Here is a 144,179-nt window from a genome sequence, read left to right on the forward strand (position 1 = left end):
AGAAGGGGAGTAGGGAACACCCGAAGATGAGTTCTGTCCCAGAAGGAAAACTCTCACAGCATGTACTATCATTTTTAACCCCAGTGGCTTTGGATGTCATTACGTAAACTCTTAAATCTTGATAGCACCTTTTTATGTTGTGCTTTTGTTGCTTGTAAATAAGACAGACACACAAAGGCTCATATTTTTGGGAACAACAAGGGCAAAATAACTGGAAAACTAAGAAAAATAAACCTTCGGAGTATACAGCCATGAAAAATACACTTGAAGATAGAATTCCAACCTTTTCTTTTCAGAATACTGAGAGAGAAATTTAAAATTCAGATTTTAATCTCCCTTTCATAGATCAGGACGTACATTTGAAGACTAAAAAATGAGTTTCATGAAAGCCCATTGTTGTTGGAGGATATTTAAAAGATGACACTGATTTTGCTTTACAGAAGCACAAACATCAGCCTACAGCAGTCATCTGATATTTTTTTAAAAAGAGAGAGAAGTGTAAGGCACTAAAGGATTATTATTAGAATTATTATTTTCTTAATGTTTTTTTCTGTCAGTTGTTCATCTGTTTCAAAACTAGCTGTGGATTAACTAACGACAAAGTTGAGGAGAAAATCTCATAATTAACCTGATGAAGATGATATATCCTGGTTTCAGGCTGTGGCCCTTTCTTATCTATTAGGAGCAGAAGGCAGCCACAGTTTATTATGTTGGCCAGGAAAAGTAAAAGGAGTATAGATATTCAAATTGAAGATCTCTTCAGTCAGAAACCTAGAGAAAAAACACACAACCGGGGAGAGGGTTCACACTGAAAAATGTGTAGTTCTTACTACAGGGATAGATACTTTTAATGATTTGAACAGGCTATATGTCCAATTTAGAGCCTTATTAGACCCTTTGTGTTACTTCTGATCCAATCTTGAACCCATCGGTCATCATCTGACCATGATATCTTCTCTCTGTGAACCATGTCCAACTTCTCTGTAATTGGGGTAGCAGCACAAACTTCCTGCAAAGACATCCTTTGCTTTAAATTTAATTCACAACTAAGATAAGATAAGATACTCCTTTATTCGTCCCACAATGGGGAAATTCATGGAGTTACAGCAGCAAACAAGAAGGTGTACAATACAAGAATATATATAGGAAAAAAATGTCCATCAGAGACGACAGCTTGGCCATAATTCTCCTGTCAGCCACCTCCTCCACAGGGTCCAGGACTGAGCTGAGCTGGCCTTCTTCACAGTTAGTTCAGTCTTGCTCTCCTGTATCCTGTCCGCCCTCAGCAGCTGAAATCTCAAGAGATGACTGTGAGATAAAGATGGGAAACAAAATTGGTCCCTCTGTATATGTCTGTAAAATAAACAGCTCTATATGTAATGCTTTTTTATCCCTTTCTGGTAAGTCTAAGTTTCACTGTGAATAGAGTTACATAGAGGCTTCTCTCTGGCTTACTTTAGCAATACGAACCTGAAAAATAAAGTGATTTTCTTGTCATTTAGTTCCATTTAATGAGTCTCAAATTTGATGAAATTACATCATATTGCAGATTAGCTAAAAGTCAAGCGCTTTCAGGTCTGTCCTCAAGAGGAGAAGAAAACAACTTTTGACATGTTTGCTTGTTGAGTGGAGGTCTGGTCCAACATCTGATTCATTGAAGGAAGTCAGAAAACATCAATGCTGATTGGCTAACTGGGGGCTGTTAACACCTGTGTTAGTGAATTAGGTGTTATTTGCGATGAAGTTCATTTGCATACAAAAGGGACTGTTTGCTCTAAACGAATGCATAATGGATCATTTAGCTGCATGCAAACAACACTGACACACTGAGATGCTATATCTGCAGAGCAGTTTTGTGGAGACATTTCCTTTTTTGTGATGAATCTATGATGCTTTCATGGATAGGAGTGCAGTGCCATCAACTCCTCCGATTCCCCACTCCGCTGAGCTCTGTGTGAAAACAAGGGCTTATACTGCAAGTTGAATTTCATTTGTTTAAATTTAGATCAGTGTTAGAATCTCTTTCATTTTACCCAACGGCAAACCAATGTTAACCACGCAGACCACATATGCTAAAGATGTACAGACAAACATCAGTCAAAGATATTTCTTAAAGAGAAAGTAGTTCTTTTGAGACTGCTGTGAAAGGCACAGAAGAGTCAACAGTGTTTTTGATTTAATGCCATGACGTTGTTTTTCACCTGTTGAGGAGTTGTTAAATTGTCAAGTCAATACACTGGACTTGGTTTAGTACATTAAGAAGCTGAAGTATTCACTGCAGCTGTTATATAGGAAAACACAAGGTCTGAACTCTACTGGCAGATATATTTAAGTTTAACAACTTGATGGGACCCCATGCCAAAGACGCAATTAGTAAGTTCCCACCTCATAACCACAGTGAACTAAGGAGCCGTCACACACCACAACCTGGTTTTACCTCTCAAGAAACTTTGAAATATTTATTTATAGATGTGTGTTTGTTTGTGCATAAAAATAAAATGATATTTTTAACAAAACTTCAGACGGTGAAAGCTTTGACACTCGTGGTGATTGAGCTGTGAGAATAGAGTTGTGTCAAAAAAGAAATCCTGCTGTTGTGAGTGTATGGTATGTAAATGAGTGATCTGGCCGTGTGCCTGCAGGCCGGCCTGTGTATGTCCTAAGTAAACCGCTGAGTGACAGGTGTTGATTCACATGAGTGATGATGCTTCCATTTCTGCTGCCCAGAAAAATGCAAAACCCTGAGCAGCATGAAATTCCATCTGTGTCCAAGGGTGTGTGTCTACATATCTATCTATCTATCTATCTATCTATCTATCTATCTATCTATCTATCTATCTATCTATCTATCTATCTATCTATCTATCTATCTATCTATCTATCTATCTATCAATCTGTCTAGTGATTATCGGTATCGTCAGGAGAAATTGTTAGAAAAGACAGTTGAGAAATTGAGTTAGTATCTTCTTTTAAATATTCCGGGTTTTGAATTGATGAGACAAAGTCTTCACAGCCTAGACAGTGTTTATCATGGTTCACTGAGATTTATCACAAACTGTGGTTTTCTTACTCACTTTTGTACTTAGTTTTTATCAGTCGCTTTGGTGCATTTCTCGAATCATCCTTGACATTTGCAAAACAGTAAGTGCATTTCTCAAAACAATTCATAAAAATAGCAAAACATGGATTACCTGCAAAAGCCAGTATCTTGCTCAAAATCCTTAGTTCATCTCTCAAAAGTAAATATCTGTGTCAGTGAACATGTCAGTGCCATCAGAGTGACAAGTCCTTGTGTCATTGTGTACGGATGAGACAGTCAAATTGCTTAGTCATGTTGTCAATATAACAGTGTACTCTTGAGGGACGTTCTGATGTAAACTATGACTAAAGGTTTGATAACAGTTATTGTAAATTGTAAGTTACACCTTAGTGTATTAAGGCTCTTATCTCATCAGGAACATGCATATGTCCTCTGCCTCTTCCTCTGTTTTGCCTCCCAACTCCTCCACCACGCAGCCTCACTCCTCTTCCTCTTCTTAAAAGCAGCACTGGCACACAAAGAAGCTCGGAAGAGCATTTTGTGGAGCATTCAACCCTTTGTGCATGCTTAGTTAAGAAAATGATGTATTTTTGGCTCTTTTGCACAGGTTTACACTGCAAATGCTCAAAACTGAGCAAGTGTTTTTGTCTTATTAGACTTGTAGGCAGCAGTCACCTGACAAGCACCAAAAAATGTCTTATTTCAAGATATTACAAGCCACAAATAAAGCTTGAATTGCTTTAATGATTAATAAAATGACAAGTAAGTTTGTACAGTTGTAAGAGCTTGGTAGTTGATGCTGTTAAGAGGTGGTCTTTTGTGAATGTAGTTTTAAGTTCACATTTAGGCCTGCTCATTTCATATTTGTCATGGGAAACTTTAATGCACTATGTCAGAGTACCTTTAGCAGCAATATGAGATCCAACTTGAGAAATCACTGATAATGTGTGTGTGAATGTGTGGTGAGTCTTGGGACAGCAGCAGATCTCCAGGTGAATGGTGTAAACATCAACATTTTTATCATAATTTCAACAATGGCCATAAATGTCTTTTTAAGACTTTATAAGTTTATCTGTGGCATGGTGGTGCAGTGGTACTGTGGTGGAGTTTGCATGATCTCCCTTTGCCTGCCGGAGTTTCCTTCAGGTGCACAGTCTATAGACTTGCACTATTTTGTGAGTCTAAAAACCAAAGATGAAAACATGAGTGTGACTAGATGTCTTTTTTTACATGTCAGCTCTGTGATTAACTGCTGACCCTGCCCCTCACCCAACAACAGCTGGGATCGGTTCCAGCCCCCATGACCCTGAAAGCATAACAGGTTTTTAAGTTTGTTTACACAGAGACTCCAGTAGTTAACTTTTTCATCATCTTTAAAACAAAATGTCTTATACTTACTTAGACTTATTATTAGAGTCCAATACATGCATACGTATGTTCAATGTGTCTACAGAGAGACAGTTACAGAACTGTCTAAAATGTGCAGCTGTGGCCCAGTGGTAGAATAATCTCTCAGTTGGAATGTTAGGATCCTAAGTCCTGCTATCCACATGCTGCACTGTCCTTGTGCAAGACACTAATCCCCAAACTGTCTCCCTTGGCTGTGCCAGTGTGTGAGACTGGGATTAGTTAATTCTGATTACATATCAGTCTCTGCCATGAGTGTATGGATGTGGTGTGAATGGGTGTATGCTATACAAACAAAGTGACATTACCATTTAAAATTGACTGGTTCTTTTGTTGTAGGTAGCTCTTTTATTGTTTTCTAATGTTCCTATAAAATATAACAAGTTCAGAATTATCTTTCACTCACTGTGTCCTCAAATGCAAAATTATGTAACTTCTGCTCCACTCAGTATCTAATCTTGAAGGCTCAGTTTGCTTTTGAGATTAGAAGTGTAACTGATATAATTGCGTTTGTTTGTTTTTGTTGCTTTTTTAACATTAAGCAGCACAGTTTTATCGTAGACTGTGCTTTCACATCTAGATAATTTGGAGAAGTTGTTCTGATCAAATCGAGTGATAAATTCAGATTATTTTTAAAGAGCTATGTCCATAGGATGAGCTCTAACTGCTCATATCAGAGGGTTACTTCAAGCTGCTGCAGAACATGGTTTTCTTAAGGAAGCAGCAACAAATATTAATCACATAAAATTGACAAAGACAAGGAAGATTGAGAATCATTTATTTAGAGTAGTCAATCATTAATCCACCACAAGCAAAGACAAAAGTAGAGAAATGGAACCGAGAGGAATAAGGTGTTAAAAGTCTGCAAATATTAACAGAGCCAAACTGCAGAGTGCTTTAAAAATAGCTGAAAGGATCCTCAAGTGAACCTGGGGGGATATCTCTCTCTCTCTTAGTGCAAGTACTAAAATAAGCCAGGAAGGACTGATGTTAGCCTGCATGAATGTATAAAATATTTAAGCATTTCGATTTAATCAGCTTGTTAGAGAAGAATTAAGGATAACAACCTTTGAGAACCATTGTTTTTACGAACCTAATATGGCTTCAGATACAATAAGATTCTATGATACAGTTTTGGTAAATGAAGGTGACTGTGTGTCATACTGAGACAGTCTAAGCTACTGAAACTTTTTCTCACAGATCCACTGGCTTCTGGCGCTACAGTTAAAGTCATTCAAGCCAATAAAATCGATCATTGTGCGAAGATCACCACAATCTTCTCCTCCAAACGCTCCATCAGGTTGTCCCAGAGCCCACTGCAGCCTAAAGAAAAAAAAGAAATCATCACTAAATAACCTTTGATTTGGCTATCCTGTCCAGAGGTGTAGGATGGCGATAACAGATGGTACAAGATAGAGCTAGACGTGCATAAAAGCAACATTCATAAGTATCTTACTTCTTTTTCTGCACTCTTGTTCCATCCACCCAGACCCAAGTTCCCTCCTCCTCTCTATCAGTCATCCCGACCCATGCTGCCATGGTGAAGCCCATGAGGAAGGCCTGTAATAAACAACATTATTCTAAACAACAAAATACTCAAACACACAAGAAGTGACATTCAAAACAGCATAGTGTCCTTGAAATTTTTCAAAATTGTAATGACTCATAAAACAGCTGTGAGCAAATTAGTCCGAACAGCAACCTCCGGAGTTTATATATGAAGCCAACAATATAGTGCCAAAAACTGCAGCTCCTTGAGAGTTCCCTTGAGGCTCGCTCCAAATGTGAACCAATTCCCATATAGCCCCATTTTAAAATGTTCAACTTTACAGCAGGAAAAAAAAAAAGTTTTTTCAGCCTGGTACTGTACATAGAAGAGGTTTTGTTTTCTATGGCTCAAAATCTATGGCGCCAGTTTGAAAATATGAAGCCTAAAAGTGATGCAAAATAAGGGTGTGGCCTCTTTGAGTGAGAGGCGGGTGTATCTGTCACTTTAACTTGCTTTTCAAGAGATTTTTTTTTTAATACAAACATTGACAGAAAATGTCTACTTGAGCTGATTATAATATATATATATTGGTCGAACAATATCAGTTGCAGATGCAGATGCAGATGCAGATGCAGTTGCAGATGCAGATGCAGGTGGCAATAATTATAGAGCAGATTGATTAAAATAAACAACAGTATAGTATAGGTATGTAAAATTACCTGTTCCTGTCTGCTGTTGATGATCACGAGGTCAGCATCTCTCTGCAGACAGTCCTTCCGGCTGTTGTCCCAGTTTCTCTGCTGTGAGGAGATGTAGTAACAGCTGGACGCGAACATTAGCCAGCCCTTAGGACATGTGTGTTCCACTATCTCAACTCAAAACAACATGACAGAAAATGACATGTCACAATACAGAGCAGTGTCATGGTGCAACGGAAGACAGGATGCTGCAAGTGAGCTTTGAGGTACAAAGCTGTTGATGATCAGAGTTTACAGTTTGTTTTCACATACACATATTTTACTTGAAGGGCTGTGGAAAGTAGAAAAGCTCATTGAACATCTAAATCATGAAGGATCAGCAATCCAATTCAGTTCATATATATAACCAGTTTATATGACCTTGTATTCATTTGGAATATGAAATTTCAATTTTGGCAACCTGGCCTTTTAAATTTCACAGTTTTTGTGCTCAAAGTTTACATTGACTGGAAATAAGAAGAGTATCTGCCTCAATCCTGCAGTTTTTGTAATGACTAATAGGTGACAACTTTACTGGGTGAAAATTAGACCAGCTTGAAATAAATCTGTGAAAACAAGACAAATTCAAATGGACTTTTTCACTTGGGAAACGTACGTTTAATATTTGAATGGTAAATGGACTTGTACTTACATAGCACTTTTCTAGTCTTTCTGGCCACTCAAAGCGCTTTTACACTACTCATCACATTCACTGATGGTAGAGGCTGCGGGACCATCAGTGTTAGCTAATCTCATTCGTTCACATTCACACAGCTGTGAACAACAGAGGGAGCAATTCAGGGTTTAGTAGGACACTTCGGCGTGTGATTGCCAGAGCTGGGATCGAACTGCCAACCTCCAGAATGACAGACGACCAACTCTACCCACTGAGACACAGCTGCCCCAATATCTCTTACTACAGCAAATACATACCATAAATTAATAAATATATGTTTGTACATACACTTTAGATCATTGCTAATATGCTGATTTTAATGAAAAATTTAAAGTAGTATTCAAATAATTATTTTGTTTTTGGTCTCTTATTCGTTCACATCTTTAACATATAAAACTATTAACTTAGTGGTTGTTAAATATTACAAATCTGACAGACAATGAGCAACATTTCTCTGCATCCTACTGTCATCCTACTTTTAGCTCTGATTTTGGTCTCCACCACTTCCTGAGAGAAATGTCTAGTGCTTTCATCACTATATGTTCCTCCAGCTTTTCCTGCTAAAGATAATTTTATTTCTCTGTTGCTGAAAGTAGATGGTAAGAGTAAAAGTTAGTTATCTATCTACCTTTCGGACAGGGCTGACTGAGAGCGAGTCTCAGGGAGATGTTGAGGACTCCTTGAAGAACACACAGCAAGCCGAAGCTCAGCAGAACCACACTGAAGTGTCTGAACTCTGTAACACACAAAAAAATAATGTATGCACTGTTCATGAAATTATTAAACTGTTTCTCATCATTAACTGTCTGAAACACATAGAAAAAGTAAAAGTAGTGATAAACTGAGGGTTATTAGGGTAATGTGTTGAGTTTAAATCAGAATTTCGTGCAAAAGAGCAAAAGTTACTCACTGGGTTTTGTGTTCCTCTCTGTAGAACTGACTTCAGGTTCAGGTCTGGAAAACTCCTGATACTCACCAACTTCAACATTAATGTACGACTCACTGGAGTGGAAGAGGACAGCCATTTTGAGCCACAGGTGGGAGAAGTTGTGTTATATGTCTGATGTTGTGCAGTACTTGATCAATGACACCTTTTCCTGTTTGTCACTGCTGCTGCTGTGTAGAAGCAGAAGAGTCCCATCTGATGTTATAACTTCAGGTCTTCTTTTTTCTCTTACATGCCTTTAAAGTTACTTATTTTGATTATTGCCCTTTTCAGAATTTAAAATCAGTGATTAGATTTGAGTTATTTAATTCCCATCAACATAGTTTGATATAACTGAGGGATCTTAAGATGCTTCATACCTGTTTGTTTGCACAAGTTGTTAATTCATTTAATCATCTATGATGTAGGTGATAATTTCATGTTTCATTAATTGCCATCATTTGTCATTTAATGCAAGGGAAAATATATATAAAAATTTGCTGCTTCTTAATCAAAACTCCCTGACATAAGACAATTTTTATTACGTAAAGGACAAAATAATAACACCCCTCTGAAATGAACATTAATCATTTTAACTGTTGTTTTCCATCTGAACAATGTCTTACTGAGCCAGTAACTCAAATATGCAGATAACTTATAGTTCTTCTGACACTCAGGATGTATTCAATCCTCGTGTTGTTGCAAGTCTAGGTCCAATTTGTAGAAATTAATGGATTTAAGTTAGACTAGTATGATAAGTTCAATTTCAACTCAGTTCCCCATGTTTTTGCCTCGTGTAGGTTTCACTCTGAAGAAACATCCTATTGAGAAAAAGTTGAGGAATGTAAACAGCAGCGGTTTACACAACAGTGTGACAGAAACACGTTTCACAAGTGGAAAGAAAAGCTCAAAACATCAATGTATATCTTACACAAAGACTTTTATTGCCCATTTAGGCACAGCATCAAATGAAGAAAACGCTGATATTTACATATAGAGTGGATTACAATATCAGACAATGGGCGAAGTACTGGTTACAGAAGCTCACTCACAACCAGTGAAAAAAAAAAGTTAGTGAGTGTTTGTGAAGCATCGCAAAAGATAACAGGATGAAACTTGCTCATTCGGTTCGACAAAGCACATGAAGTCCCTGAAGTTCTCAGCTGTGGACAACATGATGGACTGAGAACCAAAACAGGACCTCAACACATCCGAATACATTTAAGGAATGGTGTAAAAGTGCAATACACAACAAATGCATGTCCTTACAAAACATTCTACAGCTCAGCTTGTGTAAGAGCAATCTCAGCAAAGTTTGCATGTGCACTGTAATGTGAGACCAAAGTATTTATTTGAAACCCTAAAATGGGAATACAAGAGTAAGATGTGAATATACTGCTAACACATCTCATGTGAACACAAGTGTACAGAACGCCTGTCATTTAGCTCTAAATGCACCATGAGCTGATTGTCTCCACACACTCATTTTGGTGTAAAGGGTGAACATAATCATATTCTTCAGCGTGGTTTTATTGATCAAATACACACATTTAGTGAGGTGTCCTTAAATATGCTGTTACCTCATGTTGTCAAAGGAGGACAGGTGAGAGTGTAATATACAGGTGTATTACTTTTTCCATTAGTTACTTCATCTGTGTTAGTGTGTGTTACAGGAATCCATTACACAGCTGTGTTAAATACTTGACTCTGATTCGTCATTACATAGCAGCAGTCTGTTATTTCTCCATGGCAGACTGTTGCTATAGATGCAGCTCTAATCACAGATGCTAGAGGACTGACTAATATACATATCAATGCTTGGATAGAAGTCTTGTTCATTTTTGGCAATTGTTAGTATGTGGTGGGAAAAATGAAAAAAGGGACAAAAGCAGCAGAGAAAAAAACACAACTGAGAAATCTACAAAAGTGAAGCTGGTGCAAGAAGTAAACTGCTAACAGAACACAGTATAAGACACAGCGGTATTTGAGGGCTGAGGGCGGACACTTTAACAAGCAACTATTTTCTCTGATGAGGGTCTGAAGATGTCAAAAATGTTTTCAGAGGTGTTGAATACAAATCAAATAACTGATATCTTAAAAATTAAAGTTAAAAAATGAAATCACAGTAGTGGCAGGGAGTGAAGTTAGTCCCAGGCGTCAGATTGCCTCGTCTGCTCTTTAAAGAATGTTTTTAAATTTTCACATCACTACATGTTCAGAGGGTGTTTTGGCTGTCACTGAGGAGGGGGAGGTGGGGGAGGAGGAGGGGGGAGGTTAGAGAAGGGGATAGAGTTAGGAGGCCACAGAGGAGATGAGAAGGAAGGGTTGAAGAAAGAGGGAGGAGGAGGAGGGTAGAGAGGGAAGTTGGGTGGGGGAAAGTGGTGAGGAGGTGGAGGGGGGTAAGGGCACGGAGGGGGGAGGTACATGGGAGGGGCGTGTGTGTGTCTAGGTGGCGGGTGCATGTGTCTAGGTGGTGTGTGTGAGTGTTTGAAAGGTGGTTGTTTGTGTCTTGGGTTCTGGTGCCTGAATGGAGCCCCTGCGTGTCTGGGAGGGAAACCCCTTTCGCCATGCTGCTGTTGCAAGGTGTTCTGGGTACTGTGGTCAGAGTTATCTGGAAGTAAAAATCAAACAAAGGAAAGTGAGAGACATAGAGGGTAAGTTTTTCACTGTAACACCTTAAACTCACCAGAGGGGTATACTACGAAGCCGGATTTGCGGTTATCGAGGTAACTTCAGGGTTAACTCTGGATTTCCTGTACTACAAAGGCGGTTCACTTCTTACCAGGGTAGATAACCATGGTTACTCATGCTGAACTCCTAACCTGCTCCGGAGCAGGTTATGCTCAGGATCAGAGATCAGTTTGTAGTAAACTCCACCCACTGACCAATCAGCTCGCTCGATCACGGAGCTCTGTGAGCTGATCGCGAGGGGAGGGGGGAGAACTGCTGTCAAGCCCGCAGTGGAGAAGAGACGAGCAGGACACTTTGTCTACCTGTATGATTTTATATATAAAATACTGATGACAGTTATTGATTATCTTTCCTGACATCATACTTAAACTGAGTCTGACGTCAGATTATTCAGATTAAATCGTTTTAGGCTACTGTTTTAATTGTACAACTGCGCGTATCACTTTGAATCATGTTCTCATTGTTATTAGTCCTTTAACCACAGCGCTCAGTTTGATACCGTCAGGACTGCAGTTGAAATATTAAGTCTAAAACTGTCACACACGAGACAAGATGAAATCAGAGAGAGAGAGATCACTGTCAGGGAACAAACAGAGTTATTATTATTATAGTCAGATATATCTGCACTAATGATGAGAAATAAGACGTCATTTGTGTATTCAAACAGTTTTTGTCTTACCCCTCAGTTCTTCCTTCATGTTTCAAACAGCTGTGTTGAAGTTAATCTGGATTATGTGTTTAACTTCTTCATATTTTTCTAATATCAGTGCAGTGTTTGAAATTCATGTCGATGTGCTGACGGCAGACTGTCTGTGATTGGTCACTTGTTACCTTCTCCGCCCTGTTCATGTGAATGCGCTCAGAGTAAGTCTGGATTGACTCAACATGTTGATAACCAGCTTTGTGTGACAGATTAGCGCGATCTCCTTTGTTAGGTTCAGTGAAGCCGGATCAGGAGAAGATATCTAGGATATGTTGAACTCGCTTCGTAGTATACCCCTCAGATGTGTTACACATTGTCTTATGAAGAACATATCGTGTGTTTATGTGTGTGATTACCTGCAGTGTTGTTGTCCTTCTTCTTCCTGGAGTTTTTTGTTTTCCTTTTCGCTTCATGCTCCTTCTCATCATCACTGTAATCTAAAGCCTGCAGAGGAAAGGAGCAGAGATAGAGTGTGACTGTAATGAAAAAAAAGTGATCTCTCTGATTGTTGTAGAAACATCATGTTTTGTTCACCGACTTAGATTAGGCTCTAATAAAACGTGTTCCTTCATTTCACTTCAGAGTGATGTTTGATCATCCGTCTGTGTGCTTACCTCTTTAGGTGGTTCTTGGTCATTTTTCCACGATGCATCAGATCCCTTCAAACTGGAAGAAGAAACATATTTTAAACTCAGTGTCCGGTTTCCTGTCTACTCGTTCTTATTGAGAAAAATAAGCATATGAACACGGTCAGGTGTCATGTCACCAAATCACCCCGTCCTTGCCTCCTTAAATTGGCTCCCTGATGATTTCAGAACTAATTTCAAAGTTCTTCTGAATTTTTATAAACACCTCCAGTGTTTGTCACAGGGGAATTTTGGTTTCCTTTTTGTTCAAGAGGAGGTGGATTTTGCCCATCTTCCGTGTAACACTCGGCTCAATATGTACCAAATACAGGGGTCCGAGTTTGAGATAATTTTGTACATCAAGTAAAACCAAAATTACACTTTTAAAATTCGTTTTCAATATTAAAAAAATCAACAGTAGGTCACAAGTTCTGTTCCATACTTGCAGGAACTATCTTATCACTCCTCATTAACGAGGCAGAGACAATTCAAGCAATATAGTCTGTACAAAATCTGCAGCAGAGCCTCAACTTCTGAGAACACATTAAGCCTCAGTTCTGAGCCTGCGAGTGGAGACATGAATCCTACATTTTGGTTCACATGACATGATAAACGAGGCAGTCATGTACTGAATGTACTATTTCAGACAGGAATTCATGACTCATATTCATCCCTGGAAAAAGTCCAGCACAATGTGGCCACACCAGCTTCTACGATTTGAAGAATATTACCTCTAAGTTTTGTAGTTCAGTAAATGAAGAAGACAACAATGTGTTAGGATCTCCCTCAGTTGTAGCCCTATAGTTCAAATAAAGAAATGTGAAATGTGTGTACTCACAGTTTGAGCTGCTGGGTGAGGATGTACGCTGTGTATTCTTTCATTCTCGGTGTGTAGTACAGAGTGAGTCCCTCTGTCAGACCTTTAGTGCTGATCTGATCCACAGAGTTAAAGCGCAGAATGTAGAGCGGACTGGACACCGGACCGAACACCTCAAACACCTGAGACACACAAACAACGGGCACAGAAGCACACACGTCAGAGGAGATGGAAAAACACAGCTCATCGTACGCACGGCCTCTGCTGGTCCACTCACCTTACCCACTGCCACCCTATCAGATCTAAAGATGATGCTGTCATCATTCAGAGGGGGCGTGTCCTTCAGAGACTGGACGACAACTGCAGACACAGAGAGAGTGGCTCAGTATGAAATAAATGCACTCACATTTTTTCATGCTTGTAATTAGAACCATTTAATTTGTGTGCTAGCTAGCTTAGCTTCATTGAGATCTAGCTTTGAGATTGCCCTGGTGTGAATATTTACCGAGTTGCTGGATAATGCTGGAGATGGTTCCTACAGGCAGCAGTTCTGCTTCTTCTGGTAATGACACAGACACCTCCTCCACTGCAGGTAGCTCCTGAACACACACAAGGACAGCAGGCTTTTATCTCTTGGTGTAAAGGTTCATGCGGTTTTAGGGTTTAGAACACAGACATAAATATGTGTGATAGATTAGACTGAAGAGTTGTGTGATGGAATTCAGCAACAAACTGGACACTGGACACAGAAGACTCAGGAGACTCAGACGGCTTACGTTGAAATACTTTATGTAGAACTTGATCGAGGAGAAATAACATAAAAGTACACAGGCAGGAGAGTGCAGTGCAATGCCAAGTCAGTTCTGACAGACAAATCCTCAGGCATGGTATTTATTCCCCCCGAAGGCAACATTAAAGTTAGATAACAATAGGAACACAACAGGTGGGAAGAAGACCTGTGCTCTAGTTCTGGAGACAGTAAGTCGGCCACAACACATAGATAAAGACGGGAGCAGGGGGAGAGACCTTGATTACTACCTTGACACTATCTCGCCTGTCACAGATGACATAGGAATCAAGTTACTCTAAACTTGACACTTAGACTGAAAGAATACAATAGTTAAACATACTTACATACACACATATATAAGACTATGAAAATTCCACGACAAGTTGCCCTCCACTCAGTTTTTTCTCGGTGTGTTCATGTCTGCTAAACTGTCTGACCTAACATATTTCAATCGGGTTTAAGACTCCACCACTGGATGTTCTGCACCAGCCATCAGTTAACTGCAGAGAAGATTTAATAGTGGTTTTATCAGTTTGCAAGCCCCTGAACAGTACAGGCCCAGAATACATTTCTGATATGATTCATGTTTCATCCCAACAGGAGCCTTCTCCTGATCTTCTGATGACTCAGCTCAACTAGTCCACCAGCTGGTTGTACGCTTAGGTGTAACCTTCATTTACACAGGATACACAGCGGCGCGATACAGCTGGGCCGCACATGTCGCAGCCAATATGTTCCCATTCTAGTCAATGCTCATGTTCACAAAGGGAGCGCCGCGGTGTGTCTCGGCTCCGTCTCTGGAGCGTGCCCCTGCGCCTCTTCGCCAGAGAAATGCTCCGAGTCTATTTTCGACGGAGCCCGCGCCCAGCACGCATCAATCTGCACAGAAAAGACGCAAGCAACATCCGCCAATTTCAAAATAAGACATCATATATGGACTCCCGACTGTTTATAGTTCATTTAGATCAGAAATACTCATCTATTATGGATGTAAGCTACGACTACAACAGGACTTTAATATGATAACTGTGTCAGAAGATAACAGGACAACAAAATAGAGTAGAATTATTCATATTCAATTCATCTAAACCTGCAAAATCAAAACTTAACAGTTCTGCAGCATACTCAGGGATGATTAAAGCTCAAAAGTAATGGAACACTATCCAAATGAGCAGAAATTAAACCACAGAAAGGCTCTGTAACCTGTTGTTTGTATTTAGTTCTCTCTATGCTGGACCCAGCTGATCCTGCCTTCTATGAGCTGGCGCTATGCTCCCAACACGCGTCCTGTGGAGCAGGGCGCAAGTCGTAGGACGGAGCAAACACGCTGCGCAGATGTAACGCAATGTGGCGCATCCTGTGTAAATTGGGGGTTAGAGCTGAATTTTGCATTCCTGTAACTGGTTGAATGAGGTGAGGGTTGCGGTGTTATTTTGTCACTTCACAACTAATGACCCATGGCTACAAGTTCTCACTGCCTCAGTGTATCTCTCTCATTTTTTATTGAGGATCCCCCCCCGTGTGCATGACAGTGACAAAGCCTCAACCGGCTACCAAAGTGAGTCAGTTTCATATGTGATGTCTGCCATTTTTTGCAGCTGTTAACCTTTACAGCTCAGTGTCCAAACCTTGATTTATCCTGGTCTAAAGAGACTAAATTTAGGTAGACATTTCATAGTTTGGATCAATTTCAGGCTATCAGTATCCAACTCTATTTTGAGACATCCTCCTTTATATGTTAAGCATGTTGTTTTATTTTCCCTTTAAAGTTTCTTTTATCTAAAGCACCTTCTGCTTTAAACTTGCTTTATAAATTCATTAACCCCTTGATGAGACTCATATCATCGTCCTTCTTTCTGACGTCTTCAAACTTTAAACATGCAACCGAAGAATAGACTGACCTCGAGCAAGACTTCATCTCTGGTCTTGACGGGGGCTGGTTGGCTGAAACCTTCATCATCGTCTTCCTCCCCAAACACCCGAGCAAAATTAGATGAGGATGATGATGAAGAAGATGAAGAAGAGGAGGAGGAAGATGACGAGCTGTCACTGAAGAAAGGAGAGGAACGGGTTAGTTATGATTTCCCGCTCTTGCCATGCTTCCTACTCGTTACCCACAAACACAAAATGTTTGTCTTTTGTGTGTACTGACCTGTCCGAGTCATCCGAATCTTCATCATCACAGTCTTCAGACTTAAACTCACTGTCAACAGGAAGCTTAGCTGCTGTTGAGTCCGCATTTACATCTTCTGTCCTCACTGGAACCGTTTGTGTATCTGATGACTTATCGGCATCTTCGGGGTTAACGCTGAGATTTTCCAAAGGTGTTGTCACTGTAACTTCCATCTCCTCTTCATCCTCCTTTTGCACTCCTAATGCCTCTCCATTCTCCTCTGAGAGTTTTTCATCCATCTGAAACACACACACATGAATCTTTGACCCTAATAGCCTTGCTTTCATATTTCATAAAGCATATTTGATAAATTCAGATTATTGAATCTAAGGTGTCACACTTTTTCAAAAGGGTACACATCACACATACACACACTTCTGAACAGTAAGAAAGGCACAACTGGTTTCCAGTGCCAGTGGTGTAAAGGAAGGAAGTTAAAGTACTTTATTTTTTACAACTTTTACTTTGCTACATTAAAAAGAAAAAAATTATACTTTCACTCCGCTACATTTATATCATTACTGTCGTTACACGACAGATGAACCGCAAATTTGAGGACGTTAATTAAGGAAGGGAGGGAGCAAGAGGAGACAAGGAGGGAGCAAGAGGAGAAGGAGGGAGGGAGGGAGGGAGAGAGGGAGCAAGAGGAGAGGGAGGGTGGGAGGGAGCAAGAGGAGAAGGACGGAGGGGGCAAGAGGAGAAGGAGGGATGGACGGAGGGAGCAAGAGCAGAAGGAGGGAGGGGCCAAGAGGAGAGGGGGGGAGGTAGAGAGGGAGCAAGAGGTGAAGGAGGGAGAGAGGGAGCAAGAATGAGGGAGGGAGAGAGGGAGCAAGAGGAGAGAGAGGGAGGGGGCAAGAGGAGAGGGAGAGACAGGGAGAGACAGGGAGCAAGAGGTGAAGGAGGGAGGGGGCAAAAGGAGAGGGAGGGAGCAAGAGGTGAAGGAGGGAGGGGGCCAGAGGAGAGGGAGAGAGGGAGCAAGAGGAGAAGGAGGGAGGGGGCAAGAGGAGAGGGAGGGAAGGGAGGGAGGGAGGGAGGGAAGGGAGGGAGGGAGGGAGGGAGGGAGGGAGGGACAGAGGGAGCAAGAGGAGAGAGAGGGATGAAACAAGAGGTGAAGGAGGGAGAGAGGGAGCAAGAGGTGAAGGGAGTTGATGGAGGTAGAATTAAACTTAAAAATGCTTGTCAGAGAAACAACTATTTCTAGCTGTTTTGTTTCTTTGTATTTTCACTTTTGATACTTAAGTAAGTTTAGTTTGAGCTACTTTAAGACTGTTACTCAAGTGTTTTTTAAATGGGTGACTTTAACTTTTACCTGAGTAGATTTCAAGTAAGATATCTTTACTTTTACTCAAGAATGGCTTTCAAGTACTTTATACACGCCTGCTGGTTTCACAATGCATGATGGAAACTGGAGTAGAGAAATTAGTTTGGCTGCAAGGTTCGACTTTCTGTATTAGGGTAAATCAAAGTTTACCTTCTTTGATATTATTCGATTAAATAATGCAACTAAAATGAATGCAGACTTTCACATGTTGATCGTTCATGCAAAGATGTGATGATGCTTAAAAAGGTGACTCTATGATCCTGCATAGTTTATTAACAGGTGAGTCAAAGTGAAGTTGCGCTTTCACACCATAAAGTTTGAGTACCCACATTAGAGACGAGTAAATATTATTGATTGAAAAGTATTTTTTTTTTTACTTTTCGCAATAAATAAAGTCAACACTAGGAGTTGGTTTCTAGTTAAATCAGTTTTCCTCAAAAAACGAGGAAAACATTCAGTGTACATTTAATGCTAGCACCAGGCATCTACCTAAACAAGCTAACGGGAACTAGCATCGTTACAGTTTAATCTACGTACGGAGCTAAACAGCTGTTAACTATCACGACCAACAACACTTAATTTAAAGAAATAACAGAGACAACATGTCTGTACAGTAATACTTATTAACTTTTAGAGATATTACCTGTTTTCTTCAGCTACACGATCCACGCTGCGAAGAAACTGACCACACTCCGGACTGTTGTAAGCTAACCGAAACAAACGAACTTCCGCTAACACCGTTCAGAAATAAAAGCGAACTCGACATGAAAGGTTTAAAATTCACTTGATACACTCCAAAAAAACACGAATGATACGATGCCAAATTAAAGTTCTGTTAGAATTAACGTGTGTATAGTGTCCGTGGAGCAGTCTTTCATTGCTTCTTGTTATACTTGTTCTGGTAACACTTTATTTTCTGGAAAATGTGTGTGACATAGAGCATATCACAATACTTAGGGTCAAACCCTTACATACGATTGGCAAATATTAATTCATCAATTATGTGTAGCATATTTTAAAAAACTTCTATCATTATTATCATTATTTACACAGTTTTCTTTGCTTAATGACATTATGGCCAGTTATTACATTTTATTCTGAAGGAAAAAATATCTAGTTCCGGTTGTAATCAGTTCCCTTCGCGCCCTTGACGCAACGAGGTCCGCAAGTCCACAACACGTGGGGTTATGTTTTTCCGGATGTGCGCAGTGCTATTGCGCCGTGTTTTTAAGAAGCCTTTATCTTGATATTTTAGTATTAAATCTGTGCAGCACTGCTTCGTCGTCAGAAATAATGAACTCCCCTCCAATCTATGAAGGATATGTTAACATATGGAGCTGCATAATAAAAAACGGACAACAAATCATGACGGTGTCCGGAAAAGTAAGTACACTTTCACTCTCTGTTTGACACATAAAGGAGACATTTGAAGAATTACAGCTCCTGTGAAGAGTTTTTATCTGGCTATGAAATACACTCAAATTTTTATAGATAGTGACATCTTTTTTATAAACTGCAAAGGCAGAAGAGGCAAAAGTGATTAGGCCTACTTTTACACAATTACTTTAAATGCCCGAAACCATGGCCATAGAATCAGTGTCAGACAAAGTGTTGCAAATGTTATTAATACCTTTCACTGTAAAGATAGCAGGAGAGGGTCATCTTGGTTAAAAACAATAATAATTTACAGGACAAAGTCCCAAGTGTTTGCAAATAAATTGGGAATAACTGTAACTAACATAACCTAATAAATATAAAAAATAAAGTATTTGCTCTCACTGTTGTTGAGTTACAAGTGCAGGATGCAGGTAGAATTTAACTAAATCAAACAAGACCAGCAGGTGGCAGCAAAGTCTTGTTTAAACAATTCAGGGCTTAATAAAAAAAGTCAAGGAGAAGTTAAAATGGTCTGAAGAACTGATAAAATATAGCTACTGTGGGAAAATTTGTGTTTTTTTTCCCTGCTGGGTCAAAGAGGGCTGTGTGAAGCTTTTTGCAGTTTTACAACATAATGATTTATCTCTGTCCAGCTGCTAGTTCATTTAGTTTTCCAGCTTTCAAATGTTGATCTAGCTCTGATGGCTACTATGAGGTAAAAGTTGAGTTATTTTGTTGTCTAGCAGTTTATTGTGTGGATTTTATCTGACAGTGGTGTACAATATTTACAGTCAAAGATTTATGTCTGCCTTTGCTCTGAAACTTGACAAAGGTTGACTCAGCAAGTGTTCAAAAATGTGTGTTCTCCAGTTAGCTTGGCAAGTTTTTCTCAGTGAAATTGAATTATCATTACTGGAAAATAGCTTCAGGACAGACTGAATAAATCATAAATGACTTCACAAGAGAGTGGAGAAGATCAACACTGTTCTCTGATATATTTTTGGATGTTGGTGCATCTTTTGTTGTGGTGTTTTGGTGTTTATAAATATACACTTAAGACTTACCTTTTGAATCTAACTTTTAATTTGGATTAATTTATGTTTAGCTCTGGGCTGGATTTTTTTTATAATCATTGCTTTAATATTTATTTATTTATTTATTTATTTATCAATTTATTTCGTGTATTTATCAGATCTTTTTAACTTTTCTTTTTACTCTTATTATTAATTTTACTGTATTGATTTTATTTTATTCTTAAGTATTTTATTTATGATTATGCTTTTTATAATTTTACCATTGCTGTTGTTTTCTGTCTCTCCGTTCTTTTTATAAAGCACTTTCAACTGCATGCTTGTATGAAAGGTGCTATTTAAATAAAGTTGAGTTGAGTTTTGCTGTTGTTGTGCCAGGACCCAAACAATGTGTTACAGCCTTGTTTTCTCTGTTTTGAACTTCAGATCAACCATGCTGCAGCTGACTGCTGTTAAATGTCTCTGTTTGCAGACAAGCGTCCCGTCATGACCTTTCCTTGGCTGAAAGTCGTGCAAGCTTCTGTTGTAACTCGTTCAAAATCCACAAGGACATGACATTTCTAATCATACTCACTTCTCTTGCTTGAAGGGTGATTGTGATATGATTGTAGCCTCGGCTCTGTTTTTTCATATTAAAGTCTAAATGACTTTAATGAAAAGATCTGTCTCTGTAACCAGAAATCAGTGCTACGCTTTAAGGCAACCAGAAAAAAACTGTGCTTTTTCCTTGCAGAGGAATTACAAATCAAATAGGTCTGTGCTGTTGTGTTGTTGTTGAGTGACTTTCTTGTTTCAACTGATTCATTTATTCAGACTCAAACAAACAATAACACAAACTAACTGATCAAGGTATATGTGATGACATCAGTGGTTACCTTATATTCTTACCAGGCAGTCTTAGTGTTATTATTTGACAGCTAAGTTAAGTAACAGCATGTTTGCTGAAACCTTAATGAATCTCTCTTACTTAAAAAAAATAATAATCGCACAGCTATTCATGTCACTCTCTTCACTGACAAAATGGAAAACTTATCTGGAGTTGGTCTGCTGTGTAGTTTTTTCCCTCCTCTTTTTTGACATTAGCTTGGAATCAATTTAGTATTTGAAAAAGGAAAAAAGCATGCAATGAATTGTGAATAGGAACATACATTTGTTGATCCCAGGACCCTTTCATGCTGTCTGTTCTAAAGGTAAGAACTGAGGTGGATAAAAAGGCGTTTAAATCTACTGCTCCTTTTATTTGGAACAAATTACAAAATGAGCGTAGGATAAATGAACTGGTTTCACTGCTTCACAGATATTTATTTTGTAGTATTTTGGGATGTATGCTACTCTGTCAGAAACTTTGTAAACTGTGCTGCTGCCCACCTTGGCCGGGACACTCTTTAAAAAGAGATTATTAATCTCAATTAGTTTTTTCTCCTGGCTCAATAAAGGTTGAATGAAATAAAGTTAAATAAAAAAAAACAGCAGGGGGCATTGTTGTCTCACATTAAAAAAAAAAAAAACAATCTGAGCCTGTCAGTGTCAAAAACAAGAACTTATGTTGGACATACTTTGATCAGATGCATTCACTCCTCAAGATACAGTGCAGCTGTTACAGTGTGTTTCATGCCTGCAATCTGAAGTAACCTGTCCAAAACTTTTGTCATTATTAAGTCTTTTAGATCCCTAGATATGGATTGTACCATATAAGATATGATAACCATACAACCAATATGACATGGGGTGCAACGAAAGTGTACCACAAGTAACAGTAAACAAATCATAACATTATGGTGGTGGCCAACAACCTTTAAAATATGAGAATATTTCGACCTTAGTGCTGCAAGAAAAGTAACAATGTTAAATTGAAACGCTGAAATACGATACGATATATTATGAAATGATACAATGCAATTAGGGGTGACCCCAAAAAGTTGAATGTTCGACGATTCGGTCTGAAGAGCCTTAGTCGACTACCAAACTCATAGTCGAACATCTGCATATAAAACGAAGATCATTCCATTCAAACTATGGGGGCACTCAATGTCTAATTTCATACCATTTCCTGTTTTCAGTATAAACCATGGCTCATATATCCTATTTTGATACAAATATAAACTTATAAATACTTCATGTAATTCTGGAAATAGCTTTTGAAGTGTTAGATCTACTCAAGGTGGTAATTAAATCTCCCCTGGTAATTAAAGGTGGACTCTCCCAGCAGGACCTGTGGAGCAGCGATACCTCAGCTGGTCTTTAAATTTTTTGAGGTTCATAGCAGCTTTAAAATGTCAGACAAAATAAACTTCAGATGATCCTGAAAAAGTGATTAAGATGAGGCGTAGCTTCATGAAGAAGGGCTGTGAGATCAGGGATTACCGGACCACACAAAAACTGTACTGGGCCGCTGGAACGGTGCCAAAAGAACGAGGAGCATACCTCTGCCAGTAAACATTTTGTTTGTTTCTTCTAAAGACTCGAGCGGACAAAGACACAGTGACAGACTCTTTTAAAAGGTACTGTTAAGGGATTTGAAAACCCTTCAGCTGGTTCAGGTTTGATTTTGAACATTATAGAAATGTTTTAGCCTCAAGTTAGACAAACTACCCTCCGCAGTGCTGGTCTCTGCAGAGTGAACAATATTTAAATATCTCCTGATGTCCAACCTTTTTAACGTTTAAACCATGATTAACATATTCAGGACGTTTTTTCCTTTCTAGGTGTTACGAGTGTTGTAATTTCACTCTTTATTAATTTGATTTGCAGACACTGAAACATTGTTCAGATAAATCATGTGCAGTGCTCTGAGCTCATTATGTCTCATTATACATGTTTATTTTATAATGTCACGTTTTTTTATGTTTAACAGACGGTGGCCTCATGAGTTTTTTTTCTCGTTCATCACCTCTTTGTTTTTGCGTACAATAGATTAAAAAATAAAAGATTCATACCTATCTACTCTAGTGTCTCTTTCACTTTAAGCTGAGCCTCTTAATGGTAAATGGTTATGTGTATTATCGTCATACAGTCACCATAATGCAGACTTTGGGTCAGTGAAGAAAAAAAACAAACAAACGATGATTCGTCGACTATGGCAAGAACTGACGAATCAGATTCGACGAAGCAAATCCTTAGTCGGCGTCACCCCTAAATGCAATACATTTCAAACTGATTCAATACAATACAAGGTGATTTGGTGTGATACAAACTGATACAGTGCGATATGTTACGATCAATAGAATATGATATAAGATATTGTGCAATACAGTATGATCAATAGCATACAACATGGTACAATATGATATGATACAATACACTTTATTGTCCCCTGTTGCACATATTCAGTTGCGCCCTGTAAAAGTATTAGGGAATAACAAAAAAACAACAATCCACATATAAACAGAGGCACAACAAACATTTCACATTACCTGTACTTCTTATTCTGCTTAATAACAAACAACACAAATAAGTGAAAAAGATAAGAACACCATGAGGTTGTTGCAAACTCTTTATCTTCAAGGCATATTTTAAAATGAAGCTTTCTAGATTTTAGATGTCTCCTTTGCAAGGTTCCCCTGTTTCTCTTTGGACTAAATTTCTATTTCGCAGTTTTTCCACCTGGCAGCGAGGTCAAATCCATGATTCAGAAAACAGGCTGATGCTGCCTCCTTGAATGCCCATGCTGCTTTAAAACAAGATCAATCAATGCGTTACATGTTAAACAATGCTTCTCAAGCTTCTCAAGAAGGACAACTTTGTGCCTTTGTGTTTCTTTTGACAAACAATATGGTATAATAATAAATGCTGCAGGCGCTTGTTCTTCATAAAAGCTGAGACAAAGAGAAAGTGAGCCCCTGTAGGATTCATATTTTTGTGACCAAAGGAGCCGAGAAATGCGCTGTTGTTGCCACTTGTGTGACAAATAAACCGCAGTTTGCATTGAAGTGAATCGGAGGTGGAGCACTAGTCTGTCTCATTGAGAAACGGCCTCTGTATCCTTTGACATTTCCTTTGATAACATTGTATGAGTCAAGCCTCTCCTACTGATTCCCATTGTTCCTCAGGACCTAATGGAAAACAGACATCGTAGCTGAAAATGTCCTAATGTGCACACTCAGGGAAAACCTTGAAAACCTTGGTTTTGTGGCACAGAAAACAATTTGGCTCCTTCATGGTGGTGACCCATGAGTCAGAGGAACATTTTCTACATATCAACACTACAGAGTCACTTATGGCGCATCAAATGACTGCTGCTCGGTTCATCCCACCTGTTTTCCTCTGGGTTTACAGGCTGAATGTCAAAACAAAAATGTACAAAAATAAATGAATGTGTTTCATCAAGGCCACACTTGTATTGTCTCACAGAATCAGGAATGTAACTGTTGATAGTTTGTAGATGTAACTCTTCCAGCAGTCATAATGTTTTTCCAGGTGTTGGAAGTAAAGCACAAACAAGTCTCTACTGTAGGCTCACTTAAACAGAACTTTTAGGTATCTGCTCTTTATTGGAGTTACAAAAGTATTAAAAGTTAACAGTCAATAGTGACAAGGATTTTCCTTTTTCTTCACTTATAAAAACAAATATTTCTCTGTCTTAAAATGATAGATCAACAAGTTGTGGGTGAGAATGATGCTTAAAAACATTTTGAAATCAGTGCAAGTTGAGTTCCCTACTTGTACCAGCTTGCGGTGTCGTTCTTATTAAGGATAAATGTTAAACATCAAGTGCTGCCTTCCCAACTTCTAAACCTAAACCGCAAACACGAATGCACAGAAAACACATTTCTGTCAGTGCATAACTCACTCAGCAAACACAATCTGTTGAAAATGATGTAAAAAGTAATGTTCATTGGTCAAAATGCTACCTTAATTAAAATTCACCCCCTGTAAAATGTGTGCAAATAGATGAATTAGCTTCCTGCTCAATAATGTTTTGAAGCCAATTGTCGGCGGGAGCCATATTGGAAATGCTGAACTCAACCAAGCTTAGTGTGAGGTAAAGAGGCGGAGTTTGAACCTGCTAGCCAACAGCTGTGTTCCAGCCTGTCAGTCAAGTCAGTCATGTCATATTTGGCCAAAACTCGTAATCTTAATATCTTGTGAACCATTACCTTAGAAAAAAAATTCAAGCCCTGTACAGTGTGTGCCAATAGAAAAATTAGCTACATAGACCCAAGCCATTTTTTTAACCAGGCTGTAAACATGTTTATTTCTGCTGCAAAGATCTGCTTTTTTTGAATTGGTGTATATGTGGTTTCCTGTGTTTCTGCAGCCAGCCTCAAGCGGATGCTCAATGAATTGCAGTTTGTAACACTTCCGCATTGGCTTCATATTTTGAGACCAGAGGTTGCCGCTTGATTTAACATGGGACCTAATGAGGATTCCGTTACCTTCGCAGCCAGCCTCTAGTGGACACTCAAGGCACGGCAGTTTTTACATTTCTACATTAGCTTCATTTCTCAACAACTGAGGTTGTTTCTTGGTTTCAAGATGCTACCAGCAGCTTTCTTTGTATTCCAATGAGTATTTTAAAATGTTGGACTTTAAAACCATAATCCATTATGATACATATTTTTTAATCAATTGACAGCCCTAGTTTTAATTTATCTAATTATATAACGTACATTTGTGACCACTATTTTAACTTAAAAAAACTATTTTAAAGATTGAATGGATGCTGAATTCAAGCAGACATTCTGAAGCTACTGCTCCTTCCCTTTAGCCACTTTAAGTGATGAAGCGTCAGTTTCTGTTTGTTTTAAAGGGTCTTCAACCTGAGAATCTTTGTGTTGTGACAGTAAACAGGGGATTGAACTGACGGCTCTGAGGGGGCCACAGGATGCTGGTCATAAATGCAGCAGGTGTTTTTCTGCCATTGTCACACACACAGACACTCAGAGACACACAATGAGCAGGTGTTGTTTGTCAGAGAGTATTTTTCTTTTTAACGGTCCCAATGTCATTCATTGTGTTGCACACAACAAAACACTGTCAACAGCATTCCATACACTCAAGCACACACACACACTCGCACAAACAGAATAAATATAGTGCTCCTCCACTGTGACACCTCCACATGTCTGAAAACATTCCTTAAATTCTTCTTCCTTTTTTCCTCGTTGTTGTGTCACTTCCTCAAGTTATCCCTTGGGTGACCAGTTCCTCTGTTCACCAGCTTCAAAAGAAAAAACAAGTCCTAACTCCTTAAAAGGAAAAATAAACTTTACTTTGCACTGTAGATTCCAGGGGGTATAAATAGCAGATATTCTCGATAGATACATACACCATCCTTCCTACCATAGCTGATGAAAATTGACAAAATTGACATGCACCTAAATTTCACTTTTTGTCTATCTGCTTCAGGATGCACTATTTGCATTATAAGTCTGCCACTGCCACTCATTTAATCTAAATGTAAATACATTTCATTGTTTATTAGAGCTGCACAAAATGGATATCGATAACTAATAGAGCTTAACTGAACTTTATGTACCAATACAGATAAGATTGCACATTTTTTTGTATCTTAAAAATATGTAGTTTCTGCACACCTAAGGGTAAGAGAAGCTTAGATTTAGGGAGCAAAGATTCATATATATCAATATTCTGTACTAAGTGTAATTGAAATCAGTATTTATTATCACACAAAAAAAATTACAGTTCATACTCTTCAAATGCCATGTATTCTTTTACTATGAACGGGCGCACTCCTGGGCAGGCAACAATCTCTTTTTCATGATGAAGTCTTCATCCAGTCACTGGGCCATCACACTAAGTATACTCAATAAACATAAGTCCATATGTCTGTGGTTAAACTTATGTCACTGATGTTGTTTTGGATCAGACTGTGAATGTGTGCAGAGAGATTATCATACAGGACAGTAGTGACAAAGTAGCGTTGACTCTGGATGGTGTTCCAAACACACAATTGGCAGGTGAAATCCTCCGTCTTTTAACTAAGAAAAAGATGGCTTATTAAGTTTTGAAAGTGTCTTTAGTTGCTTAAACTTTGGTAGTCTCTGCTAAACTTTCTGCAGTTGTTAAAGATGACATATTATGCTCTTTTTTATCAAAATATATTGGTCTAAGAGGTCCCCAAAACATGTCTTTAAAGTTTATTGCTCAAAAAAACACTTTGAAATCAGATTTTGGTATGCCTGTAAACCCCTCTTTTTCAGCCCTGCTCAGAACAGGCTGTTTTTTGTGTCTGTGCCTTTAAATGAGAATGAGCTCTCTGACCACGCCCCCTCAGGAAGTGGATGTGGCCTCGGCTGTCCAGCACGTTGATCTAATGTTTACATGTTGGCTGAATATACACGGCTGCTCACAGACCCGCGTTACTTCAACCCTCTGAATCTGATCCAGAATCTGATCCTGACGGAGAGGCGACTGCAGCAGGACCTTTCTGAACGATTGGTCACAGATTTTGTGTTTCTTGTTGTTTTATTTGTCAGTATGTTGACGTGTGTCTGGGTACACAGCTACGAACATGTAGCTATGTGGCTATGCTAACTAGCGCTAGCACTTTTCCATGAAAAATAAAAATCATCCACTAGAGCTTCAAATCTGCAGACGTGGGGAGTAAAACCGACCTTTGTGTTAAGACAATTAAGACAGCCTACATTAAGACAGCCTACAACTAGCATGTCTCCCTCCTAAGCTCTTTGTTAGCAAACGTGTGCAGGTAATGAAAAACGGAGGAGGGGTTGAGTTGTATTTTATACAGTCTATGGGCTGAACAAGCTCCGAGCTCTGACTTCCGTTACAGACCGGATGGCGTTATGACGTAAGAAAAACACTGAAAACAGAAACGGCTCGTTTCAGCACACATTTACAAAAAGATGGAGAAATCAAAACAGGGGAAGAATGGATTTTTTTCATTCTCATGCCAGGGAAACATATTTCAGGTAGAGAACCATTGAAAAGTTGATTTTGCATGATATGTCACCTTTAAATGCCTGTTGAAACAACACTACCACTCTTGCTGTTTGATTGGTGCTAATGCTAGCTACGGCTAGTGCTGCTTTGTATTTCTCCGATACGTCTTTTTTTGGGACGATGACATATCAGCTTGTTGCAGCTGAACTTGTTCTTCTTCTCTGTATGTTGTAACGTGTCAACGCCACCTTCTTCAAGTAATCATGCTGCAAAACTGGAGGATAACAGCAGGCTTGAGTGGGACTTCTCTGGCTCTGTTTAGAAAACCTTCAGACTTCATGTGAGCACATTCTTGATTATTCCTAATCAATACTTCTACATCTCCAACTGTTGCTGGCCTCCAGTTCTGGAGAGAAATGAAAACAGAAAGAGAACTGATGAGGTTTGACCCATACAGACTAAAGACCTGGGGTTTATCCTTGTTTAAGACACACTGGTGTGTGTGTGTGTGTGTGTGTGTGTGTGTGTGTGTGTGTGTGTGTGTGTGTGTGTGTGTGCCTGGGTGTCCCGTGCTCCTCATTAGACAAATAAGGATAACTATTCGGCTTTGCTTTGTTTTGGTTGGCCTGTCCCTCAGAGGTCAAGGATCAATCCACGGATTGCAGGACAGGCCCAGTGTTTGGAGATCACTTATCACCGTGGCAGCATGCACCAGTGTAGCCTGCAGTATACAGAATCAAAGATACAGACATGTCTACAGAGGATACCATGTCATTTCAAGGGTTTAAACTGAAGCTTTCGGCTCAGAGTGAAAATATACGTCAACTTACCCTCACTGCAAACAAGCTGAACATTTGGAAATGACAAGACTTAACAGATTACATCCTCAAAGAACAATGACTTTATTGTACAATTCATTAACCCATTCCTAGAATAATAGTTTCAATAATCGATAACTAGTGGACTATCAAAACAGTCGTTACTTGCAGCCCTAATTTCATCCAAGGCTCCAATGTTTTACAGTGATGCCGCTTTGCCCGTCATGCCTCTATTATCTCCACTGATGCAGGCACCGTGGCGGGACGACACCGTCCTATCATCGAGCTTCTGTGACATTTCCATGAAGGGCAAGATGCTACAGTGTATAGATATCCTGCTTTGAACTGGCAATATGAATGAGATTCATGGTTTGATTGTGTATTCAACACTGTTTATGCAACAAAATAAAGTCAAACACACAAGAAAGAACATTCGATCATATTAGTAGATTAGTTATTTTGTGTTCTGCATGGTGAAGTTGCTGTTTTTGTCAGTGATGTCTGGTGGTGTTGATAACAGAACTGTGATTGGTTTTCGACGTGGGGTTCTTTCCTGAATGTTGTGAGACACTGAGAAAGACAATCTGGCCCTGGATATTACTGAAGCAGGTCTAATTTGGTCCGGCTCAGTCTTGCTACATTTTCAAACTACATATTTTGATATACGACTATAATCATAATAAAGTAAGACATTATTGTGTCTATTTTTGTACCCCATTTTACCTTGCCCTACTTTACAGCTGTAAGGAAATTGCCTAATATTTGTCATTTTTGTGCCTGTGTGTGAATATGTGTGTGCTAAACCATTCCCACTGTGGGAATTTTATTCCACCGGAACTGGACAACAATGGGCAGGGTGGTAAGTGGTTATTTGTTAGGGTGTGTGTGTATATGTGTGTGTGTGTGTGTGTGTGTGTGTGTGTGTGTGTGTGTGTGTGTGTGTGTGTGTGTGTGTGTGTGTGAAATATGTTGCATTTTGAAGGCTTGAATGAAGACTAAAAAGTTCAAGAGCAGGACATGAAAGAAGTAATTGAAAAACCCATTCATCCATCCATCCATCCATGCATCCATCAGTCCATCAGTCCATCCATCCATCCTCCCATCGATACTTTTCCTGTGCAGGGCTGATCAATGCAGATGATACTGGTAGGGCTGTAACAAATGATGACGTATACTGGAATAAGTTTCACTTTTTTTTATGCCTGAATCTATTTTTATGGTGGCCAACAAGGGCAGACAATCTGCAATGTAGATCAGGTAGGCAGGCCGACCTGACCCTGGATTTGTGGCATAGTTTGGGCGACTGTAGCCAGTAGACTGAAAAATAGACTCTGACACTCTGGTAATGTCATAGACTTGGTGAGGATGGGATAGGAGTAAGAGGGATGTCAGGCATCATTTTAGTCTGTGATGCCTAAATTCCACCAGATCCATGTCCGGTCTGTCTCCACCTCGTCACAGCACTGGAGCTGATAGGGTTCAATTCAATTCTAACGTCCACTCTCTCCATTCTGTTCTGTTGTGGCTGTGTCTCAGATCCGGCAGGCCGGGAAGTATTGGATTCATTTAAGAGGTAGATTATTTATAGGATTATCTTTGGTATTAATAACCAAATTTAGGCAGCTATATTACATTTCATGAAGACAGTTACTCACCAGAAGTAATGTGCCACATCTTGTTCACCTCAATAAAATCTGACAAAAGCTCTGGCATGCTGCTATATCAGTGACTATTTCTGTCTAAGTCATTTCCTGTGTGGAGGATTTTCCCTACCAGTAACCATGCAAAAACAAAAATAAAGGTCTGGTTAGGAGGGCAAATCCATGGTCACTCTCTAAATATTACACAATAGATGCAGGATGTAGATACAGCGGTGATTCCCCTTATATGGGTCCAAAGAGAACAACTAATAGTTTATAAAAAAGCCTGACAAGTATGCAAAGTATTTTCTCATGGTAATCTCAATGTACATATTCTATATTTGTATGCAAAAGGGAAAACACACACACACACACACACACACACACACACACACACACACACACAGTGGCTGGAGGGAAAGCATGTTAGTGGAGAGATAAGCTTCTTTTGTTAGCTGGTTGACATTTAGACACCATTAATTAGACTGGGCTCAAGGAAACAGGTCAGCAACCTAACCAATGCTGTGTGTGTCAGGACCTTGGTATGTGTGTTGGTGTGCTACAATACACCAAAGAGTGTTTCTCAATTTTTTGACGATCTGAATAAGTAACAATATTATCTCATTTCTACTTTCAACCCCAATTCCCAAAAAATAAAATGTTGACACAAGCAGAGTTTGATGATTTGAAAATCATTTAAAGCCTATACATAATTGAAAATTGTGTAATGGCAACATTTCAACATGTGTTGAAAGTGAAAAAAAAATGTTTTTTCTAAAAATATATTTGCTCATTTAAAAATCTCTTTGACTAATGAAGTGAATTTGCAACAGGTTAGTAACATGACTGGATTAGATAAAATGGCAATTCAGACAGGCTGAGTCTCTCAGATGTAAAGACAGTAAGAGTTTCACCACTCTGTGAGAAACCTGGTGAGCAAATAATGACACAATTTCAGAAAAGTGTTAAATGTGTACAATTTTGGGATTTCATCTTCTATAGCACATAGTATCATGAAAGGATTTAGAGAACCTGGAGGACTCTCTGTGCAAAAGGGACAAGGCCAATAACCAATACTGGATGGGTATGATCTCTACGCCCTCAGGTGGCATTAAAACAACTGTATATCACTGAATAGACTCCCTTCCAAAACCATTGTCTGTGATCACAGTTTGTCACTGCATCCACAAATGCAAGTAAAAACTTTAACCATGCAAATAAGTAACCTTGAATAAACATTATCCAGAAACACTGATAACTTCTCTCAGCCCGAGCCCATTTAAGATGGACTTAGGTGAAGTGGAAAATGTGCCACAGTGGAATGAATCAACACTTGATATTGTTTTTTGGAATATCTTGGAATGCTGCGTCCTACACTTGAGAGAGGAGAGGGACAGTCAGTGATGGTAATATGAATGCATAAGTGCCCATGGCATGGGTAGCTTACACATCTGTGAAGGCACCATTAACACTGAACAATATATTAAGGTTTTGATGCATGCTGCCCCTCCAAACAATGCCCTTTTGCATTTTTAAGACAGACAATACCAAACCACATTTTACATGTATAACAACAGTATGTCTCCGTCGTCGAAGAGTACTAAACTGGTCAGCCTGCAGTAGTAACTTGTTACCCATTCATAAGGTGCAAAATACGACAAAAGAGACCCCAAACTGTTGAGCAGCTGAAGTCCTATATCAGGCAAGAATGGACAACAATTCGCTTTACAAACTCCTGAAACTGGTCTCATTGGTAACAAAACATTTACAGTGTTGTGAACAGAAGAGGTGATGCAAAACAATAGTAAACATGCCCCTGTTCCAAATATTTTAAAAAGTGTAACAGACATTAGATTTAATATGAGATATGAGAATAAAACAATCAACATTTTATTTTTAAACATTTGCGACCAAATTTTCGGGACTAGGGGTTATAGATTTTTGAAAGTAGTGCTAAAATAACCACCTATTGGTGTTTTACTCTCCCCTAAAAGTGATGACAAATAGGGGTGACCCCGACTAAGGATTTGCTTTGTCGAATCTGATTCATCAGTTCTTGCCATAGTCGACGAATCATCGAATGTTTGTTTTTTTTCTTCACTGACCCAAAGTCTGCATTATGGTGACTGTATGACGATAATACACATAACCATTTACCATTAAGAGGCTCATAGCTTAAAGTAAAAGAGACACTAGAGTAGATAGGTATGAATCTTTTATTTTTGAATCTATTGTACGCAAAAACAAAGAGGTGATGAACGAGAAAAAAACTCATGAGGCCACCGTCCGTTAAACATAAAAAAACGTGACATTATAAAATAAACATGTATAATGAGACATAATGAGCTCAGAGCACTGCACATGATTTATCTGAACAATGTTTCAGTGTCTGAAAATCAAATTAATAAAGAGTGAAATTACAACACTCGTAACACCTAGAAAGGAAAAAACGTCCTGAATATGTTAATCATGGCTTAAACGTAAAAAAGGTCGGACATCAGGAGATATTTAAATATTGTTCACTCTGCAGAGACCAGCACTGCGGAGGGTAATTTGTCTAACTTGAGGCTAAACATTTCTATAATGTTCAAAATCAAACCTGAACCAGCTGAAGGGTTTTCAAATCCCTTAACAGTACATTTTAAAAGGGTCTGTCACCGTGTCTTTGTCCGCTCGAGTCTTTAGAAGAAACAAACAAAATGTTTACTGGCAGAGGTATGCTCCTCGTTCTTTTGGCACCGTTCCAGCGGCCCAGTACAGTTTTTGTGTGGTCCGGTAATCCCTGATCTCACAGCCCTTCTTCATGAAGCTGCTCCTCATCTTAATCACTTTTTCAGGATCATCTGAAGTTTATTTTGTCTGACATTCTAAAGCTGCTATGAACCTCAAAAAATTTGAAGACCAGCTGAGGTATCGCTGATCCACAGGTCCCGCTAAATGGGAGAGTCCACCTTTAATTACCAGGGGAGATTTAATTACCACCTTAAGGAGATCTAACACTTCAAAAGCTATTTCCAGAATTACATGAAGTATTTATAAGTTTATATTTGTATCAAAATAGGATATATGAGACATGGTTTATACTGAAAACAGGAAATGATATAAAATTAGACATTGAGTGCCCCCATAGTTTGAATGGAATGATCTTCGTTTTATATGCAGATGTTCGACTATGAGTTTGGTAGTCGACTAAGGCTTTTCAGACCGAATCGTCGAATATTCAACTTTTTGGGGTCACCCCTAATGACAAAATAACTCCCAAGGATGGAGAAAAAAAAAGTATATCCAATCAATGGAGGTAAAAAGTCAGGCAAAATTGGCGCTTGCTGCATCCTTTCTAAAATGTATGTAAGAGTAATACCAAACAAAGAGTTTTTTAGATGTTTTTGGATGAATTTAACAAACTTGTTAATTAAAAAAATACTCTGACTCTTTATACAGTTTGACTTTTCAATGACAGTCATTGAGTATAGTTAGTTTCACTCTTGAAATTAACCTTGTGTTTTTTTCTCTCCCCCAATCGCTCCATCTTTCAGTTACATAAACAACAAATTGGTGACTCAACATTGACCTCATAGTTGGAGCAATTCATTCTGGGCACGCACACACACACACACACACACACACACACACACACACACACACACACACTCACACACACACACACACACACACACACACACACACACACACACACACACACACACACACAAACACACGCAAACAGACAGACAAAGTTCATACAAGACTAAAAGCTCAGACCCCCCACACACAGCAGGTCAAGGTTGTGCACTGTGAGAACCACCCTTTCTCTGAGAGAGAGAGGAAGAGAGAGTGTGTGCGTGTATGTATGTGTGTGTGTGTCAGTGTTTGTGTGTGTTCCCTAATTGGAATGCGTTTGGTCGTGCAATCACAGACGTCTGTGGAATTTGAGCTGATATGAAAATAATTGCTGGGGTTTGGCTCGCTCAAATGGTCATAAGGAGCGGTGTGTTCAGAGTCAGAAATAAAGCAGTGTTTTCAGTGTTTGTTATAACCTGTTCACAGGATGTCTTTCACTCTGCCTGCCTGTAACTTACAGCTAAATTTCATATCTTGTGACGGCCAGTGTGTTTGTGATGCCTTACTGACTGTGTGTTGGTGATGGATCTGTGTGTGTGTGTGTGTGTGTGTGTGTGTGTGTGTGTGTGTGTGTGTGTGTGTGTGTGTGTGTGTGTGTGTGTGTGTGTGTGTGTGTGTGTGTGTTTGTATTTGAGTAACATGGAGACATGTAAATCCCTGATTAGCTGTTTAAAGTAAACTTCCTTTGACAGACCGATCAACAGAAAATACCAGGCAGAATACAGGCGGGGATTAGTGTGCGTGTGTTTGTGTGTGTGTGTGTGTGTGTGTGTGAGAGTGTGTGTGTGTGTGTATGTGACCCTGAGTCCTGCTTTGAAACAATTATCACTCAAGATATGTGCCCCAAAGTTTGTTTAAAGTAAATTGAAATACTTCTGTCCTGAGCTCAGTTGAACATGGAAGTGTGACATAGCACGTACAATACATCTGACTCCAAAATGTTTTACATGAAAAAACAAATCTATTTATTCAGACAATTTTTACTCCAATATACAACTTTTTTTTTGAGCATTCATTTTAAATCACTCAAAAAAGGAGCAACTGAAAAAACAAAATTAATTATTTTGCTTCATTTTTGTTATATTTGTGGTTTGAAATGATCAGCATGAACCAGTGTGTTTCCATGCATGCAATGCAAAAGTAAAGTAGTGAAAAATGTCTCATTAGAGTGTACACTTAAACCAAGATGAGTGCTTTGGTCAGACTCTCTCAAAATGAGCTCTGTTATGTGGTAGATATGGCCCCGTCTGCAGTGAAGTGTAGCCCAGTTGGCCTGCTGTTTCTCCTGGCAGCTTCTCATTGAAGGAGTCGAGCTGACCGGCTTCCATTGTGGCTATTACAACTACTAGTGACATGTAAAACATACAATCCCTCTACAAAATGACTGAAATATCACTTTAAGACCACAATAAGCCGAGCTGACCGGCATCCATTGTGGCTATTCCAACTACTAGTAACATCTAGTAGTTGTAATAGTAATTAATCGAACTCTCTAAACTCTCTATAGTAATTAATCGAACTCTCTAAACTCTCTATAGTAATTAATCAAACTCTCTAAAAGTTATGTGAGGTTTTATGGTATCAGGGAGGTTTACTCACCGTGTTGTGAGAACAAAAATAATCTAGGCATGATAATCAACACATTGATTTGGACACTGATGTGCACTTATGCTCTTATAAGGCTTTTCCTTGAATGTTTTAAGACCTGTAAGAATGATTCAGAGAAACACAAATAAACATGACATACAGACGTTTTTTGGATGTTCAGCAGCAATAAGGTAATAAAAATAAAGCTTCAATAGAAACATGCTGGTGTTAAACCACTTCTATATTTATCCTGGTCATAAAATGTCCGAACAGAAACAACAAGTTTCTCTGAATGACCTCAGCTCACTGTTGTTTCTGCTGAACTCCCCCAGTTTAATCCAAACAGAGGAAAACAGTCCATTCAGGTTCTGTGTGTGTGTGTGTGTGTGTGTGTGTGTGTGTGTGTGTGTGTGTGTGTGTGTGTGTGTGTGTGTGTGTGTGTGTGTGTGTGTGTGTGTGTGTGTGTGTGTGTGTGTGTGTGTAAGTAAGGGGCCACTCTGCGATTTCTAAGGGATATGAAATCCTTCAGCGCGGCCAGCATTCCAAAGTATTACAAGACTCACACTCACACGCACATGCACACATGCACACATTCACATAATCATTTTCAGTTTAACAGAGTTTTGGCTACATTTTGAGATTAGGAGAGACCCCTGCATCGAACAATCTTTGTCTTTTTTCCTGGTGCGTGTGTTTTGCTGTGTTTGTGTTCGGCCTGAAGCCTGACGCCTGGTCAATAACTTCTTCGTCAGTTAATTTCAGCTGAACTGGCTCACTCTCTGGACAGGCTTCACCTCAACACATCCACCCACCAGTCACTTGATCACAGCCCTGACTGTCCACGGTCAGGAAATGAAAACTTGAAATATAATTATGGACATTTTCACAAATACAGGTGAGAGATATTTGTGGTTTATCAGCTGTGGCATCTTTGCTCTCTCTCCCTCTGAGTGTAATAATGTAAGACCACAGCAAATAGCAAAAGGACAGTCACATTTCAGTATCATTTTAAAACAGCCTGCTCTGCTCCCTGCTGATTTTTATCACAGAAAAAATGAAAGAACACATTTGGTCAAAAACTGAGGATGAAAACAAAGACTTGCTTTTTGAACTTATATATTGACAGTGAGCCTTCATGCTCCTCCCTTTGTGAGATGCGAAGGCAAACTACGACTTCGACTGGTGCTGACATATTGAGCTGGTGGAGCCAAGGCATATGCAGAAGCAATCTGGCTGATGGAGCAGCAGGACAATCATCACATCCCTTCCACTGACATTAAACTCACTAAAAAAGCATCAAAGCGCCCTCAGGTGGGTACAGTACAAAGCAAAACCACTTATTGAGTGGGTTTGAAGCAGGCACTCACGTTTAGGGAAAGTTCAATGACTCTTGTTTTAGTGTTTGCTCTGTTTTCTTTCATTGTTCCTCCTCTACTCTGATAATCCGGTGCACACAGTGCTGCAAGAGCCTTATTTGTCCACAGAGCTGTCAATCAATCATCTTTTTGACATCCAAAATCTAAATCATACTAAAATTCCCTGAAAAAAGAACACTTGGATATGAATGAGTATTATAAGAACTAACTACTATAATGTTTTTTTAGTTTTTCAAACATGGTTTCTCTGTATTTGGATTTTATAATTGACCCATGATCCATTTGTTATCATGAAGTAGGTGGGGTTTATGACCTATACTGCAGCCAGTCAGTAGGGTGAGCACCAGATATTTTGGCTTCACAGTCAGTGAACACTTGTGGTGTCTATTTTTGATATACAGTCTATAAAACCAGCAGACTCTATGTTTCAAAAAAATGCGGAGTTTCTGATATGAAGGCTGTGAATGCTCTCAAATATAAGCTTCACTCCATTGTTAAAGCTGCAAACATGCAGTTGTACAACTTTCAGACTTCATGCAAAACGTGCAGACCCCTTGATATTAAAAAAACGTATTTTTTGACACAAAAGCTGCAAACTCTGTGATATAGAAGTTGCATATGTGAGTTTATTGAGGGTCCACTTCTTCTTGCCGTAGCAGCACTGAGGTGTTGCCAAACATAACATCTGGCTCAGTCATAATTGCATTTATTCAAGAAGGTTGTGTTTAGCTAATATTTGTGTTTGGTTGAATGAGAACACCTGATGTAAATCAGGCTAATGAAATACTTGAACAACTCCAGGAAATGCCATTGAAAGTCATTAAACAATACGAGAGAGCAGTTCAGAAGTACATTCAGAATCAGCTTTATTGGCCACGTATGTGGAAACTGGGAAACAGGAAACTGACCCCGAACAGAGGCTGCAATCCACATCACCATCTAAATCAACTCAGAGTCATTAATAAAAGTGCTGATGAAAAATGATTAAACAGTGAAACTGTACTTTTGATAGTGTTGTATAAGGTTTGCTTGTTTTTGGCTGGTCAGTGGGAGAGATCAGAGTTTCAATCTTCAGATTTGACAGATCACTGGTATCAATAACTCGGAGAACTCTCCCCGATCTGTGCCGCTAGTGTATTCTGCACCCTTAAGCTCTTGTAATGCACCTTCTGAACTCTTATTTCAGTGTCTGGTGGTTTTGAAAACATTTTTAGATCATTAAGTGATGTCTGGTTTCGTAAAATATCTTCACACATACCTTTCTTTGATTGACATAGAAATTAGAAATATCTCTCCCTGCCTGGCTGTCTTCCCCAAACTAGTGAAAAGAGCTGGCACTGTGATTGGAACCAAGTTGGACTCACGGGGGTCTGTGGTGAAGGGATGCACACAGAAGAAGCTAGAAGCCATTCAAAATTACACAGATCATCCACTTCGCAACTTCTTTGTGGACCAGAGAAACAGCAGCAGTGGACAGCTCATCTCTCTGTGCTGCAGGACTGAGAGATACAGAAAATCATTAATCCCTGCAGCCATTAGGCTTCATAACCAATGGAAGTAGAGCTGACAGACACCTGAGTTACTTGTTTTATGTGATTTTTATAATTTTGCCAGGCACCTGAATTTCCCATCCATCCATCCATTATATCGATTAATAAAGTCCATTCTATTCTATTCTATCATACCCCTGTATTTGTCTATTTTTATGACTTGTTTATAGGGTTTAATTTCTCTTTATGTGAGCTGCTTTATCCATTTTTCAATGGAGCTTGATGTTTCTTGATGAACCTTGATGCACTTTCTATCAATTTTCCATAGAGGGCAGTAGAGAGCACAGAAAAGTTAGTGACACAAGGCGCAAAAAATTTTTGCGCCTTAACGGCCAGACTGACCCCCCAGGTCCGTGTTTCCATGCTGCAGCAGGAGGCTGTCTGTTAGAGAAGTACCGGATCCTGAGAGAGAGAGCAAGTGTGTGTGTGTGTGTGTGTGTGTGTGTGTGTGAGAGTGTGTGAGAGAGAGAGAGAGAGAGAGAGAGAGAGAGAGAGAGAGAGAGAGAGAGAGAGAGAGAGAGAGAGAGAGAGGAGAGAGAGACAGACGGAGAGACAGAAAATCATTCATCCCTGCAGCCATTAGGCGTCATAGCCAATGGGAGTAGAGCTGACAGACACCTGAATTACTTGTTTTATGTGATTTTTATAATTTTGCCAGGCACCTGAATTTCCCTTCGGGAATTAATAAAGTCCATTCTATTCTATTCTATCATACCCCTGTATTTGTCTATTTTTATGACTTGTTTATAGGGTTTAATTTCTCTTTATGTGGGCTGTTTTATCCATTTTTTTCAATGGAGCTTGATGTTTCTTGATGAGTCTTGATGCACTTTCTATCAATTTTCGATAGAGGGCAGTAGAGAGCACAGAAAAGTTTTGCGCCTAGTGCTTTCCTGTAATTTTGCGCTTTCACAGCCAGACTGACCCACCGGATCCGTGTTTCCATATGACCGAGCTTTCATTCACAGCGGGGGTCACACACATGCTGCAGCAGGAGGCTGTCTGTTAGAGAGAGAGAGAGAGAGAGAGAGAGAGAGAGAGAGAGAGAGAGAGAAAGAGAGAGGGGGGGCCCGGATGAAAGAGAGTGAGCAGATGCAGGAGAAGGAGAGGGGAGCGCGCACACCGGGGAGGGTTTTTTGAATTTGGATGCTTCTCGTATCATAAACTCTCACGGACTTTATAAACATGCACCTACTGGGATTATCGCTCCTATTGGCTTATCTCCTGTACTCCAACCTCGCCAGCGACTTCAGCCACAGAGATTATTATGATTACTACGAGCACGAGCAGATGGACGAGCCTGTGAATGTGAGTAAACATGATGAGAAACCTGTCTGAAATGAACCTGTCTTCATAAATGTGCATCAGTGTTTGATGTGATTGTAATTAAATGGGTACAGGTGTTATTTATCTACAAGATGTCAAAAATGAAATGTTTAGACAGATAGAATTCTGATTTCTCTAAGTGGAGTTTATGGTGTTAAATAGAGCTGCTGAAACTTCAAGAGTACATGTTTAATATTGCAGTGTTGCGGTGCGGAGGGAGCAGAGGAAACCTCCATGTGTCACTTGATGGAGATACTTTATGTTTTTTTAACCATGATTTGTTTGAGTGTTGAGTTTGAGATGATAGCAAAAAAGACAAGATGTGAATTAGAGGGGGGTTTCTTTCTTTCTTTCTTTCTTATCTTTCTATTCCCCTGAACAGATATGAGGAATAATTTGATTTCACCTTAATTTCATCTTGTTACTGTCAGGATTGAGTTGCTTGAAATCAGACACAATGAATAATCTGAATATATAGACAGCCAGTTTAAGTGGAGAGTTGACCAAGCGTTTCTCACTCACCCACCTGCTGAGCAACTTGATGAAATATCAATATTTCAAGTTATCATGAAGACTGGTGCCATACAATTACTGAATTCCTGGTGGTCAGTTTAGAAATAAAAGATATCCTCATGCACATGTGAGTTCACCCCTGCTTCTCCCCACAGTCGAGGTGACTTCAAATTGCCCGTTGGTGTGATAGTGTGTGTGATAACCTCTTACACACTGAATTCGGCAACAGCACTTGAATGGAATTCCACCATCACTACATCTTTTTGCTTACATATCACACCCTGAAATGGTGTCATATTGGTATCCCAGTGTGTGACTTCACATTGCATTACAGTGTTGAGGAAGCCAGAGAGGCAAGGCTTGAAAACACAGCAAGTGCACCGTATACAAAAACACACACTGGGATGTTTCACCCTGTCAGTATCCCTCCATTCTCTCTTTGTTATCACACAAGGGAGGATCAGAGGTGGAATGACATTCCCCTACCTTTAAGGCTCCATGCATTGAGTCTGGTACTTCTACGTTGACTCTACGCCATAGCTATGCCGTAGTGGCAGACTTAAACGCTACATGCTGGTGTGTTTGACTGTCCGTATTAGTTTGCACTGCCGTTAATTATATGTACGTATTAAATTTGTCTTGTTTGATATATTTGCTAACAGTGTATTTAGTGCAGAAAACAATGCTTGGGGTTATTCAGAAGTGGTGCCATTACATAGTATGTCCAGCAGAGAGTGCACTGACTCTCCGCACTTTCTGCAGCACATGCAACAGAGCATCACATCTGAACAGACTTGAAGTATTCTTCTATTATACTATTTATTTAAGGAATGAGGCAGTCAGAATTATTGAAGAATCCTCCGAGAAAAGTTTGTTAATATCGCAGCTCAAACACTCAATATTATTTGAGAAATGAGATAGCAGGTAATTTTCGCTCTGAAAATAGATTTGGTATCAGTCTGACAAATCCCCAGCTCTGACTAACTTATATATTTGTCTAAATAGAGAGACAGTAAAGCCCGTCAGATCAAATGTATTTGTATTTGATTTACTGTGAACTAGCGTTATCCCCTGTTTTAACAAACTGCACTGTAGATAATTCTAAAACCAAGAGGCTTGGTATTCTTTCCCTGAGAGACATTGTGAGTGAGTGCACTCTGCACGCCCTGCCTCCTCACTGTAAGAGACACATTGATGATCACAGGTGAAAAAGAAATACAACTCAGTATGTTTTAAGTAGGGATGGGCATTTCAAGCCAAAATACTATTCGATAACCATTGGCATCTATTCAACGATTATTCGAATAATCCTCCCAGCCACACACATACACACACCTGTCCCATTAACAGCCATGCTCAGTCTCTGGAAATATGTGTGTAGTAGTTTGAAACTCAGAAACGGAAAAAATTGCAGCGACTGTTGCGAATGTTTTCTTCTTCTTTTGCTATTTAATGCAGTTAGCATTCTTCTTCTTCTGTTTGCCATTACAGTTAGCAAACAGCTTTTAGACACTCTATAGCCACCATCTGGCGGGAATACCGTATTACAACCAGGCACCGGTAAAAAACGATGAAAAATTGTACTTTTAAAATGAGAAAATATTCAAAGTGACTCTACAATTTTTTCGAAAGTGAATGAATATTAAAAAATCATTGCCCATCTCTAGTTTTCAGTAGTCTACATGACAGGCTACTCATGCTGTGTGTGTGCTGCACTCCTGTTTTCCAGTCTGTGTGTGGACCTAAAATATCGATACAGCACTTAAAAGAATCCAAAACCGTATCATGTCATGAAATATCACAATGTTTCAAGGTTCACCTGCAAGGAGGGCTGAAGGCTGGTGGTGCTAGCTCTGCTAATGTTAGCCACACTTGGTAAACCAATTTGACATTGTTTACTAGCAGATGCTATGATCCTGTATCGCCATGTTAAGAAATTCTGAGTTCTGAGTTTTCTTTGCTTTAGTGTGGTCGGTTAGTTAGAATTCAAATTTCCATTTAAGTGAGTAAGATGTTGATTCTGAACATCCATTGTTGGTTGTGAGTTTCAAAACTTTAGAAAATAAACTTAATGTTTACGATTTTCTCTTTAATTTGGATAAACCTGATACTTGTGATTTCATAAGAGTCTACAAGTTCAGATACAACATAACATTTTTACAGAAAGTTACAGAAATGACCTTTTCTTCTTGTTGAATCATTCAACTAACAGAAGTCTACCCTTACACTGAGAAATCTGCCTCCATCCCCTTTTCATGTAAATATATTATGGGAAATGACCAGAAAGTAAAAACCACGCTGAAATTGATGCTATCAACCCCTCCACCAACCACATAGTGAATGTGAGACAGTTTAATGCTGACTAATACTCTAAGTAACCCTGAAGAAGTAGCTCAGTCCCCCCCCTCTACTGTGTGTGTGTGTGGTGCATTAGTAACAGTCATTGTTCCAGTGGAGAAGCCAAAGTGCATTTTCCTAACAGATTATCATCTGTTCTGGTTTGAAGGATATCACCTAAGATTTAAGACTGAGATTTTTCTGCTGGGCTTTAGAAATCTGAAAAGACAGACAAAGATTTCATGTTTCACATTCTTAACTTAGTTTTTCACACACTGGAGGGGCTGCTCTTTTGAGCTGGTTATTATCCATCTGCCAAGTTTTATGAAAAGATTTGGATTGATTCACCATTGAAACATACTTTTCTTTAATGTCATGCCAGCAGAGCAGATTTAAATTGACCTGAACTGCTAAAGAAACTGGGCGAGAGAGGAAGGAAAACAGAGAGAAAGAGAGAGAGGGGGGAAAGAGAGAGCAGTGAACATTTTCTGGGTGGGGGGGGATTAAGAAGGAGTGTTTTCAAATTAGCCAGAGAAAAGAGCCAATGAAGGCAGGTGTCAGCAGGGTCAAGTGTGTATGTGTGTGTGTGTGTAAGTGTGTTTGTGTGTGTGTGTGTGTGTGTGTGTGTGTGTGTGTGTGTGTGTGTGTGTGTGTGTGTGTGTGTGTGTGTATGTGTGCGTGTGTGCGTGTGGGAGTGAGAGTGTGCGTGTGTGAGAGTGTGCGTGTGTTTGTGTGTGTGTGTGTGTGTGTGAGGAGGGATAAGTGCTAAGCAGTAACATGCAGCCATTTGATCTCAGTAAACTCTTAATTGGGATGATGAGTTTTCCTCACAGCTCCCGTCTCTTAACTTTAAAGCCCTCACAGTTTTTCTGAGGAATTTAACTGATACCATCTCATCACTGCTCCCATCTGACAAAGGATTAAGAAAACAGATCAAGAGTTTTACTTTTGCATGCTACAGATAGTGCTGCAAGGGAGTTATATCCTGTTTTTTTTTTACACATTTATATCACTCGTCTAAAAGTAAAACAAGTTTTTCATTGTTTTTGCTCAGCAAATTACAGCAGAGATTCTACTTCAAGACAAACTATTCTAGGTTTTTCCCTTGCTCTCCTTTTAGTTTGAATATGCTCATAAAGAATGAGTGATAGTACCATTTTATAGCAGCCCATATATCTTCTCTTTTTCTGGGCTGCTGATCTAGAGATGTAATTTCTCATTTATTGCCCTTCTCTTTCATTTAATGGACTGAGACAGTTTTGAAATATATTATAGAAATTGCTGAAACTAGTTCTTAAATTTACCTGTGGCTCTTCAAAGACCAACACTAAAGATGAACAGTGAACTTGGGCTTGGAGATTACAGAATGAATCCATTATAAGTAGTTACAAACCAAAGTCAGAGACTGTAAAAAGCATGAATTTTGTCTCAATGACACAACCATTGGTTTCTCAAGGTGTTATGATTCCAAAAGATGACAGCGGTCATATTTGAAATGCTGACTCAACCTAACTAGGGATGCACCAATCCAACTTTCAGAGTCCCAGCATCGATGCCTAGGCTTTGTTATCGGCAAAGGCCAATACTGTTCTGATCAAGATTCAAGATTCAAGTTTCATTAATGTCATTATGCAGGCATAACGAAATTTTGCGACTCCAGGCAAGGGACATAAATAGAAAACACACATAAAATGATCAATCGGATACTGGGATAAGGAATACATAATGTCAACATTCAATCACACTCATGGCACAACATATTGCAAACAAAGTAATGTACATTATTAGACAGAAATTGCCACTGGTCAAGCATTTCCTTGATGGCCTTCTCAAACGGGTCACTGGTTTGTGTGATCTGTGGATGATCTTAGCTTCAACAAAAGCAGTGTCAATCAAATCACATTTATTATATTGTTTACAGAAATAATGAGCTACATACCCAGAACTGTGTTTTGTACCAGCTTTAAACATGTTTGTTTCTTGCTGTAAAAAGGACATTGTAATATGGGACCTCATTGATGTTCCAAGGGTTTTATATGAGCTTTACGCTTTGAGAAAAAAGCAAGCATCTAAAAAAGATGTGATCATGCTTCAGTTATTGACACCATTTACATGACTTGAAAAAACTTAGTTAATTTTTTTGTACTTAAATATATTTTACCTGGTCTAATTAATGGACTGCACCATTTTGGTCCAATTAAGCCTCGTTGACTTTAAAGTAAGACAGTTTGGGGTTGGATTATTTCCCTTCATCCATGTGGTTCTGGATGCCTGTCTCTCTCCACAGCTCAAACAAAGAGGTTAGGTCAATCAGCAGCTTTAATTTTACTGCTGGGATGATCCCTCATAAAGACATGACCTAAATGTGATTAGCATGTGTTGTGTCTTGGTTGTAACCCAGTGGCTAGCTCGGATTAGCATCAGGTGTCTGGCTGATATACGAATTTGAATAGATGATAGATTTATACCCTGTTGGTTTGTTGCTCAGTGTGATAGCCCATTCATTCATTCATTCATTCATTCATTCAAGCAACACTGAATAAAAATATCTCCTCAACCAACACATTATTTGATGTGGATATTCATGGAGACACCATCGGGATAAACTTCCAAAGGTATTAGTAGTGCGATGTCTACATTCTGAATGCTGTTGAATCCTTGGTGCAAGCCTACATTTTATCAAATATAGTGGAAATTACAGTCTCCAGGAGGTACATGTGTGACCTCACTGAATCTTTCTAGATGTATTAATAGCAAAATGAATCAATGCTACTCAAGGGGTCTATGTGCAGTCCATGATCCTTAATGAATAAGGCAAGCTTGATCCAAAAATAACAGAACAACCATGTTCAAGTTCTGACACGTACTGACTGTCCTATATGAAACACATTAACTAGCACACTTAAGTCACTACAAAGCTGTACAGGGTTTAGTCTCGATCCTCCTTGACTCATTTGACTTGCTACACTTGGCTTGATATGAGGTGAAAATCCCCAGTCAGCCTCTCCAACAAGGCTTATTCACTGCCATTTGTCTTCATGACTTTCATCGTGGTTCCTCATGTTTTCATCTCTCCTCCATGTTTTCGTTGGCTTCCACATCCAGCTTTCCTTTTGACCTGTGGGATGTGCTCCAGAACATTTTTTGCGTCATTACTTTGAGGGTTATAAGTTCTATCAATGTGCGTGCACCGAATGGTGTTTCGAAACATTGGTGTTGGAAAAGAGTCATGAAGGTTGTATGAGTGCGGAAGTTGTGTACAGTGTTCTGTTGTCAACAAGTCACTACCCCTCTTCACTTCACACTTGCCCAAATTCATCAATGCTGGAGAGACATAGAGAATGAATTGGGACATATGTACCTTCACTGCTCTGCTGAGACGAGGAAACTCTCATTGACCGGTGTTTCGGCATAAAGAGTGACCCTGTTAACTGGTGACTTTCATGTTAGTGTAGTCAGCGTCTTTGGAAGTTACAACTGTTATTGAAAACTTTCCAACAAATGCCTTTAGGTTTTCATTAAAAAGTTTTTGGGGAGAAAATGTTGTCAGCACATTGAAAAAAACATCTAGGATGCATTTGTAAGGACTTACTCGTATTTCAGTGAACAACTATAAGTCACTAGATGACAGGGTCACTCTTTAAATCAAAACACCAGCGTCAACACATGGCACTCCGGATATTTAATGCTGTGCTACGTGGACAAATGTTTCAGCATCTAATTATTGATGGGGACCTTTCATTCAAAGTGCATGTCAAAAACCTGATCTCTAAATTAAGGGTGAAGCTCGGTTTCTATTACAGAAACAAGTCATGTTTCCCATTAGAGCTCGGAAGCTTCTGATGTCAGCTACTTTCTTGCCTGTACTTGATTATGGTGATGTTGTGTATATGTGTGCTTCATCCAGCTGCCTACAGACCTTGGTTCCGGTCTACCACTGTGCTCTGAGGTTTATCACAGGTTGTAGCCGATTCACCCACCACCGCGAACTGTACGCTAAAGCTGGCATGTCTTTCTTAAATGTAAGGAGGCATACAAACTGGATGACTCTGGTTTATAAGGCTCTTCTTGGCTTGGCTCCTACTTATTTATGCACTTTTCTTCGGAAAACTGGAAGCCGTTATGTGCTAGGATCAAATGACATTTTGCATCTTTCTACTCCTGGTGTTCGAACTGAAACTGAAAAAAAGCATTCAGTTTCTCTGCCCCCTCTGCTTGGAATGCCCTCCAATCTGAACTGAAACTGTCAGCATTTGTTTCATTGGAAGCTTTCCGCTCTATCTTAACGGAAATCCTTCGAGCAGTGCCTGTGTTCTTAAAATGTTACTGTAAAATAACTTCTGCACTTTACTTTATCAAATTGCTTGTATGTTATATTTTAATGTTTGTTGTCGTTATCTGTCTGTTTTGCATCATTTTGCATAGAATTAAGCCACACTTTGGACTGCTTCTGTCCCCTGTGATAACTTCCTCACAGGAATTACTTACATCTTAGTTGTTGCTCGTGTTGACTGCCTCTTGCGATGTCATTGTTTTGCAAGGAACACAGATCCAAGTTGAAAGCATTGATAAGAGAAGCGCTTAACGTAAAGGTGAATGATGTTGAAGGCTCAGACAAGTTGGAACTAGTTCTCGACTCTCATCCCTAACTGTGGTTAGATCTTATTGGTGCATTTGACAAGATTAACCATTGTATTTTGTTACAGAGACTAGAACAGTTCACTTTCTTTTAATATTATCAATGAATGACCTGTTGTTGTTGTTGGAGCTCTGTCTGTTTTCTCTATTTCTCTCTTTTTGCATCTCAATTTATCCACCTCTATCCAAGCCCACCACAATCTCAGCAGAAGACTGTCTAACATGAGCCAAGGTTTCTGCCTGTTAAAAGGAAGTTTTTCTTTTCCGCTGTTGTTAAATGTTGCAGAGCCTGTCACTTAGGGTGAGAGGATTGTTAAGAAAAAAAATCGTATTGGCTTTGAGTGCATCGATTTTTGATCTTGGCTGATTATCAGGGTTGAATTTTGGCATGGGGCTTATAGTCCATATTGGCATTTCATTTTACTGATCACGGAAAAAATTACTGAACTGAAAAGTGTGTTATTCTGGCTCTGTTGTTGGTGTGTCTTTTCATCTGAGTCTATTTTTACTAACCACTCTAATTTATTACCACACCCACAACAGGTTCTGATTGGCTAAACTTACCAGGACTCTGTGATATAACTGTACTGTAAGTGTAGCTGGTTAACTCTAAACTCCTGAATATGATGTTAAAAGTTTACGTTTTCATTAAAAATTAGCTAAAGGAATGTTAAAGTATTTTGTTGAAGTTTGTTATATTTAACACATGTTTTATTTGTACTGTCAATCCTTATTGGTCTAATAATAAGCACTACTAATAATTGGCATCAGAAATCGGTCCTGAAAAAACAATATCTGTCCACCCCTAATATTGGCACATATCACACAATGTAGTGTAACTGTGATTGAGCCCTGTTGGCCTGATGATATGAGTGACTCGCTGATGTTCTTCTCATAGCTGTCAGTGTTAACATCCCAGTTTTACATAACAGTGTAGTGTTATCCAGAATCAAACTTTGGAAGGATTTCCTGCTGAGCACACATAAAACCCATCTTGATGCTCTTGTTCTTACATTTATTGACACTTGTTATTATTGAGTTTTGGATTTTCCATCTGAGAGCACAGAAACTGTGAGTTTATGTTACAGCAATGATTTTTAACTTTCCCTCCAGGAAACCTTGATAGCAACACTTGCCAAGCTTGGATAGAAAAACATTCCAATAGAGTCAAATATGACTGTTATTTTATGAAACTCAATGATGGTTAAAAGTGTGACGGGTTTAAGGAGGACGCTGTATCTCGCCAAGAAGTTTCCAACCTGCTTGTATTCTGTGGATGACCCTGAACTCTGAGGAAATGCCAACATCCCTCTCCCTGTCTCTGTCTCGCCAAGTCTCTCTCTCTCTCCCTCTCAGGGGGGTAAATGTTGCTCCATCACTCTTACTCCATCGTGATGAAGAGAGCTAAGAATAGATTACACTATCAGCTCTCTTTCCCTCATTCTTCATCCTTCATCCTGACCCCATCACCACATGATCAGTTTCTGTTTATTTTGCTTCACCCTACTCTCTCTCCCTCACTCACTCTCTCTCTTTCACACTGTATCCCCCGTCCATATTTCACAACCCCCTGGAGTCTGCAGAGGAATGTGGTGTGTCATTAGCAATAATTTCTCTGGAATTTTTTCAGTGATTTCTCTGTGGACTGTTAGCTCTGTATCACTGCTCTGGCTGAGTGTCCATCTGCTCCAGATACTGACCTTGTCCCCTGATTATCACCCTGAAAAAATGTAAAAAGTTCTTCCAGATTCAGAAATGAGCAGACAGAGGGCGTCTGATGATCATCTGTTAGACTTTTTATAGCAGCTGGTTCAACAAACTGTTGTGACAGTCCACTAGTCATACATAACTGAATCATTTCATCATTAAATTCTTTGGTTGAGCTGATCCTGTAGCATTCGATAGCCTTACTCTTCTGATTATTTACAAAGGGGCTGAGCTGACCAGGATTCCCTGTGGCTTATACACTTACTGTATATTTAGAGCCTCATACAACCACACATCCTGTCAATCCCTCTACAAGCGTTTAATTTTAATATTACTCTTTTAAACTTAAAGCATGTCATTAAAAATTTGAATTACATTCGTAATTCTCTCTCGGTTTTTAACATAACTGTCACTGTAAGACAGATGATTTAGTTTTAATGGTAGGAGAGGAGGAAGAGAGGGAGATGGGGAGGAGAGAAAAAGATGAAGCATTCTAGGAGAAAGGTTTTAAGGTGAGGGCTGACAATGTAAAGGACGGAAAAATTAGACACTATGGCTGAATGAATGTCACCATTAATGCTTAAAAGAGAGACATCCAATGAGCCTGCCCTTCATACACTCAAACCTAACCCATATCTCAGGAATAGTAATTTTTCTTAGAGGTCAGCTGATTATGTGTGATTTTCCGGGGCTGATATTCTGAATTTGGCTGGATAAATGTCCTCTACATTGACTCCTCTGCAGGTGTGACCTTCCCTCTAGGATTGTTTTCACTCACCACTCTGTCTCATCTAATGTCCTGTCAACCACTACTGCTAATTTTCCTTAAATAATCTGAGCACTTGTACCTAGAGCTGGGCGATGTTCATCACGCTAAAACGTTTCATATCAGTTTTTATTGATGATTAAAACAATAAATATCAAATCATTTTTTAATGTATATTTAAAGCCAGATTTTTGGTCTTGAGGGAAATTTGTTAGCTTGTATCTGTATTTAGTTCTCTGATAAGCTTCTTGAATCACTCATTTTTGACAATGTTAACAGGATGCAGGTCTTTTGTGTAAGATGAGATTTTCACGGTTGTCACATTGGACATCGGAAGTACTGGAAATAATACTTAACGCAGAGTCAACTCTGCTTTGAGTTGCAAGGTTTTTTCAGTGTCGCTGTTGCTCGAGTCAGCTGTGTTTCACATTCCACTCCAAACTTCTTAAAACCCGCCTACCTCTCACCCTATGACATGATTGGCTGTTCAATGCCGTCTTCTACTTCTGTCCAATGTTGGGTGGCAACTACCGTGTAAGGCACATTAGCGCCCCCCTCCCTTTCTAGTGGTTGGGGGGTGTAATTACAGGTTTAAATATATGAATTTTTCATCAAACATTTGTTATATTTATATTGAGAAAAATTGTATTGCGATATTATCTATATTGAATTATCGCCCAGCCCTAGTTGTACCACTGGTCAATATAGTATACATGAACTATAAAAAGGTTACAGCTTTCAGAGATTAAAACTCACTTTTTATTTCTGTTCTACATATATTTTGAATGAGTCTAGCTTTATGAAGACAGGTCTAAATTCTAAATTTTGGCAGAAAGATATTCATCGGTTCCAGTAATCTGTCTCATGAGCTACCAGTCAGTATCGGCAATGAAAATACTATATCAGTTGACATGTCATTTCATCCACTTTCTACTCCTTTCCTCTCTTTTCCTCATCAGCCTCCTTCACGTTTTTTTTTACCATAATCTTTCTGTTTGTATTCCAGTAAATTATATTAAAAAGTATTCATTTAGACATTTTCTGCACCTTGCATGCATAAAAAGTGGATTTTTAAAAATGTTCTAAGCTGCACTCATATGTATGCTCTGAATTTGTCAGAGGAGAAAAAATGTCTCAACTTTTTCACACTTCAAAAAGTTCTGATTTTTCTTACACAGCGTTGATTCTTTGTGTCTGATTTCAGTCCTCTGGGACAAACTTTGACTGAGCAGTACTAATGCAGGCCTTTTTGACTCCTGATGCTCTTTGAACTCTGCGTATGTGAGGCCTCATTCAGGCTGTTTTGACATCTGAAGGTTAACCAGTCGGTGTCAGACCCTCCAAAGACTGACCTGCAGACCTCACCAGTTGACACACCATGTTGCAGGCTGTGAGGGTCTGAATGGGAGTTGGGGGGAGCCGTTAATGGGAGTGAATAGAGGGTGAGAGAGGGTCAATGAGGATAGAATGCATAATGAAGTGAGATTGTCACAGCTGAGAGGCCAAGAGGCTCTTTCTGCTGAGAACATGCAGTAAAGCAAAATGTTCAGCTGAAAACAGGGTGCTGAAAGGATCACTTACTGATTATACAACAACTATCTTTATTTAATAAGACACGTAAGCTCCAGCTGTTTTACCAATTGCTGTCCTCTGCATGCTCTGTCTCAAAGCTGTGTGAGGGCTCAACAATGAAGTTCAACATTTTCGCAACTTCATCAAAGGTTTCCTTGAAAGTCACATGCTGTGGCTACAATTTCGGTCACTTCACTACATTGTTACACCACTTTTATCCATAGCTTGTACTGCAACATCACTGTGATGCTGAAAGTTGAATTCCAAACATTTATCTCTGCAACAACAGATGGACATGGTGCATGTCCCATATTCAAATCATAGACTGTATAAATAATGGACATAGTATCTGGGACGTCACACATCTGTTTCTGAAGCGCTGCTTTGAGGCCAATCGGCAGCCATATTGGAAGTGTTGAACTCAACATAACTGCTGTCGAGCGAGTGTGATGTAAAGAGGTTGACTTTGAACCACCTAGCCAACAGCTGCAGTGTTCCTGCCTGTCAATCAAGTCAATCAAATCATGAAGTCTTCAAAATAACCACGTTATGATAAAATTCACCCCCCGTAAAGTGTGAGCCGATCGAGAAATGATATATCTAGACTACACTCATTTTTGTACCAGGCTGAAAACATGTTTATTTCTGCTTTAAAGATCGGCTTTTTTAAAGTTAAATTTTTTGGGCCTTTTTATACCTATATTGATAAAGGGAGAGGACAATGGATAGTGTAGAAGCGGCCGGAGGTTGCCGCTGGATTCAAATACAGTGAATGGTATTTACGCTATTATGTAATCAACAATGTATAGAGTAGGGGTGACCCCAAATAGTCGAATATTCAACGATTCGTTCTAACGAGCCTTAGTCGACTGCCAATCTCATAGTCGAATATTTGGTGGTGCTCAATGTCTAATTTTACATTATTTTCCTGTTTCCCGTAAAAACAGTGTCTCATATATCCTATTTTGATATAAATATAGACTTATTTAATGTAATTCTGAGAACAGCTCTTGAAGTGTTAAATCTCCTTAAAATGGTAATTAAATCTCCCCTGGTAATTGAAGGTGGACCATTTAGCGGGGACCTGTGGAGCAGACGTACCTCAGCTGGCCTTTAAATCTTTCTACCTTCATGGTAGCTCAAAATGTCAGGAAATAAAACTTCAGTTGATCTTAAAAAATAGTGATGAAGATGAGGTGCAGCTTCATGAAGAGGGCTTTGAGATCAAGGATTACCGGACCACACAAAAACTGTACGGAGCCAAACGAACAAGCAGGAATACCCAAAGCTGTCCGAAGCGTCAAAAACAATCCACATCATCCCATCCACCTCCACATCTCCTCATCAGAGAGGATATTCTCAAAGACAGGATTTACAGTCAACAAAGCAAGGAGCGCACTTCTGCCTGTAAACACGATGGTTTTCCTCACGTACAATTTGAAAAGACTCAAGTGGACAAAGATGCGATGAAAGACTGTTTTAAAAGGTCCTGTTAAGAGATTTAAAAACCCTTTAGCTGGTTCAGGTTTGTATACAAATATTTAGCCTTAAGTTGGACAAACTACCCTCCGCAGCGCTGCTCTCCGCTGTGCGAACACTGTTAAAATATGTCCTGATTCCTTATTCTATAACAGCGCGTTGTTCCATGTTTAATTGATGGTGGCCTTATTTGAGTTTTCTCTCCTTCATCCCCTCGTTGTTTTTGCGTGTAATATAGATTTAAGAAATCTAAGTTTTATGCTTATAATATTCTGTTGTCCCTTTTACTTTAAGCTACGCCCTCAGGGCACAGATACAGGGCACTGAGGTGTAGAAGGGCTTGCATTGGCAAAAGCCTCATCCCTGCGGTTATGGGGACCCTGGACAACAGGCCTCGCTGAATAATACAGCTTTGTGGTTGATGCCTTTGTTGATAGTTTGAGCTTGCAGTGTACTTTCCTTGACTGCTTATGTTTGTGGAAACGCAGAAGGCGCTGTGAAAAAGATTTTTCCACCAGTACCGTTGGTCTGCTCGCAGACTCTTTTGATCTCTGTGAGTCATACGACACTGTAACTTTTGTGTGAATCCTTAAACTGTTTTTTATTCCAGAGAAAGACCAATAACTCAGTCCTTTTACTCAGTTTACAGACGGGGAATGTTCAGACCACTTATGTAATCTAATCTAATTCAATCTAATCTAATACAGTCTAATGTGATACAATCTAATAACCTCTAATCCAATCATTTTTCTTTCATCTCTTTAATTCTCTTTCGTTAAACTTGAGCACCTTTCTCTCACAATTTTATTACACAATAAAAATAAAATATCTTTTACCTTTCTCTCTTTGTGTGTGTATGTAATTGTGTGTGTGTGGTGTGTTTGTGTGTGTGTGTATGTGGTGTGTGTGTGTGTGTGTGTGAGCGTGAACAGCTGGTTTAACAATGAGTTCTGCAGCACAAAAAGTTTGAATCAATGGGCAGTAAAAAAATAAATGTGATTGAAACTGACAGTGTTGCCATGACATACACTCTCTCTCTCTCTCTCTCTCTCTCTCTCTCTCTCTGTGTGTGTGTGTGTGTGTGTGTGTGTGTGTGTGCGCGCGCGTACATGTGTAAAGCCATCACTTCTACATTTAGTGCCTCTGCTTTCACAGGTTTGAAACTTTTCTCATGCTTCTATCTGCAGACTTTTTTAGATGGATCCAGTCTTCTTAGCCTTTTATCTGACCAGTTTTCCCACTTTGAAACAAAAAGTGATTATATTTTTGATGAATAATCCCGAGTTCTACTGAATGATTTACTATAGTCTGCCAGCTCAAGCTGTTTTTAGTGGCTACTAAAACCTGCTCCTTAGAGGCAAGATTTTCAGACCTCCAGATCTGTCTGGTTCTGGCCACTGTGCTGAGTTTTATTATTTAATTCACTTTGCCTTTCTGCTCAGTATGCAACAATCTTTATTCCTTTCATTTGATTCAAAGTTGCTTTCTAGAAATGTTTTATTACTAAGGGTTGGCTCAGGTAGTGTGGGACATCAGGTAAAGTTCCAATAAGTGATCCAGTCTATAAATGTGTGAGATAGAGACATAATGAAATTGAAATTACATTTTAATCTGTAAACCCAACCTGCTTTTATTTTGGACAGGCATCAATAAGAGACAGTTTTTAATTGTTTTTGAATACAACTTTTGCCCTCTAAAGATGGGCTTTATGTTGCTGTTCCAGCCTTAATTTCCATCCTAAAAGCCAGCACAAGAGGTAAACTCCCCCCTGTCACTCACCAGTGCTTAAACTTCTTCAGCTTTAATCCTGATCAATTTGTAGGGGACAGTTTTGCTGACCTTTACCATGCAAACACACTATGGATTTTCTTACTCATACACTCCAGCTGATTGTTAACCCTTCTCCTCCTGTGACACCTCAGTTGACCATTCTTGGATGTAAATGAAAGTTTTCACAGATCTACCAGTCCAGTCTCAGGGATAGCCATAGCCATTACTGGCCATAGCCATTACTGATATCCTACATCAGTATTTGATATTATCACAATAAACAGAGCAGTAAAACAGATACAGACCTAATAAGGGGAGCTCTCTCAGTTGGAAAAATGACATAAATGTATGTGTGTACCTTAATGGGACCTGGCACCGGGACACTGGCACCCCACAAACGCTAAATTGCCTTTCTTTGGCATGGCCACACTTGCATTATTGCAGGTAAGACAGATTGACGTGAAAAAAATCCTCCTCCTATTCTGGGTGAAAATGACATGTCTTTGCCATTTTAGCATCAGCCACTTCTAAACTTTGAAAGCGTTGCTACGTAAGCAACTAATGATTGCCAGCTATTCACTTCCATTGCTACATTGCTCAGCATCATGCCCACAATGTTACCTCAAATGAGACAAGCAGCAAATAGAAAAACTGTAACGTGTTAAAGTTAGGTTTTGTTCTACGATGCATTGAAGTGTATCTGACAGGATGTGATCACAAGAGAGAAATCAAGGTAACAAAAGAAAGATTGAATAAAAAATGATATCTGCAATCGACTGAGAATTAGTCCATTAGCTGGTTGAACATCACAGGTTTGAATAATATTTTTTTATGTTGAAGTTGCCATAAATCTGATACTACCATTAATTCAAATATTAATTTTTAGACATGGGAATAATTGGATTAAATATAACCAAAAAGGGATCATGTGGTCACCTGAGACCAGGTTTATCCACATGTTTCATAAATCCAACCATTCCCTCCCCAGTTATTTGAGAGAGAAGCTTAAAGAGGGGAGAAGTATTTCCAGTCTTCATAATATCTTCAGACTGATGGATTGTGTCCATGTGACTCACTCTGTTTACTGTCGTAACATATTTAAAGTCTGAAGCTGTTTCAGGCTGTAAACACTTCATGCAGCCTTGGATGACATCAGTGGATGTTGTTGTTCTGCAGAGCATGCTGCGGTTACACACTGGCCGTCCTGGTGTAAACCGTCTGTGTGTGAGTGTGTATTTTCATGTCAGAAGGCACACATTTAAACACTGCACTGTTAAACAAACACTCAGCTATGAGGAAGTATGAAAACACTGACCACTGACTCTCAGTGAGACCACCTAGATAGTGGTTTGTTGGTATTGAAAGTACTAACCCTACCTATGAACAACACAACTGATGGTCTCAAACACATTAAGAAGGCAAGTCATTCTACAAATGAACTCTTGACAAGGCTCATGTTAATTAGAAACCATTCCAAGAGACCACTTCATGAAGCAGACTGAGAGAATACCAAGAGTGTGCAAAGCTGTCATGAAGGAAAAAGGGGGCTACTTTACAGAATCTAAAATATGAAACATTCTGGTTTGTTTAACACTTTTTTGTTCATTAAATAATTCCATATATGTTGTTCTGTATTAATCTACAGTGTTTCAAATAATTAAAATAAATACAAACCCTTGAATGAGAAGGTGTTTCCAAACTTTTGACTGGTAGTGCATGTGACACAGTAAATATGTACATTGCATGGATTACGAAACCAGCCACAGCCACATGAACAACCTCTCCACATTAAAATTCTATGTTTTGCTTATACTGTTTTAGATATCTTAAACAACTCTTCATAAGAACATGGGATTTCCCTTCTTTGATGTTTTCTGTGTGTTTGAGTGTAAGTCAGTTCTTCTCCATGTCAGCTGTGTCGAGCGTTTTACCATCTGTGCTCTCCACAAGAATGCTTCACTGACTCTGGTTCCTCTGATGAGAAGCTGCTCAGTGGACGTTGTTGTTAGAAGTCAGTTTTTGCAAAAAAGTGAAGTCGTTTTAGCTAGTTTAGTTAATTTTGTATGTGTGTGTTAACAGTGCAGAATTGTAACTCAATTAGGACACTGTTTCTAGATGACTTAAGGCTGATTTATACTTCTGCGTCGCCCCTACGCAGCAGGGGCTGACGCGGACATGAGCCCCACATACTTGTCAATCTCTGTTGTTACTAGTGGTGCAACGGATCATCGTTGATCTGTGATCCGTACGGATTCCTCTCCACGGTTCGGCACGGACGTAGTCCGCGGATTGGTTGATGCCTATTTGTGGCCTCCGAACTGTTATTCCTACACTGTGTTTTGGTTGGGTCACCCCGTGTTTACAGGGACTTGTCTCCCTGTCAACGATTCGCAGTCAGGCTGTTACTTGGTCACTTAGAGTCCAATGCTGCAGTGCAATTTTTAACTTTCACTTTCGTTTCTGGAGCGGTTCGCATATTGGCACTTTGCCAGCTGTAGGACCCTAGAATGCACGAAAACGGTGTGTTCCAAGTTTGCAGCTCAAAGAAAAGTGGACGGTGAAAATGAGCGATTGAAAGAAGAATGGAGTGACACTTTTGAAGTTCCTCTGCTCCTTCACTTGCCATGCCATGAAATGCAGTGAATGAGGCAGGACTGGGCCCACAGATAGGGTGCTTTGCACATGCAGTAAATTTTGAGTTGAATGTTGTTTTTATGTAAGGGGAAAAACTTTAGAAGTGTTTTACAAAATAAATGGACGACAAAGTTAAATTTGTCTTGTCTTCTTTCTTTTTTTCTTTTTTTTTTTGCTGATCCGAAAAAATTATCCGATCCATGACTCAAATCTGTGATACGATCCTAACCATGAGTTTTTTTATCCGTTGCACCCCTAGTTTTTTACATTTCATTCCATCTCTTTTCAAGCCCCAATCTTATCGTGTTCAAACAAATGTAGACACATGATATTGTTTCCGAGGAAACAAGGAAAGTGGGAAGGAAACATTATTAATATTGTGCAAAATGACTTGGTTAGGTTTAGAAGAAGATCATGATTGAAGTTGAAATACCTCAGTCATTAACAGGAGTGCATTATTTCTATTAAGGAGCACTGTTTAGACCTGTGTTCAACACATTCAGGGTCTGAATTCAGCTTCACTGTGCAGTTTTAGACACACAGCCTCTTACCTATTTGCATAATCTCTGTGTGTTATAAAATAAGGTAACATTTTTAGGCTGAAGTTGATCACAGTACAAACAGCTGCATTTTGAACATCATAGGGATATAACTGGAGATTTCTCTTCTTAGCCAGCTGAGCGAGGATGTTTTGCTTTAAGACTGTGATTTCCTGTGAAGGTTAAAGCGGTTCACTGTCAGGTTACTGAGTTCATTGAGGGAAGGCTAAATATTTCCACAGGGATGACTTGAGGGAAACAGGTGGATGATCTCGATCTGATTAACTTGCTTCTGTTGTTTCACTGTCATCCCAAACTCCAGCAGCCTCCAAACGTCTCCAAAATAAATCCTGGCCTCTTTGATCAAAGCTCGGTATTTATTTGACCCGTCCTTGTCCCAGACTTACACCACAAGCAGACTTTTGTGGTCTTCATACTATGTTATCGGATCTGAGCAAGATTAAAACAATAAGTTTGAGGTAAAATATCATGCAATATAATGCTACAGGGCTAACTACTGTGGCATATCTCCAAAATTAAGGCCACTGAAGAAGCTGCTATATCTGAGGGGTTAGCAGGGAGAACAGGTACCAAGACAGTATAATGCTTCTACTATCTGAGTTAGGGCTATGAAATATGTCATTAAAGCAGTGCAATTGCAAGGTGTACAAATTCAATGGCAGAGATCAGTCACAGCTACTTTTTTGTTGCTTAAAAACCGGCTACTGTCTTGTTATTCATGACTCATCAGGTAAATATACTGGTGGTACTGTTGGACTTAGAGCTCAATGCAAACTTGATGACTTGAAGAACACTGCACACCTGATGTCATTAAAGTCTGTAAAGATAGATTGGGTCATTTCAGCTGGATGATTGAAATAGATATCCTGATACATGGCAGCTTTTGATTGAGTGTAGTCCTGTTATCAGCAGTGTGTCGTTCCAGGACTGGTTCAAGATCGTGGCTCTTGACAAAGTGGATCTGTTGCAGTTGAGTTGACTCTTGGCAGTTACACTTGCAGTGCATGCACTTTGTACTGTGGTGTAATACACGTGGTAGAACCATAGACTATTAATAATGGACGTAGTATCCGTGACGTCACCCGTGTGTTCCTGAGCGCTGTTTTGAAGCCAATTGTCGGCGGGAGCTATATTTGAAATGCTGAACTCAACCAAACTTAGTGTGACGTAAAGAGGCAAGGTTTGAGCCTCCTAGCTAACAGCTATGTGTTTCCGCCTGTTAATCAAGTCAGTCATGTCCTCATTTGGGCAAAAACTCCTGAACCGTTGCGTTAGAAAATAATTCACCTCCCGTACAATGTGTGTGGATAGAGAAATTAGCGATTTAGACCCAAGCATTTTTTTGAACCAGGCTGTAAACATGTTTATTAATCCTGCAAAGATCGTCTTTTTTGAATGAGTGTGTATGTGGTTTCTGGTGTTTCTGCTGCCAGCCTCAAGCGGATTCTTGATGAATTGCAGTTTATAACACTTCCATGGGCTTCATATTTTGCTGGGTAGAACACAGTTACCTTCACAGAGCATGTCATACAGATTTTTTTTTACAAAAGAGATCATCACAAATTGTTGATAACATGCACTCAAATGTGTTTTTATTTTGATTATTTCACATCTTCTCCAAGGGAGACCTGACCAAGAATGGCAGCAACAACCAGATTCAGGTTTTAAAAACATTCAGACTAAGTATTGCAAACAAAAGGGGCAGAAATATTAAAGCTTTTTCCACCAGCTCAGTTCAGACAATAGGAATGACAAATTGCATAACGTCCAAAGCACAAAGGTTGGTATTTCCAGCCTTGAAGATTGAACGGGAGAAAAATGAGTCTGGGATGTGGCCCTGAATGGTTTTATAAATTAGGATCTACTAGTTCCCTGAGCCAGCAGGTATTTAAAGCAGTCCAATTAACGTTAGATGATAAGATATAGTGTCTAACTACGTGTGAAGGTATAAGAGACCTCGAGCTGCACCACCACATTTTCATGCTTGTGCCAGAGTCACTGTCAGAGGACTGAATTTACCTGTTATGATTTCCTTTTTTTCTGTTTTATTTAGCACTGTAAACTGCAGAAAGAAAATACAACACAAGGTTTTTAAAAATCATTTTTCTGCAGCCCTAATCTCTATGACAGCCGAGTTACTCCCATCTTCGAAAAAATTCTACTCAGACTTTGAATTAAGTCGGAAAAAAGCTCTTGACTCAGAAAGCCAGCCAGTGGTTCGGTCGGTTAGAGATGGTGGCTGTTAAGCCAAAACACAAAGTTGTTTGAGATATCTGTGGGACTCATTAGCATTCATATTTAACTCCTGTGGATATCTAAGACAATCTGAAACTGTAAAACTCAATTGGCACTAGTGTTCTTTGATTTGTGACAGTTTGACAGCTCAGTTAGGATTTATGAGCATAAACAAATCTTTAGCACAGACACAAAACTCTTGGGATTTGATTCTTGGCTCTTTTCACAGTCAGATAAAGTCTGTGTGGTTAAACATCTCAGAAAAACGTCAGACATGGAACCCCTCAGACAGAAAGACTGTCAGCTGCTGACATCAGGCTGCAGAACAACACTCTCTGGTTTCAAGCTTTAGGGAGTCTCACAATCACACAAATCACCTGAGCTGTCTCACAGGTGTGCACCCGTCTCACAGCTGTCCCACTTTTCATCTGTTTAGTGCAACCTGTTTCTGTCTGAGATCAGGAGGATCTCCTAAAACTGATAATCCTGTCAAAGAATAAAAAAAAATTAGAGCTCTCAAAGGATTTTTTAGCTTATAGTAAATGTTCACATTTTTAATGGCATGTTTAAAATTCTATTTGTGTTTTTCAAAACAGCTTTTAAGTCCAGTTTAACGATGTAAAGCAATTTTAACCCTTTAGATATATGAGATGACTCACTGACGTCCAGTGATCCCTCGTTAACAGCATTGTGACAGTATTACACATTTCAGGAGTTCCATTTTGGTTGCAGTTGCTGTCTCTTCCCCACAACAGTTAGGCATATCACAACATGCAAACACTAAAGACATCCCTTTGACCCAAGTCTTTCTCAGTGTTGACTGACTTGCAATCAGTTCCCACTGTGATTGTCATCCACAGGTCTGTGTTAGGGATGGGAATTTACCGTAATCCTTGTACTCGATTACGCAAATTTCCTAATGAACGATTACTGGAGTACTTGCAATTATTTTAGCTGTAAACAAAAATAAATAAATAAAAGTCCGTCGGACACAGACCTACCGGAACAGAATTGTAGTAAGTTCTGCTGCCTTTTCTTCAGACATCTTTTCCACTCTTGTAGTTGTTGTTCTCTGTGATGGTATCTTGTACTCCGGCTCGACTAACGCGATCAGATCTTTGAAGCCTTTTTCTTCCACAAAACTTAACCGGAGCATATCTCCAGTTACCATTTTGGTTGTTATCAGGCTAATCTTCTCCGCTCTGGTTTCGTCACAACGATGTGTGCTAACAGGGCAAGCAAAAGACGAGACTGCCTGTCATCTGTCTCCATTTTCTCCTTGTGCTTTAAGCGTATGTGGTTAAGCATCAAACTAGTATTTCTATGGTATGTAAGTTTAGCGCCACATATCTTGCACTGCACATTAACTTCATCGTTGTTTTTGCTGAAATCTGCCTCGGTGTGTTCTAAAGCTGAAGCCGTGGCCGGAGAAGTCGTACGTTTATATACCTTTAATTGTTTTCCTACCTAGTATATTCAGTTAGGCGAAAACAAAAAGCACATGGTCACACATATAACGCTGTATGAGTTCAAGTTCTGCTGCCAGGTGGGCGAGTAACAAAATGCTATTCAAATGATGGGGTCAACGGCGAGTACTCGAGTACTCGAGTAATCATACCCATTCCTAGTCTGTGGTGAAGCTTTGCTGGCTTTAGTGATGCAGTTGCCTACTGACATCAGTCCGATCAGCTGCACCTGTATGCTTAGATCGTAACTCAAAGTATTTCTGTGATATTTTAATTCAGTTTAACATAAAGTTCATAATACTTTTGACCTGTCAACTGAGCCATTCGAGAGTGTTTAGAGTGAATTGACCGTTCAAAAGCGCATTGGTGTTGTTATTTTCCATCACAGTAGCAGCAGGAAGCAAGAAGATGCTGCAGTGGCTTGACTACAGTGTGCAGAGAGGGACAAAAAAGGTGTGTGATTGGACCTTAATCACATTGCAATTAAAGCGTTATTGCTGACAGCCTTAGTTATTTGCAGTGATGGATGACTGAGAGTTCAAGCCTCTGAGAAGTTGATTGTTACAGTTTGCAAAGTCTGTATTTGGACATTGTTCTATAAACTTGAACCATGGTTTAAAAAGTTGCAGCAACTTAGTGAATAAAATACTATATCAGCTGCAGGCATCAACACTCAAAGAACATCAGAAACAAAAACACAGGAACGCTACACTGCTGACTGAGCCAGAGACATTTTTTTTTAAAGTAATAGTATTTGACAGGCTGAAATTTCAATAAAAACACCAGCAGTGTGGCTTTGATATATTGGCAGTTATATGATGATGTGTTAAGTCTGCTTGTCTAAGCAGTGCTGAAGCTTTCCAACCGTTTCAAACAATAAAACCTTGAAACATCCTGGAAACAAAAGAACAAAAATAGGAGTCAGGTGACCTCAGGTTCTTTTTACAGCTGTTTTATTCTCCATTGTTTGTTTCAGCTTCTTTGAGCCAATGTGACGGCAGAGAAATGCCTTTTTCCCATGTGAAGTGTGTGTGTTAAAAACATCCATGTAAACACACGAGTGGACTCACAGAATTAGTGGAAACTGTGACAAGCATACACAAACACACAGACACATACAAGTCAGAGGAAACCCAGACAGGACACACACATATATAGAACATGCACCAAACATGCATATGCATTTAGAATCAGACATAAATAAACACATTGTTTCTGTGAGGAAATGGTGTGTGTGTGTGTGTGTGTGTGTGTGTGTGTGTGTGTGTGTGTGTGTGTGTGTGTGTGTGTGTGTGTGTGTGTGTGTGCTTGTATTTATGTGTTAGTCTGTTAACTCACAACGGCAGTAAAATACAATGGACTTCTTCACTCTGTGTTTGACTGCCTACTCAGTGTGTGTGTGTGTGTGAGTGTGTGTTCCTGTCAGACTGAATGTGTTCATGTTAAATTGCTGTTTATCATAAATAGCACAATGGCATCTATCCATCTATCTGATGTTGAAGGACAGGAAGTGAGATAACATTCAAACACTGCGTATACATCCGTCAAAGAAGAAGAATCAGTTGTATTGTGAGCAGAGTAGAAATCTTGAACACTAATAATGCTCCTTAATGTTGTCTGGCTTTTAAACTACTGGCTATCTAACAGGCATTGACACCGAGTTTTTATTCTTTATTTTTTTAACCTTTATTTAACCAGGTTGGTCAATCTCAGCAACATACACACACAAAGTTACAGACTCAGACACACAGAAAACCAAGGCACAATTCACAACCAAAAACAGCCTGAAGTATCTGCTTCAAAGTCTTTCATATATATTTAGGGTCATGAATAGTTCTGGTTACATTTTAATGGCTTTAAAGATTACTTCATTTTTTTGGTCTTCAATCTAAAAGATGTCACCTCCCTCAGTCCAGTCTTCGATCTGGAGCCACAGCAGAGACTCTTAAGGTGCATTTCGACCAAGAGTTCCTGGGTCTTTTAGATTGTTGTCTGCGTTTTGACCTCGGGATGAAGTCCCGGGTAGATTCTGCAAATCAGGCCAGTGATGTATGGAGAAAAAAAAGTAAATGCACTATACCACCAGACCAGTGGAGGGCAGTAAAACAAAGATGAATGCATTCATCACAGATGACACCATCTGGGGGGGTGGGGGGGTAAACTCTGTTTCATTAAACCAGAATGTTGATAAAGACATCTCAAGAGCTCAACTTGGCTTTCAAGGAACGTCAGCTCATAGGGAACATTCCTGGCTCACATTCGTGTCAGCACACCTGCCTGTCCTGAGAGAGGTCATATCCTTACTCTCCTCAAACACATTAACACACACACACACTCTCTCTGCTAAAGCTTCCATTGAGGAATGCAGCGTACTTAACTTCCTTTTTTATCTGGAGGTATGAAAGGTATTATGTATTTCTATTTCTGTTCTGTTTTGACTGAAACCACCCATACCACAAGCTTTCTCTCATCCCAATGTTGAAGTTGCTTTTTTAAGACTGAAGAAATAAGGGTTTGATGAGAGTCGTGTTCACCTCTAGGCCCGTGGTCTTTATTTTGGATATGATGGTCACAAGTTGAGACTTTTCTGTGGAAGTCTTTTGACTCTGGGACTCATAAGCCAAGATGTGGGACATGTGACTTTGCTTTTTGAGACTTTTTAAGAGTGCGTCTTTCAGAACAATAATGTCAGTGAAGGTGTCTCTGGTCTCTTTTAGGACTCGCCACCAAAGCAAGATATGGAGCAGAAGTTACGCTCAGCCTCCAGTGTCGATGAACTCATGAGTCTCATCTATCCGTCATACTGGGCCTCTCTGAAGTGCAAATCTAAACTTTCTGCTGCCGCCTCCTCGGCCTCCAGGCTCTCCCAGCGGCCCCAGCCTCGCAGACAGAGGCCGCCGGCTGAGACAGAAGAGCCCACATTCGCTGCTGCCTACCTCAACCTGGATCTCCTGAAAAGTAAGCAACACTTTTGTTTTAACTGGTGAGTTTTATACACATGCAAAAAAAAAGGGGGGGGGGGTCATCACTGCAGTGACCTGAATAAAGTTAAAGTTTTCTGTGTGTAATAATAATGTTTCAGTTTCAGTATCAGTCAGAGCCCCACAGGAGACAGGATATTATAGCTATTTTTAATATAAACTGGACTGGGTTGCAGCTCATTTTCCTCTCTGCATGAGTACCATATGCATCACATTACCTTGTTGACTCACATCCATCTCAGCCTGCTGATTTTTTAGTCTGATGGATTTGTAAAATGTGGATGTAGTTATGTCAAACAATCTCTTGCTCCCGTTTTGGAAGAAAATAAACCGGCACGTAGAGACACTATTTACAGTTACGTTAAAAATAAACACAAGATACTGCTGCTATAATGTGAAGGATAAGCACTAAGTGAGGAATCCCTACTGCCTCCCCTGCACAGCTTTTGTTTTTCTGATAAATTACAGCCTTATGTCCCTGGCAACTCAGACAGCATTACCACCTTCTAGAGACGCAGGCTCCACCTAAGCAAGCTCCAGATATTGACAATACTTTACCTTTAATGGCCCACACACCCCAACCATAGATGGGCAGCAAGAGTCAACGCTTTAACAGGGTTATCCAGCGGGCACCTTTCTTCACCAGCATTTCGTCAACTGAGACCCATAAGACCTCAGAGATGCTCAACAGGTAGTTCTCTGGTCCCGAACCCAAACCCCTCATAGTTCATCATACCCTGAAACTTAAAAAGGAAAGACGAAACCAGAGAAAATAGTCCGTAGAAAGATTTTAAAAAGAGGACCGGGCCAGGTTGGGAAGCCTGTTTGAGCCAGAGCTCACTCTGCGAGATTAGGCTGTATGCTTTCTTTGCCCCTACTCCCTTCAAAAGTTGACCATTGTTTCTTCAACTAAGTTACTTTATTTGATGTTTCACCTGAAATGAAACACTACAGAGTTTCAATATCAAACATAAAAACTGTTCTAAGGTTACACAGTCACTCAATTTTTGTTGACTGTAGTTTTGCTTGGTAAAATATTTATCTTTTGCATTATGACCTAACTCTTTAAGACAGTGAAGTCGCCCTCTGCTGGCCTTCCAGAAGAATGCAGTTTTAAGATGCTTGCACATGGAATGTAACAGCTTACAATGGGAATAACTATGAGTGTTATTGCTGTGCATGTTTGCAGCAGTTGAGCAAACGGAAATGTTTTATGCTCGGCTTCTGTGTTATTCTTACTCTGTGTGTGTGAATGTGTGTGTATGTGTGTGCAGGTATAGAGTCGGAGTGGAGGAAGACTCAGTGCATGCCCAGGGAAGTGTGTGTCGACGTGGGCAGGGAGTTCGGGGCCCCCACCAACATCTTCTATAAACCACCATGTGTGTCCGTCTACAGATGTGGAGGATGCTGCCACTCTGAGGACAAACAGTGCCGGAATATCTCCACCGGATACCTCAGCAAAACTGTAAGCACAGTCCATCTCTCCGTATTATAACCTGCTCAAGCATAGATGCAACACATATGGGATCTCTAGCGTGGAAAGTTCGGAGCAATGTGGCCTGGTCATTATAGATAAGCAAATGAATGAATGAATGAGTTAATTATTACATCACTGCTGGTTTAGTTGACAGTGGTTTTTAATGATAACCATGTTCTTACCTTGGAGCTATTTGTTTTGGTGTTAGCCCACTTATCCTGTTAATTATTTGAAGTTACTAGCAAACAGAAGCTTATCTAACCATCTGTAGTTTGTTAACAATGTGACATGGTATGCATGTACTTAACTTAGCATCTATAGCTTGGTCACTGGCGATTTCTTTCTTTCCTTGAGCTCTCACAGAGGGAGTGTAAAGAGAAATCAATCCTTTAATGGTGCTTCAAAAATCATACGTTGTTGTTTGCATGGCATAATGGTAAAAATCAAATAGTAGGTCTTTGGAAGTGATCTAAGATGGGACTTCCACCAGATCCGTGTCCGTCTCCGATCCGATGCGGTCCGGCTCCATGCTCTCTCGTCCGTCAACACCCACCGGTTGCGCTTTCGGAACGCAGCACGGAGCAGGACAGCTGGAGTCATGTGACCAAGGTTCCTTTCAGTAATAACTGCATTAATGAATATCCTCCCCCTCTCCTCATCCATGTTGTCTTTATCGTCCTCTGAAAACCTCTGACCTGTTGACTCCAGGCCTGGCTCCGCTCATCATGACGGACAAAAATAGAACTCTTGCGCATCTGATCTGTTGCGTTCTGGCGTGCCAGATCAGAGACGCAGCCGGAACGCAATGGAGCAGATCCAGTGGAAGTTAACACATTGACTGAATGGAAACCTATTAGATCAGGTGCTGTGAAGGATCAGAGACGGATCGGACACGGATCTGTTGGAATTTGGCCGTTAGGCTCCATGCATGGGATTGCTGTAGGATGTTTTGGGCTTTTTTTGTATGTGTGTGTTTGTTATGTTATAAACAGACATGCACATTTACCCTTCACCCCAACAAACCATTTATTCCGACAAAGACAGAGTCATGTGAGGTCTCTCCCAGACACTTCTGTGGTACAAATAAGCTTCAGAAAACACTGAAACACAAAACATAATATTTCAGCTTCTCCTGTGTTAGTAAGCTTGACGTTTGAGATTAATAATGAAGCTCAGATTTAGCTGTCAAAGTAAAATAATGTAGGGTGCCAGAATTAATCAACAGCAAATTAATGCTATCATAGAAGTGTTTGATAATGAATTTCCAGGTTCCCTCAGAAATACCACACACATAAACTGCACTTTTACTAAGAAATATAATCTTATTTTAATGTGTTGTTGTATAATTTATCAAATATTAACACAACATGGGTCATGCCTATGGAGCTCCATTTATAGCAATACATTTGCAGATCTTTGTTTGCATTTGTGGATCTGTTAGGTGTTTTGCTACCATAATAGCTCAATATCCGCAGGGTCGCTGGCAGAGGGTGTTGATGTGACACACAAAATACCAGTCTAGTGTAAGGCTAAGGTAAATACATTATGACCAGTGTTAATATTATCAAAATAAAAAAAGAATAGAGACAAATAATGACAACCGATAGCAGCTGCTAAAACCTGCGTGCACTTTCTGACCCTTATCACCCATATTTCAATCATGATCAGGTGCACATGGACTGTTCTCATGTCAGCAGTTTCCTCTGTAGATGCAGGAGCTCTATAGTGCTTTGGACTTGATTTGCATGCCTGTGTGTGTCTAGTGGTCTTCAGGGTATAACAGCTGTAACAGAGAAAGAGTTACTAGCATGCTGCACTTTTAAATTGACTTGTAATGTGGTCTGACTTGAAGAAAACTGCATGTGTGTATGTGTGCGGTTGGGTGGGGGGGGGGGGGGGGGCTGTTCCTCTATGAGTTGGGGGCTCCTCCTGCGTCTGCCCGTTCACTGTGGTCTCATAAATACCAGCAGAAAAATGATTTGACAGAGTTTGTTTAAGCCGGCCATAAAATAAGCTTTAAATGTGGCTATACGATAATAAATCAATTAAAAGTTAATTTGAAGGTTTTATTATAGTGTCAATAAATCACATTGTCCCTCACTCAGACCACTAGCGAAGTAGATTTCATGATGATCTATGTCAGCTCAAAGCAAATCTGCTGGGTTGAAAACAGAAACATGGGGCTGTAGGACCGAACAGATTGTTAGCAAACAGCTCCTCGTGTTTCTGGTGACCCCTGACCTGCTGCGTTGTGCCCCCTTGAGGCCGAATTTCAACTTTATACACAAGTAAATAAAAAAAAAACCAGGCAGACTGATATTTACTCAGCTCAGTTATTGTGTCACTCTCAATGCAGATACTAACATCATAAGTGAAATTGACTTTGGTAGCACACACTCATACATGCTTGCTGTGGAATCAAAGCAAATCTGATATATAATTTTCTAAATTCATTTGTCCACCAAACTTTGTAGTTTGGAGTAATCAATATTTTTTAGTTACACATTTTATTAAGGAACTGGGAAAGTGGAAGTTGACAGGAATATAAAGACTCAACTTAAGCAGGGGTTCACAAAGTGGAAGTCTGGACCCCCCTGGGGGGTTGCGACACACTAATGGGGGTTTGCAGAATGTTTTTTTTTATATAGTAATGTAAAATTGCATATTTTACCAATTATTGTAAAAAAATTAACAAAAATACTAGTTACATTTGGAATAAAACCTTGCAAATCTCAACTCAACTCAACTCAACTCAGTTTATATAGCACCTTTCATACATATAAACGTGCAGCCCAAAGTGCTTCACAAAATACCAGAGAGACAGAAAACAACAGCAATGATAAAATTATAAAAGGCATGATTATAAATAAAATACTTAAAAATGAATTAAAAACAATACAGTTAAATTAATCAAATAAGTAAGAAAGAAAAGTTAAAAATAAGGTAGAGTTAACAAGAGTAAATGAATAAAAGAAATAAATAGATAAATAAATAAGTAAATAAGATAAATAAATGTTAAAACATGATTATAATGATTATAATAATAATGCAGTCCAGGGCTAAAAATAAATTACTCCAAAATAAAAGCCAGATTAAACAGGTAAGTCTTAAGTTTACTGTTAAAAACAAATGAAACATTTTCATTAGTTTTCTGCATTTCTTTGTTGGTAGATGACTCGTAAAGTTAGGATTGGTTAACAGTTAATTATCAAAAGCATCAGTAGCAGCAGGTTAATTCATAACAGCACAGGGAACAGTCATCTGGGTAATTTTCTTCAGACCAGCTAAATTAAGTATGAATCAACATTTGATCGCTTCGATGGACAGTGGGAGTCACAAGTCTTGGTATCTATATTTTGGGGGTCAAAAAGTTTGGGAACACCTGAACTAAAGCCCAGGTGGTATGTTTCAGTATTAAACTCTGTCTGAAAACAGAGCCTTTCCCCTCCAGCATAAATAATGATTCCTATTCAGTATGTACAAATTATTCTCTATGAACATAACCATTTATCTCAAACTGTTGTAGTGCCTGTGTATTTCATCCCCTCCCACCTGTCACAGAGATGTCCTGTGCATCATGGAATACTTAAAGGGGTAATATATGATCCACATGCTGGATGTGTGGTAATGTTTGGAGCCCATCCAAACCACTCAGTGATTCCTACTTAATTCAGAGAAAAACATCTGGTGATTATAAATATATTCAGGCAGGCACAGATGTTCAATGAATAAAACCCTGATGACTAAGTGTTGCTACGGCTGAAAACCATCTATAGAAGCTGTCTGGTCAAACGGCTGTTGGGTTGTTTCCCAGTGTAAGTGCTTTATAGCGGAAGATCATCTTACACAAATGTAAACACTGCTTCTGGAGAAGGACGTCCATTTAACATGATCCTCATAAAAAGGAACATTTATGGGCAATTAAACACATCATGAAATGAAAAACTCAGCTTTTTCCCAAGAGCAATTAAATCATCCAAATACTTTTTATTCCATTTATATGATCCAAAATATGTAACACATTAATTCTGCTGAGATTAACTGTCTGTGATGTGTTGTATATAGACATCATAGAAGTAAATGGAGTCTTAATTCATTTGGGTGACATAAGCTTGGAGCTAAGTGAGCTGCCACACTGCACACATTAACAAAGATTTGCTCCATGATTCTGCTGCTCTGTCATGAAACTACAGAGCTTCTGCAGGAGATGATGACATCCCGCTTGAAGCAGCTGAGGTACGAGAGCAGCAGGTATTGTAATGAGCTGTAATGTTTATTCTGGTGGACAGTAAGTGCTGATGCTTTCTGATGATTCTCGGAAGATGTAGCTGTCAGAGCACATTTTCTGTATCGCAGTCTTCAGATGATGGTCACTCATATGTGAGGTCTTGTAGTGGTCACTGGCTAATGCTTGGTGCTGGTCAGATGATCTCTTTGGCAAAATACACAGGGGTAACATCAGTAAATTAGCTTGGAGTGCTTCCACTCTTTCTCCTTAACTACTGTACACAGCAGCAAGAAAGCAAGAAAAAAAACACACCTGTGCAGCTCACATCAATTCCCCTCAAAAATAATTGAAGCTTAGGCAAAGGGTGGAGTTTAACCTTTTATTATCTGCACAAACTGTCAGTTTCTCCATGACCAATTGAAGAAAACTTCAAATGGAGCTGTGGATGTTTTATAAGCGGGGACTAAAGTGAAACACTTTAAATTTGCTCTGATGAAAATCTGCCTTCTGAATCTCTGAATGACACTGATCCCAACCATAGACTCCTCATTATATTTTTGAATTGGCTACATGAATACCTCAATCACCACCCAGCTTCCCCTGACACAGAAGCCATATTCTTTAGTGCATTCCCACTCATTGTTGTTGATAGTCTGGCTCGTGCCTGTGTGACAGTTTATTGTTTCAGCTCAGCTGCTTTGGTCATTTCCTCTCAGAGTTCATTTAATGAACTGTAGTGCAGTCCGCCTCTTTTGTTAGATGATCTGCTCGAGCTGATTTTAATCAGAGCAGGAAATCTGCGGTGGCCTGGATGTCTGTCTTTGTCTCTATGTGTTTGTCTTGAACTACATCTGCAGATGTATTTTGGTGTGTACACTCAAATGTGTGTGGATCAGTTTTTGTATGTGTGATTGTACTCGCGTCAATCTGCAGCAGGATAGAGAAGTGCTGACTGTACTGAAATAACAAACTGTTAAACGGCAGTCGAATAAAACTAATTGATGATGAACAAATCTAATCATCTGTTTCAAGGAGCCATTTCTGCAAAATGAAGCTTTGACAAACTCCCTGGCAGCAGCCTTACATGACCACATGGCCGATAGACAAAGTGAGCAACTAAATGTTTAAGTAAATCAAACACTGAGCAGCTAATGATCATGCTATTTTCTATAGAAGCAGAGCCTATTGGCCTGATGTATGGCATTATATCACTAAGACAGTTCCAGTGAAATACTTCTGCCTTAGCTTAAAAGTTAATAAGCTGCAGCTAGTCAAATCATTTTGAGCTCATTGGTCGCTACACCTTATTGATTTCAAATACACCACTTAGCTGTCATAAGATGACAAGAAAAGTTTTCACCAGGTGTTGGTTATCTCTCCTCCTGAAGACAGCTTTTTTCGAGAGAAATCTAAAAGTAACCTTTAACAGACTGCTGCATTGATAATGTCCATGGTGCTTGAAGGTGTACTCTGAAGTGTGCATTGCGCTGAAACAATTGTCCAGATTTCAAAGCTGGTGCATACATAAGCACATGCATGCACATGATAATGTAGCAAACAGAAGTGTCCCACTTTAGAGGTTTGAAAATACGATCCTACAGCATCCATCACATTTAAATGGTCCGTTTGTTTGGTGACTGATACGCTTCTCTTTGAACATTTGATTGTATTTCTGTTTTGTCCTCCACAGAGAGGACATAACACTGTCCAGGAGAAAGCAAACATCTTCAAAAAGTCTGTTAAAAACAGACTAAACAGGCAGCCCTGTTGTGTATTTTGAAACTGGGACAGCGGTGCGAGGATGGTTTCTGGACCACGGACTCATGAAACTTGCAGCTTGTCCTTCTTGCAACTGAGGTCAGATGAAAGGATGCCAAAGTTGTGGCTGAGAGGCTTCAGTCTGGTTACAGAGTGTGCGGAGCCGTGGTCTCTTTGAGGTTTCACAAGACGTTCTTTGACTCTGATAGTTTTTCCTAACTGCTGTTTTTGGCTGCGATCTCTGACCACCGGCCAGCTTTTGGAGATTTACGTACACTACAGAGTAAATCATTCAAATTATGGCAGAGCAGATAGACAATTTACAGCCTAAATGAATTTTAATGACCTTTTAAAGGTGATTGGGAATAACTTGTCTCCAAATGCGTGTATGGAAAGGTGAGAAGTTAGTGTGGCTCTGTCGTTTAACAGCGCTCTGCGGTTTGTTTCGTCATCCTGAGCAGCTCATTGTGCTGATTTATTTTGGCAGAGCCTCGAGGCACCTGGCAGGCGTTGAGAGGTTTGGACATTTAGCAGGTAATAGAGGTTGCACTAAACTGTAATAATTTACTATTGGACTCACTGTAAGTATCTTTAAACGTTTATGTCTGTCTGCTGCGCCTCTGCTTTACACAAACATCTGCTGTCATAGTTCTTACTCAGCAGATGTTTGTGTGCCTTTCTCTTAAACGCTAAGGGTTATTCCCTCTTTCACTCTTTAACCTAATGTGTTAGTGTTTGTCATTGTTGGCTGTGTTTCCTTTGATACCTCTACTATGGGGCCCATCGGGAGTAAAGTCATCTTATTTGTTCTTCTAGGGCGAGACATCTAATAAACCGATGGCAAAGTAATCTGCAGTTTCAACATTTTGAAAGATGCTCAAAATCAACACCAACATCAGGCTAGTTTGAAGCTTTAGTGGTTTGGCATTTTGCATTTTCAACACCACCCGGACTATTCAACTGGCAGCCCCCCCTTGCCCACAGGCAACCCCCAAGTGGCCCCAACCCAACCATCATACATGAGTCCAATGTGTGAAAGAATAATTGAACAGTGTTCCTCTATAGCATCTTTCTACAACAGCAGGTACCAGGATACATGTGTGTTGATAAGATACATATTGCGAGATATTTCCATACTCCAAATGTATGTTCACAAGTGGTGATGATAAAACAACTAGCTGTGTTAATTAGTCAAAACAATTTTATATCAATTTCCATTCCAACTAATTAGAACATAGGGATGTCACAATACCAATATTTTGAACTATGTATTATACTCACAAAAATCAAACCAATGACATGTTTTGGTACAGCATCAGTGAAAACGTAAATCATTGTGCCAACCCCAACCTGGTTCCTTAGCAGCGAACATCAGGTCATGTTTTGGGACAAGGTGGCAACTGGCTGAGCACAGTTAAACATCCGTGAGTGTCCCACTCGCATAGATAATGTGTGCACTCAGAAAGGTCTTCTCGCTCCTTCATACATTCGGAGGTACAATCAGCGCCTGCCAGGAAGTATAGACCAGGTTCATGTCAGTTGGCTATGGGCTTGTTCCTGCTTGCTGTTCAAGTTTTCACACCAGCTGTGTGTTAGTTGCGCGTTAGGTGCATGAGTTGTTGTTGGTTCTATCCAAATTTAGGCCATGAACTATTAGGGGTGAGTATTGACAAGAACCTCTCGATATGATACACATCACAATACTTGGGTTTCACGATAGTAATAATAATAATAGTAATGATAATTCATTTATTTATATGCGCCTTTCTGGACACCCAAGGTCACCTTAAAACATAGCAATATTAAAAGCAACACTCAACAGTAAAAAAATACATACATTAGAATAAAGATACAATACTAGAAGGATGAAGGGGGGGTCATTCCAGTCCCAGGGAGACGGATTACAGTGTGTAAGCTTGGCGGAAAAGGTGAGTTTTTTGGCAGGATTTGAAGGTGGTGGGAGAGGTGGAATTCTGTATGTCAGTTCCAGAGGCGGGGGGCCGAGCGGCTGAAGGATCTCGACCCCATGGTGGTCAAGCGAGCAGGTGGGAGGGTGAGTTTGATGAGAGAGGAGGACCTTAGACTACGGGTGGGTATCTTAGTATGGAGGAGGTCAATGAGGTACTGAGGAGCTAAGTTGTTGATGGCCTTATAGGTGAGGAAAAGAATCTTGAAAATGATAGTATCACGATATATCACGATATCACAATATTGTGACATATTGCGATATTCTACACATTTAACTAAGAAAAAATAGAGATGGTGTATATGTAAATCACACAATATTACTCAAAATTGAAAGGCCAAATTAAGTCAAAACTATTGGATTGAAAACAATTTTTCCACTTTATTGTTTTTGAAATACTGAAGTTGTATTTTAGTTCCAACTCAGCTAAAATGTGAATTTTTATTATTACACAAATATCGATATTAAGAGTTGAAAAATCGATAGTATATTGGAGGCCAAAGTATCGCGCTATAATGCTGTATCGATATTTTTCCACACCTCTATGAACTATCAATTATTGAAATTTCTCGGCTTTATTGATGCTATAAAGATCAATTCTGTACAGGCATGTAATAGAAGTAGTGTGTGAGCTACTGTACATTTTAACCAACCAGATGAAAAATATACATATACTCATCCCTTAAAATCTGGTTGATATCCCTACTCTTAGCTGGTTTTAGGGTTTAAGCATTTAAGCTTTGGGTTTTATCCCATTTGCTCAAAAAACAGGTCCTTAGTTTCCATTCAGCAGAAGAGGACAAAAAGAATGAAAGAAATATGAATAGAGACCAGACAGGAAGTAAAATCCCCATACGTTATTTATAACTATGTCTGAGATTTATGTCTATCCTGGTTTATGTCTATCCTGAGAAACTTTCAGGTGTTACATGGGTTTCGGAGGGATAAGCTTATAAGAAAACAAATACATACCTATAAAATTAAAAGGGAGAGGGAGAGAGAGAGAGAGAGACAGAGAGAGAGAGAGAGAGAGAGAGAGAGAGAGAGAGAGAGAGAGAGAGAGAGAGAGAGAGAGAGAGAGAGAGAGAGGATCAAACAGACATTTAATAACCTAGTGTTCTTAAATTTGTAGCATACTGTTCATACAGCCTACTTGATTTATGAATTTTTATTCAATCAGTTTAGCAGAGACCCCAGAGAAGGACTTTGAAGCACTGTATGAAAACGAGGAGAGTCTCTCCACAGGGAAATCTGATAGGGCTTTTACTTTGAAAAGTTTACTTGAAGTGTGACAGTACTAATATGTCTTCCCTGGGGTGTATCCTACAGACTTAGATATAAATAGTATTCATACAAGGTGTATAGTTGTGTTTTTGGCAAGATCTGCACCCTACATGCAGTAAAACTATAAAAGTGTTTATACTGTCAACATGTTCACAGCTTGAGAGGACATCCTGTGCAGCCCGTGTAGAAAAGGGCCCAGAATGAAGAATTTTACAGAAGTATGAGCAACAAATCAAAGAAATGTGTTCAGATAAACTTTTACAACCCAGTGATGGTCACAGTGAACTCCAAGCACTCTGTGTCCCTGTGTGTAAGTGTGTGTATGTGTTACCATTATGAGTCCTCAGCAGGTCAAAGAGACTGAGGTCAGCTTTAATGATGTCCTCATTAGATGGAGAGGAGGACGGACACTTTAAGCTGTTTCAGGGTCTGAATAAAGTCACTGAGACTAATTAGTTTCTTTTCATGTTGTTAAACTCTGTGATTGAATGAAGTGTCTCTCTTTCTCCTTGGCAGTCTTGTGTAAGACTCTTCATCAGTGCCATGTGAAACCTGAAGTCCAGCTCCTGATTTCCTCTTTTGTTCACTCCTTCACATTCTTAGCATTCAGTGTAAAATGTGCCAGTTTCCCAGTGATTTAAGCTGCAGGTTAAAGTCCAAGCTGAGGGTCCTTGTTCACAGTGTGTGTGAAATAGTGGCTTCTTGTGATGGAGTATGCCTTTATGGATTTAAGTTGAAGTGTAGACCGGTTAAAGTGAGCTCCAGGAGTTTCACCACAGTCATTTTAAACAGAATAGAAGCAGCATTAATTAGTTTTTGGCCACTAAAAGGCAGAATCGCTGCACACAAGCTGACTGCTGGATGTGTAAGTATGCTTTTTGATTAAAAAGCCTGCCAGAGTGTAAAAAAGGTGTGATTTAATTCAAAGGCTAAGATGCAAAATGTCACCTGAAGATTTGAATCTGTTTTTTAAATTCTGCAATAAGTCATCATGAATCAATTTCACAAAAATCCAATAGTGTGGAGATTTCCCTAACCTCCTGATAGAACATTGGCTGCACCATTCTACACAGAAAACACATGTTAGTCAAAGAAGCGAAGTTATGTACGGATGCCTTTCACACATTTAATTTCATTACATATCAATGACTGTGCCTTTCCATCGTTATCATTAAAACCAGTGGGCTATGACAAAACCATCACACTGAAAGCTTCCATTCACATACAAGCTTCTATCAAAAAATATCTAAGAGAAGATAAGAGTAGAGACAGCTGGTTGGCATTAGCACTCTGAAATAAATTGAAAAATCAGTGTGGGTCCTGTAAACAATGAGGATGAATCAAAAATATGTTCTGGCACTGCTGAAGGACTGCTTGAAAACAGCAGAGGTGTAGTGTCACTCATTGATTTCTACCTCTGCCGCTACAATATGTGCTCTCTGACCTTCACCTTGATATCTGTGACAGGAACTTTAATTTCTCGGTCTCTCTCTGGTTGTGGTGATAACCTTTGATCTATGGGCTCATTGTATGCATTGTCATTAATGCAACCTGTACTGGGTGTACAAGAAAATGCAACAATGCATTGACCATCAATGGACAAATGAGGGCATGTACAAGGCATAATATGAGGCTAATCCACATGTGCATATTCTCAGCTGGATTGATAAAGGGAGTATTGAGTGCAGGTGTGCATAGTTTTATAAATCTGGAAGCAAAGAAAAAACTTCCTTCCAACAGGCAGGAACCACAAGCAGAACCAGACTCATGGGTTAACAGCCATCTGCTGGAGTCAGATGAGCTGAGAAAGTGAGAACAGAAGAGGGTAAGACAAAGGAAGGTGGATAACAACAACAGTGACACAGATATGTGTATGTCTTCACCTCACTACCACTGCTTGGGACAAAAGGGCATCAAAACATCCAAGTATTTGTATTGGTCGCTCATAAAGTAAGATGATATTGTTGCTAGCATGTTTGTTTTGGTGATACCTCACTTGTCTGAGGCTGCACCTGCGTAGGAGCTGCCAAAAAACGTGATAAAACGACTACATGCCACAGTATCCTCTTTCCTTTCAGAGTTCTCCAGGTAGCAAAATCAGGTTCCTCAAAACAAGGATCAAGGCTAATCCTGGTTTCTACAATACAGATATTTACACATCCACAATGGCTTCTTGTGAGCCTCAGTAAGCCTCACTTTTCTTTTTGCACCCTTTCTGATTCACCTTGTCCCTTTGTGCTTTTCTCTCTGCAGCTGTTTGAGATCACAGTGCCAATCACACAGGGCACCAAACCGGTGACCATCAGTGTGGCCAACCACACCCAGTGCAGCTGTCTGTCCAAACTGGACGTCTATAAACAGGTCCACAGCATCATCCGGAGAGCCCTGCCTGAGTAAGAATACTGACTACAGCACACACACAGAACCATGCACACACTTACACTTTACAGACAGTCCTCACAGCTTTACCAACAACATTTAGACTGAAAGAATTCCTGTCTGCTCCTGGTGACTGAGAGCTCTCTGTGTGTATGTGTGTATGTGTGTGTGTGTGTGTGTGTGTGTGTGTGTGTGTGTGTGTGTGTGTGTGTGTGTGTGTGTGTGTGTGTGTGTGATTGTGTGTGTGTGTGTGTGTGTGTGTGTGTGTGTGTGTGTGTGTGTGTGTGTGTTAAAGACAGGAACAGCCTTTTCCCTTTTCAGCTGAGGCCTTTTTTGACACACATATGCAGGGTGTTTGACCGTATTGTTACAGTGGTTGCTTCCTGTGCTGGGTGTACACAGGGGTGGTACTTGAGGAAACACTTGCAGATGATTTCTTGATTAACTTCGCAGAGCGTTAAGTGTATGTTCCTGAGTGCAAATCTACATGAAGTATCCTGTGATTTATGAACTCTCCATCACACACTGTAAGAGTCAGGACTTCATGAGGCAGTGGTTTATGGTGCATTTTTTGGCTTAAGTCTTTGGAAAATCAGTTACATGTATTTTATCATTTAGAAAAAAAACTGATCGCTGCACAGAGCTCCGGTGATAGATATGCACAAAGTAGAATTAAACTTTCCCTCACGTGTATATCAATCCTCCATATTTTGGCACAGGTATTAAACATTTACGTGGGAAAGACAGGTGCAATGTTGTCTTTGTAATCTCGAAGTAGCCTGCTGACCTTTAAAAAATGTCTGCAGAGGAGACAGATGAGGCAGAGAGAATGCAGTGTTTCCCTAGCTTGTGGAGGACTATGTTCTCATAGATGGAGAATGGTGAAAACTTTGGTATATTTTTTTACAGTTTGCTGACATTACCCTTCAAAAGCAGAACAACAGGGTTTTGTTTTTTAAAGACACCATCGAAAACAAGCACTCAACGCACATAACAAAAGCCAAAGTCATTTGCAATGCATGCTAGCTAAGTTGATGGCCAACAACCTGCCTTCAGGTCGGATTAATATCTGAGGAAGACAGGCATATACTGAGACTCACACACAGATGGGGAAGCTTTTTAGCACAGGGTACCACACCTTAACAAGAGAGTGGCTGGTCACTGCGTATGAGAGCGTCAGTCTTCAGAGGAAAAATGGGCTGGATGTGGGATGACAAGGCAGTTTTACTCTTTTTAGGAAGTGTTTTGCGTTAGAGTTTCTTTAACTTTATGACTCAAAAAATCCACCGATTTTGACTATGTTGCTGTGGAGGGTGTGTGTGAATGAGAGTATGTGTGACACAGAGGATGGAAGCACTCATGACGCAGGAGGACCGTTCATATGTGCTGGTATTTAGCACCAACACACACACACACACACACACACACACACACACACACACACACACACACACACACACACACACAAACAGATCAGTTGCGTCACACTTCCTGTTACATTATTGCAGAAGACTCGTTCAGCTACAAATCATCAAAAAAAAACCAAAAAAACAGCATTTTCCTTTAGAAATCTGTTTGTTTTTTCTTGTTCACACTTCATCTTTTTCTTTCAATTTCCTCTTTTACTCTGAGCCCTCCGTTATTGTGTGTTTGCGTGTGTGTGTGTGTGTGTGTGTGTGTGTGTGTGTGTGTGTGTGTGTGTGTGTGTGTGTGTGTGTGTGTGTTTGTTTGTTTGTTTTTGTGTCCGTGCTGCTCAGCTTTAATTGAAAACACACTGTGACTCTTCCAGTGTGACTGCGTGTGTGCAGTATTTTAGATGAAAGTGTTTTTATCTTGGCAGTTTGTGGAAATCAAAACATGGTTTCTGGTTTCGGGAGCAATTGAGCATCAGGCTGGGGTTGACATCAATATTCAGAATTAATTGATTAAATCATTTGCTATGTTGATATTGATTCAGTGATGTCAACTAATAAGGATGTTATGATTAGAATGAATTGTGGGTAAGGAATTAGTTGTGCAGACTTTATTATCAGTAGCGGACTCGTCTAATTAACCTCTATCTACCAGCTGAGGCGAACTGAACAGCTGTGCTCATAGACTGTATAAACAATGGACGTAGTATCCGTGACATCACCCATCTGTTCCTGAGTACCCTTTTGAACGGGAATATTGGAAATGTGGAAATCAACCAAACTTAGCGTGAGGTAAAGAGGCGTGGTTTAAGCCTCCTAGCCAATAGCTATGTGATTCAGCCTGTCAGTCAAGTCAGTCATGTTCTTTAATGGGCAAAACTCGCAATCTTAATATCTTCTGAACCGTACCGTTAGAAAGAAATTCACCAAATTTTTTCGAATTGGTGTGTATGTGGTTTCAGATCTCAAGCGGATTCTCGATGAATTGCAGTTTATAACACTTCCGCTTGGGCTTTGTATTTTGAGGCCGGAGGTTGCCACTCGGTTGTTCTGTTGAGTGATACATCCATCCATAAATCAGTTAGTATTGACACTTTTATTTTGCCTTTGCATTATGGCTAATCTCATTTTATATTTTGAGAAGAAACATGCTTTTAATTTGAAATAATGCAAAAAAAGGACTTCCATTAGATCATGGTTGTGAATTGATGACGAGCTAAAAGAAGGGGAAGATGCAGTGAAAAAGGTTGGATGCATTAGCGCTGCCTGAGGATATTTAGAATATCTTGAATATTCATCCCTTGTCATCAGATGAGCCTTACAGAAATATTTCAGGTCATCTTGCATCTGGCTAGCTCTCCAGTGCTCTCTGCTCCTGCACCTCTCTTCATGTATGATAATGTGGGCCGTCCTTGTGTTCGACGCGTGTCTGTTGGCTTCCACAGCACCAATTTACTGGCTTACCTGAAGACTGCTGCAGCACAGTATTTAACTTTTTAAAAAAAAACAAATTCAAGACCTGCTTGTTCGGAGCGAACAGGTCATCACTAGACACAGTTCATGGATGAAGAGGGGAAATGAATCCGAGCTGTGGGCATTCCCAGGTCAGGTCATGAGCTGACGTCATGATGTTTCAGAAAGGGTGGATGTTTACAGGTTTAAGTTTTCCATCAAGAATAAACACAGAGGATCCTGCAGTCAAACTATCACATTCTATGGAGACTATGAAAATCTGAGGGCTCATTTAATCATCATGATTCAAGGAAGAGTCACTAACAGTAACGCAACAACTGATTACTGTCCGCACTCATTTCCTGAAGTGTGAGTCATGTGAACAAAAACACATGGATGGAGGATTGTACTGTATCTACAACAGTTGTTTTTTTTAAATCAGATTCCCTTTTTTTTATCTGTCATTATGCTTGATTATTAACAGCAGTTTTAGACTGGTGCTTAATGAAAAGTTTGATTAAGTAATCTGATTATATATTTCATGTTATTTTGATTTAGGCTACATAAGTAGCTGTGGGACGTTAGTCTTTAGAAACCTAAAACTACAGCAACAGGCAAGCAAATGAAGTAATTTAGTGCGAGGCTACAGCCAGCTTCATCAGGATACTTTGATAATCCATGTCTTTAGAACATTTGTGTGACTGGATCAGAGGGGCTTTGACATGGGTGAGAGTTGATAAGTTCTTCGAGGCAAACTTTATTTTGTCAGATTGGGTGGTTTGAAACTTTGCAAAGAGCAGTCAGTAAGGAAGACGTGATAAAAAAAAATGATAAAAGAAGAGCTGAGGAAGCAAACAGGAAGAATTTAACTAGAGAAAACAAATACCCAGGTCATGTGGTCTTAACAAAGCAAACAGAGAAGCTGCTGAAGCCTCAGAAAGAGATCAGAAAGTCTCCTCCACCTCTCTGAAGTTGACCCCAGAGGCCGGTCTTTGATGGAGATGTTTAATCGTCTACAGTTCGTCTCTTTTCTGTTTCTTGATCAGCTAATTTAGTTTGATATTTATGAGCTGTGATCGCTATTAAAACGTTTGACAAATGTTTAGAATCAAGCCACACATATTTTTCTCCTTTTCTAACTTTTCTGAGCAAACTTTTCATCCAACTCATGATTTTTAAAACAGACAATTCTACTTAAAAAGGACACTTGACTGGCACAGAACGACTAACAATGTGTTTTCAATCATTTCCTGGTACTAAACGCTCATGAATCATGTTCACAGGAATTATGTGGGAGAATAGGGCCAAATAGGGCCAAATATGGACAAATAGGGCCAAAAAGAAAATGGTCTTGTGTGTGGAGGTGCTGAACAACAGAGAAGAGTTTAGTATTATGTTTTAGATTGCAAACACTGGATACAGTTAATGATATGAATGAGCTAGTTAGGCTAAGTTTTGTTACAGTTGATGAGATGCTCTGTTTTAAATGTATATTAATGTTTTTGTGAGCTGATCAAGAGACTTTTTGGATAGTGCCAGAGGTGTAAAAGTTGTACAGCAGTCAAGTTTGTTCAGTTGGTGTTGGTAATGCTTTGGGCTCGAAAATCGTGTTGTTCATCCAGCTTCGAGATGTCAGCATTGGACTAATTGGTTTGTCAATCACAGTTCCAGGTCATCACATACAATTAAATTTACTTTATTAGGAACTTGGAGAACTTTTACTAATTGGCTAAAGTGGCAGGAATGAAGTTTGGCATGAATATAAATCTATATAAAGTGCTTCTTACCATCCTTGTTTTATTTACAAAGGCCACAGTTGTTTACAACTTCTCATAATTAGGCTGACTCAATCCTTTGTGCCTAAATCACAAACAAAAAAGGAAAAAATGCTAATTTCTTTCTTACATCTTCAAATATTTCCCACCAGTCCTCATCTGCAATTTCCACTCCAAGGTCTGCTTCCCACATCTGCTTGATGGCCAGGGTATTAACAGTTGCAGTAGATCTTAATATACCATAGCAAAAGCCAATCAGACGTCTTCTAAGGCCATGTGAGAGTGCTCTCTCGATTTGAGAGGTTTCTGTATTAACTGTTAATGTTGTACGCTTAGGTATGAAGTGTCTCACCTGCAGAAAGCTAAAGAAAATGAGGCCTGTGAAGTCATATTTTTGCTGTAACTGAGTAAGAGACATCAAGGCAGAGCCATTGATTAAATCTCCTAGCAATGTTATTCCATTAACTCGCCATTTCTTAAACATAGGGTTGTTAAGACCCAGAGGGAAATCAGGGTTCCCTTGAATTGGAGTATGGGGTGATGTTAATTTGGGTCAACCCTCCAAAGACCTAGCTAAATTCCATGCCCTTAGCGTGTTTAAGACGATTGGGTTTGTACACAGTTTTTTTTGCTGAGGCAGGATCTATGAGAAATAACAGATTTCGGAGTGGACTACTACACTGGGCAGCTTATATGTCAAGCCATGTGGAAGACTGATCTTCCCTCAGCCATTCAGCCACGAACCTTAAATGTGCAGCCACCTGATACCATTTCCCATTTGGAAGATCCAGACCTCCAGCAGCATTGGGTAATTGTAATTTTGCTAGCTTCAAGCAGCGTGTTCTTTTGTTCCAAATAAAAGAGCTCAGCCAGCCCTCAAGGATCTTAACCACCTTATTTGAAAAAATAATGGGTACCATCTGAAGTGGATACAAAAGCCTTGGTAAGACATTCATTATCACGTTTCACGATGACGGAAGAGACATCCAGCAATCAAGGTAACCTTTTATGGTATCCAAGAGAGGTGTAAAATTAGCACTAAACGTCAAATCAAATGAGGGGGTTATGCATATACCAAGGTATACAAAACCTGAGGGGGACCAACGGAAAGGAAATGGATCAGGGTTTCTTGCCTTATCTGAAGCGTCCCAGTGTGCAGCAAGCCAAACTCCACTTTCTTCTCCCTCAGTAGTTTCCTGACCTTGTCAAATGATTTGTGTTTCCTGATGGTTCCCTGTGAGTAGTCCGGGTAAAATGAGATTCTCGAGCCCTGGAAACGCAGCGGCCCTCCTCGACGCGTCCTGCACCCTCTTCTTTTCCCTGGGGTTGTGGAGTCGCAAGATGACACAGCTGGGCCACACACAGTCACGCAGGCCGGAGCTCATGTTGGGTCCGAGGCGATGGCTACAATCCAACTTAACACCCCGGTCTTCATTTCTATGGTCAGCAGCTCGGGCATCCAGGCTTCGAAGAACTTTACAGGGTCTCCTCCTTCTGAGCCCTCTGGCACGCCATAAATCCACAATGTTTCCTGCCTGCTCCTGTCCTCCAGGCCATCCATGCGCTCTGTTAACACAAGCAACTGTCTCTCAAGCTCTTGCATTCTGCCGCTGGTTGAAGCGGCCAAGTCCTTGACCGCACCAACCCGCTCCTCAACCTCATCCAGGTGCTTTCCAGCTTGTTGCAGTGCGGACACGTTTGCCTTGACTGTCTGCAATAGCGGGCTTAAATTGTCGTCAATCACTTTCTTGAAGTGCTCTGTCATCATCAGAAAAGCCTTGGATAGAGCTTGGTCAAGGGCGACCGGCCCACCACCAACGGCAACGTTAGCATTAGCCGTGGGGGATGTTTCGTGGTCGCTATCTTTAGCTAACATATCTGCTTTTTTCTCCTCACTTCTTGTCGTCGGTTTACTCGTTTTTTCAAAGGAAACAGGCCAGAAACGTTCCAAAGACATAGCACGACTATATCATACTGAAACAGGCAGTTAAAAAAGGTAAAATAAAATAAATGGGAATTAATGGTGCGATTTAAGTATTTCTTATTATTATTCTTATTTCGAACAGTGATGTAAGACAGAAGAAATCCTTGAAACATCTCATTTAAGATGATCTGCAGATTCCTCCCTCTCCCTGCTGACCATCCAATTGAAGCTGACCCAAGAAATCCTGCTTTGATCGAGGTGTTTGTTTGTCTGCAATCCTTGAAATGTCTTATCATGGCTGGTCAGAGAAACAGTCACAAGTAAAAAGATCTGAGGCATCACCATACTTTTTTTTTTTTTACCCGTAGTTAAATTGCCAGCTTGACTCTCGTTTTAATGATATATACATATATATAAAATATTGAGTTGTTGGTATAACTGAGAGTTTGACCTTATTACGCCATAGTTATTTCCTGAAAAGCAGTATTAATCTAATCAAAGTACAGAAACCTGTGTGATTTGTGCATCACTCAGTTAATGCCTCTTCCTATTTAAGGTGTCCAGTAGCCAACAGGACGTGTCCTTCTGGTCAGACGTGGAGCAGCAGGCACTGTCGGTGTGTCATCATGTCCACAAATCCACACAACAACCCCCCTCCCCCACCACTGCTCCCTCCAAGGCAGCATCCACTTGGTAAGTGTTTCTTATTTTGCATATTTGCTAAAGGAGAAAATGTTCTTGCCTGGGGTGATATTTTGGCAGGACCAGAAACTTAATATTTGACTATTTTACTCCTGGCCTGGATGATTTGACTCCCCGCAGCTATATCACTGTCAAAAACAATATTCCTGATGTTGGGGTATGTTTAACAGCTTTTGGGATAAACACAAGGTACTAGTGCTCTAATGCAGGGGTTTCCAAACGTTTTCAGCCCACGACCCCCAAAATATAGGTGCAAAAAATCTTGCGACCCCCACTGTCCCTCGAAAGTGATTAAATGTAGCTTCATACTTCATTTAGCTGGTCTACAGAAAAGTAGCCACCTATATGCACATGTGGCTGTTTCCTGTGCCGTTATGAATTGACCTGCTGCTACCGATGCTTTTGTTGATTAACTGTAAATTAACCCTAACCTAAGGAGTCATCTAAGGAAAGGCAGAAAACTAATACAAATATATTTGCAAGGTTTTATTTCTAAATTAAATACTTTTAAAAATACGTATTTACAGTAATGGCAATATATGACATTTTAGATTAATTAAATAAAAACATTTTTTTTTTAAATCTGCGACCCCCAATTAGTGTCTGGCGACCCCACATGGGGTCCTGACCCCCACTTTGGGAACCCCTGCTGCTCTAATGGAAAGGATGGTGCGCACTGCACAGTGAAGAAACCCATCCCATCACATCCTCATAAAGATATTCATGCTCTATCGACATTGACAAAAAGTGCCATTACATCACCTGCAGGGCTGCACAACATTGGAAAAAACTAAAACTGTATTATTTTCCTGTTCTGCATTATATATAGAGGGACATTAAAAGTTCCAGGAATGTATGCAGGTAAATGCAGCATGTTTTTAGAGATTTATAAACAGTTGGAAATTTCAATAATACGTTTATTACTTGGATCTTCAAGCCTGTTCTCTGCTTCAGATCAGATCCTCTTTGACCTCACTGCATTCAGCTGTCGAATAGCAGCCCTTAAACCCACAAAGGACACTCTCTCATCTTCCCTTGCCTTTCTCCACTGCTTTCATGGCTGTCTCTTCTCTTCTACTTCTACACCAACAACATAAAAATTGTTAGTGTAAGAAGTAAAGATTAGAGAGTTTAAGCGCAGATGACAAAACTGTTCTGATGCCAGAATTAAACCTGATACTGGGATCAGAATGTAAAAAGAAATATAGTAGCTGAGACTAAACATGGCCAATTAGTGCGGCGTGTTGCTACATCATGACTTCTCCTGAGCCTGTAGTAAGCACACACATGCCAACACTGAAACAAACACACATTGTTAGTAAAGCCGTCTTTCTCAGTGTTCGTCTCTGTGACAGGAGAATGTTCATGTATTCACTGAGGAGTATTTATGGCTGCAATGTGTTTGGTGAGAGTCTGTGTGTGTGTGTGTGTGTGTGTGTGTGTGTGTGTGTGTGTGTGTGTGTGTGTGTGTGTGTGTGTGTGTGTGTGTGTGTGTGTGTGTGAGTGAGTGTTTGGCTAAGATAACATGCTGGACTGGAGTGTAAACAAATGAGACACAGAAGAATGCGGAGACCCAAGAGTAGCAGATTCCTCAGATACTGACGCATAAAAATACACAGTTACAGGGTATGCACTACAGGGCCAAAAATAATTAACTGTGAAAGACAGAAGGATATGTTGTGTACTCTAAACTATGATTTCAAAAACAAACTGAGAAACCAAAGCCTGAGTGAGGAAAATCCTGTTTTTTAAAGACATCAGTGGCTCTAGGCTGTAACGGTGCACCACCAACATTTTAGTCCAGTTTGCCTGGTTAACAAAAGCAAAACATACATTTGTGAGATTTTATCAGCTATTTATTTTAAGCTCATGGTCTCTTCTCCGTTAGGGAAAAAAATGTGTTGAAAGACATTTATCATCGTTTCATTGACAAAATGAACACTGGCATAAAGTCACGATAAGAGAAGACTCCTCCTCTTGCAGTGGTAGATGACTTCTGTGAGTCAAAAGGCTATCTGGACAATTGTATCCTCAATGGCTTGAGTTACCTAGAAAATGTGAGACCACTTTTGTGATATGTATCAAATTGTAGTTTGATCAAACAAAATAAATTCTCCATTTTTTTCTGCTTGTTCATGTCAAAGGTTTTTCTGCTCCACTTCCCACCAGATACTCTGAAAGAAGGCTTTCCAAAACAATAATGGCATTTGAAGTCCTTTTTCAATGAGAAGGCTTTTATTTTGTATTTTATAGTTCAGTAATGTTGGCGGTTTGATTTGTTGCTTTATCTCAAAGGGATAACAATGGTCAGTTCAGCCATGACTGTTGTCTGTGTGGATTTGTATCTGAATTTGTGTGTGTTTTCAGAGAATCATCTGTGCCACAGCTGTCACATTGAATCACAAACAAAACTATCCAGCCGTTCCACAATGCATCAGCACAATTTGATCTTGCATAATTAAAGTCTTTATGTGTAGTTTTTAGATACAGATTGTACAAATCATGCTGCTAAATATGACATGCCATTTAAGTCAGTTTTCACATAACTCACAAACCACAACACTTCCACACTTATCCTTTCTGAATATTTTGTTCTTATTTTTATAGTTTAACTTTTTCAACTTGACAAGCTGGCCTTTTTTATTACAAGTCACATTTTGGTGATGTGAATTGTTGCAAACATATCAGGGCCTGATATGACCCCCTATTGTACCACAAAATCATGTTTTGTACCCCTTTACTTACAAAACATAAAAAGATGTTTTACTTCTGCCTATGAAGCAGATTGTACTTGAGGAGCATTGGGACATTTCCCAGTGGCCCTGGGTCTATTTTGCCAGCCATGAGCAGCAGGGATAGAACGATTATCAGCCAGGCCGATTATCGACACCGATATTTGGCATTTTGACGCATATCGGCATCAGCCTTTTTTAAAACTCCGACGGCTGATAAGAGATCTATTTATAACTGTGTTAATTTGGCTCAAAATTCACTAAATCAAGTGGCAGAAATGACACCGTCTGCAGAAACTGTAGCCTATCTTGTGTTCCATTTGCAGTTTCTAATTGCAGGGGGCCGAGCTGAGCAGCATCCGTTGTGGCCCCTACAATAGTGATTTAAAAAACACTGAAATATCCCTTTAAAACAAAGCTAAGTAAAAGATTAACATTTCAGTTATATTTACATTTTGGAAAACTTTATGTATTATAGAAAACTTTAGAGAGCTATTTATTTGTTTAAGTTTTGATTGAACTTTATAAGACATGCTGCTGAGCCTGGGAACTCCCTGCACTTTGTTAGAATTTTAAAACAAAGATGTCTATTGTCTAAGATAAAAAAAAACCTTTAACATGTTGCACATTTGAAAAGCTGTTTAAAAATCATATGCTTAAAGGCATTTAAACGAAGTTAAGTGTTGGAGTTTGTATTATTCAAAATTTTGACGCCAATATTTCCCCTTCTACTGCAAATTAATATCAGCTCCAAATATCAATTATCGGCCTCCTTGACAACTAATAAACGGTATCGGCTCTGAAAAATCAATATCGGTCTATCTCTAATGAGTAGTCAGTGTGCTACATGAAATGGAAAGGAAGAGAAGGATTCAATAATATTTTAATTGTTGTAAATTAACAGTGATAATAATAGATAATCACGTGGATCATGGGTTGCGTCATTTTTAAACAAAGACAAAAAAAACCCAATGAGAGTTGAAAACTCACTTTAAAGACTCACTTCCATTCAGCTTTTCTGGTTTTCTTATTTTACTTCTGGAAATTGAAGAAAGCGAGTGAAACAGCAGCGTTCAGTAAAGCAGGTAACTTTGGATGGCGAGTGACACAGACTGCAGCCATTTGTGAACTGCTGGTATCCACTGATTCAGAAAGGTTCTGATATACTATTGTTACTGTTGTCAGTCCCACTCCTGACAGCAGTAGCATTCTGGATTTGTGAGCATGGGCTCACCATTTACACACTTGCACCACCAGGTAACTTGGGATGTCTCCTGCTCTCCAGTTAGTACAGAGGAATCACCCCTTTGTAGTGTGTTTTTGTTGGTTTAGTTGTATTTTCTGACCCTTCAAAGACTGCAGACCTGAAGAGCTGATCAGTGCACTGCAGGTATGGGAACATGTATGTATGTGCTTCACCAAATAAGGTGGTTTTCAGATGGCACAGTGAAGCCCAGATAATTTTCTCTATGTGGTGTACACTTACTTCAGCATTAATGTTTGGGTCACACTTTCTTAGAATTGGCAAAAATAGGATGGTACAAATGGCCCAGTCAGCTCTCATGCTGGTCTTCTGGCCTGTTTCTCTATAAAAGGACAACGCTGATCACCAGCTTGAGTGGGATTGATTGACAAGGACCTCATACAACCCCTCTTCAACAAAACGTTATTATCCTGTTAATAAGAGTCATCTCCAGCGGTAAACAACCTCCATGGGAATCCATTACTCTAATTTAGGCTGTTGAAGTCTATGTAAGCACATGATTTTATGCTGGAGTGAACACAGCTTTTATTATCTGTGTTGGTTCATCTGTGGACATACAAACACATTCACAATATATGTGTATGGACACCCTGAACATCCTGTTGCCAGTACTGAAAAAGAACCATCTGTGCTGTCCCTCAGGAAAGAGAGAGCAACCCTCATCCTCATCAGGAATGTCTCAATTTCATAGTTTATCTATGCCAAACTACAGACACAAACACAGTCACAGTGTTGTTTGCATGTTTTTCAGGAAATAAAAAATTGTGCAATCTACTTAACTCCATTTTTATAACACACAGAGGGTGTTGTAAGTTTAATACATAATAAATGTTTAAAATTGGTATTAGCTGTGGCAACAAATGTTTTTGTACAAAGCACTGTACGTATAACCTATCCAGTGTTAAATCACATTCACCTTAACTGTCTGACAACATGAGAAAGGGAATAAATGGCTGAAAAGTCACCAATAATGTTTTGAAAGTACTTAAAAATATCTTATTTCTTTATCTTGCTTTTCACCCCAATATGTTTATTTTGAAGTTACTAACAGATTACAACTAATAACTTCTCAGTCATAGTGCAAAAAGTTGCATGAGTTTTGACAGTTGTCTTTTCGCTTCTGTAAACTCTGTTGCTAATCATTTACAAAAAAATGTCCAAATAAAAATGATAGAGGACTAGAGAACCTTTTTTTTTTAATTTATAAAAAAGCAGATGATCTCAAAACAACACAAGCAAATCAAAATCTCACCAACAAAATATTAAACCGCTGTACAAAGTAGCATAGTATAGTATAAAATATGTACATACAGTAAAAACAGCAAAAAGATCTGTTCCGAGGGCTCTCTGCCCTTTCGCTTGCATTGGTGGAATGCCAAAGCCTGAGGCGAGGAGAGCACACATACCCTGCCTTTCCTGTGGATGCATGAAAAGTCAAGGCAGGGAGAGCAGCAGCAAAGACCCCAGGGGAAAAGAACAGAGCCAGCACCAGAGACAATCATATGGCCAGTTTTCTGTTGAGGAAGCAGAGTGTGGGCAGGCTAAAGCAGTTTCAAAAGTTTATTTTTACATTTTCTAATAGAATGTGTAGAAGATAGGATGTTAATATCAGCCTTTTGTGTGCTAAGCTTTACTTCTCAACCCGTCTGAACTGACATTATGCTCCATTTTCAGACTTGGAGTGTGATATGTGCAGTCTGTTTTTTCCATACAGCCAAAAAAATGAGGGTATCACTGTAATCGGGCATTAAGACCCTGTTTGTGTTTCTCCTTCTACCTCTACAGATACATTCTCGACAGATGTGTGTGGCCCTGATAAGGAACTGGACATGGAGACATGTCAGTGTGTATGTCAGCACAGGGATCAAATGCAAGACTGTGGCCCTAACCGACACTTCGACCGCAACACTTGCCAGTGCGTTTGCAACATGTCACCTGCTCCCTCCTGCCCCCTAAACCACGTCTTCAACAAAGAGACCTGCCAATGCACGTGCAGCAAGACGTGCCCGAGACATCAGCCCCTCAATAAAGCAAAGTGTTCCTGTGAATGTAATGAGTCACCAAATAAGTGTTTCCTTAAAGGAAGGAGATTTCATCCAGCCACATGCAGGTGAGTTCAGCTTTATTTGCTGTATGCTGACTAGAAATAGCACATTTAGGTGGAAAGTACCAAATACTCAAAGATATAAAAACATGTTATTAAACTGAGAGAAACCCTCAGACCAACTGAAATTAAAAATGTTCTCCTCAAACAACACAAATGCAAAGGACACGCCCAATATGTTACCAACCAGCTGCCATTATTGTTTAAAAATGTCATATTCCAGTACTATAATTGTATTATTCAAATAAAAAAATCTGAAAATCAAAAGAACTCCTAACAAGTTTGGATAATTGCAATCACAAGCCTCCAATCCCAATTTTTTGCCAAATACTAGATCTTGATTCAATTACAAAGCCTTTGCTGGTTTCCCCCGCTGTCTGAAAGTGCTGGTTGTTTATAAAAGCAAATTCCAGCTGAGGACAGAAACTTCTTCAATGAAACATTGCTTTGCGTTTGTTGGCAAAAACAAAGGGGCAAGAATTATCAGTATCAAATAGCATTTTCCAATGATGAGCCATGCATCTTTCCCAATTACTCACGCAACAAATCAATCAATTGACCATCCATCCATCCATCCATCCATCCATCCATCCATCCATCCATCCATCCATCCATCCATCCATCATCCATCCATCCATCCATCCATCCACCCACACACCCACCATCCATCCACCCACACACCCACCATCCATCCATCCACCCACCAACATCCATCCATCCATCCATCCATCCATCCATCCATCCATCCATCCATCCATCCATCCATCCACCCCACCCTCCATCCATTCATCCATCCATCCATCCATCCATCCATCCATCCATCCATCCATCCATCCATCCATCCATCCATCCTCCATCCATTCATCCATCCATCCATCCATCCTCCATCCATTCATCCATCCATCCACCCACCCATCCATTCACCCACACACCCACCATCCATCCATCCATCCATCCATCCATACATCCATACATCCATACATCCATCCACCCACCATCCATCCATCCATCCATCCATCCATCCATCCATCCATCCATCCATCCATCCATCCATCCATCCATCCATCCATTCTTCTGTTTAATCAATTTTTCTGTTTAATCATCCATCCCTATGTCCTTTGAACAATTCAACCAGCAATCAATCATCTGCAGACTATTCACCCAGTCCTACTTTTTCAGTTTTTAAAGTTCAGCCGTCAGTCATGTACTTGTCCATTAATCAAATGGAATTGTGCAAGGCTGTAGTTGCACACAGCAGAATGAGGAGATGTCAGATTGACCTGATCACTGATCACAGTGTTAAACAATAGATATAGATGCACAGTACAAGTAAACAGCAACAGAATCAGGAGAAGTGACCATTTGGCAGGTTTGTGGTTGTAGATCTCTGGTCTTAGTGCTGTGGAAGATCAATCAGTGTGTGAGGGGGAATGTAAAGGGTCCCTTAAGAAGTGCAGTGCTTATTTCAGGCAGTGGCTCTTGAACAGTTCATGGACAATGGGTACAGAGACACCAGTGATTTTTCTGCTCCTCTCACTGCCCTCTGTAAGGCTTTTTGTGTTTGTGATATTGCAGTTGGAGTACCAAATTGTGATGCAATATGTGAGCACAGACTCAACTGTGCCACTGTAAAAGGTCCTGGGGATGCTGGTTGGGAGTGAAACCATCTATGCCTCCATCCATTTCTTAAATCTTTAAGCTTTTTATTGGATTCATCCACTATTTTCCATTTATCCAATTGCACATCCACTTTTCCATCCAGCTCTTCCATCCATATGTCCTTTTTAGCATTCACGCTCCCATCTTTCCATCAATCTATTTTATAACCAAGTATTTGATGCTTGGGCTAATACGTATGAAACAGAGCCCATTATCTGTTTTACAGTGATTGTTAGTTAAAAAAAATTAACTAAATCAACTAAAAATACTCTGACAGCCCAGAACCATCAGTATTTTTTGGTATTTAGAGAAAATACTGTATTACTATGAAATAAATGCCATTGGTCATTGTTGCAGGTATTGATGACATACAGAAAAACTACAGCCAAAGAAAGCAAGCACATTTTTCTGAGTTATGCACCAGTTAATTAAACACAATATTAGCACACATTATTTTGCTAGGTGCATTATCACAGAGAAGTCAACATCACTCTAAAGCTCTTTCTTATGTGTGATGTTCTCGGGTGTGTTCAGCACAGGTCTGGTAGTGGTAGCTGGATATTGCAGTGAACATGGGGTGTAATACAAGACCCCCATGTGCTAATGACTTCTCTTAGCTGTCACTTAACCATTTCCTCTCCCTGCACAGGAGGAAACACACACACACATACACACACATCCATCCATCTCGTCCAGTCTTGACCCTTTGTGACCCCGTTTGAGAGTGATTTATGAGTTCAACGTAGCAGTAGGAATCTAGTGTCTGGGATCTGGCACTGGTGTGTATGTTACTGTGTTTGAAAGAGAGCGTGTGTGTCCGTTTGAACTCTTCTGTGTATTTCATCATGGGTTCAAAGGTCTCTTTAAGTAGCCATGACGAAATACTCTGTCATTCACCAATTGTCATCTTGTGCAGCCAGAGAAGCAGTGGCGATTTCACGCCAATCCAAAAACCTTTGTGATGTTGACGAAGTGCGTAAGTGCTACGTAAAACAGGAATCCATCTCTTGATGCGTGTGTTCTTTGGAATAACATGGATCGACGCATCATGATTTTGTCAAGGTTGAGCAATCAGGCCTTGACTCTGGGATTTGGTCAACCAGATATAAGCTCTAAGAGGTTTTTACTTATGTTTTGGCCTTCAAGCTTTTATTTTGTAGCCAATACACTGACAAACGTTCCAATTTCCCTGTCCAAAGTTACATATTCCAGACTTACTGGTATTATTTGTTCCAAAGAACAACACAAGAAGCTAAACTGTACAATGATTCTTCACCTTTGGCATCTTGCTCTGGTGAAAGCTCTGGTGGTTCAGGAGTGGGCAGTAAATCACAGAGTTGTCCTGAAGGCTGCAGTTTTTACTGCAAAGAAATCCAAACCTTGGTTAAGACCTTTGACCTTCAGAACATACAAAAATGTAGTAAGTGGTTCTCAATCATTTGCAGCAGTGTTTGGCAGTACTGAGAACCTGCTCCTCAGAAACAGTAGGCCTAATCTAACAATTATGGCTGTTTTCTTAAAGGGACCACAATGATATTCAGTCAAAACTTGAAAAGTCTTTGGTTTCCATTCATACCACTGAGTAATCAGATCTGAACATTAGGCTGGAATCACATTTTAAGCTGACTGCTTTACTTGTAGGAATATTTCCACATAGAAATCAAACAAATGTCATTGTATGTGTTGTTGATATGATGCAATCAGGGGTGTAGTGCTGCACACAGGCATATATGCACACGCACAGTTAACATGGTGCTCCTTCCAAAGGTCAAACCCATGTTTATACCAATGTAATAGTTTATTGTTCAGCTTTGAATTTTTGAAGCTAATTTCTGTTTTCTGTCTCATTGCAGTTGTCTGCGGCCTCCCTGTGAGGTGAGGAGGCGAAAGTGTGAACCAGGTTTCTCCTTCAGTGAGGAAGTGTGTCGCTGCGTACCGTCCCACTGGAGACGGCTGGACTGAAAGCTGCTAATGAGCAGATAACAAACTGAATAAGTAGAAATCATCACCCAGCCCCTGTAGACCTGCTGGTCCTGAATACCCCCATCATCTGTGACGCAGCTAAGTATGTGGACCCTGATATATGTGGGGAAACTCAGTGATGGAGTGCAGATACAGGGACTCTGAGGATTTGAAGGTGGGACATGCACTGAAGCGGCTATGAAGACATTTTTTATGGGAGAGCAGCTGACCCAGAAGTGAAAGGACTGAAAGAGAGTCAACACTCGACATTTGTTATAAATACTGTCTAAATAACTTGTTATAAAATATTCGGGGAGGTTTGTATTAATTATGTCTCAGTATTCTTTTGTCAGATATTGATTATATAATTTATTAAATGTTTTTTTTAACTTCTGTTTATTGCAATTTCAATCTCCTTCCATGAAAATACACTGTGATCAATATTTTTGTATCATGTATAGTATATGTGTAAAATAAAGTATACTGGATGTTTTATCATGTTTAAGTTTGTCAGCTCTGGTAATATGCACACCAAGGTTTCTCTTTTCTTAATCCACTTCTGCATCAGGACAAAATCCAGACTCTTTATTTCTTAAAACAGGTTTTCCTTGTACTGATTTCTGACTCTCCATCAGGGAGCTTGGTGGATCAGATCCGGATCAGATCCGTGTCCGGTCCGATCCGCTGCGGTCCGGCTCCGTGCACTCTCGTCCGTCAACACCCACCGGTTGCGTCTTTGGAACACAGCGTGGAGCAGGACCGCTGGACCGCCGGACAGCTGGAGTCATGTGACCGAGGTTTCCCCACGGCAATCACTGAATCAAGGATTCTCCTCCTCCTCTCCTCATCCATGTTGTCTTTATCAGCCTCTGAAAACCTCTGACCTATTGACTCCAGGCCTGCCTCTGCTCTAAATGACATTTTTCTTGTCATAGTTAAGTTAAAAACGATTTAACGATAACAGTGTTTTATTCAGAAAATTAACCGTTTTTTTCATTTTGTTTTGGTGCCTGACTTCCTGTCCCGCTCCATCTGCTCTGTGCTAAATTGATGCGTCGTGCTCCGGCATCCGGCAAAAATAGAAGTCTTGCGTATCTGACCTGCTGGATCAGAGACGCAGCTGGAACGCAACGGAGTGGATCCAGTGGGGGTTAACACATTGACTGGAATAGAAACCTATCAGATCCAGATGGACCGGACATGGATCTGATGGAATTTGGACTTTAAGCTTTAATTTACAAAAGGATTGCGTGGCTTTTGGGCACACTACACCTTCAGACAAAACAACAGTCTCAATCACAAAAGGTATGACAAGGGTCTACTCTGCAGAGCCAATGGGTCCCTGTGCTCTGGTGTTGGTTGATCACATCTAAATGAGCCATTTTGCATTTATTTTGGCAAAAGTAGCCCCAGTCAATGCAGAGAACCCCTGCTGCAAAAACACAACACAGACGCTATCAACTACGCTCAGAGTGAAGTTTTTAACATCTGCAGAGACTTGTTGTTATATCTATATGAACTGCTCTCTGGCTCACTTTAGGTAGAAAATTTTGTTATAAACGAACATTTAAATCACCTCATGTATCGACTTCACAACCTTTTCTAATAATATTAGTACCTTAGACGGCATTAGTCTGGCATCCAGCACCTCTGCTAGGAATATAGGAGTCCTATTTGATCAAGATTTATCCTTCAACTCCCAAATTCAGCAAATCTCAAGGTCGGCCTATTTTCACTTGCGCAATATTTCTAAAATTAGACACATCCTGTCTCGGAGCGACGCAGAAAAACTAGTCCATGCATTTGTTACCTCCAAGTTAGATTACTGTAATTCCTTCTTATCAGGCTGCCCCAATAAGTCTCTAAAGACTCTTCAGCTAGTTCAAAACACTGCAGCTCGAATATTGACTAGTACTAGGAAGATGTGACAGAATAATCCAAACTTCACTGAAACATGTTGGGTTACACAAGGTCCACTTTCTAACTTTTTATATGTGTTCTTTGTTTAATTCATTTACCTAATTTGGATTTCACAGGAGCCTCACACCGTCACCTGCACTCTCTCTACCTCTCAAGACATCCAGTCAGTCATGGAAGAAGAAAAAAAGTGGTTTCCCTGTATCCTCTACTTGACTCATGCTTAACGCACACACATACACACACACACACACACACACACACACACACACACACACACACACACACACACACACACACACACACACACACACACACACACACAAACAATGGTCTCCTCTCAGAGACAGAACTATTTAGCACACTGATCCCTCAGCCATTGCACGTGTGTGTGTCTGTGTGTTTGCATTCTTGCCCTCCGTGTGGCAGTGCTTAGACAAGTGTGTGGGTGTATGTGTGTGCGTGCCTGCGTGTGTGTGTCTGTGTGTGTGTGTTCCAGGCTGCTCCAGAGGTTGATATACTTAATAATCCACTCCAGATGTAGAATGTTTGTTGTTGAACCGACATCTCCACTTATTTCAACTCAGCCAACGTGTGTGTGTGTGTGTGTGTGTGTGTGTGTGTGTGTGTGTGTGTGTGTGTGTGTGTGTGTATGTGTGTGTGTTTCACGTGTGTATCTCTTCTTTGTCTGTGATGCTTGTGTCTCTCCAGGAGAGTCAGTCATGAAAATAAACCTAGATCATATTTCTGTGACTTTAAACACACTCACACTCATTTCTTGAGACATAATTTAGGAAGTGGAAAAGAAGAGTTTTTTGAAAGTTAATTTTCCTGGAGGAAGCCAATTATTTTTAAATTAGATTCAGAGGATCTTCAAATATCACATGCTTATTGTAGTTCAGTGTCCAATTAAGCGTGTGGTTAATTTTTCAAAATCCAAACAGCTCCACATGACACTCAGTGTTACTCTGTGTGAAGCTGAAGCAAAGAGAAGCAAAGTGGGAAATTTGAACAGTTAATTGGACAATAAGTGAAATAGTCTTATTCAATTTTTGCCTAGAAGACAAATTCACAGCTGCAAATTGGTCTCATATTACTAAGTCTTTGATTTCCTTCAAGTATTATCAACAGCTGCAGACCTTTTAACTATCTGGGCGCTACTACCAAACATGAAGTAATGTGTGTGGTAGCACAAGCTGTTGGGAGGCTACTTACCACAATTCCAGGAGCTTGATCATCTCAACACACAGAGAGGTTTAAGCATGTCATTATTTAGAAGCCAACTCTTGTATTTTATGCCTCACAAACTAGCGTTCCATTTGTAAATAAGGTGCAATAGCATATTCAGAATGAGCAACAGTAGCTTTGTTATGAAGATGATGAAGAAGATTGACTTCAGGGCTCCTCTCCATGCAGTCATGCATCAGATTTGCTCCTTTAACAAAGAAACATTTCCAATACTAAATCAAGTCTGGTTGATATCTTGAGGGAGATAAGAACAGGGGCACGTTTAGAGGGTCAGCCAAGGGTGGCTTGGGCCCCCCAGGTAATTGGCCAGCCCTGTTGTCACCCCAAAATCCTAAACTGTGATTGGCTATTCACCTTGTCAGAGGCAGGATTTATGTTAGACTTAACTGTTTGGGGGGCCTTGTAGCCTAGTGGTTTAAGCATGTGCCCCATATACAGAGGCTTTAGTCCTTGTCACAGCAGTCGTTGGTTCAACTCTCGGCCTTGACCATTTGCTGCGTATCTTCTCCCACTATGTATTTATTATTACTACATTTCCTGTCTCTTTTCAGCTTTACTATCAAATAAAGGTGATAACGCCCAAATATATATTTAAAAAACTTTAAAAAGTTTGACTATTTGGACTGTGTTGCTGCTGTTGAGTTTCCTTTGCATTGAAGTGTAGCACATTTTCTTTTGTAGTTACTCTAAAATGTTGAAAAGTACTTCACACATCTCTTCCATTATAAGAGAGGAATCAGTCCATCAAAAACTAAAAGCAATCTTCTGCACAGTGTCTAACTGGACAAAATACGAAGTTATTTTTAGTATGTTATATTGTGACTTGGTTAGATAGATGTAAATGTGTGGAGGCACAGACTCTGTTTAGCACATGAAATCTGTTGTAAATATGACAGTTTACAATAGTTACAACTAATTACATTTTCATGGCAAGATATGATGTCATCATGTCTTTCTTTTTTCTCATCATAGCCTCTGGGAGGATGCAATGTGTTTTTAAAACACGTGGAAACGTGCACACACCTCTAGTCCCTCCATAATGTGGAAGGAAGGTAACAGAGCTACCCAGGTCTGCTGATGAGAAGATAAGATGTTGGCACAAATGGAAATGGTGTGTGTGTGTGTGTGTGTGTGTGTGTGTGTGTGTGTGTGTGTGTGTGTGTGTGTGTGTGTGTGTGTGTGTGTGTGTGTGTGTATGTGTGTGTGTGAGAGAGTGTGTGTTTAAGAGAGAGAGGAGAGAGACAGAGGGAGCGATGTGAAGATAAGGCCAATGGCACAGAGAGAAGTTCACACCATATATTACAGTGAGGTCCAGTATTAACAATCCCCCTCCCTTCCTGCCATTCAAACCATGTTTGACTTATGACCTGTTTGTGTGTAAGTGTGTGCGTGTATGTGTGTTTGAGTGTGCTAGTGTATGCTTACGTGTGTGTGAGAGAGAGAGAAAAGATGGAGAAAGAAAGAGATTGCAACAATACAGGAGGGAAATGGGAGTGCTGGGTGCGTTAGCTGCTCAGATACAAAAGAATGGGATGGTACTAGTGTGTATTCCGCTTCCTCCTACACTATTGTGGTTTTGCTCCGATGTTGCAGGGTCAAGATGTCAAAGGTTAGAGCCAGAAACGCCAACTGCTCTATTGTTGGTAGCAAAAACCAACACAAATCTCTATGAACCACCTCACCTCATACTCTGGGCTTTGAGTTGGCCGGTACGCTCCACAGCATCACCTCTCCTAAATCGAACCCCAAGACAGGTTGATGATGATGATGATGATGATGATGATGATGATGATGATGATGATGATGATAAAGATTATTTTAACCAGTATAACAAAAAGTGTATCTAAATCTGACCACCAATCCCAGCTTTAAGGTGCATGGAGTCATGTTGTGATTTGTTGTGCCTTGAAAGACCAGGTGAGGGACACAAAGGTCATATTATAAAAATCTTTCTTTTTGGCCTCTCCAAAGAATGGCAATCCATTGCACCCTAATCCCTGTACATTAGAAACAGGGACGCAGCACAAAATTCACTTGACGAGCACACATTACATCTGGCAGTCAGCTGTGTGTCAGTGAGTCAGAGGTTGGCATTGAAATCAGAACAAGCAGCCCCTTATTACTGAGTTATTGTGTTTTGGTCCTGTTAAAATCAGGATGATGACATCAGCTCATTGGTCCAGGGACCAACACATTCAAGGGTGCTTTCATCCTGCATGTTTTCATTTCCCACAAATGTGTTGATTCTGACTGTGGGTCTCGCTCAACACCAACTGTGACATGCACATGATAGAAACTAGTCTTAAATCGTTCTTAAAAATATAGATGCTAAAAGTAAAACTCACAACTACCTCCACACATACATCATTCAATTTAGAGACAGTGAACAGCATTGTTGGACCTCTGGATGAACTGTTGAGGTGTTGAGACTATTGCAAACACAATTAAACCCGCAAGCGGATATATGCGGGCCCTCGTACAAGCACAGCCTGATGTGCGCAACCGCCTGATGTGCGCCACCGCCTGATGTGCGCCACCGCCTGATGTACAGCAGGTTTTGTTGTGCTGCACTTTAGAGGCCTAGGCTGAAACTGTGAGCATACTCATTCAGTAGTCAGAAGTGTACATTGCAGTACTGCCTGTCACCAGTAGGTGCTGCTGTGACTTTCATTGCGTTCTGAAGGACTGTTCATCACAGATCATTATAGCAAGAGTTGTGATCACAAGCATGTTAAAAACATGTTCTGAGAGTAAATACCTCTTGTGTCCAATAGGTGGGGCTATTCATATGGGCATAATGTTTATGTAGATGAGTTAAGGCTGGGACCATTATGACATTTGCAAAATTTGGAAGAGATCGGGTATTGTATGTAAATGTCAGTACCATGTATTTCCTGTGGTCGGCGCTATGGCTGTTGGAGAAAAATGAACCCATAGATGTGTTGAGGGATGGACCATTTTTTAAATAGTCCTGTGAGCTTTGTGATGTCACCACCTTCTAAAACACTTAAACAGCTGTTCTCTGACGTTGCAACGCGTTGCTGACCTCCTATATATATATCAGGTTATCACAGGTATAAACTGCAATCTGTTTCACCTCTGCCTGAAAGACACACACACAAGTCAAGTCAAGTCAAGTCAACTTTATTTATGTAGCACTAAGGATTTTATTCTCATGTTAACTCACACCCTTGGCCATAATGTCAGCCTTCTGGATACCTCGAGTGCTTCACCTGATTCAAGAATCTTTAAGTAGCTTTATAATATCTGTTGTTGGTCGTACCCCAACAGTACCTGCACCTGATAACTCTTACAACAATCAAGCACAACCCCAGGTAAAGATACACCTGACACCTCTAGCAAATGGGGGCCACAAAGGATTGGTCTGTATCAACGAACATTTAGAACCCCTACAAGAAAGTCCCTTTACATGCAGATGCTCAGGAGTCCAGACATTTTTGGACAGAGCAAAAGTTATTTTGATCTTTCCTCTTAGAGGAGCTGCAAGACTTTTAAACTTTGCTTTCAGAAAAGTAATAGTTTGCCTCAACATGGTCAGAGCAAGATTTGCTAACACTGATATAGGTGAAGATGTGGGAGCTGCCATAGACCAGGATCCCCATGTGCCGCACAGAGAAAGAACAACTGAGTACTCAGATTATTGGGAGGAAGCGTCTGAATTGGATGTGACAGAAGAGCTGGAGCCTGAGTACTTCCCAGGTGATCTTGAGGAAGAGTCTGACTTGAAATCGACAGAAGAGCTGGAGCCTGGAGCTGATCACAGAGAAAGAACAACTGATAGCACCTCAAGAAATCAAATTGTAGTTTGACGTCCAGGGAAAGTTGTAGATGCTTCAGCCACTTTTGTTAAAGTTACTGGCAGTGCTTATTTCAGCCTTGATAAACTGCGTCAGACTAAAGTTATGTGTAGGACCTATAATAAAGGCACATACTCATTCTTTAGCAGCGATTCATTAATTGGCGAATTTGACTTTAAAGCTGATTATAGATAATTTAGCTATTCAACATCTTCTTTTTCCTGTCCTTACCAGATCATAACCCTACAAAAGATTTACCTCAACAGTGAAGACGAGTCGTATTCTGAGTACTGTTCAGATGTCTGGGGGGAAATGTCTGACTTGGATTGGGATTAGGATTATTTTCAAAAGTACAAACCTTTGGCCCCATAGAGAAGATTCATTCTCCAGATCCCAAGGAAGAAGTATTTTGATAAAGTACTTCTTCCTTGGGATCTGGAGAGATCATGTTGGAGTTTTCCCCGGGTGCTCCGGTTACCTCCTATATTCCTAATGTGACAGTAACATGTTACAAAAAAAACAAACATGTATCGAGGCCCCATGAGATCTTGAGGAAGCGTCTGACTTGGATTCCGATTCCGATTTTTAAAAGTACAAACGTTTGGCCCAATAGAGAAGATTCATTCTCCAGATCCCAAGGAAGAAGTACTTTAACAAAGTACTTCTTTCTAGGGATCTGGAGAGGTCATGTTGGAGTTTTCCCTGGGTGCTCCAGTTACCTCCTATATTCAAAAAAAAAATACATGCATCAAGGCTATAGTCCTCGTCGTTCCCCCACTCTCTCCCCACATTTCCAGTCTCTCTTCAGTTGTCCTATCAACAAAGGTAAAAAAGCCCCAAGATATACCTTCAAAAGAAAAACTGCAAACATAAACAAACTAAAATAAACAATAATAAAAAATGAATTATCTGCTTACTTTAATAATGCATGGTACCTTACATTGCACGGATGCTTAGGTGCAATACAATTGTTTGCACATCACCTTGCATATCAAGTTATTAATATCAGATGTGTTATTTTAATAGGGAGGAAGTGTCTGAATTGGATGTGACAGAAGAGCTGGAGCCTGAGTACTTCCCAGGTGATCTTGAGGAAGAGTCTGACTTGGATTCGACATAAGAGCTGGAGCCTGGAGCTGATCACAGAGAAAGAACAACTGATGGCACTTGAGTGTGTTGGATTTGGTGAGATTACGTGCATTTTAAAGTCCCCAAAATCCATTTCCCGTTCATGGGCGAGACATGTGTTGTTGATGCCCCGCCTCAAAGTCTGCCACGCCCATAATTTTAGTCTGAACAGAATTCCTTTAAGAATTTTTAATCGTCAATGTGTCTACTATAGAATGTGCCTAGTTTGGACTGAATCAGTGAAAAACCCTAGGAGGAGTTGTCTAAAGTATTTTTGAAAACTGTAGGGGGTGCTACTGAGCACATTTTCGAGAATTTTTTTGCGAGATCAAAAGAATCGCAAATTGTTCACCAGGCCTGGTGAGTGGGTTGGATTTGGTGAGATTACGTGCATTTTAAAGTCCCAAAAATCCATTTCCTGTTCATGGGCGAGACATGTGTTTTTGATGCCCCGCTTCAAAGTCTGCCACGCCAAAAATTTTAGTCTGAACGGAATTCCTTTAATCATTTTTCATCTTCAATGTGTCTTCTACAGAATGTGCCTAGTTTGGACTGAATCGGAGAAAAGTCCTAGGAGGAGTTCGGGAAAGTATGCATCCTTAATTGGACGCCATTTTGAATTTTCAAAGCTAGGTGGCGTTTCGGATATGAGTACAAGAGGCTTTTTTGTGCGTCCTGATGCCATGAATATGCATATTAATTTTCATGCATGTAGCTCAAAAGAACCTCTATGGGGAGGGGTTTTTCAAAACTCTAGGGGGCGCTAGTGAGCACATTTTTGAGAATTTTTTGGCTAATCCCATTAAATGTTGCGATTTTCACCAGACCTGATTTGCGTGGAAAAATACCCGTGCTTTCATGCATGTTTAAGGCTCCTAAAATGCAATCTCCTAGGCGGAAGAATAATAATAAGAATCCTTAGGGTTTCGATAGGGCCTTCGCCGCCACTGCGTGTCAATGCTCGGGCCCTAATAATTGTATCACTTTACTTGCATGTGTTGGCGCATGGGATTGTTTGGTGGTGCTTTGATCAAACTCACATTCCAAATGTAGATTTTTCTGATGGTTCCAAATAACGAGGGAGTGTTTCAGCTGAGTAACAATCTGATCTAATACTGATGTAAGCTTGAACAGGAAAGTCAGTTTGGAATTTGAGTTAAAGTTAAAATTTGTTTATATTGGCGACCTGTCGAGGGTGTACCCTGCCTTCCACCCAAAGTCAGCTCGGATTGGCTCCAGCCCCCCCGTGACCCCGAACGTCATTAGCGGTCAAGATAATGGATGGATGGATGTTTATATTATCTATATGGTAACTATTTACGTACAAGTTTATTAAAGTTAAAATTTGTGTATTTATGATGTTATAATTACTTCTACAGCATCTTGTATTTTGGACCAAAACATGTTGAGTGTACTTCTGTGGTTCTCATTACATTTACCTGGAGCTCGGTCATCCTTGCCTCTCATTGGTTGGGTCTGTGACATGTGATTGAGTGACAAGGAAGTGTTGTTGTTATGCTGATCCAGCGTGGCTACAGTATTTTGTATTTTATTTTATTTAGCCAGGAGAAAACCACATTGAGATAAAAAAAAAAAAAAATTCCAAGTGTGTCCTGGCCAAGATCGGCAGCAGCAAATTCCAGAAAAGTTACAAACACATAATTCTAAAACATTACAACTCATAATGGGTTTCAGAACAAAAGTCATCAATCAAAGCATCTATAAACTGAAGCATCTTCCTCAAGAGCCTTCAGTCTGCTTTTAAAGACATTTAAAGAGACAAGCTCACTCAAACCCAGGCTCTCCTGCAGCAGGTTCCAGGCTGCAGGAGCAGCATATCTAAAACTCTTTTTACCCATTTCAAGACGCACTCTGGGGACTGAAAGCAGAAGCAAGTTTTGTGACTGGGTCTGTATCTTCCAGTATTTTTTAAATGAATAAAATCGCATTAATACAAGGGAAGCAAGAATCACCTTATAAACAAGGACATGCCAGTGATGTAGCCTACGGGTAGACAATGCAGTCCAGCCAACTCGAGCATACAGGGAGCAGTGATGGGTTAGAGATTTAAAGCAAAGTTAAGTGCTCTTGAGAAAGTTATCTGTCTCCATCCTGCTGTTTCTTATTAATAGAGAGACCCTACTACCACACATGGAACCCTCACGTTACACTGATGAGTCCCAGTGTTACTGTAGATATTAAGTTACACAAAGATGTAAAGATGTTAAAGTTGGTTGAATTGAGGTCAAACTGATCTTTTCTGATTAAAAATTGTCAAGCAGATTTTTTCGCTCATACTGAAAATGTTAAATTGTGAACAGCCTTCTGACGCACTTTTTTTGTGTGTGTGTCTGCCTTCGATTGTTTATGTAAATAAATCACGCAAAAAATCATTCTTCATTTGGTCTGACCACACCGTTAGGGCACACTGCAAAATATACACGATACAGTGCCTTCTGCAACATTTTCATACTTACACCCCACTTCAGAACTTATGTAGACATCACCTGAAAAAACAAATGTATTAACCAGACTTAATTTATTAACATTAACCTGCCAGCCACCTAGTTCAAAATCTGTGTCATGTCTTATGTGGGGTACACAATTATTATGAGTATAAGATGAGGAAAGCATAGTCCCAATCATGGCCATACTGATTAAAACAGTAAATATTGAACATGTTGAATATTTATGATTCAGTATCTTTTTGTTCGGGGTAAATCCAGAGACAAGTAGAGCACAAACTCTGGATTGTCGCCAAGTCTTCCTGTCTGTCGTCTGTTACATTTATTTATTTCTTAAGCCACGTTTGAACATGAAGAATCATGCTATACTTCCAGTTTTGAGAGATGGGGCTTTTGGTTGTTCGCGAATGGTATCTGTTCGTGAGTGGTGTGCTAATGTAGCACAGATTGTACAGATTGTAATAACAAATTGTACACAGACACATATCCTACACATCAGGTTTTTATTAAGCTCCTGAGTGTATGTCTCCTGTGGGTCAATAAGACTCAAACTGTCTACTAGCTGTGAATAATTGTGAATGAAAGCAGCAAAGATTAAAAACATCTGCAGACAGTGTGTGTGTGTGTGTACGTGCCTGTGTGTGTGTGTGTGTACGTGCCTGTGTGTGTGTGTGAGTACGTGCCTGTGTGTGTGTACGTGCCTGTGTATGCAAGTATGTGGGGTACTGCGGAGCACTTCCTAGTCCTGATCTCAGCATCCGTGGAATCCTTTTTTAATGTAACAAGCTGTCTAACAGGAAGACTGAGTGATTGAATGGTAATGTATGTTGTATTAAAAAAAGCCCCCTCATGATGGTGTATTGGCTGCATGGCAGTCCTTGCAAGCAAATGCTCCCAATCAGACAATACCAACAAAAATGTTTGTTATCGTTTGTGATTGTGGGACTCTGGTGTTTTAGATTGATGCTCAGATTAAACACTAATTTTGTGTCAGACACAATAAACCACACAATAAACCACACATAAAAGAATGAACAGAATCAGTAGACCAGTAGCTCCTGTGTTCTGCGAGCTCTGCAAAGTTCACCGGTTCAGGGTGGACAGCTGCACCCTGCACAAACCCATAGGCTGTATAAATAATGGGCGTAGTATCCATGACGTCATCCATCTTCCTGAGCGCTGGTTTGAAGCCAATCGTCGGTGGGAGGCATATTGGTAATGCTGAACTCAACCAGACTTAGTGTGAGGTACAGAGACGGGGTTTGAGCCTCCTAGCCAATAGCTATGTGTTCCCGCCTGTTAGTCAAGTCGGTCATGTCCTCATTTGGGCAAAAACCTCATAATCTTAATTTCTTCTGAACAGTCACGTTATAAAAAAATCTCCCCCCCGTACAGTGTGTGCCGATAGAGAGATTAGCTATGTAGACCCAAGACGTTTTTTGAACCAGGCTGTAAACATGTTTATTAATGCTGCAAAGATCATCCTTTTTGAACGGGTGTCTATGTGGTTTGCGGTGTTTCTGCAGCCAGCCTAAAGCGGATGCTCGATGAATTGCAGTTTATAACACTTCAGCATGGGCTTCATATTTTGAGACAGGAAGTTGCCACTTGCACAAACCCAAATGTTAGCAGGTATGAGCCAATAAAAGCTTGAAAAAAAGGAACTAAAGGATCAGTTGTGTAAATTGTAGACACAATATCTATCTTAAATACTCCAGCTGCATCAACAGAGAAAGTTTACTGTGTAAAAATATGTTTAATTGGTGTGTTTGGATGTCAAAAAAAATGTTAGTTTGTTAATGTATCTAACCCTGATCTTAAACTTTCCCCAAAATCTGACCCTCCTCTAACCCTGAACATAGCTGTGAGACTAACACCTTAACCTATCAGGTGAACAAACTTCATTTTACGTAACATCTAAAAAAGATCCAAAGGCTATAGTGTGTGTGTCTGTGCGTGAGTGTGTGTCTGTGCGTGCGTGTACAGTATCAGACAGAAACAGAGAGGCAGAGTTATAACCCGTCTCCTCTGGTTGTGAAAACAAAGCGACGGCCAGCTCTGGCAGACACTTGGTCTAGCTAATATTAAAACTCTGGACACACACATTATTCTATATAAGGTCGTCTGAACTGACTCTTAAACATGGAAATGAAACAGTCAATCACCTTGGACATCAAATATTTAATGACATGAAGCTTTATTTATAGCGTATCACCTCTCACATTGTTGGGGGGATGTTTTCAGGGGGATCTGCTGGAGTCCAGGTTCAGGGAGGTTGTCATATCAAATATTTGACATCTTGATTCACTTTATTAAAGTGCTGTGTGCTTATTGGAGCGTCACAGCGTACAGCAAAGTTATGAAAATATACATAAGCCCACATGCAGAAGAACATGCGGACAATGAAGAAACGTGTGACGCACTTACTCATATATTTAACCATGCATTACGTCTGACCTGAAAAGAACCAGAGAAAGAACCGGACCAAAGTTTTTTTTATTTTCCTAAACCCTGGATCTGTGTAACTTTGGCTTGCATTACTTGAGATAATAATGTGATTGTTTAAGTCAGTTGTAAACTTTCACAAGGGAAATGACATGAGCAGGCAAGGAATCACTCATTACTGGGATGTCTATTTTAAACTTCTGCAACACTTTACAAACCAACTTTCTATTTCAACATTGATCAGCCTTTATCTACCAAGTGCACATGACTCATTACTGGGATGTCTATTTTAACCCTCCTGTTATGGTTGTTTCTCTGGATCAGCAATAATGTTCCTGGGTCAATTTGACCCAGAGCATATTCAATTATCCAGAAATGTCAGAAGCCCAAAAAATCCCAAAACACATTTTTTTATATCAAAATTTTAACTCCATTACTAACCAGTCCATTGGTGTTCTTTACTTCTCACAGATCATTGTTCAATGAGGATAACTCACTCATTTTTCATTAAAATGTATATGAAAACTTTTTTTGATGTACATTGGAAAGCCCTAAATATAAATACAATAGTTATACATGACATAGATTTTGTTTATTATATTTTACATTTTGAATTTTTATTTTTTATGAAGTGATGTTGATAAATTAACAAGAGACAACTCTTCTATCACGATGCCCTGATTTTTATGCTGCATTTAGCTGGTTTGGAAGGTATATATTGCCTAAAACAGACTTTAAAAAGGGTCAATTTGACCCGCAACATAACAGGAGGGTTAAACTGCTGTAACACTTTACAAACCGACTTTCTATTTCAACATTGATCAGCCTTTATCTACCAAGTGAACATGGTTGAAAGGTTTCCAGTTTTAACAAGAAACCCTTTTCTCCTATAGTGGTTACTCAGGATATGGTCTTGTGTTTGACACGCTCAAGCAACTAATGAGTGGCAGGTTTTCCTTTTAAGTTTTGATCGCTGCGATTGTTGTGATTTGTGAAATGTTGTTGTGTTTTGTTAAATGTTGTGTTTGCATACATGTCGTTGTGTTCTGTGAAATGTTGATGTGTTTTATTAAATGTTGTTATGTTTTCCTAAATTTTGTTGTGTTCTGTGAAATGTTGATGTGTTTTGTAAAATGTTGTTTTCTTTAATGTTGTCTTATTTTTTAAATGTTGTGTTTTCTGAAATGCTGTTGTGCTTTGTTAAATGTTGTTGTATGTTGTTAAATCTTGTTCTGTGTTGTTAAATGTTGTTGTGTTTTCTGTAATGTCGTGATTTCTGAAATGTTGTCACATCTTCAACACAAACTTCGACACTTTAGTGGGAAGCATTTTTTGTTCATTCCAGTACAAGCTTTGAAGCTTCAGAGCCTCAGCATTGTCCAACCAATTTTTAGAAATCAGCAAGCGGTGCAGCAGTAACACTGTAGATGGCAAGCAGAAACAAACTTCCTTCAGTCCAGTGACTGCATATATGAATTGCCTTTGAGAGCCACCATTGTAGTCTAGATCATTTGATTTCCAAACAATACACCGGCAAAAATTGCTATCCAAAAGCTGACCAGTGTTCACCTTTGAATAGCTGCTCTGACATTTCCTGAGGCCAGGGTCGATCACATACTGTACCTGTCAGGGAGTTGTACAACATTCGGTAACAAAACTTCAGCTCCAGGACACAAAGACTGAAGAGCCTGAAGTCTAAAGTGCTTCCAGACACGTTAATGTCACAACTGTTACTCACACAGGGCTGTGTCCAACACTGTTTGACTTGTCTTCCAGAAGAATGTCCGCCTGTGCTGACCTGGTGAGAGTGTAATGAGTCAAGTGTCAGAGTAAACCTCTGCTTGGTTGCTCCTTTCCTAACATTGATCTGTAACAGCTACATTGTCAGACTTTACTCATTTTACTTGTGCTCCTAAAATATTGTACAGTGACCCTTGCCATTTATCTCTGTGCTAAATATGGCTAAATAACACCACCTGCTGGTCTGAATAGGCACTTTCATTTTTTCACATATAATAGTGCAAAGCATTGTCTTTGGCATTGATGTTATATCAAAGTGACAATCTTTCCAGTGCATTCAACTCCTTCACATTTTTCTTTGAGTATCCTTGTTTCTATTCATTTTCTTTTTGTCTTTGTGTCTGTGCCCCTCCCATCTGAGATGTGGGCAGAAAAGGCATGAAAAAGAAACAATCATTCATGTCATCATTGTGAAATTTTACCAAAATATGATCTTCTCAAACTGGTGCTAATATTCTACTGGTGTATAAAATGGATGCATGGGCTACTAGATCGATCTGCACCCCATACACATCAAACTGTGATACACTGAGGGTTCTGACACCATTCTATCAGAGCCAGTACTAAATACAGTTGGGTTTGAGCTGGATTTTGACTGAATCAGCTCCTCTCTGAAGCTTTGTTTCTCCCTTCTCCTCTCTTTAACATGCATTCGACACAATAAGGCTTCTTTTAGTTCACACATTTAGACTGATTTCCAGGTCAGAGTTAGGAGGAGAGTTAGAGCCTTTTGCACTGCACTACTTTCAGAACCATCGTTAATATCCTAGAACAGCTAAATGCTGCCATCATGTGGTTTCATTGGAAAACTACAACAAAGCAGGATGCTGTTATACAGGATTCAATTTGTTGAAGTAAGAATCCAATAAATTAGCAAGGTAGAGTTCACACACAACAAACGTATTCATCCGTCCATCCATTATCTTGACCGCTTATCCTGCTAGGGGTCACGGGGGGCTGGAGCCTATCCCAGCTGACTTCGGGCGGGAGGCAGGGTACACCCTGGACAGGTTGCCAACCTATCACAGACTTATTCATCTCCTTGTTTTTAAACCAACCAAAACAAAACAAGCAGTTTTTTTTCCACAGTTGTTAAATTATGTCAGTGCTTGTCAAAAAGAGGGTTTTATTCACAGTTCCTCCTTCAACACATCAGACCAAACCTAGAGGCCTTAATGACTATAATGTTATATTAATATGTTAATGTTGAAATATTTGGGTTGCACCTGTTTCAGCAGCATTCATGCCCATTGAAAATGAACGCATTTTTGTACAATGCAAATACATTAAAGAACATATATGTGTACTACTGAGCATTGATGTGTTTCATGGAGCGGAGGATATGATGAAGTATTGTAATGGTGCAAAAAGTCAAACTTCACAGGCATGTTATCAACAGCCTTTATTGGAATGTCAATGTACATAAATGTGTTTTTTTTTTTTAAAGATGACAAACCGGAATGAAAACAAGCCAAAGTGCAATAGGACTAAAGAGGCTATTTTTTTTTAAAATGGAAGGAGTAGAAGTAAAAAGTGGGTTGAAAAATAAGTACTCCAGTAAAGTATAGATACCCAAAATTTGTACTTAAATAAGGTAACAAAGTATTTGCACTTTGTAACTTGACACCTCTGAAGACAACCATACAGAAATAACTGATCCAGTCACAAATGGGCTTACTTATGTTCTGTAGGTCACGAAAAGGGATCAGTTTAATTTGAGTTTTTTTCAGAACCAATTAAAAATACCTCACAGGCGCTATAAGTTATGTTTTTATTCTGCTTCTTTAAAGTACTCCCTACCTATGGTTTTCAAAGGTACAGTACAAATCAAGCTCTGAGATTATACTGTATTATAATCTTTGTCCAAAAAAAAGATACAAAAGAAAAAGAAAACACAGTAAAATAACAATTAATAATAATAATAAAACATTGCTGGACTTCTTTAGTTTATATAAGATTAGATTTAATTAGTTAAGCTCTGGGAGTTGAGTAGTTAAGCTGTGCGGTCAGTATTCAGAGGCATTAGTCACTTGTCGCAGTGGTTGCTGTTATGATTTTCCCAACACTACCCCCTGCTGCAGGTCATCCCCGACCCCTATCTACCCCCCACGTTTCCTTTCTCTCTTTAGCTGTCCTCTCTAATAGAGGCGAAAATGCACCCCAAAACAGCTTTGTTATAACTAATGGGTCAGTTACTTGCTTTGCATGGCTGATAATCTATTAATTAAAATGCATTGTCCATCACTTCCTATCAGTCTAAACAACAGATCCTGAGAAGAGGAAACACGTTTTATTTTGCAGCCACTGACACGAAAACATAAAGAAAAGTTGGAGAACTTCCCTCCCACACCGTCCTGCTGGACTGAGTGCTCTGACTAACAGCCTGAAGATTAAGACCATTGTGTGCTTGCTCTAACCCTCATCATTAACCTCTTCTACGCTAGATTGATGGAAGTTAATACACTGTGGGGGGGCCGGGCCTTCTGGGACTGTATGTGCTGTTAAACAGCAGGTGGTATCCCAGCATTCACTTCTGTAGCCAACACTTTTTCAGCTGACCTGCCGGGTTAATTAGCAGCTGCAAATCATTTTTGGTGTTTGTTTTAAGCTGCGGGGAGTAAGAGCCAAATAAGAGGAGTTTAGTGAAGCAGCTAAATCCACATCACTTCAGCTACGTTGGCAGACACACAACAGCACTGAAGCGACTGCCAAACCAGGTCTACACAGCAACTGCTACAGTCTGCTTCTCCTCTACATCACATCAAGCTGAGAGCTCAGAGTGCTGAGAACAGGTCAGCACCAGTAACCTGCTCCTGAGCTAGCAGCTGTACTTTTTTTTTTAACAGGACTATGTTCAATGATGGGAGGCGAAACTGAAATGGATGGTCATGTTAAAGTATGCTGATCTTTGAACATGAAAAAAAAGAACATCCTGAAAGGTATAAAAAGCCCTCAGAAGATGTTTCCAGCAGTTCACAATAAGAAAGTGCCTTTACTCTAATCACTGCCACCAAAAAAAATCTGTATACTGTAGCCACTTGTTTTATCTTACCGTGTTTTATAAGTCTTAAAGTAATTTTTAAAGTGTCTAATATATGTTCTGTGTGTTTTAACCCTCCTGTTATGTTCGTTTCTTAGGGACAACAATTATGTTCCTTGGACAACTTGACCAAGGGCATATTTAATGATTCAAAAGTGTCAGAACCCCAAAAAACCACAATAAACATTTTTTTAAATCTCATTAACTCCATTGCTAAACATTTAAATCAATATCTAGTGCATTGGTGTTCTTTAATTCTCACAGATCATGGTTCAATGAGGATAACTCACACGTTTTTTTAAAGAAAATTCATGTTAAAACTTTTTTATGTACATTGGAAAGTAATTTGGGTGAAATATGTAACACAATTGCAAAGAAACATTTAGTATTTGACACTTCTGACCCCTTTTAGCCTCCACTTTGACTGCAGGGTCAAACTGACCCACGAACAGTATCTATGTAACATAAACATGCAGGGGGATGCAAATGTATTAAATGAACCATTTTCATTTTATATGTTGTTCACGCTTATTAAGCCAAGCAGAAAAAGTTTCATAGCAAAAAAATACTTCTAACTTTTTTTTTTTTTTACTTTAAAATGGGTAAATTAGACCCGCAGCATAACAGGAGGGTTAACTTATTTTACCTTACTGTGCAGTTCTTAGTTGTTTTTTTTTTAAATGTGCTATATAAATAAAGTGGATTGTATTGAATTGGAAATGGTTTAATATGAAAAGAAGAATTAGCAACATGCTATTCTTTAGATTACAGGCTGGACATTCAAAACTTTGCGCTTTCCTCATTTGAGCAAAATCAGACTCAAGAGTTGACACGGTGACATGAACAGGTGAAACAATTTGTTTGGTATATTTATTCTAACATGCAGATGCTAGGGTAGTTAAACCACATTGCACACTTGCAAGCTGTGGAACATAAAATATCAAGAATACCAAATTGATGACTTAACAACTAATTAAACTGTCACGGCAACACAACCCTGGCACAAGTGTGGTCTAGGGCTTCCAAGCATTGGTTGCCAGTGCCATAATAAAGGAAAGAAACAGGTGGCTGTTGAGCAAAAGGAAAAGGAAAAGGTGGACCTTACCTGTAGCGACTTCTCTTTCCGGGACTAGCTCACACTGCTTCCTTCTTATGACCCCTCAGGGTTTCAGATGTCAGTTCAATTGTGATAAGATATATAACACACCCTAAATAACTCAACACAATGGGAAAAGTGGAAGAACTTCTCAAAATTTCTTCGAACGCTTCCGACAACAGCGTCTCCTTCTCTTCTCCTCTTTCTCTTCTTGCCTCCTCTTTCTCTTCTTCACAGGTGTCTGTCACAGCGTTCCCGTCTCATTGGCCAATTGGTCACGTGACCAGGAAGGCCCGCCCACCTGTAGCTCGATAGCCATAACACCCATGCTCAGGACAGTGTTGCCGCAACATAAAGTAACAGAAACTTGAACCAGTAATCCATTTAAGAGTCAGCAAGAACCAGCTCGTTTCACTTTTTTTGTGTACCACCTCATCACAGTTACGGACAGCAAACACGGTCTAAAAGCTTCAAGATATGTGAGGGATAAGGTACAGTGAACGGATGGTCATGCGAATTAGAATCCTTACAGGATGAGCAAGAATCAAATAAGACTATTTTTATTGTGCATTTCCAGCTCAACAGTTATAATCAGTATCTGTTAAGGTTTTCACAATATTGTTCAAGTTTTCCAAATAATGCATAATAATAAGCTTTGGCAACACTTTAAGAAGAAAGTTCCTTCATAACAATTCCTATTTTTTTAATATGAAAAGATGTATTCAATGACTTATTTAAGCATTTATTTTCTTGACCTGCTGTAATGTCTTGCTTTGATTGTGCACTGATCAGCCACATTACGACCCCTAAGAGCTGAAGTGAAAAACTGCCTGTGTGGTCTGATCTAACAGAAGAGCTACTGGAGCTCAAACTGCTGAAAGAGTTGATGTTGGTTCCGATAGAAAGATGTCAGAACAAACACTACATCACAGTCTGTTGTGTGAGAGGCTGCAGACTGTTCAGTGCACCCATGCTTACCCCCTGTCATCCACCAAAAGTGCCCATAATGGGCAGGTGAGCATCAGAACTGGACCATGGAGCAATGGAAGAAAGTGGCCTGGAGGAACAGAACAACACATTAAATGTGTCCACTTGGTCTCCAAATCCAACGAGAATGTTTTTTAAAGTGTTCAGTACAATAGGAAAGTAAAAGGGATAATAAAGAAGCCTTCATGCTGAGCCAAAAGCTGAAGAATAAAGGTGTTTTCTGAGTAAACATATGGAGGCAGGGCGTTCCAGAGCTTTGGAGCTGCAACTGAAAAAACTGCGTCCCTCCTGAGCTTTAACCTAGAAGAAACTGGTCTGTGAATCTGAGTGCCCTTGGTAAAAGACGTGGATTTAAAAAGTCTGAGATAAAGGTATAGGAGCTTGCCAGTTTAAGATTCATCTGTCAATAACAAAATCTTAAAATCAATTTCAAAATGCAAAGGGAGCCAGGGAGGGAAGTCAATGGAGGATATTAGCTCACTTTTCTGTTATAAACAGTCAAAAGATGAGCTGCAGAATTCTGAACACGCTGCAGGCGAGACCATGGCTGTGCTAACGCCAACATAGTGCATTAAAATAAACATAACCTGTGGTGATAAAAGCATGCATAACTTCTTCAATACCTTTAAATAATAAAAAGGACTCAATCCTGAATAAATGCTGTTGGTGCAAAAAGCTTGATCTTACAATGTAGCATCTGTGGGATGTGCTGAACAACTGAGTGTGATCCATGGAGGCTCCAGCTCACAGCTTGATGCAAGAAAATTTTCAATTCTCTCCGGTTACAGAGGATAAAGTTCAAAGGGTTTTAACATAGACTGTATAAATAATGGACGCAGTATCCGTGATGTCACCCATCTGTTTCTGAAGCGCTGTTTTGAGGCCATCGTCGGCGGCAGCCATAATGCTGCTGTTGAGCGATTGTGACGTAAAGACGCAGGGTTTTGAGCTGCCTTGCCAACAGCTACAATGTTCCCGCCTGCCAATCAAGTCAGCTGTGTCTCTCATTGGAAGACTTGTAATCTCAATATCTTCGAAATTGCAGTGTTAGAAAAAGATTCACCCCCCTCACATTGTGTACCGATCGAGAAATGAGCTATCCAGACTACTCTCGTTTTTTGTACCAGGCTGTAAACATGTTTATTTCTGCTGTAAAGATTGGCTTTTTTGAATTGGTGTGTATGTGGTTTCCGGTACTTCTGGAGCCAGCCTCAAGTGGATCCTCAGTGAACTGCTGTTTTAGGACTCATATTTTTTTTGGCCAGAGGTTGCTGCTTAGGTTTTACACAGTCTCAAAGATTCATCACCTGGTTTTGATAATATCTCTGGCTGCCTACTTGAATAAGTTCAAGGTTTAATACTTTTGCCTTTCACTCACATTCTTAATTTCTCATTACAAAAAATTGTTGTTCCTATTTAATCAAAAATAGCAAAATGGTTGGATAAAAAACAAGTTATTCCTTATTTGTTAAAAACTAAGAAATAATCAGTCAGAAACTGTGTCAACCCTCTTGTTTCAGTGTTGGGTATCCCTGGTGAGAACACTTTGAGAGCTGTTATGCATGCAGTAAACTTTAGTTATAGCAGAGTTACGCTTCATTTGGAGCCTGTTTGAGATTCAGCACTGAGCGGTTGTTGGTGTCGTGTTAAAGCAGCGCTGCAGTCGGAGCCGTGGATCGATCCGTCTGTCTGAGTTTGTTTAAAACCAGGGAAGCGCGTCATGTTTTCCTGCTTCCTCAACATTCCCATCCCGGATGTTTTTGATTGATCCGGAGCTCTGTCGGATCGGAAGCTCAGCGTGTGGATGGGAATGAGAGGCACCTCGTCACGGCCTGTCAATCACAACGGCCGCCCACACACACACTCTGAGCAGCTTACACACTTCATAGACCTGAGTTTTCCCTACGGGAGAATAACCACAAGAATATTTAGTTCCCCCACATTACCAACCACCCCCCCCCCCCCACACACACACACACACACACACACACACACACATACTCCAGACAGACACTTCCACGACACACACACACACACATAGGAAAGCAGTCATCTGGTGTCTTTTTCCCGCCCTCCTCGTCTCTCTCTTCTCTCATGTGGTAAATCTTTGAGCTTCTGACAGGAGCACAAGTAGTTTTTCTTTCTTTTTTTTCGTTTCATCACCGTCCTCCTGATCACGCTTTGAAAACATGACGGCGCGCTGATGTAAGATGTCTCCAGCTCACCAAACAGCGATGGAAAAGCTGCTTGTCTGAAACTCAAAGGAGAAGAAAAAGAAGAGCTATCTGACGGGTATTTTAAATTCAGTCCTCTGAGACAGCTCAAACTATTCAAAAGTATCTGCTGTTATCAGGTTGTATCAGTCAGAAGGTAATTGATCATGAATACTTTAAAGTGACAGAGAACTAGAGGGAGAAATTTTCAGTCTATATCTATAAAGCATCAAGAGCATATTCTGTTTTATTTAAAGACTGTTGCACAGTTCTCTGGGAAGGGAATGTGGACATCCAGCCAAAGTGATGAGGAGGGTTTTCAATTTGAACTACTTTAATATCTGTACGCTAAACAATATTTTTTCCTTCATGTAAATAAACTAAGGCTGACCTGTTTCCATGCAAAAATAGGTATACAGATTCCTTAATTAAATGTTTAAATGTGCTCTCAAATGTATAGGTAACACAAACATTGATTTAACAGCGATATAATGTCCATGATAAAACACAACCTGTCAAACTATCACTGTCAAAACCCTGAAACAATAATAATCCTGGTTTAAGCACGGTGGTCTGAAAGTGTGCTCAAACAAAATTGAAGCAAATAAGTTGTGCAGTGTTTTTCACACAAACCCAATGTGTCATACCAGTCAATGGCTTATATAAATACCTTACCCAGAAGACAGATATCACCAAACCAAGAAATAACTGAAGCTTTTGTGTTTTCAGGAAAAAGTGCAGAATTTCAGTTAAACTGTGGGGGAAAAAGTGTAATAATTTGTCTGAGATTCTTCTCACATCCTTAGAATGTGTAACAAAAAATACAATAATTTTGCTTTGATAAAGACTAAAAGCTAATGGTTACAACCATAAAGACAAAATGATCATGTTTCCTACGAAAAAAACCCCATCTTCACAAGACAAACTTTTCTGCAAACATCTATGCAACCTGACTTCTTTCATCAATAATTAAGGTTTCCGCCTTCTAGCCATCAGAAAGAATGCAGTTTAAAGGCACTTGTGCAATTTGGTGTGGGACTCTTAGGGCCTGATCTACTACGATCCCAAATAACGAGCGCTAATTTGCGTGTGCAAATAATAATTTTGCACGTGCTATTCCTGGGCGTGTTACGGGTGATCTACTAAGACTGCATGCGCAAATGATAACGAGTGCAAAAGTGGTGCGGACCGCCTATTTTAATGAGGATTTTGCGTGTGCTATCGGCTGTCACCATAGAGAGTTTGAGAGAACAGAGTGGTCTTAAGCGATAAATGAAGTTTGAAGTTATGGAGTTGGAGGTCTTTGTGGAGGAGAGAAGTAAACACATCGGTGAACTCCAGCAGAGACATCTCAGCGTTAGAAACGGGATTTGGGAGGCCATCTGTGAAAAGGTGAATGCTGTGAAAAAACAGAAGATCTGCCGATGAAATAAACGCATCTACTCCACTCCAAAACGCAATCAGTGTTTTGATGGAGTTTAGAGAGCGATTTGATGAGACTTAGTCTGCCACTCTTGCTCTAGAAAAGTTAGGCGTCACTCGGATGAAGACAGTCACCTCACTGTCCCAGGGAGCAACTTTCGGGTGAACGTTTTTAATGCCTGATATCATCATCCAGCAACTGTCTCAAAGATTCACCAGCTTAAATGGAACTGGGAACATGTTTGAGGTAATTCACCCCAACACACTGCTGCAAGCACGAGATGAGGAGTTACGCAGAGCTACCTGGTGCAGCTCAGTGAGCGCTCATTCTCCAAGTTAAAACTAACTAAAAACCCCTTGATGAGCACGATGGGACAGAATAGACTGAGTGGACATGTCATGTTATCTATTGAGAATGACAGATCAAAGAAAATGGACATACAGTGCATCGTGGACAAGTCCGCGGAGCTTAAGGCTCGTCCAAACAGTGGTGAGTATGCAGAGTACTTCATATAGATTTTTTTTGTTTGTATGTGAACATGTGGGCCGCTGTGCCAATTATACTAAACTGTATATCTATTGATACAGTGGACTACTGTGCTCTCATTATATGAAAAAGTTAAAGTGGGTGTCAGAATGATGCGGTCGCTATCCGTGGTGCTGAACTGCTTTGAATTTGTGTTGTTTTATTATTATTATTTTGTTCTCTTGGTTTGATTGACTAAAACATTTAGTAATGCTTGTAAGCCCAGCTTTTGCGGGCATGTTGTAAAGCGATGTTATGATGAGCTTTACAGTGACCGCAGCCAAGTGTGCGTAACGCTGTGCCAGTTTGCACCTGCCTTTCAAATGTGCTAAATATAGACGCAAATACAGCGTGCGCTATCTGTTTCAGGTTTGATAAATCACATTGCGTGTGCTAAATGATTACATTTGCATCTTCTCCTCCCAGTATTTTGCGAGTCCTGATGATCTATACATGTGTTCTGCATATTCATGAAGGCAAACACACTAAATGATTTGCAAGTGCTATTTTGCTCATTTGAAAGACGCAATCCTCGGTGCTCCCGGTTAGTACGTCAGCTTTGCGCGCGCTATCAAGTTAGCGCTTGTTTTTATACACGCAAACCTTTAGTAGATCGGGCCCTTAGACGCTAAGGCTAAGCCTGGTTACTTTTTAAAGTCTATCGTTCCAACGTATGTATTACAATTTTCAACCACCACTTTACAAGACTCTGAAAATGGGGCTCTGAAAATGTTGGACTCAGTGTACCATGCTGCATTGCAGTTTGTTTCTGGTTTAGGTTTCCGCACACATCACTGTAGCTTGTATGAAAAGGTAGGTTTGTCTTCCTTACACAACAGAAAAATGGAGCATTGGTATATCTTTCTCTATAAGGCCATACTACAGGAGCTGCCATCTTATTTATGCTCCTTATTGACTCCTAAAGTTGTCAGTGGCTGTCATCTTCGGTCCCATGGACAAATTATTTTTGTCATTCCTCGGACTCGCTCTGTCTTTGGTAAAAGTGCTTTTAATGTCTTTGCTCCCTCTTCTTGGTTTGAGCTTCAAGGTCGCCTGAAACTGGATTGTTTAATTCAATTGGAGGATTTTAAAACTAGGATAAAGGATGATCTGATCAGCTTGTGCACATGTTTTAGAGCTTCACACTGCTAATTTATAAATCAATGTAATACTTGTCACTATATGTTTTGTCCTGTTCTATTTTGTGAAACTTTTTATGCTGCTGTCTTGCCCAGGACTCCCCTGTAAAAGAGACTTTGTATCTCAATGGGACTATTCCTGGTAAAATAAAGGTTAAATTAAAAATAAAAAAATGTCTTGAGTGTCTAAGTGACATCTGCCATTGGAAGCTGCAGCAGTCATTGTTTTGGAAATGCAATCCAATCCATGTATCATTAGTTTATTTGTTTTTTTAAATATTCTTTTCTGAAACCGAAATGAAAAACAGACAAGACTAATTTTCTGATTTCAAATCTTATTCTCAAATCAAAACTGGAAAAAACGGATGACCCGTTAAATGGATACCATATTTTATTGAGGATAAAAATTGGAGTATTGTCAGAAGTGCAACAGTATAAAATATAAACTCAATATAAGTTGTGACCACTATAAAATCATTTCTGAAACCATAATATTAGAAGAGAGTCTCTGCTTTTGCATTATGCAAGTATTTGTGGTCTTATTTTTCTATATAATACCTTAAATTGAGAGTTCAGCGTAATTCAAATAAGAGAGATTTCATTTATCAAGGTCTAGAGGAACTGTAGCTCTAATCAACAAATAATAATAATTTTATTTGTAGAGCACCTTTCAATACCAGGTTACAAAGTGCTTTACATGGGCAGCAAAATAAAACAGGCAGATCATAAAAACACACAAGTCAAAATAAAGAAATAAAACATATTTTAAAAGGCATAAAATTCCCTTAAAAGAACTCTAAAGGAATAAAATTCTTTCAAAATATATTTCTTAAGATGGTTAAAATAAAATAAAGTCAAAAAAAATTCAGATAAAATCCGGGAAGGCTCTGCGATAAAAGTATGTTTTAAGAAGGGATTTAAAAGAGCTCACTGACTCAGTAGACCTGATCTCCTTGGGCAGATGGTTCCAGAGTGTCGGACTCCTCACTGCGAACGCTCTGTCCCCTTTTGTTTTCATTTTAGTGTTTGGAATGAACAGTAAACCTCTGCCCGAGGATCTCAATGTACATGTCGGCTCATAGGGTGTTAAAAGGTCTGCTATACAGCTCGGAGCAAGACCATGCAGGGCTTTAAAAGTAATCAGTAAAATCTTAAAATCAATTCTAAAACATACAGGGAGCCAGTGCAAGGAAGCTAAAACCGGAGAGATGTGGTCGAATTTTCTGGTTCTGGTTAAAACCCTGACAGCTGAGTTCTGTACAGTCTGGAGACGATCAAGGGATTTGTTGTTCAGGCTGCTAAAAAGACTGTTACAATAGTCCATGCATGATGAGATAAAAGCATGTAAAATCGTCTCAGTGTCTTTAAAAGTTAAAACGGACCAAATTTTGGAAATGTTTCTGAGGTGGTAAAAACACAACTGTACAAGTTTTGTGATATGATGTTCAAATGTTAAATTGCTGTCAAACCAGATGCCAAGATTCTTTGCAACAGGTTTTATGTGATTCGCCATTTGACCAGCAGATGGCAGTAACTGCTTGGTCATGTGTGGTGGTCCGATTAAAATGATCTCTGTCTTGTTTGAGTTTAATTGTAAAAAGTTTCTTGACATCCAGCTCTTTATTTCTGACAAGCAATTATTCAGTGAACTCAGCATGCCAGGGTCTGTGTGTCTGATGGGCAGGTATAACTGTGAATCATCTGCATAAAAATGAAATAAAACACCATGCTTGCTTATGATGTGCCCCAGGGGGAGCATATACAAGGAAAATAAAATCGGACCCAAAACCGACCCCTGAGGCACACCATAATTCACCTCAGTAAAACCAGAAACATAATTATTTACAGACACACAGAACCTTCTATTATTAAAATAAGATTTGAACCATTCTAAAACCGTACCAGGAACCCCTACCCAATGCTCTAATCTGTCCAGTAAAATGTTGTGGTCTATAGTGTCAAAGGCTGCGCTCAGATCCAGGAGCACAAGGACTGAGCACATGCCTTGATCTGCAGCCATTAAAAGGTCATTAGTGACTTTAAGTAGTGCTGTCTCCGTGCTGTGATGCTTTCGAAAGCCAGGCTGGAATTTTTCATAAGTCTTGTTATTTTCCAGCACAGAGAGAAGTTGTTTGGACACTAATCTTTCTAAAATCTTTGAAATAAAACGTAACTTAGAAATGGGCCTGTAATTCTCGGGAAGGGAAGGATCCAGTCCAGGTTTTTTTAACAAAGGATGGACACAGGCATTTTTAAAATAATCAGGGACACAACTGTTGGGCAGGGAGTTATTAAAAATTGAAAGCAGCCAAGGCCCCACAGAATCCATTACTTTCAGTAAAAACCTTGTCGGCATCACATCAAGAGGGCTGGAGGACACTCTCATATGTGATACCATTTCTAAAAGTTCAACCAAAGTAACTGGATAAAACTGATAAAAAGGATTAAAACCGTCGTATTTAGTAGGGACGTCAGAGTAATTAAAATCAGGGGTGATTGAGGCTCTGATAAAATCCACTTTTTCAGTAAAAAATGATAAAAACTTCTCACAGTCAGTGTTACCAAAAACTGGGGCAGGAGGGGGTTCTGGATTTACAAGTTGATTGACCGTTTTAAATAAAAACCGAGGGTTGTGTTGATGAGTTAAAATCAATTCAGAGAAATACTGTCAATATCAATCAATATCCTATCCAATAAAATATGTAAATGTTTATATTCCATTGTGTTTTTCTGATATGGATGCCCTCACAGTTTCAATTTAGAATCAAATGATGGTGCAAAACGATTACTTATCATGCTAAGCTTCTGTTTCCAAACCTTGCGTCTTTCTTTTCATTTTCTGTTTCGAGCAGCTCAGTCTGTTTCTTGTTTTTTTAGAAACATCAGAGCTTTGCTGAGCCAGATGGTCAAAATCTCAGGAACGGATCTGATCTTTGGGTCCACACATTTCAGCTGAACTCAATGAGACTCCTCAGAGGCCTCAGTCTTATCAGAGAGATAAAACTGACCTCACGCCGACAGACGGAAACACAGGTAAACACATGGACGAAGGAGGGCCCCTCTTCTTGTATTTCTTCTGCGTCCTCTTCTCTTCTTCACTGCTCACTTTTCATTTCCTTTTATCATCCTCCCTCTCCAGCTCTCGCACTCTTTCTCATTTCCTTTCCTCCTCTTGCCATTTCTCTACTTTCTCTCTCTTTTTTTTTTACCTTCATATCATTTTCAAGGGTGTTATTACCTTACAGCATTCAAACAAGCTGGGGATTGACTGATTTAACCTTTTTATGGATAAATACTTGTCCCAACTTTAATTTACATTTTGCATGAAGTTCATCCAAACATATTCAACACCATAAGCCTGCAAAACCTTGGATTAGTTCGAGTTTGTTATCTGTCAAAACCATCTTTTAAATACCACCGTAATATGGGTGCCATGTAAGGGATGGTGTTTATAAAACAGACTCTACATAGGGTTGTGTTACGCCTGCTTTTGCTCTCCATACAGACTGTTTGTCTTGCATTCACCAAAACCTGCTGATAGGTGATTTAACAGCACTCAGACTACACACATACTTCAAATGGAAACCAGACAATTTGTAAAAATGAAATCCAGGCTTCCCCTTTTTATGTAGAACAGCCTTATAAAGCTTGGGCCAAGGTCTGGAAGAGACCACTGCACAGAGAGAAGACTGGTTACTGGAGAGAGAAATTTCCAATTATAGTTTAAAAACATACTTCCTCTTCTTCCCCCTTACATCATTGTAACTCTGACAACATCACATGAAAACCAACAGTAGTAGGCTTTCCACCATGTAAAGATGCCAGACAGAAAAGCAGTCAGCCAGCCAGTCTATGTTTAGCAGGAGTGGCTGCTAATTGGGTGCTTGTTGGTTGATCTGCAGAGACATGACACCTTTGGATGTAAAGAAGAATCCCTGGAGCCGGCTTTCCTTTTGTGATCACAGAGTAAATGAGTCTGTGAGTGAAATTATGTGATTGTTGAAGTTGTGATACCTCTGGGCAATAATCTGCTGCTTTCACAGTCACCACTTCATTTATTTCAGGCTGTCCACCTGGTGTAGCAACCTGTGGCAGAGTGTTTGCTCCCATTCAGCCACCAGAGCACCTTCTCTCTTTTTATGTTCTCTTCATACGCAAACAGGCATGTCTTTCAGGTATCATTTCTTCTTTCTTTTAATTGAATAGTCCTGAAATGTTACAAAACATGTTGGATCCATAGCAGCTACAGGGTTTGCTCTGATTCAGCTACAGGGCCGTGATCAAAGATGTATTGTAAGAACTGGATGCAGATGGAACAGATGGAAGATGTGTTTCCACCCCCTCCCACTACATGAAGGGATACCAAAATACCTCCACATTTGTACTGGTGGCATCATTTGGAGCCAGAGCCTTCGCAGGAGGGATTGTGTCTTGGAGCGTCAGTGTTGACATAGCACCAATTCCCAGAGCCAAGACCCACATTTAACATAGGCTACATACAGTGTTACACGTCAAAGCTCCCTCAGGTGGGTACAGTCCACAGCAGAACATATTCTTGTGTGGGTTTGAAGCAGACACTCACGGTTTTGGAAAGTTCAATGACCCCTGTGTAAGTGTTAACTACGTTTCCTCACGTCATTCCAGTGCACACAGCACTACAGGAGCGTCATTGACTGACCTGTCAATCATGGCTTTCTACCTCTTCTTATAGCATCTAATAACTAAATCCTATGAAACTTCTCTGAAAATTAACACTTGGACATCAGAACTAACTATTAAGACAGAAACTATGGTTGAGAAAAATGTATATGACGTACATTTAAATTTTATAGTCTGAATCATGTCCCAACTGTTAACATGGAGGAGCTGTGCTTTCCGACCTATACTGTAGCCAGTCAGTAGGGGGAGCTCCAAATGTTTTGGCAGGGGAGCTGTCATGTTGTCGTACTATAGTTTGTGCTTCTGCCCTGCTCCCTTGATGCCTCTCACTTGCAGATTTACACTGGGATGATGTTTCAGATTAAAATGTTTTTTTAATTACCCTTCATAGTTTTGATATCAATGTTAAAAATATCAATAATTTAGCATGTTTAGAGAAAGAAGCATCCGGTTAAGGGAACAAGTTCTTGGTAATCGCCTCCTAAAAAGCTTGATTTGTGCAGTATGTTGGAGCGTTCTTCTCTTTCTCACTACATACATTGCATCATGCATTTTTCTTTGCTGACTGTGATATACAATCTGGGCATGTACTTTATGTTTTTGTGGTTGTGAGTAATCTAGGCTTTAAATAGCTTGGTGAGAGCCATCAGCATCACTAGGGACCAGAAACAAGTGACTTGAATGGTTTTCTGTTTTTATCCAACCACTTGGGATCTCCAAAGACTTTTTGTAACCAGGCAAAAAATGTTGCTTGTAATATCACGAGAGATCTGGAATTTGATCAAAATTAACAATTTAACAAGTTTTTAAACAACAGGTAACATACTGTATCTCTCTGCAATACTTATAACATTCACTTTGTTTGTCCACTACCCCTCCATCATTTCTAAGCAGGTAAAACTTGTCAGTAATGTTTGTTTTCTGCCTAATCTTTCTCAAGCCGAGCCAAACAGCCCTCTTCTTGTTTTGGATGCTAATCTTCTTAGATTTCTGAATAATCCTTTTGTTCTCCTCTGACCAGAGCTCTGATTGGATAGATCGATGGACAGACTGAGCCGTCAAGGTCTGCTTCCATGGCAAACACTGACAGTGTGAATGTCTGGTCTAACTACACACCTCTGCTTTGCTTGTTGCTTCTTTTCTTTACTTAAAAATCATGTTACCCATCATCCCGATCATCCACATCCCACATGATGGACTAAACAGATTATGATTACATGAACTTCTTTTCTGTTTACTTTATTGACTTTATATTTTTAACATTTGTCTTTCTAAACCAGTTCACCTGTGTGCTTCTCATTTTTGTCAATTTTCAGAGAAAGAACTGACTCTCTTCTCAATTCTTTAACGCTATTTGAAGATTTTTGGGGACTGTATTTGATAATCCATTGGTTGGTTGCCATTGATGTTCAGTCCACTCGTCTGTAATTTTTAGGGATTTGATGGCCAGGTTGTGCTGATGAAATAAGAAATGAAAATTACGCTGAATGTGTAAAGAGCATGAATAAACGTCATGGTATCAGTTCATCACCTTTCCATCTGAGTGGCTTATTTTTCCTGCCTACAAAATGTTCACATTGAGTCAGAGTTTGCTTACTGATGAGCACATTTTCCAGTCATGTTTATCCTCAATTATCAAAGCTCAAGCAGAGGATTTGATGTTGACCTCTTTCAGGCTCATTTGGGGGTCTACTAAATGGTTATGAATGAAAAATCAGGCCATTTGTCCTGTTATTGTGGTAAAAAAAAAAACTTGAATTACCCAAAAAATATATAACTAACCTTCTCACTGAGTGTAGGCCCAGTTTAACATTTAGACAGTACCATAACATGTGAAAAACTCCTTGCAGTTGTTTAGCAAAACTTGAGAGCAAACACTTCATAGCCCTTTGAGCCGACATCTGCGATGAGAGACTCTGTATAAAGTGTCCTGATACACTGTGAGGATCAAAGTCACAGTCTGCAATACATCGTGGTCCAGCAGGCTGCTCGACCATCCAGCCAAAGGCACACAGACTGACAACTGAACAGCTCGCCAGAGACACAAACCAACCGTCCATCCAGCCCTCAGAACATTTACAGCCTCAACCAGACACAGACTGAGTCTTAGCTGTTGGAGAGATATAATCCCGGGAAGCAGAGGGAATAAACTGCTCAGTGTCCAGTGCTGGAGCTTCTGATACTCCAGCACAGTGTTGGGGTAATTGAAAGGGATTTTTCACAAATTGATTTGTTGTACTTGTGTCTTGAGGTTGCATCAGTAAATTCACAAATTTTTGACTCTGTTTCTTGTCATTAGTCCTCCTTTGTAGCTCAATCCAGTGTTCAAGATCACACTGTCTTTACACGCATACAAGTAATTCAATAAAACTTGTGTGCCTGTAGGCCCTGAGTGGACATGCATGCACAAAACAATTTTTTTTTACCTTGATTACGAGTTAATTTCAGTCCTTTCCTCATTATAACAGATCAATTTACTGTATGTTATTATCTTGAGATAACAAAGCTTGTTTCCTTGTGATAACCTCATAATTTATCTAGACAACAAAACAATACGCTGGTCGCTGTTACAGACCACATCACGCTACCTAACCTACTCTAAAGATGTTAAGACTATTTCTGTGCTTGTTTTGAGTTCAAACTATCTGACTTTAAATCAAGATCTCAAAAAAGGTATTTAAACTATTGGCTGCTTCAGAAAAGAAGCAGACAGGAAGCTCTGGCTTCTGCCATCATTGCATTCACATAGGTTGCGTGTTGGGAGTGTGATTTTCTGCCTTGTTTCCCCTTTCACAAAGAGGGGCCAAGGTCCAATGGCAAGAGCCCATAACAATTAGGGACCACCCCTTTTAGCAGCCTTCAACCACTTCGCTGCCATTATGACTGTCGTCATCTCCCACCAGTTCTGCGCTGACATCTTGTTTGGATCATTCTTTGTCTGGAACGACCCTCAACCTTGCTTCCCAAGTGACCCATACCAGGAGCATTGCTCTCACAAATATTGGAACACTTAAGCTTCTCCATCCTGGCCAGGTGGTGACATAAAGGAGAAGACAATAACAAAGACAAGAACAACACAAGGGTTCAAGAAATAAAAGCTGGGCACACACTGCAGGAGATTCTGGTTGGTTTGTGCAGACTGACGAATGCAACTGGAATCTGCTTTTATCGCCATTAGTCAGTACTGATGCTTCAGATCACTGAAAAATGGGGGGCTGCACAGATTCAGCCCCAAACATTTCAGACAGCTCACAGTCTCATGGAGCTGTCTTGATTATATCTAACACATTTGGGATTTATATGATAATGTCAGCACTTACCAAACAGGACCACAACAGTGAATGTAAAGAAATAATAAGTACTAGCTTGTTCTTTTTGGACCAGAAAAAAAAGTTCACTGTGTCTATGCAAACATTTTCTCATCCATACTTGTCTTTTCTCACGGCAGAGTATCTCTGGAGTCGGTCTCTGCTTTGCTGCTTTCATATGAGATCTTGTGAGGTTGTACCAGCATGTGAGGGGGTATGTTGCTTCCTCAGTCACACATGATGATGCAACTCATCCAAAATGTAACTACGCTTTGAAACAACTCAGAGCGCAAGCCCTGTGATTGGTCTGCTGGGCAGGATTGTATTTTGTGCATTTACGCTGTACATTTCACCTCCTCCTTGTAATAATCATCAGTGTGCCATGACAGATTGTCAGGTGTGCCGTGGGATATTTTCCAATTTGACTTAATTAGTCCCAAAAAATATTATTAGACTGCAAATAATTTGCAATGTAGTGTGTCTGTACCTGCAGTGTAGTGACTGGCAGAGTTATTCAATACTCGTGATACTGACCTGCACTACCCACCCACTGGGAGGCAATAAAGCGCACTAATGATCTTGTTAATTTAAGACAATAGAAGTAATGATGCGCAAGAGGTGTGTGTGACAAGACGGAGGTGTACAACAGCGATGGATAAATATTTGAAAAGGAAAAATGAAAAGTCCAAACAGGGCCCAGGATAAATTCTAACCAGGATGAAGAGCGTAATATGGGCAGTAAAAAAGGCAACTTTTATGAGAAAAACTACATCGGTGTCTGCGAGAGCTACTTAGTATCTGAACTCGTAGCCAAATCAAAAAAGCCATACACTGTGGCAGAGACATTAATACTACCTGCAAAAGCTATTGTAAATGAGATGCTTTGCCCTGACACAGTTAAAGAAGTAGCCAAAGTCCCCCTCTCAGATAAACAGATTCATAAATGGAGATACTAAATGTGTCATTTTGGAACACTTTTGGTTGGTGGTGTGACTCCAGATTTTTTTAATGTAAGAAATGTGCCTTGGCTCATAAAAGGTTGAAAAACACTGAGATAGACCACCCTGCCTACAAGCATTTCAGAGGAGTATAGAGAGGGATGTGAACACATCAACTCAGAAGTATGTAGTGCTCACAGCTGCGTCAGTCACTATTCGTAGGGTTAACACAGCAATGAAAACAAGGCTTCAGGGCAGAGACAGACATAACTAACTCCAGACTTAAAAAGAGCAATGAAAAAGTCATGAGACACATGACCAGAACAGGAAGAGACGAGAAAGCACAATTACATTAGATACGATTGTGTAAAGATATTGTATTTTTTTTTCATGTTTGTAAAAGGAAGCTGCAATTGATTGAAGAAAATCTGACAATAAAAGGCCAGAACTGAACAAAATGTAAAATGACTGTAAATGTGAGGAGTAAATTAACTGACTTCTTAGTCTTTTGCTTCAAGGCAACTTCCTTTTCAGACAACAATAGTGAACGTTAAGCTGTCACCCTGAATGTCCTGAGCTGTGCCGGGTCCCTGCACAACAGACAACATCAGAGTCCGATTGTTTTCATGTGTCATCGTCATATCCCAGATAACAGACTAAACTTGCTCAGCTCTACTCTCAGACTGAGGAAGTTCAGAGGCGTGATTGATTCTCTGTCACTGCAGAAAAGTTCAAAAAGAGCTTCAAATGACTCGCACTTAACTGGCTTTCTGCTCTCAGACTGCTGCCTTTTTTCAGCCCTTTAAATCTTATTAGACATCACATCAGAGACTCCAGACTTATTCAGCTGTGTCACTCCCGCTAGGATAGCCACTTATCCTGTCAACCCCCCCTACCCACCGGACATGGCAGGACCCTTATTAACAGGCAAAGCTCCAGTGGGTCGTACCAAAACCCCCATGGGGGGGGGGGTGGTCATCAACACTGTGCCGCTGCGCTGCTGAGTGACAGCTAAACGGCTTAAAATGTCACTTTGAATAAGAAGCAGGCCACACACAGAGACACACACACACACACATACACATATACACAAATGCATACATTCCAGACTGTAGTGGCTTTTCTTTTAGTTTTTTCTTATGGATGATGTTTCTGTAGGGGGCGCTCTTTTCCACTTTCTGCTTGTAGGTTTTTTTCATTGCAAGAAAACCAAAGGGCAGATAAACTAGAACCATAACTAGAGACTCCAGAGACACTTTTTGTGTTCAGCTAAAAGGCTTTACTTAGTGAGCTAGTCATTTATAAAATACAAATCAAGCAATCAATCAATCAATCAATCAATCTTTATTAGTGTAGCGCCAAATCAGAACAAACTTTATCTCAAGACGCTTTTACAAACATAGCAGGTCTAGGCCGTACTCTATGTTAAATTATTAACAGAGACTCAGGGAAACACTCAGTCTGATCTTATCTTAATTCACCATGAGCAGAGCACTTTGCAGTATGTAGCAAGTTACAGTGGCAAGGACAAACTTCCTTTAACAGGCAGCAACCTCGAGCAGAACCAGACTCATGTTAGACAGCCATCTTCCTCGATTGAGTTGGGGTTGGAAAGAGGGATAGAGGAGAATGAGAGAGAGAGAGAGAGAGAGAGAGAGAGAGAGAGAGAGAGAGAGAGAGAGAGAGAGAGATCATACATTTGAATGAGCCATTAAGCATACATTTGGAGCAAAATATGCCCCTAACTACGCAAATGAGACTTAGTATTTTTAAGGGTCCCTATGCTTTTATGAGCGCTCGCAGCTGCCTGAATGCCTCTCGATTGTTGAATTTCCTCGCAAGGAATACATATCTGCACGTGTGAAATATTATTATCTGCTCGCGTATATGTTTTTACGAGCTCGCCCATTTTGACACAAATCTAACGCCATATGGGGCCGTCTGTGGATCAACCCCCTGCACACAGGCTGCACATTACACATGATGGAGTTTTTCGTTTTCTTTTTTCATCTGAGAAAAAGAGCTGCTTTTTGCTGGCTCACTTCAGGAAGTGAGCTGGTTATAACTTGTCATGATCCACTCCACAATTGAATGGTAAGAACTTTCCCCTTCCACGCAGCTCATCACATATGTGGATAGAATTCTGCGCTGTCAGGATGAGAGCACACATCCCTCTCTGATAACTGGAAGCCAGCCTTTACTTCACTCGTTAAGGACGTGACCCTGGCAGTTATAAGGGGCCTGGCTACGAATTGAGCACCAGCCTCATCTGAAGATTTATTCTACTTTTTTTTTTTGTAAATTTGTGTTTACTTGATTGCAGGCAATTCTCACATTAGTTACGTTAAGATGTAATATTTCTTCAACCCCATTAAAATAATTCTGATAGAGATTCTAACATCACAGTTTAAACAGACGCTCAATAAACTGAATAAAGATGAGTGTGGAAGTGCATCAAATATTTAATCTTAATACAACCAAGGAGGGAGGGCTTGGGTTAGCAATTGTGAATGTCTGTTTATGAACGTACAGTATTATCTTTAACTGCATGTATGCATTTGTTTAGTTGTTTAAAGTGTACTGCTGCAGGACACCACTGACAAAGAAGACACGCTCTCAGTTAGTTATTCCTGCTACAATAAAGGATAAATAAAGACCTGAAAATTGTGTGGTGCATATAATGGTCTATTTGTTGCTCACACAGTGCTTTAATAAAAGTCATATTAATGTTATCATTGCAACAGTTCATGGTTTTACTACTATCTCACATTTGTTCTTTAATATCATGTCTTTAAACAGCAGTAATTCAGTGAGTAACAAGGTCATCATCGATTACATTTTCATGTCTTTGTGTCCTTGATGCATTTATACTACTTTAGTTAATTGGAAGCCTGTGTATTTGTGTTTGTGCGTGTGTGTGTGTGTGTGTGTGTGTGTATTCTGTGTTTACATGCATGTCCATCAGGGCTGTGCTTATAATAATAGCGTGTTTATCATTTTTGCTGTGTCGGTGGAGCAGCTCTCAGCGTTTTCTCTCTCTGCTGATTGGAAAGCCTCGCCTGCAGTAAGCCCCGGGGCTGTATCTGCAAAACCTTGTTAAAGCCTCTACAGAGACCTGGCTATGGAAATATTAGCCTCTAAAAGACAGACTAATGCCAGTTTCTATCCACTCAGCCATAAAAGAACAGCCAGCCTGTGTCATTATGAGTTTAGATGGTTTCTGTTCTGTGATTTCTCTGAGTTTTGTCAAAATAAAATGCAAAGGTGAACCATATGCTATGAAAGGAGCTTTAGTGCCCTTCATTAGTCATGCAAACGTTGCAACATGACATGCTATCCCTCAATATATCTGACGGAAATGTGCAGACTCTAAACTATTGTATGATACAGCAATATTTTTGTTGTTGTCGAACAAAATGGAATATAAATAAATTTAAAATCGTGACTTGAGTCTGGGTCTTGTACTTTGAGTATTACAACACTGCCAAGGGGTGATCATTTTCAGATCAAATAACTTTATAACAAAAATCTCTAAGGGCCCATCACCACTGTTAAAACCAACACAATGCGTGAGTGTACTGCTTGCTGCTAAGCTAATTAGAAACAACACTTAGCTCTTTCCCTCAAGGCATAATTAAACTGACCACATAACACACCTATAAGCTGGGAGCACTTTTATCATGATTTCTAGATTTGAATTGTTGTTTTCAGTTTTTTCTGTGTTCTTGTTTCTTTTGGCATTGCTTGTGTATTTGTTGTTATTTTGCTCACACTATTTTTTTATAGGTTTATGAAATTTGCTCTTTTATTTGTGGCATGTTGCATTACTTTTGGACTTTACACTTGTTTGTATGATTGCAAAAATGACATCCATTTGTTTAGTTTAACTTTTTTTTCTTACAGATGGAAAACAGTTAGACAGGTGCAACACATTTGAACTTGTTGGCCACCACACAAGAGGTCTTAATTTTTCTGGCACTTTAGTTCAGACTGATTCAGAAATCCACTGTTTTAATATGCTGTGGGTTAAGGCGCCATTGAGCCATTCACTTTGACACATGTTTTGTTGCTCTGTCTTGTAGCACCATGAAGCCTTTTGGTCCCCACTGTCTAAGAAATAAGAAATTAATTAGGACAATGACTCTAACTCTATCGTATATCACAATCTGGATCCCAGGTCATGCCTATTTGGGTGTTCACATATCAGGGATATAAAGTCTAATCAACATAATGAAAGTAACCAAAGTAATGATCATTGTGTCAGACAGCAGGAGCTGCATCTTGTGGATAAACTGAGTTTTGCCACTATTCAGAGACACTCTATAAGGCCTCCACAAGTATTTGTGACATTGTCATAGCACTGAATGATATTTTAAAGGTATTTATTTTAATGGTATATATTTATTAAAAAGTAACAACATTTTTCCCTAAAATTAATACTTTTAAGTAGTTATTCTTTGAACTTTGAAAGAAGGTTTAAAGTCAACACAAAATGTTTGGTGTCACTTAGGTAGACTAAGTCGTTTTGTAGAGTTTGAGAATCTTTCAGAAAGTCAGGTTTTTCACCGGACATAGGGAGTAGAAGTAACACCAAGTTTAAGCTATCTAGTTAATGAACAGACATTAAATTATATACTTTTTTTGTCTGCAAGAAAGCCAATAAGTTACCCTTAATCAAGGCTTAGACTGACTATCAGGAGCCACAAGGAGCATTGACAGAGGCCTGGTTAAATAATTTGCTTAAAGATAGGGTTGGTAGTCACAGAAAACTAGCATGAATTTGAATGTAGCATTTCCTCAGAACTCCGTCCAACCCCTCCCCTCAGAGATCTTCCAAAATGACGCCCCTGCTCACATGCACGAGAGCCGCTGATTTGCGACCATATGATCGTGGCTGATTCAAAACCGATCCTCAGCACATCGCTTGTGCTTTTCACTACGTCAACTCATGTCTCACTCAGCGGTAAGAAAACATCAAAACATTATCATAGTGAAAGTTAAAAACACAAACAAACATGCTGGAGGCGGGCAAAATGGCAGGACGGGATTTGATTGGTTTCATAATTTGGCTCCTGATGGCAGGGATTGGTTGATGTTTTCCCAGGTTTACTCCGGCTGTAGATAGCAGCTTTTTTCCCGCTCTTTTTTAAGAACACATTATGTATTGATTGCCATCAGGACATAAAGATCATTTTAACCAGTATAACCAAAAGTCTATCTAAATCTGACTACCAACCTCAGCTTTAAGTGTCTGGACAGAATAACAACAGGAAGGTAGAAAGGTATAAATCAAAACACCCCTGCTTGATGTAAACCTGATGGTATGATTCCTGCCTGTCATTCCACACATACTCACACATCAACAGCACAAATCATCAGTGGACAAGAAGTATTGACAGCTGAGGTGAAAGACAGAGCGAGAGGGAGCACATTAAGGAAGGAAAGATTAAAAGATTAATCGGATTAGGGAGAAAAGCTTTGAAGGAAAGTGCTGTCAAATTACAGGTGTGTTCAGGAACAAGGGACATCGTCAGTGTTAAATAAAAAAAGGAAACGTGCAAGCGTAGCTGTCGTCAGCACATCACAGTGTCATTATGTTCCTAAGATGGGTTCAACAGCTAAGTCAGGCAATCAGTTACATGTTTACTGAGGTGGAAAACAGAAGGCTCAGTGTACCAACGCTGTGTAAATCCAACATCACCATGCATAGTCATAGTTTCACACACACACACACACAAACAAACACACACACACGTGCATGCACCACATACAGACATATGCTTACATTCATGTCTTCTTCTCTCTGCTCATACTGACTCATTCAACGCAGAGGTGGTTTCGGCAAGCAAACTCAAACACACACACAGAAATGATGCCAAGTAGTTGAACACTAAGAGTCCATAGGAAGCCAGATGTTTAAACAATGAGCAGCGCCCCTCAGAGGCAGGACGTGGAAGAATAGGCTTTCCTTTCTTTTTCACTCTGGAGAAACCGATTTGTCGGCTGGCTCCCTGAAGTACACAGATACGAGCCCAGCAATTAGTGTGACAATGCTGCACACAGACACACACACACACACACACACACACACACACACACACACACACACACACACACACACACACACACACACACACACACACACACACACACACACACACACAAACAGACTGATTTCTGTGACATTACCTTTGAGGAAGTGCACACACAGTGTAAGTAGGAAGCTGAGGAGCAGTGAATGGCACAAAAGGAGAATCAATTAAAATCCAGATGTTTTGACAAAGACAGAACTCCACTAGGGGGGTTTCATTGTTTAACAGATGGCAATTACACAACACAATACATTACAATTTAGTCTAAGTGCTGTCATTTTTATAGTGATGCTGCAGGAGAAGCTGGCTCATTCATACCAGTGACAAACAGCTGATTAAATAAACTACAGCTGAAAACTGAGGGTGAGTTAGCTGAATTTAGCTCTGTTCCAATTACATGACAACTGTACCACTCAATGAGAGAACTGTTTTTCATTGTAATAATTAAACAAGGGTTTTTTGTTTTATTAAAGTTCAATAAACACTGTACTGTACAGTAAGGCATGGGCAATTGTTTGACATCTTACAAGAACGAATGGCAAAAAGGTAATTCTTTGCTCTTTCACCCTCTGTGTGAACGATATTATGTAAAGACAAAAATGCAACCGCATTAATCAAGTATTGCCATCTTTTAAGGGCTTCCGTCCAGTAACTTCACAAACAAGAGTTGGATAAAGATAAGATAAGAAAAGATGAGATGCTCCTTTATTCGTCCCATAACGGGGAAATTCATGGAGTTACAGCAGCAAACAAGAAGGTGTACAGTACAAGAATTTCAACAAGAATATATATAGAAAAATAAATGTCCATCTGAGACGACAGCTTGGCCATAATTCTGCTGTCAGCCACCACCTCCACAGGGTCCAGGACTGAGCTGGCCTTCTTCCCCAGTTAGTTCAGTCTTGCTCTCCTGTATCCTGTCCACCCACAGCAGGTGAAATCCTTCCAATGTGATGTTCGTGTTCAGTGTTAGCTCTGTTAGCATGATGCTACTCTGGTGCTAGGTTAGCTTGTCCACCTTATCAAAGATATAACTTACATTCCCCATAACGGTGGGTGGAAGGACAGGTAGATGTCGTCTTTTTTAGCTTGCACCTCAGTACCAGCACGTTGTCCTTGCTTTCTTCTCCTCAGCTCGGGAACATCGGGCCAAGCATTGTTTAGCATCGACATGCTACGGAGTTGCTGACAGCTGATCTCATATGTAAACAATGCGGCCATGGTTACACAGGATCTCCGGACACACACAGGAACAAAAATAGTAAAAACACCACTGCAAACGTAGCCAGTTTGGTGTCTATGGCCGCAAAATGAGTCATTAAAAGACATGACAAGCTCCATTCGAGCGGCGCTAAGCAACGGAGAAAAAAAAAGAGACACCAACTTAAAGAGCAACTAGTCAACAGTACTTCAGGTCCCTTCTAGGTCAGAGGACACCATGTGGCTCACATGTGGCTGCAGTCTGCATCTGTATGTTTGCAGATGATTAACTATTTTGGGGTCTAGTTTTTGCATTTACTTGTTGATTGTCTTATATTAGAACAACTTAAGTGTAAAAATCTAAGCAAAACTTGTGGAGTAAAGTCCCTCTCCCACACACTTTTACTTCCTCATCTTACTGAGTTTTTGTTGACTTTCAGAAGTCAGGATCATGAAGATTAAAGTCTCAATAAACTGCTCTAACCCTGACCTCTCAGCTGACTTAAAATTACTCATCAAACTTGTGACCCTGCAGAACTTTCTTTGAAAACGCAGAATAAATATCACTGAGTTCTCCAAATGACCTTAATGTGGCTCAACATGAGGGGCAGTGGTTGCTGGTTTGGGGGAGGCCTGTGAAGGAGACATATGAGGTCATGCTAGAAAAAAACATTAAATGTGTGTGTTGTTTCCTTGTGCTGCTCTGATAGCAGCTTCATGCATCCTTCAGCTGTTAGTGCATCACCTATAGTTCATTTTTGAGAAGTCTGCAAACTTTTTTTAAAGTGATTTTTTTTATTTCTTATGTAGAGCAAAGGAATCTTTCAAATTCATTAAATTTAACTGATCAAAGATCAATAGGAAGCAGTAAAAGTATAATCAACAAATTACATTTATTTAAAATGTTAAGATAACAATTCCCCATTTACAGCTTGTTGTCAAGTGGTCTTTCGATTAAAGTGTGACAGAGAGAGTGGCAAATATAATTTAAAGATATTTATGTGGTGATATTCTATTATATCAGATAATTAAAGTCACACATTTTCACTTTAGAGAAGTTAAATGGTATGCTGACACAGAGAGGTCGACCTCTGAGCTATATGAAAATCCTGAAGCAGGAAATTAACCACAGCCGCAGAAATGTGAAGACCGGGCTACGTGATGAGATGATGGAGTTTAATCTGTGAAATTATCTGACCTGACATGTATAATAAAATATTCCTCAATAAATGATGATTGAACTATTGCTGCCTGCATCATATCATCTAATAACCCCAAGACCATATCAACCCTGTCACACTGAAACCACATACTGACGCACATGACATTTCAGACCCACAGTATGGCAACTCCATATACTTTTAGCAATATATGAGGAACAGTAAAACAAAGAAGCAAATGATTGCCAATGAAAATAATAGGCTTAGAAAACAAGGTTAATTTAATTCAATATTTATGTACTTCATTGCTTTTATTGTAGATTGTAATCACTTGCGTCACACACGTGGAAACTGTTACAACTGGAGTTGCAATGGGCCCTTACCCTCCTTGTTAACAGCTACTACGGGCTCGCCTGCAGCTTTTGGCACTTCGGGATTGGCATCATAGATAGATAGATAGATCTTTATTTGTTCTTAATAAGGAGATTTGTGGTCACCGTCTGTACAAGAATATATGTATAAAACACAAATAAACAATAAACATCCACCCAGCCTCACAACAATGGTGCACATCATCCCGCATATACACATCGGACACATATGAACACACAGGACACATATATGCACACTGGACACATATAAACACACCGGACACATTAAATTGGCATTTTATTTAGCGGTGCTATGGCCGACGGGACAAAGCTTCTGCCAAACCGGGCTCGCCTACAGTATGGGGATCTGTATCTGCAACCAGATGGGAGTAGTGTGAAGACTGGGTAGTGGGGGTGTTGGGGGTCCATGTTTCAGGACAGAGGTTCCCGCTTGGGACAAACAAGTTTAGTGCAAACCCTATGGGATGTCAAGTCTAATATGGGATGGTTGGCCACCCTATGCTCAAGGAACTGAAGTATTTGGCAGTCCCGTGGCTTCATTTCTCAGCATTGGATGTTTTCAGATGGGTTGTGCATATATTCAGCCGAATTTTTGATGTGTTTTCAATAGTTCAATATTTTATTTATGTGTATTATAGAGATTTACATATTTCTTGGACATCAATGTTTATCATCATTTCCTAACTTTGAGAAAGTTAACATTAGCTGGCAAAGTTTTGCAAGATAATAATGAAACAGGCAAAGAAAACACAATTAGCATACAGCTTGTGTTTTCAGTACAGGCAGAAGTCTGTATAAAAACAGCATGAGTTTAATCTTTCCACATTCTTTATCATATAGGCAAAGAAACTGAGGGAATATATACGAATATGTAAAATGTATAAATAATAGATGATGTTGGACTTGGAAGAGCAGTGTGTGTGAGATTGTTGTGTGAATTCTGTGGAGAATTAACACCTGCTCTGGACAGTTACATCCAAACAAACAAACTGGGGAGGGATTTGAAACACACACACACACACACACACACACACACACACACACACACACACACACACACACACACAGGTGTACTCAGGCAGTCACGACCAATTGACTCTTCATTTTTTTTGTCTTTTTTATTTTGTGTCTGGTAATCAAGATGAACAGCTGACACACACACATATACATGCACGCACACAGATATGCACAGAGACAAATATGTTGGCACACATGGTCAAATTTGTGTCCCTTGAGACTCCTTGTCCAAAACAACTCACCCATCCAGGAGACAAATTCAATGTGTGTGTATTTGTGTGTGTGCGTGTTTGTGTGTATATGCGTAAGTGTGTGCATATTCTGCTAAGATTTTATAGTTTATATATGTGTGGTGTCATGTGGTTAAGGGGTAGAGTATTTGTGTGTAGGTGTTTGAGACAGGTGTGTGTTTGTGTGTGTGTGTGTGTGTGTGTGTGTGTGTGTGTGTGTGTGTATGTGTGTGTGTGTTAGTATGAATAATAACGATGTGTTTTTCTCCTGAGGGGCCCCACCAAGCCTGGAGAAATAAAATATTAATGATCAATCACTGCTTTGGTACCACACACACACACACACGCACACACACGCACACACACGCACGCACACAGACTGTATTTTTGTAGAGTATAACTGAGGAGTCCCCTCACGGTTCAGTCTCTAACCAGCCATCAGTAGACATGTTGAGCCTATAGTCAGAGAGGCAGGATGCTAAGAGGAAGGCTGTCGGTCAAAATCCAGAGCTGAGCTATCCTTGAGCAAGGCACTGGACACTATTATTTACCTGTACAATCAAAATGTAGAAGATAAATATATAAAGGCTGCCGTTGGCCTAGCAGTTTCAGTGTGCGCCCTCAGTCCTTGTTGCAGTGGTTGCTGGTTCGACTCCCAGCCATTTGCTGAATGTCTCCCTACAATCTCTACTCCCCACATTTCCTCTGTCTCTCTTCAGCTATCCTTTCAAAAACGACAAAATGCCCTCTCACAAAGCACCTGACGAAATAACACGCCTCTACTACGAGAGCAGCTAGAGAGCCCTGCACACTGAACACCAGTGGCCAAGGTGCAGCTCATATTAGCTTGGCAGATCAAGGAGAAGCCACTCCATCCAAACAAGCAAGGCTTGATTTTAAATTCCTGTAAACCAGGAAGGATCAAAAAGAATGTTGTTGTTGAAGACATGCTTTACGTATTAACTGTCGAGTCTGCTGCTTTCAGAGGACTAATAAACAAAACACTACTGAGACCAGAGGCAGGTTAATAAGAGAGAAGACATGCATTAGTATGCTTGTAACGACACACTTAATGTCAAGTTTCTAGGCAGAACCAATGCATTTGACTCCTCACATACAGGCCCTAGCTGAGATTCAAACCAACTTTCAAATCAGCGTTTACACTGTGAGGCCATAGCACTAACCACCGCACCACAATGCACGGCCAACCCACTTCTTGTGTACCGAATCTACCTACAGGTACAAATGAAGTCACATAACCAAAGGATACCTTCGCCGATACCTAAGCCCAAAACCATCTGTCAAGTTTTCCAGAGCTGCCGTGTCACTCTTCATCATAAACTTCCTGGACAACATTTTTACCATCGACATCATCATCGCCAGTACAGTTCATTCATTTAACTGCCAAAAGGGTAGGCCAAGGCCCTTTAGGCAAGCACACGCACACACACACACACACACACACACACACCCACACACACACACTGGAAAAAAACAGCAGAGCTCACCTATCAACGCCATTATTACCCCCTCTCCTGCTGTCCCCTTTGGGGAATGGACCAGTCCCTTGTCACCAACTGACATCCCTCCCCTGGGTCCCTAATGGTCCACACACACACACACACACACACACACGCACATGCACACATGCACACCCATACACACAAACTTATATATATATGAACAAACCTGAATTCCAAAAGTGAATTCCCAGGAAGCTGTCAGACTCGCTGTCCAGAGACCAGAGGTACCCATGACTGAGTGGTGTGTGTGTGTGTGTGTGTGTGTGTGTGTGTGTGTGTGTGTGTGTGTGTGTGTGTGTGTCTAAGTGTTGTCTCAATGGGAGACAGCCCCAGTTTTGACATTTCTTGATCCCTGTGACACAATCTTAGGGGCAGTGGACAGTCTTTTTTTGGTAAAAATGAAAATAAATACAAATAAAGTTACACGTTTTCCCGTTGTGTTATTGTGTTTAGGTGTGCTGCTGCTATGATTGGCAGAGATCCTCAGGGGCAGAGAGAAAAGTCACACCTAGATGAGTGTTTGTGCTGGGTGAGTGTGTGTCAGGGTGGTGTGATGGACATATTTCCTTAAGGCATTATTGACAGTTAAAGTCATAATGATGTGAATTTAACCCTGAGAAAAAGAATGATTTGACCCTCATGTCAGCTTAATTTTGGTCATAATTTTGAATGGTTCTGTTCAGTTTACTTTCACTTCTTTTAGTTCGGTTTAATTTTGTAAGTTTAACTTTTTTAACTGCAGAGCTACTACTTTAAATATTTTTGTTGAAGTTATGTAGGTCATGAAGAGACAGCAGTATAAGGGTGACAGTACAGCCCCAATTCCACAAGGGTAGGTTGCTATGTTAAATTATGTTAAAATTGATAAGGGGAGAATTTGATGGTTTTCTAATAATTTTAGGCCTACATTTAATTGAAAATAGTGCAAAGACCAAATATCAAATGATATAACTGAATATATAATGCTCATTCTAAATTTGATGCCAGCAGCAGCTTTGAAAACACTTGGGACAGGGGCCTGTATGGTATGGTGCCATTATGATGACAATATCTCAAGAACCTATGAGATATTGATGCAAGAATGTAGTAAAGCCCTGCAAGCAAATCAAACAGCCCAGGTGTGCATATTAACTTTTCTCACAGCAAGCCGCTCTGCTTGTGAGCACAATTTGGCAGCCTGTGAGGAGAAAGCTGCTCTTTGGGCGGGTGCAGAACAGGAATGAGGCCATGATTGTTTCCCTTTGCTCAGTAGCTCTCCTGCTCTCCTGCTTGGTTGAATTACAAAATGCAATCTCATAGCTGTTGTGCTACACGTTTTCTTCACAAACAAATGGGGGGGTGTTTGCTTAGGCGAGCAAGAAGGAATGTTTGACTGCTCTCATCAATTGGTCCAATCATAAAAGAGAGGGACTGTATCACAGTAGCCAATTAAATTCAGGGGCACCAACTGTGCACACCTAGTGACTTACAAAATAAAAACTACTTGTGAGTGAGCAGGTCAGAGTTTTGTGAGCAGGAGAGCTACTGAGCACAGGGAAGCCAATCCTGCACTCAGTCTATTTCTGCACACACTCAAAACATAGTTGTCTTCTCACAGGCTGCAAGGTTGCACTAACAAGAAGATCAATCAATCAATCAATCAATCAATCAATCAATCAATCAATCAATCAATCAATCAATCAATCAATCAATCAATCAATCAATCAATCAATCAATCAATCAATCAATCAATCTGCTTCTCATCTCATCACTATCACCTCTCTCTCCTACTCCCCTCTATCCCTCTTTCAAGACCCAAATCGGTCAAGGCATGAGGTCTGGTTAACATGAGTCTGGTTCTGCCTGAGGTCTCTGCCTATTAAAAAGAAGTTTTTCCTTGCCACTGTAACTAGCTAAATACTGCTATGTGCAATGCTCATGATGGATTAAGGTGGGGTCAGACTGAGTCTTACCCCAGTCTCTTGAAGTTGGATCTCTGTTCATAGACAGCTTTTGTGCAAGATGAATGTTGCACAAAATTGCTCTGCATTGATCATGTGTGCATGGGAAAAGCAGTCCATGCAAAGCTCTTCCTGTCTGAATCTCATGGACTCATCGAAAAATCTCATTAGTTCTCTCAAGATTTGACACAATAATGCGGGCATTAAATAATAAATGGGCTGTATTTATGTAATGCTTTGTCTAATCTTCTGTCCACCTAAATGGTACATGTCACATTTACACCACATTCATACACCAATGGCAGAAGCAGCTGCAGAGAACCCATCGGTATTAACTAATCCCATTCATACCACAGCCACTGGGGCAGTTTGGAGTAAGGCGTCTTGCCCAAGGACACTTCTTAATGTGGACAGCACGACCTGGTATTGAACTTGAAAGACTCACAAAAAGCTAGAGGGTTATGCTCTGGTTGCAAAAACAACACGAGACAACTGAAAGACTCTGGGTAATAGAGGCAGGGTTATTACACGTTCACACCACAATGTACGAGCAACTCTTAAGTAAACAGGCAGGTTTTACTCAAAGAGACAAAGTGAGATGAGTAAATAAGCAGCTGCAACACAACTGAGACCAGTCTGAACAAGTCAACACAAAGCAATCAGGGCCCAACAAGGTAAACACACACACACACACACACACACACACACACACACACACACACACACACACACACACACACACACACACACACACACACACACACACACACACACACACACACTCACACACTCACTCACTCACTCACATAAACACGCACAAAAAAACACTCACATGTGTTCCAAGTGTCTGTATCTAATCCGTGTTGCAGACAGGTTGTGTTTGCTGAGGATGAGGCGGTCTGCTGGTTGCCCTGTGGGGTTCTGATACCGGCCCAATTGCATTCTCCATTTCCACTTCTCTCTCTTTCTTTCTGTCTCTCTCTCTCTCTGCACACTTCATCAAAAATAAGTGAGAAATTCAGAAAAAGCATCAAAAAGGAACAAAATAAGGACAGTTGGAGGCGGACACAGAGGGATGATGTACATGGGACAGATGCTGTGTTACTTTTATTTGTTGTGTCTGTTGTCGCCTTTGAGGGACTTGCGCTGGAGAAGAAGAAATAAAGTGGTATCTGTTTTGTTGTTTGTTTAAGCCTGCAGCAAACGGCTGCTTGGACTTATTTCTTTTTCTAAAAAATGGGCCAGAGGAGATGTAAGAATAACTTTCTGTAGGATCAGCAAGTGAGCCCTACATACATGTTTATATCATTTGATTTATCAAGTCTGTTGTATCTTAAATCACATAAATGCAGAGGTCTGAATTCACTACATTTGGAGCTAAACCACCTCACCATTATATAGACAGCATATAATTCACCAAATTAGTACTTTACAACAACTGCAAAGTAAATGACAGCAAATAAAAGTACATTCCAGATGACCATCAAAAGTAAGCATTTCTAACTTCACGATTGAAGCATCAATAACTTGCACGGAAACTTTAGATTTTATATAATATTAAAAGTGTATAAGTTCAGATGCTGTTTAAGATGTTAATAAAACAGAATTTAAAGGTTTGAAAATCATTTAAAGTCTATAATTAATTGAAAATAGTACAAAGACAACATATGAAATGTTGAAACTGAAAAATGTTATTGTTGAATGTAAAATATATGCTCATATTCAATTTTATGTCTGCAACAAGTTTCAAAACATATGAGCCAGGAACATTTTTACCATCATCTCTCCTTTTAACAACACTCTGTATGCACCAGATATTTTCATTGGTTGAGAAGTCAGGACTGCAGGCAGGCCAGTTTAGCACCTGGACTCTTCTGCTACAAAGACATGCAGTTGTCATACGTGCAGAATGTGGTTTGGCATGGGAAAAGGTAGTGTCTGGGTAGAAGCATATGTTGCTCCTAAACCTATATATATTGTTCAGCATCAATATTGCATTTCTAGATTTGTAAGCTACCCATGCCTAGCCATGCCTTGGGGACTTATGCAACCCCTATAGCATAGCAGATGCTTGCTTTTGGACTGTGAGCTAATAACAAGCCAGGTAGTGCCTCTCCTTTTTAGAGCTGAGGATGCGACGTCCATGAGTTCCAAAA

The 144,179-nt window shown here is 39.9% G+C and overlaps 3 protein-coding genes and 1 long non-coding RNA gene across 5 annotated transcripts; 2 read left to right on the plus strand and 2 right to left on the minus strand.

Annotated features, from left to right (window-relative positions):
- Nucleotides 1–5,208: 5,208 nt before the first annotated feature.
- Nucleotides 5,209–8,375, minus strand: LOC117816138 (CD209 antigen-like protein C). Its single transcript, XM_034688277.1, has 5 exons — nucleotides 8,260–8,375; nucleotides 7,978–8,085; nucleotides 6,656–6,810; nucleotides 5,904–6,007; nucleotides 5,209–5,770 (listed from the first exon to the last, which is right to left on the minus strand). Exons 1-5 carry the CDS (start codon nucleotides 8,372–8,374, stop codon nucleotides 5,626–5,628), a joined length of 627 nt encoding a protein of 208 aa, XP_034544168.1. The 5' UTR covers nucleotide 8,375; the 3' UTR covers nucleotides 5,209–5,625.
- An 820-nt stretch (nucleotides 8,376–9,195) lies between these two features.
- naf1 (nuclear assembly factor 1 homolog (S. cerevisiae)) lies at nucleotides 9,196–18,159 on the minus strand. Its single transcript, XM_034687921.1, has 9 exons — nucleotides 18,039–18,159; nucleotides 16,054–16,313; nucleotides 15,803–15,950; nucleotides 13,617–13,710; nucleotides 13,389–13,471; nucleotides 13,133–13,293; nucleotides 12,283–12,334; nucleotides 12,025–12,112; nucleotides 9,196–10,885 (listed from the first exon to the last, which is right to left on the minus strand). The coding sequence occupies exons 2-9, from the start codon at nucleotides 16,311–16,313 to the stop codon at nucleotides 10,509–10,511; spliced, it is 1,263 nt and encodes a 420-aa protein (XP_034543812.1). The 5' UTR covers nucleotides 18,039–18,159; the 3' UTR covers nucleotides 9,196–10,508.
- A 407-nt stretch (nucleotides 18,160–18,566) lies between these two features.
- On the plus strand, nucleotides 18,567–94,771 carry vegfc (vascular endothelial growth factor c). 2 transcript variants are annotated; one of them, XM_034687039.1, is made up of 7 exons: nucleotides 18,567–18,778; nucleotides 63,979–64,219; nucleotides 65,517–65,707; nucleotides 77,209–77,348; nucleotides 84,454–84,590; nucleotides 90,381–90,705; nucleotides 94,212–94,771. In XM_034687039.1, exons 1-7 carry the CDS (start codon nucleotides 18,689–18,691, stop codon nucleotides 94,318–94,320), a joined length of 1,233 nt encoding a protein of 410 aa, XP_034542930.1. In that variant the 5' UTR covers nucleotides 18,567–18,688; the 3' UTR covers nucleotides 94,321–94,771. The 2 variants fall into 2 exon arrangements, with proteins under 2 accessions (XP_034542930.1, XP_034542929.1); XM_034687038.1 differs by lacking the exon at nucleotides 18,567–18,778 and adding an exon at nucleotides 39,179–39,566.
- Nucleotides 94,772–116,262: 21,491 nt separating this feature from the next.
- LOC117816215 lies at nucleotides 116,263–125,750 on the plus strand. Its single transcript, XR_004631910.1, has 5 exons — nucleotides 116,263–116,556; nucleotides 122,442–122,597; nucleotides 123,467–123,542; nucleotides 123,629–123,739; nucleotides 123,831–125,750. It is a non-coding gene; the product is annotated as an uncharacterized LOC117816215 (long non-coding RNA).
- Nucleotides 125,751–144,179: the final 18,429 nt, after the last annotated feature.

The sequence above is a fragment of the Notolabrus celidotus genome, chromosome 7, assembly GCF_009762535.1.
Source record: "Notolabrus celidotus isolate fNotCel1 chromosome 7, fNotCel1.pri, whole genome shotgun sequence".
Lineage (NCBI taxonomy): Eukaryota > Metazoa > Chordata > Actinopteri > Labriformes > Labridae > Notolabrus > Notolabrus celidotus.

Coding starts and splice junctions, on each gene's coding strand:
- vegfc (XM_034687038.1), top strand. CDS start 39,444: ATGCACCTACTGGGATTATCGCTCCTATTGGCTTATCTCCTGTACTCC. Junction 84,591..90,380: donor TCCAAGGCAGCATCCACTTG/GTAAGTGTTTCT, acceptor CTACCTCTACAG/ATACATTCTCGACAGATGTG. Junction 90,706..94,211: donor TTTCATCCAGCCACATGCAG/GTGAGTTCAGCT, acceptor GTCTCATTGCAG/TTGTCTGCGGCCTCCCTGTG.
- LOC117816138 (XM_034688277.1), bottom strand. CDS start 8,374: ATGGCTGTCCTCTTCCACTCCAGTGAGTCGTACATTAATGTTGAAGTT. Junction 6,811..7,977: donor CAGTCAGCCCTGTCCGAAAG/GTAGATAGATAA, acceptor TGTTGTTTTGAG/TTGAGATAGTGGAACACACA. Junction 6,008..6,655: donor TCAACAGCAGACAGGAACAG/GTAATTTTACAT, acceptor TGTTTATTACAG/GCCTTCCTCATGGGCTTCAC.
- naf1 (XM_034687921.1), bottom strand. CDS start 16,313: ATGGATGAAAAACTCTCAGAGGAGAATGGAGAGGCATTAGGAGTGCAA. Junction 13,472..13,616: donor CAGCATTATCCAGCAACTCG/GTAAATATTCAC, acceptor CTGTGTCTGCAG/TTGTCGTCCAGTCTCTGAAG. Junction 13,294..13,388: donor ATAGGGTGGCAGTGGGTAAG/GTGAGTGGACCA, acceptor TGTGTGTCTCAG/GTGTTTGAGGTGTTCGGTCC.